Raw genomic sequence first — 144,179 nt, forward strand, 5'->3', positions numbered from 1 at the left:
GGCCAGTCTTTCGGACTGTCCCCAGGCTTAGCCCATCTTTGATGATCTTTCCTCTCCCAGGGATGTTTCTGGCATTTCTGCAGCATTGGGTTTTTATGGAATGGTGTTGCTAGCCCTTCTCCTTTCACATCTGCGTTTGGGACCCTGCGTGGCGGAGTTACGTTTTGGTCAGCTGTCCTAATATCCTCAGTCACAGATTCTGAATCCCTCCTTTAGGATATTATACTCTGTTTAAAGGTGTTACATATATACAAATATTTATGACAAAGGTTTTTTCTACTATCAAGGATCTGAAATGAAACTCAAGGATTCCCAACCTTGGGTCCACGGACCCCTTGTTTAATGGTGTTGGTCTGTGGCATAAAAAAGATTTCTCCATTAACCCCACTGGACGGTGAGAGTCAGGCACAGCCAGGGGCCATGAGACCCGCTGACTCCGGCCACTCACTGAGACAATTAGCATGCATGTAAAACAGCCGTAAATAGTCGTGTTGTGCAGATTTACGAGAGTAGGCTCGGCATCAAGAAGCACCTGAGGTTAGTGGGCTGGTCATCTGAAACTTCCAGTAAATGATGATTAGTCTCAAGACCATTACTTCCAGAACCTCAACAGAAAATTCATAGGAAAAATGGTTGTTACTTTTACATTTTGTTTTAATGTATTGTTAAGGTATTGGCAATGGTGAGAATCACCTCAGAATCAGAATTAGGTCTATCATCACTGACTTATGTCATGAACTTCGTTGTTTCATGTCAGTGCAAAACGTAAAAATTATGCTCACACCATTTAAAAAGTATCAGATATTTGAATTGCCAAGACTGCTGTGTACATACATCTATTGATGCCTCTGGACACATCTTCAGTGATGTTCCTGGAATCATCGGGTGTTTCGGGTCTTTCAACATCATACAACCTCCTCCAGGTGACCCAGCCGGGGCTGATCAGACCCCAGCTTGTGTCCAGATGGCTAGCTACTTATGACTCCATGGCTCCCCTCTATTGAGCCACAGCCATCTTGAGGCCCTCTCTGCCGCATCGGTGGTACTGCGGATGGCTCTCCTCTTCCTCTCTCCCTCGATGCCCAAAATGCTGAAGGCTCTAACTAAGGAACGGGCTACGAATCCCCTACAACCAACCTCCGCTGGGAGACACCTCGCTCTCCATCCAGCCTGCTGACAGTTACTGACCAGTCCTGTGTACTTGGAGAGCTTCCTTTCAAAGGCCTCTTCCAAGCTATCTTCCCATGGGACTGTCAGCTCCAGCAGCACCACTTGCTTAGTAGACTCAGACACTAGGACAATGTCTGGTCACAGGGTGGTGGCTGCGATATGGTTGGGGAACTTCAGCTGCCCTTCGAGGTCCGCCAACAACTGCCAGTCCCTTGCAGTGGTCAGAATGCCTGCAGATGTTCTTTTGGCAGGTATTGGCTGCTCCCCAGCTCTGACAAAGGCAATGGACTGCTTGGAGGGTGGGGACCGCTTCACCCACTCGACTAAAATCTAGTGGGGTTAATGTGGGAGGACGGTGTGAGTAGAATGGAGGACTACGTCAGGACTACGAAGGGTCTCGGCCCGAAACGTCGACTGTACCTCTTCCTATAGATGCCGCCTGGCCTGTTGCATTCACCAGCATTTTTTATGTGTGTTGCTTGAATTTCCAACACCTGCAGATTTCCTCATGTTTACTGTTTTTGCAATTCTGATTTGGTTCTAATGGAATCAAGTCTCCTGCAATCATTTGCTTGCACTTTCTGCAAGTTGGGCAAAACACCACTGTCTCACAACAGCCTAATCCCAGCCCAGGTTCCCTATCAGTGGGTGAAAAATCCAACGCTTGGTGAATTCTGCTGCACAATGATAGGAAGAGCCAACATCAAAGAATCAAAAAGTGATATTGGGGAGATCGTATAGAAACATATAGAAGTATTAAAGGAATAGGTAAGATAGAGGCAGGAAAGTTGTTTGCACTGGTAGGTGAGACTAGAACCAGGAGACATAGGCTCAAGATTCGGGGGAGTAGATTTAGGATGGAGATGAGCAGGGAACTGCTTTTCCCAGAGAGTGGTGAATCTGTGGAATTCTCTGCCCAGTGAAGCAGTGGAGGTAAATATATTTAAGACAAGGTTGGATAGATCTTTGCATAATAGGGGAATTTAGGGTTATGGGGGAAAGGCAGGTAGGTGGAGATGAGTCCATGGCCAGATCAGCCATGATCTACTGAATGGTGGAGAAGGCGCAATGGGCCAGATGGCCGACTCCTGCTCCCATTTCTTATGTTCTTATGTTATGCAAGTTCTCTTGTATGATTCTGCTATTCGGACTGCCCAGTAACCCTTGCCACTGATTATTACATTGTCACAAAAATAATAAATATTGCAAAAGAGCAATAATGAGATAGTGAGGATGGTTCTAAACTTCTGAGGGTCTTCAGACTCTCGTACCTCCTCCCCGATGGTAATAATGCAAAGAGGGTATGTCCCAGATGGTGAGGGCCCTTTGATAATGGATGCCCCCTTCTTGAACAGCAGGCAAGGATTGTCCAGTTAACTACTGAAGGATTTCATTACTTTCAAATTAGTAGTGGAAGGTGAGTGATTGCAGGTTGGAGGAGTGAGGGCACTTGGCAAGCAGGAGTGGGTGGGGTACAACGAGCCAATTCGTGTGATGAGACCAACCAGGGTTGGCAATCTACCTAGTGGCTGACTGGAGGCGCTGGGATGACGGCCATTGAAGGGATAACACTAAGGGAGTGAGCAGAAGAAGTGAGTGCCAACTCCCGCTGTCCAGAACAGAGACATTTTAGAATCTGAGGCTCTGTAGCCTGCATCTTCACCATAGAGCAGGGGCTCCCAACCTTCTGAATGCTATGGACCCCAGTTTGGGAACTCCTGCCACAGAGGGACCATAAATGCAGCAGAAATCAAAGTTCAAAGTAAACTTAATATCAAAGTATTTTTATGTCACAATCAACAAACTCATTCGTAAGGCCAGTGAAGTTGTGGGGATGGAACTGGACTCTCTGACGGTGGTGTCTGAAAAGAGGATGCTGTCCAAGTTGCATGCCATCTTGGACAATGTCTCCCATCCACTACATAATGTATTGGGTGGGCACAGGAGTACATTCAGCCAGAGACTCATCCACTGAGATGCTACACAGAGCGTCATAGGAAGTCATTCCTGCCTGTGGCCATCAAACTTTACAACTCCTCCCTTGCAGGGTCAGACACCCTGACCCAATAGGCTGGTCCTGAACTTATTTCCTGGCATAATTTACATATTACTATTTAATTATTTATGGTTTTATTACCATTTAATTATTTATGGGCAATTGTCACGAAAACCAATTTCCCTCGGGATCAATAAAGTATGACTATACTACCCTGAGATTCATTTTCTTGCAGGCATTCGGAGTAGAACTAAGAATCAATGGAAAACTACACAGAAACACTGACAGACAACCAATGTGCAAAAGAAGACAATCTATGCAAGCACAAAGCAAACAGACAAATGAATAAATACTACTGAGAATATGAGTTGTCGAGTCCTTCAAAGTGAGTCCACAGGTTATGGAATCAATTCAGAGATGAGGTGGGTGAAGTTATCCACACTGGTTCAGGAGCCTGATGGCTGAAGAGTAGTAACTGTTCCTGAACCTGGTGGTGTGGGACCTAAGGCTCCTGATTCAGGATTTCCAAATAGTCAGTGATCAGCTTATGAAAGGAAAACTGGATTTGACAAAGTTTTGAGTAGACAATTTGTAATTTCCAGATAAGGGAACCAGAGCATGTAATATTTCTAGATTCTCAAAATGGCCAGTATCGTATGTGACGAGAATACATATAGATTAAGATGTTAGCTGTCCTGTGCTGGCACCAGTGGGATCAGCAGTTGGTCTGCCACCTGTCTTCAGGAGAGAGAGAGATAAGGAAAACAACGGAGCAGCATTTGGAGAGGTTAATGAAGGGACGGGAGAGAGTAGCAGAAGGAGAGCTGTCAAGATCGGCTCCCCCTTTGAACCCTGAACTGTTTGAAGTGATGGACTGGCGATACCCCAGCAGGGGGATAAAAAGGGACAGGTTCGCTAAGGCAGGACACACACGACACCTGAGGTAACGAGACCCTGGAAGCGGTGCGTCTCTCACAAGTCGGTGGGAAGTTTTGGAAGGCCAGTTGCGGGACCAGGCCATAGACGCACAGGGTGGAAAGGCACGATCGGCGGGAACCTGGTGTGTGTCCACCCTTGCCTGGGTGCCGGGTTCACCGCAGAGAAACGATCGTATCTGGAAATGGAGGGGTCACGGTCGGTGACCTCAGATGACATCACAAAGGACTCGCCCGAAAGCTGACTGCGAAGGTCTGTGTGGAGGCCATTTTAAATATTCATTCGTTTTGCTCTCTCTCTCCTTCCCTCCACTGTCTGCGAACTGAACTGAACTAAATTGAACTGAACTTTGCGTCACTTGGAAACTGGTCATTTACCCCTAGACAACGATAGAGCTTGATTGATCCTGTTATCTTAATTCTGTGTACATGTGTGTTTATCATTGCTGAACTGTTGCATTTATTATCCTTTTGATTAGAGTACTGTGTTGCTTGTTTCTTTAATAAAACTTTCTTAGTTCTAGTAATCCAGACTCCAACTGAGTGATCCATTTCTGCTGGTTTGGCAACCCAGTTATGGGGTACGTAACACGTAAGAGTTAATATTTTAGCATGGAAAGAGGATTTGTTAAAGGGCAGAATACAGAAAGTAGAAGTAAATCAAGGTGACAGATTGCTTCTTGGGGAGATACCACAGATTTAGATTAGATTAGATTCAACTTTATTGTCATTGTGTCGAGTACAGATACAAAGCCAATGAAATGCAGTTAGCATCTAACCAGAAATGCAAAGAATAGTGTTATTTACAAAATAACTGCCAATAAAAAGTAAGTGCTACAGCACACAAATAGAAAAGTCCTGAGACAGTACAATATGGGTGTGAGGTTCAGCAGGGTCACAGCCTCAGGGAAGAAGCTCTTTCTGTGCCTGCTGGTGCGGGAGCGGAGGCTCCTGTAGCACCTACTGGATGGGAGGAGAGTAAAATGTCCATGGTTAGGGTGAGATGCATCCTTGATAATGCTTTTCGCCCTGCCCAGGCAGCGTTTATGGTAGATGTTCTCAATGGTGGACAACTGGGTGCTGATAATCCGCTGGGCAGTTTTCACCACACGCTGGAGTGCTTTGCGGTCCGATACGGGACAATTGCCATGCCACACTGAGATGCAGTTGGTGAGTATGCTCTCAATGGTACAGCGATATATCAATGACTTGAAAGGTTTACAGATTAGCTTTATCTGTTACATGCACATCGAAACATACAGTGAAATGCGTTGTCTGCGTTGAGGATGTGCCGGGTGCAGCCCGCAAGTGTCAGCGCCAATATGGCATGCCTGCCATTTACTAGCCCTGACTCGTACGTCTTTGGAATGTGGGAGGAAACCAGAGCACCCAGAGGAAACCCACGCTGTCGTACAGACAGTGGTGAGAATTGAACCCTAATCTTAGAGCCCACACTATAAAGCGTTATGCCCACCGCGGTGCTACTGTGCTACCCTTCTTGGATAGATACATTACAACTTGCAGTAGACGCAAGTTTGTGGAGCTGTAGGTAGTGAGGAAGGAAATCAATTGTAGATCAGTTGGAAGCTTAGGTGGAGGAATGGCAGACGGAGTTTAATCCCAATAAGTGTGAGGCATTGCATTTTGGATGGTCAAATTGTAAAAGGAAAGTATACAGCAGGGGTTCTCAACCTTTTTTATGCCATGGACCAATACCATTAAGCAAGGGGTCCATGAACCCCAGGTTGGAAACCCCTGGTCTACAATCAATGACAGGAGTATTGATGTTCAGAGGAATCTTGGGGTCAAGTCTATAGCTCCCTTTAAGCAGCAACATAAGTGGCTAGGATGGTGAAGGAGGCGTACGACATGCTGGCTGTCACTAGCCGTCACATTGATTGTAAAACTCAGGGAGTCACGTTACAGTTATGCAAATCATTGTCGGAGGATTGTGAGCACTTCTGGTCACCGAGCCACTGGGAGGTTTGTGATTAAGTGAGAAAGAGTGCAGAAAAGATTCGCAGCAATGATGCCTGGATTGAAGGCCTTAAGTTGCATGTAAGGAGAGACTGGATAGGCCAGTACTGATTTGTCTTCTGTTTCGAGCCCTTTGCTATGTCTTTGCTCACATACAATCTCACTTCCCGACTCCTTGAAGACAAACAACCTTGCCTTTTCCCTGCCATCCTTTTTAAGTCACCAGAATACCTCCCCTGACTTTCCTCTGCTGGGTGCCTTCAAAACTTTCACCTCTGCCATGTTATTTTCAGCCGGTCTTGCCACTCTCTAGCTTCAGCTCTGAGTGGGTGTCCCTGTCTTCTGACACTGTGCCCTCAGATTCTAGACTCTCCTACTAATGGAAACATCCTCTTTACGTTCACTCTCTCCAGGCCTTTCAATATTTGGTAGGTTTCAATGAGGTCCCCCGTCCCCTCCCCACCCCAATACCACTGCCTTCTGAACTCCACTGAGTACAGGCCCAGAGCCATCAAATGCTCCTCATACATTAAGCCTTTCATTGGCTGTTGTCATGAAATTGGCTGTCTCATCCTGCTGAAACTCCTCCTTGCAACAGCTTGCCACTGTACTTTATGAATAGTCGCACTGTTCTCAAATTGCTCAGTCACTGTACAAGCAGTTCTCTAACCTGGCTACACATATCGATGGTTCTTTACTAACGCTGGATTTGGAACACGGTTTCTCGTAACACTTCACGCTGGTGTGAACCTCTGGCCAGCTCACCTCTTTGCAGGTCTCAACCCACGGAGGCCCCTGCCAGCCCTTCTGTAATTCACACCTCTCTGCTCTCGCATTTCCCATCCATCACAATGTTCACTTGTAGACCCACATTGCACACTCTCGGACCGTCCTGACCCACATTCAAATCCTTCAATATTGCAAATCCACGACTCTCAAAGAACGCACTCTGTTCTCTTTGTGTCTATGAAGGTTTTGTTTTTAAGATTACACACTCACGTTGCAAACTCACTTCTGAAAGCATCATGTTTAGCTGCCAACAACAGGAATTCTGCAGATGCTGGAAATTCAAGCAACATACATCAAAGTTGCTGGTGAACGCAGCAGGCCAAGCAGCATCTATAGGAAGAGGCGCAGTCGACGTTTCAGGCCGAGACCCTTCGTCAGGACTAACTGAAGGAAGAGTGAGTAAGGGATTTGAAAGCTGGAGGGGGAGGGGGAGATGCAAAATGATAGGAGAAGACAGGAGGGGGAGGGATAGAGCCGAGAGCTGGACAGGTGATAGGCAAAAGGGGATACGAGAGGATCATGGGACAGGAGGTCCGGGAAGAAAGACAAGGGGGGGGGTGACCCAGAGGATGGGCAAGAGGTATATTCAGAGGGACAGAGGGAGAAAAAGGAGAGTGAGAGAAAGAATGTGTGCATAAAAATGAGTAACAGATGGGGTACGAGGGGGAGGTGGGGCCTTAGCGGAAGTTAGAGAAGTCGATGTTCATGCCATCAGGTTGGAGGCTACCCAGACGGAATATAAGGTGTTGTTCCTCCAACCTGAGTGTGGCTTCATCTTTACAGTAGAGGAGGCCGTGGATAGACATGTCAGAATGGGAATGGGATGTGGAATTAAAATATGTGGCCACTGGGAGATCCTGCTTTCTCTGGCGGACAGAGCGTAGATGTTCAGCAAAGCGGTCTCCCAGTCTGCGTCCGGTCTCACCAATATATAAAAGGCCACATCGGGAGCACCGGACGCAGTATATCACCCCAGTCAACTCACAGGTGAAGTGATGCCTCACCTGGAAGGACTATTTGGGGCCCTGAATGGTGGTAAGGGAGGAAGTGTAAGGGCATGTGTAGCACTTGTTCCGCTTACACGGATAAGTGCCAGGAGGGAGATCAGTGGGGAGGGATGGGGGGGACGAATGGACAAGGGAGTTGTGTAGGGAGCGATCCCTGCGGAATGCAGAGAGAAGGGGGGAGGGAAAGATGTGCTTAGTGGTGGGATCCCGTTGGAGGTGGCAGAAGTTACGGAGAATAATATGTTGGACCCGGAGGCTGGTGGGGTGGTAGGTGAGGACCAGGGGAACCCTATTCCTAGTGGGGTGGTGGGAGGATGGAGTGAGAGCAGATGTACGTGAAATGGGGGAGATGCGTTTAAGAGCAGAGTTGATAGTGGAGGAAGGGAAGCCCCTTTCTTTAAAAAATGAAGACATCTCCCTCGTCCTAGAAAGAAAAGCCTCATCCTGAGAGCAGATGCGGCGGAGACGGAGGAATTGCGAGAAGGGGATGGCGTTTTTGCAAGAGACAGGGTGAGAAGAGGAATAGTCCAGATAGCTGTGAGAGTCAGTAGGCTTATAGGAGACATCAGTGGATAAGCTGTCTCCAGAGACAGAGACAGAAAGATCTAGAAAGGGGAGGGAGGTGTCGGAAATGGACCAGGTAAACTTGAGGGCAGGGTGAAAGTTGGAGGCAAAGTTAATAAAGTCAACTAGTTCTGCATGCGTGCAGGAAGCAGCGCCAATGCAGTCGTCGATGTAGCGAAGGAAAAGTGGGGGACAGATACCAGAATAGGCACGGAACATAGATTGTTCCACAAACCCAACAAAAAGGCAGGCATAGCTAGGACCCATACGGGTGCCCATAGCTACACCTTTAGTTTGGAGGAAATGGGAGGAGCAAAAGGAGAAATTATTAAGAGTAAGGACTAATTCCGCTAGATGGAGCAGAGTGGTGGTAGAGGGGAACTGATTAGGTCTGGAATCCAAAAAGAAGCGTAGAGCTTTGAGACCTTCCTGATGGGGGATGGAAGTATATAAGGACTGGACATCCATGGTGAAAATAAAGCGGTGGGGGCCAGGGAACTTAAAATCATCAAAAAGTTTAAGAGCGTGAGAAGTGTCACGAACATAGGTCGGAAGGGATTGAACAAGGGGTGATAAAACAGTGTCGAGGTATGCAGAAACGAGTTCGGTGGGGCAGGAGCAAGCTGAGACAATAGGTTGGCCAGGACAGGAAGGTTTGTGGATCTTGGGTAGGAGGTAGAAACGGGAAGTGCGGGGTGTGGGATCTATAAGGTTGGTAGCAGTGGATGGGAGATCCCCTGAGCGGATAAAGTCGGTGATAGTGTGGGAGACAATGGCCTGGTGCTCCTTAGTGTGGTCACGATCGAGGGGTAAATAAGAGGAGTATCCGCGAGTTGTCGCTGTGCCTCGGCAAGGTAGAGGTCAGTACGCCAGACGACAACAGCACCCCCCTTATCAGCGGGTTTAATAGTAAGGTTAGGATTAGTGCGGAGGGAGTGGAGAGCAGAGCGTGGATTAGTGCGGAGGGAGTGGAGAGCAGAGCGTGGATTAGTGCGGAGGGAGTGGAGAGCAGAGCGTGGATTAGTGCGGAGGGAGTGGAGAGCAGAGCCTGGATTAGTGCGGAGGGAGTGGAGAGCAGAGCGTGGATTAGTGCGGAGGGAGTGGAGAGCAGAGCGTGGATTAGTGCGGAGGGAGTGGAGAGCAGAGCGTGGATTAGTGCGGAGGGAGTGGAGAGCAGAGCGTGGATTAGTGCGGAGGGAGTGGAGAGCAGAGCGTTTAGCTGCCATGTGATTTCCCCATAGTGCACGTGTGACCTTCCTTTGGCTTATCTCACATTTAACAGCTAGCTCTCCTGTCTGCCCAAGCTTCACACTCCTGATCAAGTTCCATCAGTGATGGTGGCAGTGCATCATAGCTCATCACTATACAGGAGCCTGAAGGTGCACACTTTCAATGTTATTGTCACTGTTTTTTTTTGTGTGTGGGAGGTCCTTGGGGGTAGGGGTTTGATGTTTTAGCTGGCACGTCCAGGTGGGCGATCTGTTAGTTTTTGTGGGAGGGGAGGGGTTGGAGGGTTTGGGGTTTGTGAGTTTTATTTCTTTTTCTTTTTCATTGGGGGGGTTGATGTCTTTTTCTTTCAACGACTACCATGGTTTTTCTGTATTTTACGGCTATCTGGAGAAGACGAATCTCTGAGTTGTATTTTGCATACATACTTTGATAATAAAATACATTTCTCTGACATTAAGTGTACCTTTGAAATCTTTGAAACCGTTGAACTGTTGAACACTCAATGTTTGAGGAACAGCTTCTTCCCCTCCACCAGCATATTTCTGAACAGACGACGAACCAACCCATGAAAAATATTTCACTATCATCGCTCTCCTTTTGCACTACTTAATTCAATTTTGATATCTGTTTCTTGTTGCACTTTACAGAATTGTTTACGTATTGTCCAGTACACTTGCTGCAAAACAACAAATTTTACAACATTTGTCAGTGATAATAAACTGGATTCTGAATTCACACCTGCCTTCATGGAGAAAACTGCCTGTATTTTCATCTCTCTCTCTCTCTCTCTCTCTCCCCTCTCTCCCTCCCCCTTCCTCTCTCTCTCTCCCCCCTCCCTCTCCACTCCCCCCCCAACTGTTCTTTCCTTTATTTCTTTATACAGGAGCCATTCATCTATGTCCTTCCATATATACTATACTTCATCAGAACTGCGGCTCATAACCCACAAACTGCTTGCCATCCCTCAAACCCATTTGTTTGGGCAGGGCTGACGCATCTTGAAGCAGATCCTGCATGGCTTCAGTAGTTAATCCTTTCAGTCTAAGTGACTCAATCCAAGGTTCAAGGTACATTCATTATCAAACTGCGTGAGCAGTGTACAACTCTGAGATTCATCTTCTCCAGATAGCCACAAAACAAACCATGGAAGCTGTTCCAAAAGAAAACATTAACACCCCCACATTAAAAAAAATCACGCAACCTGCAACATGAACATCAACCCCCTCCCCACCACGTGCAAAAAAAAACCCCCAAACAAATCACGCAAATGGCAACAAGAAAGAATGGGCGTGGGCCGGCTGGTGGCACAATGACAACGGCGCCGGACCTGGGAGCAGAGGTTCTCGGGTTCGAAACTAGTTGGATCCACCCCCGAGCACGCTTTCCATCCGTGCCGGGTTGAAGTGTCGAGATCGCAACTCGACCTCATAAAATAAAGGGAAAAAATACTGTGAAAATGTCTGTGTGAGGAGTGGCGAGCCACATAGTCTCTCCCTCGCTCCACGCCTTGTAAAAAGCCATGGAAAAGACATCATCACGGACGCACGCATGGACACACAGACGCACACACACAGACTCGCACGCACGCAGGCACACGCCAAAAAAAGAAGAAAGAAAGAAAGAATGGGCAAAAACACAGAATATAAAAACATAGAACGGAAAGGGTCAAATTGAACTACAGTCCAATCCGTCTATAAATTGCAGGCCCAGAACTTTGGTATCATCCCCTGACAGCATCAAGAAAGAGACCATTTGAATGCAGGGGCCTTCCCTTGGGAGCAGCAAGCGAGAGACCGTCACAAGCAGACGCCTTCTACAGGCAGCAGCAAGCGGGAGGTTGGTAGACGGTGTTGAACACCCGCTCACCTCAATGTCTTCAATCTTCGATGCTTCAACCAGCGAGATCAGCGAGAAATGGAGTCGATTACGGGCTTGCGCCCAGTCCCCAGGCTTTCTTAGCCGCTCGTCTCCAGGAGTCTTCTCAGAGACAGCCAAGTACCAGGTCCCTCAGTCGATCTACAGATTGTAGATCGCAGGCTCCAGCAGTACCAGAAACACATTTAAAATCTACAAGAAGGCGTTAAAGAAGTGAAAGGAACAGTTACGTGGAGTATCTGGAAGATGTCGCCTAAAATAGTGTTGTCCACTGGCGGCAGTATCCAATGCAGTGATCCGTTCAAACGGCCTCTCAGTCTAAGTGATTCAATATAATCTACGTCCATCATCACTGGGACATACTCAAGGCCAAATATGACAATACTGGACCTCTCTCCCTCACTGGTCACCTAGCAGATTGCAAACCCCTCAACTTAAGAGTGTCCCTCCTGCATAAATGTCCAATATCCTTTTACTCCACTTAAGGGAAAATACCCAAGGTGTTTCAGACGCCCTCCCTAGTTTATAGGCCTGTTCTCTTGTGTGGATAGGTTAACTAGCCACTATAAATTGGCACTACTGTGCGGGTGAGTGGTAGAATTTGGGGAGAGTTGATGGGAATGCAGGGAGAATAAAAAAGGGATAACACAGAGTTAGTATAAAAAGGTGGTTGGAGCAAGTCAATGTTTCCATGCAATGGGATTCTACGACCATACTGAAACCTCCTGGTTTTCTTAGTTGTCGTAGTCACAGAGTCATACAGCAATACAAGAAGGGTACAGGCTCTTCAGCCCAACCAGTTCATGCTAACAATGGTGACAATAACTAACTAGCCAGCTAGTCCCAATTTCCTGTGTGTGGCTACTATCTCTCCAAGCCGCATCTTCCAGTCCCTTGCGCTCAAGCATCCACTGGTACCCCACCATTTGTCGCGTCCATGCTACTTAACCATGATGACAACCACAGCATTTTATGTATTTATTAATTTATTTATTGAGATACAGCGGGGAATAGCCCCTCCTGGCCCTTCCAGCCGCTGCCCAGCAACCCCCATTTTAACCCCATCCTAATCATGGGACAATTTACAATGACCAATTAACCTGTCCACCGGTACGTCTTTGGACTGTAGAAGGAAACCCACGCGGTCACGAGGAGAACGTATACGAACTCCTTACAGGCAGTGGCGGAAATTAAACCTGGGTCGCCTGCACTGTAAAGCGTTGTGCTAACCACTACACTCCCATTTCTGAGGACTTGGTCCCTCCTTGCTCCTCAAGCCCTGAGCAAAACTGCCACATGTGATTAACCCCAAACCCTATACTGTCAAAGGTATTCTTCAATTACCCTTCAACTGTTTAGTCCAACACATGAAATAGTTTCAGCCAGTCCACATGCAAAACAATGCCTGATCCAAAAGGGTAGAGAAATTCGATCTTTCTGTGGTGTCTTCAGCCTGACTCCAAATACACCAACCATTTCTTTAGATCACATGCCAAACCTATCACTTCTGAAATTATGTGAGGTTTTAGATTAAAACATTCCTTCAAATGTTTCACTCCCTCCCATAAGGGCCTCATCTGTAGCTTATAGTACTGGAATCCTCATGGGCATCTTGTTTGTCTTGGACCGCCAGCACTCCTCTTCCTGTGTCTGCTCATGTTCCCCTGTTTTGTGTGGTCTGCATCCTGTTGAGCAGTTGTTAGATTTAGATTAGATTCAACTTTATTGTCATTGTGCCGAGTACAGATACAAAGCCAATGAAATGCAGTTAGCATCTGACCAGAAATGCAAAGAATAGTGTTATTTACAAAATAACTGTGAATAAGAAGTAAGTGCTACAGCACACAAATATAAAAGTGCTGAGATGGTACAATATGGGTGCAATACGCTTAGCGCTGTGATGTGAGGTTCAGCAGGGTCACAGCCTCAGGGAAGAGGCTGCTGGTGCGGGAGCAGAGGCTCCTGTAGCACCTACCGGATGGGAGGAGAGTAAAAAGTCCATGGTTAGGGTGAGATGCGTCCTTGATAATGCTTTTTGCCCTGTCCAGGCAGCATTTATGGTAGATGTTCTCAATGGTGGGCAATTGGGTGCTGATAATCCTCTGGGCAGTTTCCACCACATGCTGGAGTGCTTTGCAGTCTGATACGGGACAATTGCCATACCACACTGAGATGCAGTTGGTGAGTATGCTCTCAATGGTACAGCGGTAAAAGTCTGTCAGTATCCTGGGACAGAGGTGAGCTTTCTTTGTGCTCCACAGGAAATAAAGGTGCTGTTGCACCTTTTTGATCAGGATGGAGTTGTTCAGGGACCAGGTGAGGTCCTCGGAAATGTAGATACCAAGGAATTTGAAGCTTGATACACGCTCCACTATAGCTCCGTTGATGTTGATGGGGACGTGAGTGTGGCTCCTAGCAAGCCTGAAGTCCACAATGATCTCGTTGGTTTTCTGGGTGTTAAGGGCCAGGTTGTTGTCGGCACACCACACGGCCAGGTGCTGCACCTCGTCCCTGTAGGCTGTCTCGTCATCCCCTCTGATCAGGCCAACCACTGTGGTGTCGTCTGCGAACTTGATTATGGAGTTAGAACCATGTACAGGAATGCAGTCATAGGTGAAAAGGGAGTACAGAAGAGGGCTCAGCACACAGCCTTGAGGCACGCCGGTGATCAGGGTGAGAGTGGAGGAGGAGAGGTTGTCTAACTTAACTGATTGGGCCACACAACGACATGTGTTCGATCCCGAACTAAAATGTCGTCACTGTATATTCTTCCTTTAACCCTGTTAGTTTCCCCTAACTGTTTCAAGTCCAAAATTGGCTGGTAGGTTAAATACCCAAGTGTAGATGGGTGGTAGGAAATTAAGGCAAGAGTTGATGGGTGTGTGGGAGAATAGATTATAGGGAAATGGGACTGTTGGGATTACTCCTTGAGGTAGCATAGACGTGAAGATCTGATCAGCCTCCTTCAATATAAATGTAAATAAATACACGAAAATAATCTTACTGGTTTCAAGGACACATAACGAAACTAGAGCCAACAATAAAATATTACTAACCGAAGTAAATTCTTAATGAAGAACAATGTCTGGTGGAACAATTTATCAGAAGTTGCAACACATGGTAGTATCAGTCCTCAAAAGGTAGTCATATAAACAACACTTTCAAAGTTCTGCAGGTAAACGGGTGCAAATTGGAGCTGGTGCATTCAGATCTGGGACACACCAGGTAGCATATTGGCCTTGGTCAGGGGAGTGGGGATGACTGGAAGAACTGGATCAGCCCATGATTGAATGGCAGAGAAGACTCGATGGGCCGAATAGCCTACTTCTGCTCCTATATCTTATGGGATGGGTGTAGCACACTAATTAACTCTAAACGGACTCTTAAAAATAGCTTGGTAAGGCCCCTACCGAATGATATAAAGGATGGACAGTGCCCGATGCTGTGAGTCAGAGAACCATTAGTGGAGATATTCCACCTGCCTTCAACAATCTAACTCCAATAAATGCACAATTCCAGGATAACTTTCTAAGGAATAATCACATTAGCACTTTGAAGCCCTGTGTTCACAGAGCCCCCTCCATCACATTGTAGAACACCCCCACCACCACTATGCTTTGCTCCAACATCTAAATTGTGAGTCACCAGCAGTAGAATTGCATTCCACTGTAATCTATAATCCTATAGCCAGATGTATCCCACAAACTGGAAAATAGACCAATCCCAGTTCACCAAGAGTATTGAAAAGCATGTTTGTAGCAGTACCAGGCATACCTAAACACATAAAGCCAACTTGCCGAAATACAAGACAAGACTGAGTGCCTGTTAAATATTTTATACAAAATGCTAAAGGAAGAGTTGAGCTGGATGACAGCTCCACATGTCCCAGCTTGTCTTCCTGAAAAAAAGTCAATTAACTTATAATGGATGAAATCCCAGCTAAGCCTTCCCTGTTGCATAATTAAGCTAAAGGCACAGTAAGTGCAAAGAAAGGAAAGTTGAGGGTGTTGACTATTCATCAACTAATCTAGGTCAGGCAACTCAGTGTGCAACTATTAATCAATCAAAGCTCGCACTTTATTGTCTCTACACAAACAAGAACATAACTAGGCTGGCCCCAGGCCAACAATTTACAACATGAATTCTACTGCTCCTTCTGTACCAATACTCACTCAGATCACTCCTCCAATTTATAACACCAATGTAGAGATCTCCTGTTGGCTTGGCGATCGATCCCTTTTCTCCCAGCCCCTGGCATGGGGCTCCTTCCTTGTGGTAGTCTCAGAGTTCTCACCACTTTTCATCTGAAGCCCTTCGCTCTTATAGTCTTTCCTTTATCAGTTCAAATGTTGTGTTTCAACCTTGTTGGCTCGAGGTCATCTGACTGACCTGTGTGAGGTTGCCATTGGATGTAGCCAAGGACTACCCAACTTTTGTGCCTAAGGTGACTTCTTTTGTTCTATTCAACTCTGGCTCAAACCAGTCAAACCAGGTCATCTGGACACTGGGCCGAGATAACAAGATTATTTCTTCAAATCTACCGTTGTGTCATGGTCCGGTCCGTGAAGTCCACACTTCGGTTCATGGTCCGGTCCGTGGACTCAGGACTCCGGGTCTTCCAGCTGTCCCTTGTTTGAATTAATCATAGGCACCTGATTCCCATCTTTGGGCTTGCAATATAAGTAGCCTTGGGGTTGAGTGGGGGCTGCTGGTTTGTCTTGTCAGTCCCCCTTGGAGCAACCTGCTGATGAAACCATTTGTGATCTCCAGGCCTGGTTGGAGGACCACTGCTTCATGGAGCCTTGTTGCCACTTGTTGGAGTGGTCTTTGCAGTATGGATTTGGCTGTTTTCCGGGCCAGCTGAGTGGCTGCCAGCCACTCCGAGCTAGGTAGGGATCCAGCTGTTTCTGCAGCCAGCTGAGGTTGCTGGCTGTAACTGCAATTTGGAGCTACCCTGGAGCAGAGATGGAACTGTCTGTTGTTCTTTGGTGCTTGTCTCTTCTTGTCCTCGCCTCTGTAGGATAAGTCAGGCCGTCTTGCCGTTGCCCCGTGGGGGGGGGGGGAATGTCTTGTCTTGTCTTTGCCTCTGTTGGGTAAGTCTAGCTGTCCTGCCGTTACCCAACAGGTGGACCTGTCCCACCTTGGTGTGGAGAAGTTGAGTCCCGGCTTGTCTTAGGATAAGTCCCAGCTGTATGTCTATGTTCTGTCCTATCTCATGTTAGTGTCGTGTTAAAGATGAGTCCCGGCTTGTCGAAGGATAAGTCCTGGCTCTATGTTGATGTTTGGTTCCCGGTCTGTCTCTGAGCTCCAAGAACCCCAGCCTCAAGGATCCCGCAACCAAGCTCCAAGAACCCAAGCCTCGAGGATCCCGCAGCCAAGCTCCAAGAACCCTAGGCTCGAGGATCCCGCAGCCAAGCTCCAAGAACCCTAGGCTCGAGGATCCCGCAGCCAAGCTCCAAGAACCCTAGGCTCGAGGATCCCGCAGCCAAGCTCCAAGAACCCTAGGCTCGAGGATCCCGCAGCCAAGCTCCAAGAACCCTAGGCTCGAGGATCCCGCAGCCAAGCTCCAAGAACCCTAGGCTCGAGGATCCCGCAGCCAAGCTCCAAGAACCCTAGGCTCGAGGATCCCGCAGCCAAGCTCCAAGAACCCTAGGCTCGAGGATCCCGCAGCCAAGCTCCAAGAACCCTAGGCTCGAGGATCCCGCAGCCAAGCTCCAAGAACCCTAGGCTCGAGGATCCCGCAGCCAAGCTCCAAGAACCCTAGGCTCGAGGATCCCGCAGCCAAGCTCCAAGAACCCTAGGCTCGAGGATCCCGCAGCCAAGCTCCAAGAACCCTAGGCTCGAGGATCCCGCAGCCAAGCTCCAAGAACCCTAGGCTCGAGGATCCCGCAGCCAAGCTCCAAGAACCCTAGGCTCGAGGATCCCGCAGCCAAGCTCCAAGAACCCTAGGCTCGAGGATCCCGCAGCCAAGCCCCTAGAACCCTAGGCTCGAGGATCCCGCAGCCAAGCTCCAAGAATTCAAGCCCCCAAGCCTCGAGGGTCCCAAGCCAAGCTCAAGACCGAAGACTCCAAGCTTCGAGGACCCCAAGTCAAGCTCAAGACTCAAGACCCCAGCCTCAAGCCATGTCATGTCCTTGCCTGGTTCTGGGGTCCGAGCCCGAGGCAAGACCCAGGTTCTGGGTCCTTGTCCAGTCTCGGGCTTGGAGTCCGAGCCTTGTCTTGTCTCCAAGCTCAGGCCTCTGGACCCCAGCCACGTCCTGTCCTGAAGCCATGTCATGTCCTTGCCTTGTGCCGGGTTCCGAGCCCGAGGCTGGGTCCTTGTCCAGTCTCGGGCTTGGAGCCCAAGCCTTGTCTCCTAGTCCATGGTTCCTAGTCCTGGTCCCGCTTTCCCTAGCCCAAGTCTGCGTTCTTGTCCCTGTCCCTTGCCCGAATCCTGTCACGTCCCTACTCTAGTCAAGTCCTGTTCCTTGTACTTCAGTATCTGTGTCTTGCATTTGGGTCCATTCCAGCACCCCATTGTGACACGTTGTACATAATACAGAGCTTAGCTGAGAATGTTCTCAGGTTTAGCGGGTCAACAGCATAAATTCTTTGTGTCCATGGTCAACAATTGCTCTGATTAAGTTATCCCAGAGAAAGAATCAGTTCATCAAACAGTTCACAAAATGGAGGTTACAAAGCAGCTTCACAAAATGGCAGTATCCATTCTTTCAAGCACACAGCAAAAACAAAGACATCTGGTTTGTCTACCACTGACCTTAACCCATTCAAGTTTGACGTTTTCTTCCATATTTTAGTTCCTTCATGGCGAACAGGTGTGTTGTGGAGAATGTAGAAGTTTGCCGTAGGTTTCAATGGGACATTAACAGGATGCAGAAATGGCTGAGAAGTGGCAGATGGGGCTCATTCTGGAAGTGATTCACTTTGGAAGGTTGAACTTGAAGGAAAAATACAAAGTTAATGGCAGGATTCTTCTCAGTGTGGAGGAACAGAATGATCTTGTGGACCATGTCCATAGATCCCTCAAAGTTACCGGGCAAGTTGACAGGGTTACTAAGAAGGCACTTAATGTGTTGGCTTTCATTAGTTGGGGAATTGTGTTTACAAGTTTCTTGGTAATGTTGCAACTCTATAAAACATTGGTTAGACAACACTTGGAGTATTGTGTTCATTCCTGGTCGCCTCATTACAGGAAGGATGTGGAAGCTTTAGAGAAAGTGCAGAGGAGATTTACCAGGATGCTGCCTGGATTAGAGAGCGTGTCTAATGAGAATAGGTTGAGCAAGCTAAGGCTTTTCTAATAGGAGCAAAGGTGGTTGAGAGGTGTAGAAATGGTAAGAGGCATAGATAGAGTGGACAGCCAGAGACTATTTCCCAGGATGGAACGTCTAATACAAGGGGGTATAACTTTAAGGTGTTTGGAGGAAAGTATGGTGGTGGCACGGGGGTGTTGGAGGGAGGTTTTTTACATAGAGAATAGTAGGTGCATGAATGCACTGCCAGGGCTGGAGGAAGAGGCAGATACATTAGGGCCTTTTAAGGGACTCTTAGTCAGGCACATGGGCAAAAGATAAATGGGGACTATGTGGGAGAAATGGGTTAGACTGATCTTAGAGTAGGTTAAGGGGTCAGCACAACATTGTGGGCCAAAGAACCTTTACTGTGCTGTAATATTCTAGGTTCTATATTCTACCCATGCTTACTCTAGTTTTATATATTGTAGCTCCAGCATCACTGCTCAGCTTCCTTCACCGCAGCCTATGCAATCCTTCTCCGTAACTAAAGTCATCCCATCCACCTGAAAGGCCCCCTTCCCCACTGTGTACCTCTATGACTCAAATGCCCTCGAATTTTTTCATCACTTCAAAGACTTGTCTTCAGTGGTTGTTAATCAGATCGAGTAACTCTGGAGATGAAGAAAATCCTCAGTCAAGATGCAGCAACTTTCAGATTCAAGCTCTAGTAAAGAGAAACTAGTAATAGTAACAACAGCAGAGAGGCCAGGCTTTTATCTTGATTAATTATTTGATAAGGTCTTTCATTTTATTCCATGTAACCACAAACATGGAAAGAAATGACTTCTGTTTCAATTCCACTATGTTACTCTTCCAACCTTTCTTCTACCACCATCTTGCTACAGACCAATAGGTCCACAAAGAGGCCTAGATGAGTTTTTCGATAGCCGTGTGTGACATTCTTAAATCAAAGTGAATGAAAGCATAAACTCTGCATGGCTGATTGTGGTCATGGAGTTATACTGATGGCAAAAAACAATTTCCAAGGCACCCTTTGGGTTTTGTATTCAGTCAGCTCAAACGGAAAAACATACAGCCTCTGGGATTCCATGTTGGTGGGCATTCGCCATATCCCCGAAAACTTTTCTGTCCTGCATTATGCTCATGCGAAAGCTATAGGTAAAATGAAATGTGCTGTAAATGCAATAATTTGCATTCACTTTATGGCATATATTAACTAACAATTTGAATGTATTTCCATACAAATTATATTCTACCTTCCTACCAGTCTTTCGAGCTGCAATGTGACACTGCAGCCGCTCCTCTCTGAAAGCTGCCAAGTCTCATTCACCCATGACACAAGAACATCAGAGCACAGGGAGGCCATCTGGTACCTCAAGGCTGCCTCACTGTTCAGTATCATCATGGCTGATCTACCCCAGACCTCCTTTCCTGGATACCCCAGTTGCCTGTAGCCCTCAATCCTCTGATCTTTCAAAACTGTATCTTCTGTTAAAAACCTCCAGTGATACAATTTGAATGACCCCACCCCCACCCCCGGGACAAAGAATTCATGAGATTTTCCATCCTCTGTCCTCCAAGAGGACCACAATCTTGCCGTGGGGTTTGGAGGCTTGCATGTCTCAATAACCCAGAGACCTATGTTGGCTGAAGTCAGGGCTTTGTCCTTTGGCTCCTGGTAGGGTCACCCATGCCAAACAGGTCAAAGGGTAGAGACCAGACTAAGGTTGCTCCACTGGTCCTCCAGGTTTGGTGGTTTAGCTCAGGGCCAACAACTCTGACTGGTCAAACAAAACTGTTATGGAAGCAGCAATGAGGATTCCTCCTACGTGGCCAAGGACAGACAAAGATGGAGGATTTTCATTACTACTTCAAACACCATCGGTGTAACGGGCAATTAACAATAATTAACCACCCTCTATGAGAAGAAATTCCTTTTAAAAGACAATCATTCATCTTGTAACTTTGTTCTTTTAGTCTGAAGTTCACCCACTTCTGGAAACACCTTAACATCTACCCTATCAGGCACCTGTAAGATCTTACCTTCTCCGTGGATTGTCACCTTGTCGCGGTGGAGAAGCTTGTGTGGTCCTGAGATACTAGAGCGATGCCGTCTGGAGCTATGCTCCCGGTAGGGTCACCCATGGCGGTAAGGTCGAGGGTGAGGTCCCTGACAAAGAACAATCCAACCAAGACCTCAATAGTGGAACAGGCGGACGAAGTTACTTCGAACTCAACGGCTGTGAAGGCGGATGAAGGCTGCAACAAATCCATCAGCTCCAATCGTCGTGGTTTCCATGCCATTGGAATCAGTTGGTTGATTTGTGAAGTATCGTGTGCTTCTTGGAGTGCAACATCAAGTACACATTAAACAAATACATGCACAGGTGTCTTCGCTCTGTGGGCCACTTGACCAACAGAACGAAGACCATCATCCTCCACCCCGAGGGATAGCCACGATGACGCAGATCTTATATGTTTCAATAACTTCATCCCATATCTTAAAAACTCCAAAGAATTGTTGAACTACATGTGCTGTGTTAAGTAATTGAGTTAATACTTAGGGTCCAATCCTATGATTTAAGTGGTTTATTCAGATGCATGAGAGGAAACAGCTCCCACGCTTTTCCACCAAGTTACAAATTGTTGTGAGTTTCACACAGAAACTAACTGCACATGCCCTATACACCACAGGAGTTCAAGATGACCGCCAAAGTCTGCAGAAGAACTGTGGCAAGTTCTCCAAGATGCTTGGAAGAACCTCCCAGCTGATTTTCTTATAAAACTGCTCATCAATGTACCTAAAATAATTGATGCAGTTTTAAAGGCAAATGGGGGGTCACACCAAATATTGATTTGATTTAGTCTTATACTGTTTACTGTTTATTGTAATTTTTTGATACTTAGGAACTTTTCAATTCATTACTTTTGAAAGCATATTCGCTTTATAGAATTTTTTATGTGTGTATAAGACGTGCATGGTACTGTACGTGTGATAAATAAGTCTCAATCTGAATCTATAGGTGGACATTAATACTGGTTATGCACATTTATTGTTAACTGAGAGGTTAAGAGATTCTCCAGCTTTGTCAGTTGTTACTTATTGCTTTGTAAACAGGTTTGGAAATCTAAAATAAAATCAGAAAATGTTGCAAATACTTAGGAGGTCAGTCTGCATCTGTGGAGACAGAAACATCCTTCAGAATACATATCACCTCTCTGTTTATTGATTGATTCAGATACAGCATGGACTAGTCCTTCTGGCCCTTTCAGCCTCGCTGCCCAGCAATCCTCGATTTAACCCTTGTCTAATCACAGGATGATTTACAATGACCAATTAACCTACCAACCGGTAGGTCTTTGGACTGTGGGAGGAAATCAGAGCTCCTGGAGGAAAGCCATGCAGTTTTGGGAAGAACGTACAAACTCCTTACAAGCAGTGGTGGGAATTGAACCTGGGTCGCTGGTACCATAAAGCGTGGTGCTAACCACTACGCCACCGTGCCACACTGAGATACACTCACATTTGTGATTTGGTTCTCATCCCTGACTTCACCACTCATGATCCTTTCCCAATTTATTTGCTGCCCCCACCATCAATGGTGAAACATATAAATTAGGATGGTGCTGGAGTGTTAGGGCGTATTCTTAAGTTAGGGTATATAGTAAATATTTACTTCACCAGCAACCAATCTTCAGACTTGAACACGGATTGTAGTTTAAATTTAAAATGCAGCCCCGAACAATAGTTTTCCTGGAGCTGTAGACTGGAGTTCATTGCAAAACAGACAATGCTGATTAACATACATTTTGGGTGTCTGGAGTGTGGGTGTGAAGAAGGAGGTGTGTGAAAACTATATGTAACTCAAAGGAAGCATTGTAGATACATTGTTACTATAGAATTGTCCTGCTGTTATGTTGGATTTTTAGCATATAAAAATGTTATATAATATCAGTTCAAGAGGCCTCTTCCTCCAAAACCGTCCCATTTTGTTGAACAAAACACTTCAATATCCACTAGCTTCAGTGTCTCTCTGGTAACTTTGTTCATGTTACAACAGGTGAAACTGTACCTGCTTACAGTCTCTTTATTTAATGAAGTTAATACCAACTTTGGGAGCGGTCCAGAAAAGATTTGCTATGCTAATTCCTGGGATGAGAGGGTTGGCTGACCACAAATGGCTGAGTAAAACTAGACCTGTATTCTGTGCAGGTTAGAAGACAAGGGGTGATTTTATTGAAACATATGTAGGTCCTAAGAGGCAGGGAAGGGTAGGTGCTAAGATAGTTCCAGAGGTAGAGGAGTCTACAAGATAAATACGCAGTTTTATGGAGACATCGGTAAGAGGTAGTACTTCAAGAAGGTGGCATGCATTATTATAGACTCTCTATGCACTTCTACCATTGGGAAGGAGGTAGAAGAGTCTGAAGACCCACACTCAATAATTCAGGAACATCTTCTTCCCCTCTGCCTTCAGATTTCTGAACGGTCCATGAACCCATGAATACTACCTCTTTCGTGCTATTTATTTATCTTTGTATTTATAGTCATTTTCATATCTTGCACCGCAAAACCACAAATTTCGTGACATATGTTTAGTAGTTCAATGGTTCCATTTAACATTAGAGAACATATACAGTATACAACCTGAAATTCTTACTCTCCTCAGACATCCACAAAAACAGAAGAGTGCCCCAAAGAATGAGTGACAGGAAAAAAGTTAGAACCCCAAAGCCCCCTTCACCCTCCCCCCAGTGATACACAAGCAGTAGCAAAGCGTCAACCCTCCCCCACTTACTTCAGCAAAAAGCATCAGCACCCACCACCCACATATATCGGTGATAATAAACCTAATTCCAACTCTGATTTCAGGAATCCTCTAAGGAGATTGTGGAAACTAGATGTCTGGAACTATCTGAAGAGAAGCTAGGTGACTTTGAATGATCGGGAAATGAAGGGCTATGCGGCACAGAGATGAGCTGAGGTCTGTAGCAGATCAGCTATTGCATAGAAGGGCAGGCTTGACATACAAGCTTGTCTACTGCTCCCATTTTGTTATGTGTACTCAGCTCTGAATTGCCCTCTCTAAATCTTTCTGCCTCTTCTTCTTCCTTTCAGAACTCCCATAACACCTACTTTGAACGTGAGCCCTAATATCTCCTCACGTGATCTGAAGTTGTTTATTCTTGTTTGAAAATGGCAGAAAATGTTGGGAATACTCAGCAAGTCGGGGCAGTGTCAGTGAAGAGAGAAAAATAATGACTGTTTCCTTCACAGAATCCCACATTACGACCAGACTTGTTCATCATCATCCATGGGTCTATCCATGTTTGATCAGCAGGACACACCCACTAAACGTGGTGGCATTGTGATGTACACTCAGAATGGAGTGGCCCTGGGAGTCCTTTACCTTCAGCTTCGTGGACTTCTGACACATGTCAAACGTGTGCACGGAAACCTCCCCCCAATTTCTTCTGACCCCTCTCGCTCAGCTGATGAATCATCTGCCCTCCATGTTTGAAGAAAACTTCAGGATGGTAGGAACACAATGGGAGATCTATAATGTCTTTCACCAAGAAGAGTTTAGTAGCCCCGTTGCCTTGAAGAGCACAAATCCAAACGGTCTCGGGGCACAATACATTGGGACATCAGCAAATGTTTATATCAGTAATCCCTATGATCACCAGTATATAATCAGCCAATTTCTGTTTTAGTAGATAAATTAGCTCTCTTGAGCACATCAAACAAATCAGACCCCTGCTGGCTTTCTGAGCTGCATCAAAACATGTTGTGTGTCAGAAACATGCCTCATTTGGGTCACGTGACCAAAACTGAGCGTGAGAAAAAAAGTTGTCCCTGCTGGACATTTCACAGAGCTGGAGTTGTATTTATAACACCAGGACATACACTCAGTGGCCACTTTATTAGGTACACTCAGTGTATTGTGCAGATCAAGATATATGCTTCGATGTTCAAAAAGTTCAGAATTCGAAGTAAATTTTATTATCAGAGTACATTTATGTCACCACATACAACCCTGAGGTTCATTTTTCTGCGGGCATACTCAGCAAACCGAGAGAATAGTAACTGTAAACAACAGGAATTCTGCAGATGCTGGAAACTCAAGCAACACACACCAAAGTTGCTGGTGAACGCAGCAGGCCAAGCAGCATCCACAGGAAGAGGCGCAGTCGACGCCCCAGGCCGAGACCCCTCGTCAGTAACTGTAAACAGGATCAATGAAAGATCAAGTAGAGCACAGAAGACAACAAGCTGTACAGATGAGGAAATAATGGCTGGAAAAGACGTTAGAGCAGTTGGTTTGTTACGTTTGTTGAAGGTTGTATAACCAAGCCACGGTCTAAAATGTTGGTTGCACTTACAGTTAAACATGGCATCATGATTTCTTGCTCATTGATTAAATCATAATCGCCACGGCTGTACTTCAGTAGTAATCTGTTTCTAGAATTTTCAGTTGATTGAACTTTCTGCAAATTCTTAAAGAACAAAGTTCAAGTAAAAAGACTACAGCAACATCAGGATTTCAAAATGGCTTATGGCTAATGCAGTCATTTAAAAATGCTGTTACTGAGAGAAATATGGAAGCCAGGAGCAGAACAAATTTCCATAATATCAAAAAGAACTAAGTCTTAGTAATGCTGACTGGGATACAACCACTAACCTTGAGCTGTACTACCAGTAATTCATGAAATCTAGAACATGGAACATAGAAGAGTATAGCACAGTACAGGCATTTTGTCCCACAAACATATCTTTGCAGAACTCCATGAGTCACAGACCTCCAATCAGAATATGATCCATCTACTATCACCCTCTGCCTTGTGTGGGCAAGCCAGTTCCAAATCCACACAGTTTTCCCTGGATCTCATGCCTTCTGACTTTCAGATGAACTTACACCTTACTATCCACTGCTCTACCTTCATCAATTTGTTTTGTTACTTCCTCGAAAACATCAATCAGGCTCGTGAGCAAAGCCATGCTGACTATTCCTAATCAGACTCTGCTTCCCCAAATGCTCATAAATCCTGTCTCTAAGAATTCTCTCCAATAGTTTGCCTACCAGTAAAGTTTGCTGAACATGTACCAACTTGGCTTAAGTCAAATACAAAAGTATTCAGTCTATTATTAGCGGTGCTCTCAACTTCCTAAGCCCTAAACTCTACAAACCTTTCCAGCTCTCTGCTCTAAAATGATCATTGAAACCTCTGACCAAGCTTTCACTCATATTTCCTAGTGCAGTTCTGAATTGAACTCCACCTGCCATTTCTCAGCACAGTTGTTCCCAACATGGTTCAGTACCAAATTTTGTTTGATACTGTTCACATGAAGCACCTGGGCCTTTATGTCAACCCTTTATCAACACACCCTGGCCTTTATGTGTGGCTTAGCTGCTACGCCCGGCGGAACCATTTCTACTGACAGGAGAAGAGGCAAAGGTAGGGTGCCTTAAAACTCGTCACTTCGGGCAGATGGGGCTTGTCAGTCATAGTTGGCAGCTTGTCTAGCAGAAGGAAAACTCTGATCTCAAACCTCTGCTGCCTTGTGGCTATACCCACTCATCGGGAAAGTTTTGGGAGTAAACCCCGAGGGAAAATTCTGGAGCTGGAGTCCCTAAGGCAGTCCTACGTTGAGTTCAACGCTGACTGGCAACTCCTGCGACGCTGCTGGTACCAAACTGTATCGGTCTCTGCCGTTCCTTTGGGTTCGTCAGATGCATGGAGAGGAAGAGCTTGCTACTTGGGCAACAGCTTGCTCTCCATATCGTACTGCCCTGGCTTGCGTATCTAGACAGCTAGGACACAACATCTACGGTCCACTCTGACCGACGGAGGCCAGCACCAGTACATTATCAACACAATGACTGTTTAGGTCAACCTGAAAAGACCAAGAAGATTAATTATATAATTAGGTTCCTTCAGTTTGAGATGGTGAAGTTTAAAGAGTGCTGGAAATAAAGCAAGGTCAGTTAAATAACAGTATGGAGTGCACAGGAGATATGTGTGGACTGATTGAATGACGTAGGAGTGAATCAAATCTGTAAAAGGTTGTACAGATTCTGAGAGGGGATTTGACAATTTTAAATACAAGACATTAAGGAAAGCAGGTTTGCTAGTATAACTAGCAAGAAATATACTGATGGGCAAATAATGGATCGAATTTGAACTAATTGATGTTTATAGAGATGGAAGTGAAGATTAAGGGAGCCATTAGTCAAGGTGGCAAAGGTTCTCTTTCTGATTGGTACAGTTTAGATGTTGAAATTTTAGTTCACTCTGGAAAACAATCCCAAGAATTTAAGTAGTCTACCTCAACCTGAAGAATATAATAGCTATAGACTTTCCAACATTATAGGTTCATGGAACAGTTATCTGAAAAAGATAAACATTAATCTGACTTCAACTCTTTTAACCCAGAGTCCCTGTAAATATTTTCTTTTCATTTCCTGTTGAAAGTTACCATGAATCTGTTTCTTATTACATTTCAAACTAGATCAAAGCAACTTGCTGAGGTTTTGTTTAAAAATCTGCTTCCCTTTGGCTTTTTTTCACAATGTTGGGTTTAATATCACTGGCATATGTTGTGAAATTTGTTGTTATGTGGCAGCAGTACATTCAATACGTAATCATATTAGAGTAATAGGTGTGTACGTATACTGTATATACACATATATATAATGTTAAATTAGATAAGTAGTGCAAAAAGAGAAAAAAAAGTAGTGAGGTAGTGTTCATGGGTTCAATGTCCATTCAGAAATCTGGTGGGAGATGGGAAGAAGTTATTCCCAACTTGCTGAGTGTGTGCCTTCAGGCTTCTGCACCTCCTTCCTGATGGCAGTAATGAGAACAGGACATGGGCATCCTTAATGATGGATGACTTTTTTTTGAGGCATTGTTCCTCGAAGATATTCTAAATGCTCCGGAGGCCCATGATGGAGCTGACTGAGTTTACAACTTTCTGCAGCTTATTTCGATCCTGTGCAGTGCCCAACAACCACCATCCCACCCCCAACACCAGATGATGCAGCCAGTTAGAATTCTGCATCTGTAGAGATCTGTGAGGGTCTCTGGTAACATACCAATTCTCCTCAAACTCCTAATGAAATATAGCCACTGTCGTGCCTTCTTTGTAATCGTATTGATATGCCGGGCCCAGGGTAGATCCTCGGAGATCTTGACACCCAGGAACTAGAACTAGAAGTTTCCACTTCTGATCCCTCGATGAGGACTGGTTTGTGTTCCCTTGTCTTGCCCTTTCTGAAGTCCACAGTCAACTGTAATAGCAGGGAGGAGCTCTGGATGTGAGATTCTGGATCTTCTTATGTTTGACATCTTTTAACATCTGAACTTCCATTGCACGTGGAAGCCACTGGCAACACTGGGATGTACTATTGCTGATTGCATTTAAACAGGAGAGCCAATTAAAAGTAAGTCACATATTTGTTGTTTAATTATTATTAATTCATTTTCTCAGGATGTGGGAGTTACCAACAAGATTAGCACTTATCACACGTTCTTAATTCTGCTGACTGGTGACTCACTCGGCTATTTCAGAGGATATTTAAGAAGTCAATTTCATATTGCAGTGAGTTAGAAGTCACACCCAGTAAGGTAAAGTGGAGGATTTAAGAACAGTGATTGAAAATCACAGTTCCTATTTCTGATGACCAAAGTTTATTGTTATAAGCACAAGTACATCTATGCATAGGTGCAAAGAAAAAACATACTTGCAGGAGCATCACAGGCATATAGATTCAGACACACAAGAAAAACATGAATTAAGCATAAATTGTACACAATTTTTTACAAATATAATTAGAAGACAAGGAAGTCCTTTCAACACACACACACACACAAAATGCTGGTGGAACTCAGCAGGCCAGGCAGCATCTATGGAAAAAAGTACAGTCGACGTTTCAGGCTGAGACCCTTCAGCAGGACCGTTGTCGTGCAAGGTGGTCATGGTGTTGCCGAACAGAAGTAATAATTAAGGTTGTGCAGGTTGGTTCAAGAGCTGAATGGTTGATGGGACTTGAACTGGAGTTGTGGGACTTCAGGCTTCTGTACTTCACGCCTGATGAATTTGGTATGGCCCGGACGTTGGGGGTCTCGATGATAGATGCTTCCTTCACGTAGTTATCGCCAGTGGCAGGGAAAGATGTGTCCGTGAGGTATTGGCTGAGTCCACAACTCTCTGCGGGCTTCATCATGTGTACCAAGATACAGGGAAAAAACTTTTGTTTTTGTGTACCATACCGATAGATCGTTCCATTAACACATCAGGGTAGAAAAGAAAACCGTTTCCCTTTCCCACAGATTTTGCCTGAGCTCCTGAGAGTTTACAGCATTCTCTGTTTCTGCCTCTGTTAAAAGGAGCACTTTTAGTAATAGACTAAGACGACTGCACTGCTCCAAAGAGCGCTATATGAGGCCATTCGTACCCTCGGCCATTAGGCTCTGTAATGAGTCAATCTATAGCCAGGGAAGTGATGACTCCTCCCCCTCCTGTTAGACTGTTTGTGGTAACTTATTTTTTATTCTTTCTTATTTCTCTTGTAATATTCATATCTGTGCACTTGTAATGCTACTGTGACACTGTAATTTGCTTTGGGATCGATAAAGTATCTATCTATCTTTTTATTCCTTGCCGGTGTCACCAACTGAAGCGTTGCAGGACATCAGAAATTGAGACAGCGGTGTATGTTGCTGTCAAAATAAATGACGCCGCAGATTGTAACGTCGAAACAGCAAGCTGTTGGTCTCCCTCTGGCTGTGGCAGGAGCGATACCTCTCTCTCCCTCATTAGTGAGAGACAGAGCCTGTGAGATGTCCACGTGTTGAGATGGACAGTAGCTTTTTTTTTGATGGAATCATGGTCTCTGGGAGCTTTGCTATTGTGAATGGTGGGTGGTGGTGGGGGGGTCTGATGATTTTGCTGGAGAAAGTAGTGGAGGGGGAGAGGGTAGTGTTTATGATTTTTCTGCTGCTTGGGCGTGGGAGGAGGGGTGACTTTGGGGTTCTAATGTTTTTTTCTGTCATTCATTCTTTGGGGTTTTCTTCTGTTTCAGGGATGTCTGTGAAAAGAAAGAATTTCAGGTACACCGTGAACATTCTCAGATATTAAATTGAACCACTGAAAAACTCTGCATTCACTAAAAAACAGTCCAGTAGCTCCAGGAATACTCTTACTCGGGCAAGCTTATTTTTTAAATTCCATTTTATATAACGAATGATGATAGGGACATTTAAGAGGCCTTTTGACAGGCTGGGGATGGAGAGATTTAGACTATATACAGGCAGCTGGGATTATTTATATTTAAATTAACACCGTGCTTGGCACAGATATTGTGGGCTAGAGGGCCTGATCTGTGTTGTACTGTTTAATATTCTAATTTCCACGGTTTACAGCTTCTCCAGAGGGACTTGAACTCTGGACCAATAATCCAGCATCAGGCTGCTTTTCCAAGAATTTTTATTGCCTCAAGCAATGTGAAAGTGTTTGTAAGAATACTAGAAATAGAAGCGGCGGGTTGGTCTAATAGCCAAGGAAAATGTTCCATTATTCAATAAGATCATGGTTGGGCCTTACTTCTACTTTCCTGACTGAAGATGAAGGTGAGATAATATTAGGTATGTCACCGTCCAGGGAAGGCAAGCTGTATTTGGATTGGTTGGAGATGAACCAAGTGATTGACTGAAAGATCCAGACAGGGTAGATGTAAAGAGGTGTCTCCTCTTGAGGAGAATCTAGAAGGGGGATGGTGTTGTCACTATTTAAAGTAAGTGGTTGCCTACTTAAGGCAAAGATGATGCTCTTCCATTGTTATTAAAATATTCAAAGTTCAAAGTAAATTTATCAGAGTACATATATGACCCCATATACAACCCTGAGATTCATTTTCCTGTGGGCATACTCAGCAAAACTACAGAATAGTAACTATAAACAACAGGAATTCTGCAGATGCTGGAAATTCAAGCAACATACATCAAAGTTGCTGGTGAACGCAGCAGGCCAAGCAGCATCTATAGGAAGAGGCGCAGTCGACGTTTCAGGCCGAGACCCTTCGTCAGGACTAACTGAAGGAAGAGTGAGTAAGGGATTTGAAAGCTGGAGGGGGAGGGGGAGATGCAAAATGATAGGAGAAGACAGGAGGGGGAGAGATGGAGCCGAGAGCTGGACAGGTGATAGGCAAAAGGGGATACGAGAGGATCATGGGACAGGAGGTCCGGGAAGAAAGACGGGGGGGGGGTGACCCAGAGGATGGGCAAGAGGTATATTCAGAGGGACAGAGGGAGAAAAAGGAGAGTGAGAGAAAGAATGTGTGCATAAAAATGAGTAACAGATGGGGTACGAGGGGGAGGCGGGGCCTTAGCGGAAGCTAGAGAAGTCAATGTTCATGCCATCAGGTTGGAGGCTACCCAGACGGAATATAAGGTGTTGTTCCTCCAACCTGAGTGTGGCTTCATCTTTACAGTAGAGGAGGCCGTGGATAGACATGTCAGAATGGGAATGGGATGTGGAATTAAAATGTGTGGCCACTGGGAGATCCTGCTTTCTCTGGCGGACAGAGCGTAGATGTTCAGCAAAGCGGTCTCCCAGTCTGCGTCCGGTCTCACCAATATATAAAAGGCCACATCGGGAGCACCGGACGCAGTATATCACCCCAGTCGACTCACAGGTGAAGTGATGCCTCACCTGGAAGGACTGTTTGGGGCCCTGAATGGTGGTAAGGGAGGAAGTGTAAGGGCATGTGTAGCACTTGTTCCGCTTACACGGATAAGTGCCAGGAGGGAGATCAGTGGGGAGGGATGGGGGGGACGAATGGACAAGGGAGTTGTGTAGGGAGCGATCCCTGCGGAATGCAGAGGGGGGGGGAGGGAAAGATGTGCTTAGTGGTGGGATCCCGTTGGAGGTGGCGGAAGTTACGGAGAATAATATGTTGGACCCGGAGGCTGGTGGGGTGGTAGGTGAGGACCAGGGGAACCCTATTCCTAGTGGGGTGGTGGGAGGATGGAGTGAGAGCAGATGTATGTGAAATGGGGGAGATGCGTTTAAGAGCAGAGTTGATAGTGGAGGAAGGGAAGCCCCTTTCTTTAAAAAATGAAGACATCTCCCTCGTCCTAGAATGAAAAGCCTCATCCTGACAGCAGATGTGGCGGAGACGAAGGAATTGCGAGAAGGGAATGGCGTTTTTGCAAGAGACAGGGTGAGAAGAGGAATAGTCCAGATAGCTGTGAGAGTCAGTAGGCTTATAGGAGACATCAGTGGATAAGCTGTCTCCAGAGACAGAGACAGAAAGATCTAGAAAGGGGAGGGAGGTGTCGGAAATGGACCAGGTAAACTTGAGGGCAGGGTGAAAGTTGGAGGCAAAGTTAATAAAGTCAACTAGTTCTGCATGCGTGCAGGAAGCAGCGCCAATGCAGTCGTCGATGTAGCGAAGGAAAAGTGGGGGACAGATACCAGAATAGGCACGGAACATAGATTGTTCCACAAACCCAACAAAAAGGCAGGCATAGCTAGGACCTATACGGGTGCCCATAGCTACACCTTTAGTTTGGAGGAAATGGGAGGAGCAAAAGGAGAAATTATTAAGAGTAAGGACTAATTCCGCTAGACGGAGCAGAGTGGTGGTAGAGGGGAACTGATTAGGTCTGGAATCCAAAAAGAAGCGTAGAGCTTTGAGACCTTCCTGATGGGGGATGGAAGTATATAAGGATTGGACATCCATGGTGAAAATAAAGCGGTGGGGGCCACGGAACTTAAAATCATCGAAAAGTTTAAGAGCGTGAGAAGTGTCACGAACATAGGTCGGAAGGGATTGAACAAGGGGTGATAAAACAGTGTCGAGGTATGCAGAAACGAGTTCGGTGGGGCAGGAGCAAGCTGAGACAATAGGTCGGCCAGGACAGAATAGTAACTATAACAGGATCAATGAAAGATCAACCAGAGTGCAGAAGACAACAAACTGCGCAAACACAAATATAAATAAATAGCAATAAATAACGAGAACATGAGATAATGAGAGAAAGAGTCCTTACAGTTAGATCACTGGTTGTGGAAACATCTCAATGGATGGGCAGGTTAGTTATCCCCCTTTGTTCAGGTGCCTGATGGTTGAGGGGTAGAAACTGTTCTTGAACCTGGTGGTGTGAGTCCTGAGGCTCTTGCACCTTCTACCTGATGGCAGCAGCGAGAGAAGAGCACGGCCTGGGTGGTGGGGAGCTCTGATGAGGGATGCTGCTTTCCTACGACAGCGTTTCATGTAGATGCGCTCAATGGTTGGGAGAGCTTTACCCGTGATGTACTGGGCCAAATCCACTACTTTCTGAAGGATTTTCCGTACAAAGGCATTGGTGTTTCCGTACCAGGCCGTAACGCAGCCAGTCAATACACCCTTCGCTACACATCTATAGAAGTTTGCCAAGGTTTCTGATGTCATGCTGAATCTCCACAGACCCAAAAGGAAGTAGCGGTGCTGTCATGCCTTCTTTGTAATTGCATTTACACGCTGGGTCCAGGAGAGATCCTCTGAAATAGTAACAACCAGAAATTTAAAGTTGCTGACCCTCTCCACCTCTGATGAGTACTGGCTCATGGACCACTGGTTTCCCTCTCCTGAAGTCAACTATCAGTTCCCTGGTCTTGCTGACATTGAGTGAGAGGAATCTCCCTCCTGTATGCTGATTCGTCACCACCTTTGATACGGCCCACAACAGTAGCGTCATCAGCAAACTTGCATATGGTGTTGGAGCTGTACTTAGCCACACAGTCACGGGTGTAAAGCGAGTAGAGCAGGGGGCTAAGTACATACCTCTGTGGTGCTCCTGTGCTGATGGAGATCATGGAGGAGATAATTTTGCCAAGCTGAACTGACTGGGGTCTACAAGTGAAGATATCCAGGATCCAATTGCACAAGGAGGTATTGGGGCCAACGTCTTGGAGCTTATCGATAAGTTTTGAGGGGATGATTGTATTAAATGTTGAGCTGTAATCGATGATGTGCATCCTGATGCATGCACCTTTGATGTCCAGGTGTTCCAGGGTTGTGTGAAGAGCCATGAGATAGCATCTGCTGTAGACCAGTTGCTCCGGTGGGCAAATTGGAGCGGATCCAAGTCGACTCTCAGGCAGGAGCTGATATATTTCATCACCAACCTCTCAAAGACCTTCATCACTGCGGATGTAAGTGCAACTGGGCAATGGTTATTGAGGCAGATCACCACTGTTTGCTTGGATACCGATATGACGGAAGCCTGCTCGAAGCAGGTGTGTACCTCACACTGCCGAAACGAGAGGTTAAAGATCTCACTGAACACACCAGCCAGTTGGTCAGCACAAGTCTTAGTACATGGCCAGGTACCCAATCTGACCCGAATGCTTTTCTTTGATTCCTTGCAATATGTCAAAAGGGAAAAAAAGTTGTGAAAGAAAATACTGGAAAAACTTACAGTTTATAACTTATAATAAGCTTCAACTCCCACAATCCGCTATTTTCTGTCCATATAATGCCTTGGCAACCCTATTAGTGTGATCATAAAAAATACAAGCAGAACTATGCTCCAGAAGCACGTACTACCATTCAGTAAGATCACAGTCCTCCTGATTCTTGGCTTCAGGTCTACTTCCCTTCCTGCTGTCCATAACCTACAACTCCTCTGTAGACCAAACATGTGCCAATCTTGGCCTTAACTTAGGTCAGCTGTCTGACCTGACACCTCCCTCCCCCACCATAGAGTAGCTCCAGTCAATTGGGGTCTTTTTCCCACCCTAAATTCCAGCATCTGCGGTCTTGTTACTCCAGTTTAAAAATAAAAGTCAAAGTCGAGTTTGTCATATGAACAAGTACATACTGTATATCCACGGCTGCAATGAGAACTTACTTGCAACAGAATCATATTATAATTGCATCAAATATGCAATATTCATAAGAAAGTCATAAATTATGCACAATTTTTACCAGAAAGAACAGAATTACTGTGGGGTGGTAGGATACTGTAGTGGTTAGCGCAATGCTTTGTAGTACTAGCGAATTCCCGCCGCTGCCAGTAGGAACTTGAACGTTCTTCCTGCGACCGCAGGTTTCCTCCAGGTGCTCTGGTTTCCTCCCACAGTCCTACCGGTCGGTAGGTTAATTGGTCATTGTAAATTGTCCTGTGGTTTGGCTGGGATTAAATCAGGGTGTTTCTGGGTGGCGCAGAATGGCTCTTCAGTCCGTGCTCTATCTCAATAAATTTTTAAAAAACGAACAAAAAAATCTACTGTGGTGCAAGTGGCTGTAGTGTTGCTGTAATAGCTTTGCTGGTTTGTTCAAGAAAGGAAGTAGCTGGTTGTGCGGGAGACTTCAGGCCACTGCACTTCCTGCCCCAAGAGAGTTACTACAAGATGGCAAGTCCCATAAGACAGAAATCTTCAAGTCAAGTCAAGTTACTTTTTATTGTCATTTTGACCATAACTGCTGGTACAGAACACAGTAAAAATGAGACAACGTTTTTCAGGACCATGGTGCTACATGAAACAATACAAAAACTACACTGAACTATGTAAAACAACACAAAAACTAGACCACAGACCTACCCAGGACTGCATAAAGTACACAGAACAGTGCAGGCATTACAATAAATAATAAACAAGACAATAGGCACAGCAGAGAGCAGTAGGTTGGTAGTCCCATGGCTTGGGGGAAAAACTGTTACATAAATAAACAGCCGAATGGCAGTGAACTGATGTCGCCTATCCTCATTGCAGCTACTGATACTGATTATATATATTTGTGTCCTGACGAAGGGTCTCGGCCTGAAATGTCGACTGTACCTCTTCCTAGAGATGCTGCCTGGCCTGCTGCATTCACCAGCAACTTTGATGTGTGTTGCTTGAATTTCCAGCATCTGCAGAATTCCTTGTATATGTATCTAGAGTCAGGAAGCGAGCAAGCAGCATCATTGTGGACCCATCACACCCTGGACATCACCTGTTCCAACTCCTTCCTTCTTTCTGGTAGGCGCTTTAGATCACTGTATGCCAGGACAAATAGGTACAAGAACAGTTTCTTTCCCTAGGCCATCAGTCTTATGAACACTTGAATTTTAGTCTATTATAAACCAAGTCCACCTGTGCATACACAGGTACAGCTCATTGCATATAGTTCACGATTGTTTGCACTATTGTTTGCTTTTTGATTCGGTACAGCGAGAGCTCAGGGAAACCGGCATCATATTCCCTGTATGTGTCCACATACTTGGCGATAACAAAGGATTCTGATCCTGATACTTTTAGTGGTGGGGAAGGGAATTGCCATGCCGTATAGAGCTGCTCTAGCTGCAAATGGCGCAGTTTTGGTTTTATATAACAACCAGGACTTCTCCCTGCACAACTCCTGCACTGTCCCCTGGTTTTGCACACGCCGCTGTCAATCACCCAATCTGGGTTAAGTTACAACAGGCACATGCTGTGCGAACACGTGCACTGGCGCCTGACCCAGAACCCCGGCGCGGCTCGCCATTGGTCCGCCTCCCCCCACGTGACCTCCGCCCCGCCCACGGCTGTCAGTTGAATGGCCTATGCAAATTAAGTGTTATATAACGCTTGTGAGAGAACCGCTCTATCAATCGCCGACCACTGAGAAGAAAATACCTCAGAAATAAAAGTATACTCAAACCGACCGGCCAGAATAAAATAAAGCCACCTGAACGCGCTCGCCTTTCACTTCAATCAACACCGACACCCGGTGTTAAGGAAATGCACGTCAGACGCTCACTCACCGTGTCCGACGTCGGAATATATTATGATAATCTATACTAATAACGGAGAACGCGACCACGTTGACGTAATGAATTATGTTAATATATCCCAAAGGACCAATGACATTCAGTGTTTTGCTGCGTTCTGATGAATATGAAGAGTCGTGCCTTGACACTGATGCGAAATATTGGCGATCTGTGGTGACAGTTTCCAATCCCCCACAGAGATAATTAAATTTTAATTTTAAAACAAAATGCACCGAAAGTGTCCACAGGTCACGGAACCGCGTTGTGACTCGGCAGTTTTATCCTCGTGGCCGGTGGTTTTAAAGACTCTGATCGCCAACCCGCCACAGCAACTGCTGGATAATGAGGGTAAGGAGCACGCTTCAAAACAAGGCCCGATGTGCCGACCTCCGCCGGGTCCTCCTCTCTTGTTTCGTACCTTTGCCCCTCTGGAACACCCGAAACCCCGCCGGGTGCTGGCGCCGCCCGCGTCCCACTGTCACCCTTCCCTGGAGAGGGATAAACAGCCGACGTTTCGTGGCGAGAACCTTCTCTGGGCCCGAATCGTCGACTGTTTGTTTTTCTCCATAGATGCTGCCTGACTTGCTGAGGTCCTCCAGCACTGTATGTGTGTGTGTTACTCTGGATCCCCGGAATCTGCAGAATCTCTTGGTTTTTAAAAAAAATATAATCATCATGCCTTCACCCGGTCCTAGTGCCGCCCGCAGGCGCCCGCACCACCCATTCCGGCGGGTCCTAGCGCCGCCCGCACCCCACGCTCAGCCACCCTCCCACCCTCCCCTGCCGCCTGGTCCTAGTGCCTCCGGCACCCACGATCCTAGTTGCATCTGCACCAACCCCCCCCCCACCGGGTTCTCTTGCCACATGCAACCCAAGATCATCCATTCCTCACTGGGTTCTCTTGCCACTCGCACCCCAGTTCACCCGCCCCCGGGTTCTGTTGCCACTCGTACCCCAAGATCAGCCGCACTCCTCCCCCCCCCCACCACTACTGTGTCCTAGTACCACCCGCAACCCAAGAACAATCGTTGTCCGTCCGGTCTTAGCGCTACTGGCATATTCCACCCACACCCCCACACCTCCCTTTCCGGGTCTTAGCCCTGCCATGTATGCCTTCCACTAACCCAGCACCGTCTTCCGATCTCCTGTGCCCAGCTGGTTCTAAGCCTAATGGTCCCCGCCCTGGCCTCTAAGCCTCCTGCTGTCTCACATTTACACGGGAGAGGGGACGGGTGTTGGAGATCACAAGGATTTCGGGATGCCTGTGGCGTTGCGAATGTAGTGTAGGAGACAACCAATTAACTGGCCAGTGAAGTACGTGGCCCAGAGGGAAAAAAAAAGACCATCACTGGCCGAAAAGAACGATCAGGACCCTCTTTTCAGTTTCAGTCCCGCAACCTTGTAGGATTTTAAATCCAAAGGGGTTAAGTATTTTATTATGGGGTGTAAAATGAAGCCTTGTATTCAAGACTAAGGTGGACTTTTGACGGAAGTCATGGGTTATTGAGGTTATAGGAGAGAGACGAGCTGAATCAGAAATGTGATATGAATGAAACTTCTGATTAGTACGTTTGCAGATGACAACGAAAATTGATGGTGTTGAATGTGGCAATATTGATGAATTAGCATCATGGGCAGAGCAATGGCAGGTGCAGTTTAATGCTGCAAAAATATGAGGTGCTGCACAATTTGTGCTTTTTTTCCCCGTGCGTTGGGTGTTTCATATTTTCTTAAACGGATTCCGTGGTGTTTCTTTTTTTTTGTTTTGTGGGAAGACAAATCTCAGCGTTGCATTCTGTAAACATACTTTGACAATAAATCTGCTTTGAACTTTTGGACACACGCACACATTGGTGTAGAATACAAACAGGATCAGAGGACATACGGGGAACAGAAGTACTTTGGTGTTACATGCACAAAGATCCCTGACAACAGTAGCTAATGTAAATACTGTACAGTGAAAAATAGAAACAGTGGGAAAGGGTGTATGGGGTTTAAAATAGAGAGGCAGGGAGTTATGGGATACAATACAATTCATTCATTAATGGAGAGGTTTCCAACCTTTTTTTATGCCATGGACCCCCACTATTAATCATGGACCCCAGGTTGTGACCCCCTGCATTAAGCCATGGTTACAGTGCTGTCTGCCAGACTAAAGGAAAGTTACGATGGTGCTAGTGGCTGTGTGCAGGAGATTCAGCAGAATGTCTCCTGCATTGGAGCTATGAAGAGTGATCAGATGATCTGTGTTTAGACTTTGCTTGTGAATCCTGTGCAGTTTTGCTTTCTAACTACCTCGATGTAATAATGTATGGCAGGATCGAAGCTGTTTCTGAGACGCTGAGTTTGTGTTTCCTGGTTCCTGTACCTCCTCCCTGATGGCAGCAGTGAGAACACGGGCGTGTCCTGGGTGGCGGGGTCCTTAATAATGGCTTTAGGAGGCGCCACCTTTTGAAGATGCCCTCGATGGTGGGGAGGCTAATGCCCGTGAAACTAAAACTTAACTTAAACTTCTTTTGTATTTGCACCTTGTCTCCTTTTGCACGTTGGTTGCTTGTCAGTCTTTGTGTGTAGTTTTTAAAATTATTCTACTGTATTACTTTGTTCCATTGTGAACGCCTGCGAGAAAGTGAACCTCAGGGTAGTAGACGGTGATATATACATACTTTGATCATAAAGTTAATTCAAACTTTGAACTTGTTGGAGCTGGCTGACTCTACAACCCTCTGCAGCTTTTTCCGATCCTGTGCATTGGCCCTTTCCTGCCAGATGGTGATGCAGCCAGTTGAGAAATGGGATTATGGCCAGCAGAGACACGCTGGGCTGAAAGGTCTGCGTGGCTTCATGGCCAGCATAGATACGCTGGGCTGAAGGGTCTGTGTGACTTCATGGCCAGCAGAGACACACTGAGCTGAAGGGTTTGCATGGCTTCATGCCTAGCATAGACATGCTGGGCTGAAGGGTCTGCGTGGCTTTGTGGCTAGCATAGATACGCTAGGCTGAAGGGTCTGTGTGACTTCATGGCCAGCAGAGACACACTGAGCTGAAGGGTTTGCATGGCTTCATGCCTAGCATAGACATGCTGGGCTGAAGGGTCTGCGTGGCTTTGTGGCTAGCATAGATACGCTAGGCTGAAGGGTCTGTGTGGCTTCATGGCTAGCAGAGACACGCTGGGCTGAAGGGTCTGCGTGGCTTTGTGGCCAGCATAGATACACTGGGCTGAAGGGCCTGATGACTCTATGACAATCAGGACACAGGAGAATGCGGATGATGGAGCATCAAATGATCTGCTGAAGGAACTTAGTAGATCAAGCAGCTTCTGTGCAAGGAAACAAATTTGTGTCCTGATTCAGAGTTTTGACCCCAAATGTCCACAATCCCTTTCCTCCCACAAATGCTGCTCGACCTACTGAGTTTCATCGGTAGATTGTTTATTGCTGTTTAACAAGATTGGCTGTTATTGTATTGAATGATAAAGCAATCTCGGGGGACTTAATGGCCTATTAAACTATGATTTCTATACATCCTAAGACAATTACTAGTAAATGATAAGCTAGCACAATAATACCAAGATAATTTCCTCCACATTTCTGATATTGGGTGGTAATCTGTGTGTAATGCTCAGTCCCAGATAACATTTACAGACTTTTGATCGATAAAAGATTTTGTAGCTGAATGGGGAAGACAGTTGAGTGCATGAAGGGCCTAATCATATCCCCATATCCCTTTAATTCTTTTAAAATCTGGGAGCCTGGAATAGAATAGGGAATTGGTTGCAGAGGAAATGCTCGCACTGTTAACCAGACTTCTGTTTCAAAAGCAGAATCGGAATTAGGTTTAATATCACCAGCATATATCGTGAAATTTGTTAACTTTAAGGCAGCAGTTCAATGAAATACATGATAAATTACATTAAGTATCTATATGTATATCAAATAATTAAGTTAAAACAAGTAATGCAAAAAAAAATAAAAAAGTAGTGAGTTAGTGTTGGTGGATTCAGTGTCCATTCAGAAATCAGTTGGCAGAGGGGAAGAAGCTGTTCTTGCATCACTGAGTGTGTGTCTTCAGGCTTCTGTACCTCCTTCCCGACGGTAACATTAAGAAGAGGGCATGTCCTGAGTGATGGGGTCTTTAATGATGGATGCCGCCTTCCTAACTCACAGCTCCTTGAAGATGTCTTTGGATACCACGGGGTCCAGTACCCATGACTGTTGTCGTTCCTTTTCCCGCCTTGTGGCGGATTGGACGGCACTTTTTGCTGTTTCTGTAGCACTTGACTGTTTTTTATGAGGCTGAGTTGCTAGCTTAATGCACAACCCTACACAGACAGAAAGCGTGAAAGGAGCCAGCCGGATTCGAACCGGGGACCATTCGCCTCGGAGTCTGGTGGTGATGACACTACACAATTGGCTGGCTAAAGCACCTGTGATGGAGCTGACTAATCTTACAACTTTTTTGCAACTTACTACGATTTTGTGCAGTAGCCCCCCTCGCCCCCAGGTGATGTACCTAGCCAGAATACACTCCACGGTACGTCTGTAGAAGTTTTCAAGTATTTTAGTTGACAAACCAAATCTCTTCAAACTCCTAATGAAATATAGCCGCTGTCTTGCCTTCTTTATAGCTGCATCGATATGTTATGTCCTCAGAGATACTGACACCCAGAAACTTCAAATTGCTCACTCAACTTCAGCCAATGTTGAATGGCCAGGTTTGTTCTGTGATTTTGCCAATAGAATTTCCTTGATCCCCCAGTATTAGTCATACGGTGTACTGGCTTATCCTGTGATTATTTGCTAACTTGAAGTAATTTAAGTACAGGCTGTACCTCTTTTAAAAAAAGAAGAGGGAGCTGTATCCGAGGTGAAACTAGTGGGCTCTGGCAGCTGCAAAAGGAAATGAACAAACCAAGGGCAAGAGCAGACATTGCTATTCACAATATGGTTCTGCAGGCTGTGGTGATTTCCCCACTACCTTACCACGACACACTGTGATAGAGAGCTTAGTGACATGGTGTCCCTCACAAAACAGAAGAGTTGGCCAGTAACTTCAGAAAGGAGGCAGGGCACATCCACCTGTCTAAATCAACTGTGTCGAGGTTGAGGAGGTCCCAGGTGTGAGCATCGCCAACAGCCTCTCCTGGTCCATTCATGTTGATGTCACGGTCAAAAAACCCCACCGAAGAAATTCGGCACGTCTCTGTCGACATTTAACAATCTTTACAACTGCACCACAGTAAACAGTTTTTTTGGATGTCTAACAGCTTGGTATGGCAGCCGCCCTGCATGTGAGCACAAGAAACTTCGAAGAGTTGTGGTTACAGTTCAGCACGCCACAGGAACCAGCCTCCCCTCCACGGACTCTGTCTGCAGTTGTAACTGCCTCAGTAAAGCAGCCAGCATAATCAAAGGCCTGAAAGCAAGCTCGAGGAAAGCTTCTAACCCACTATTATCAAACCCTTAAGTGGACCTCTTGTTCAATAAGATGGACTCTCAGGCTCACAATCTACACTGATACGGTCTTGCACTTTATCATTAACCAGCACTGCACTTTTTCGGTAGCTTTTACACTTCATTCTGAATTGTTATCATCTTACCATATTCTAGCTCAATGCACTGTGTAATGATTTGATTTGTATAACAGTATGCAAGACGAGCTTTTCGCTGTATCTGGGTACATGTGACAATAGTAAACCAAAATTGAATTGAATTGACTTTATTTCTTACATCCCTCACATACATGAGGAATAAAAATCTTTACATTACATCTCCATCTAAATGTGCAATGTGCAATCATAGTAGCTTATAATAATTTATAATAAATAGAACAGTCAGTGTAATATAGTGTACACTCGAATCAGTGTGAGTTCATCAGTCTGATGGCCTGGTGGAAGAAGGTTGGTCCTGGCTTTTATGCTGCAGTAGTGCTTCCAAAACCAATAAACCAGTAGCAACAACAATAAGACAGGAGCTGAGGTCGATGGAAGGAGCGACATCCCACAAAGTGGAAGCAGTGCCACAATGTCATAGTCAGTGGAGACATAACCCCAGGCATCTCCCACACTGCTCCATGCAACACACACTCAGTGGCCACTTTATTAGGTACAGCCGCACGTCGCTCATTAATGCAAATATCTAATCAGCCAATCATCTGCATAGAAGCATGCAGACATGGTCAAAAGGCTCAGTTGTTGTTCAGACCAAACATCAGAATAGGGAAGAAGTGGCTTTGACCTTGGAATGTTTGTTGGTGCCAGACGGGGTGGATTGAGTATCTTAGAAACTGCTGATCTCCTGGGATTTTCAGGCAAAACAGTCTCTAGAGCAGGGTTTCTCACCGGGGTTCCGCGAGAGATCGTGATTTTAAAAAAAACGTTATTTCTTGAACTTCACGCAATGCGCGATGCTAGTGCTCGCAGTGGTGGGCACTGACTGAGCAGCCCTGTTAGCAATCTCGGTAGAGGTCTCACAGTCCAGTTTGGCTGTGCGCAGTAGGACCGTGTTTATTTAGCTGAGTGCGTTCTCAGTTTTGATGCGAGATGGGGGAGGCCCTTGATAACTGGTGAAAACTGTATTCCACGGAGGGGAGAATGGTAGGCTGATGGTGAGCACGGAGGGGAGGACGCTTGGCTGATGAGGAGCGTGAAGTACATTTTTCGAGCATCAAATGGAGTTGCCCTACTTGGGCTGTGACGTCTGCCTCTCCCTCCCGGATTACCTCCCCCAACTTCCCCTTACGGGCCAACAACTGACTTATGTAAGCGAACGAACTCTACTGATGTAGTAGAAAATTGGAAGGAAATTTTCATTCTAAAGAAGGAAATTTTATGTGCTGTGACTCAGCTGCTGGCCTGCCACTTCGCTGTTGTTGTAAACGTTACAAAAGGTGGATGGTGTAGGGTAGAAATGAATTGTTTGTGAAGTTTTCGTATTCTTTCCAGTTCTTTTTATATTTTATTAATCCCTGTGTTAGGACAAGATGCAGTACGAGAAATTGAAAAGGTTTCACTCTCAAACTGTACGATAAGTTTGCTCTGCCATTTCCTCAACCCTATTCTCCCATGTTCCCCAGTAACCCTTAATCTCCTTACAAATCAAGGACCAATCATTCTCCGTCTTAAATACAGTCAATGACTTGACATCCACAGCCTTCCGTGGCAATGGGTCCCACACATTCACTGCCCCTTTGCTGAAGAAAGTTCTGCTCATCTTCTGTTCACTGTCCCTTCTATTCTGAGGCTGTGATCTCTGATTCTAGTCTCTCCTAATGGAAACATCCTCTCCACATCCACTCCATTTGGGCCTTACAGTATCGAGTAGGTTTCAATATCCTCGCCCTCTCCCCATCCTTCTGAACTCCCATCGAGTATTGATCCAGCGACATCGAATGCTGCTCATATGTTAAGCCTTTCATTCCCAAGGATTGTTCTTGTGCTCCTTTCCAGGGCCAGCCAATTCTTCCATAGGTACAGGGTCCAGAAATTCTCGCAATATTTCAAAGGCGGTCTGACCAACACCTTATAAAGCCTCAGCAGTACATTCTGGCTTTATATTCTAATCCCCTTGGAAAGAATGCCAGTATTGCTTTCATCTTATCCTCATACGCTGGATACTCGGCCAAACCTTTTGCCATCTGCTTGCACGGACTGCTGTTTATCAACTGTACCAGGTCCTTGTTAATACAAGACACTCATGACAAAAAGAAACCTTCCTCTCTTGCAGGGCAGGGTGGCACACATTGGGAGCCACCAGCAGAGGCAAACTGGTGGGGACACGATGGAGAAGGAGGGAGCTCTGGCGCTGTGGAGTGGCTCAGAATCTGGTGTATTATCACCGACATATGTTGTGAAATTTGTTGTTTTGTGGCAGCAGAACAGCGCAAGACATAAAAATTACTACAAATTACAATAAGAGACACTAAAGATGTAATGGGTTCACGGGCCATTCAGAAATGTGATGGTGGAAAGGAAGAGGCTGTTGCTAAAACATTTGTGTGGGTCTTCAGGCTCCTGTACCTCCTTCCCAATGGTAGTAATGAGAAGGGATGGTGATCCTTAATGATGCATGTCGCCTTCTTGAGGTGCGGTTTTTGAAGATGTCCTCGATGGTGGGGAGGGTTGTGTCTGTAATGGAGCTGTTCAAGTCCTTGCAGCCTCTTTCAATCTTATACATTACAACTTCCAACCGGTCATAGTGCTCTCCTCTGTACATTTGTAGAAAATCGCTAGAAACCTCAGTGAATATCTAATCTCCTTAAACTCTGAATGAAGTAAAGCTGATGGCTTGTCTTTGTGATGGCGTCAACTTGTTCCGCTCAGGGTAGATCTTCTGTGATATTGACACCCAGGGATTTGACAATAGACAATAGGTGCAGGAGTAGGCCATTCAGCCCTTCGAGCCGGCACCACCATTCACTGTGATCATGGCTGATCATCCACAATCAGTACCCTTTTCCTGCTTTCTCCCTATATCCCTTCACTCCGCTATCTTTAAGAGCTCTATCTAACTCTTTCTTGAAAGAATCCAGAGAATTGGCCTCCACTGCCTTCTGAGTCGGAGCATTCCACAGAACCACAACCCTCTGAAGAAATTTTTCCTCAACTCCGTTCTAAATTGTCTACCCCTTATTCCTAAACTGTGGCCTCCGGTTCTGGACTCCCCCAACATCGGGAACATGTTTCCTGCCTCTAGCGTGTCCAATCCCTTAATAATCTTATATGTTTCAACCAGATTTGAAGCCGCTCACGCTTTCCACCGCTAACCCCTCAACAATGATTGGTGTGCGTTCCCCTTTCCGAAGTCCACAGTCAGTTCCTCAGCCCTACTGACAGTCAAGTGCAAGGTTGTTGTAGCAACACCACTCAACCAGCTGATCTGTCTCACTCCTGTACGTCTCTGAGAATCTGCTGCCATCAGCAAATTTATGGCTGACGTTTGCGCTGTCCCCAGCCACACAAGCATGAGTGTAGAGAGAGTAGAGCAGTGGGCCAAGCTCATATCCTTGAGGCATGCCTGTGTTGATTGTCAATGAGGGGGGAAATGTTGTTACCATTCTGCACCAATTGTGATCTCCCAATGAGGCTGTCACGAGGTCTATAGCCAGTAGCAATCTGGATGCAGTTGGAGAAAGATATTTTTATTTTGAAATACAGCACGGTAACAGGCCCTACCGGCCCAGCGAGCCCGTTCTGCCCAGTTACACCCAACCTGTACGTCTTTGGACTGTGGGAGGAAACAAGAGCACCCAGAGGGAACCCAACACAGTCAAGGGGAGAGTGTGCAGACACCTTACAGGCAGCAGCAGAATTTAACAGCCAATGCTTAATAGTGCTACCCCTACCCTACCATGAGCCCTTTTCAGGCATAATCCTCCTTCTCAGACCCTCCCTCAACTTCATCCCATGTTTACCAGCTACCTCTCATAGGACCCAAAGCTGCTCCTCCTCTTAGGCTCGCAGTCCCTCAGCCTAGCTCTACGCCTGCGCCTTTCTCCAATAAGTTAGTGAAGACACTGCACTTGCTCAAGCAGGAGGGCAGCATGTGTGAGGGCTCTTTGTCAAGTGATTGTCGAAGCAGCCATCAGTTCAAAGCTGACATTGGGCACCGTGGCGGTAAGAGCAATATAACGGTGAGTCACAAACACAAGAAAATCTGCAGGTAACAGTGAACTACTGGTACAAGTGACCTGCATCACGGATCGGGGATATGTGGTGCCTGCTTCCCGACGGACGAGCTCGCACCTGGGATCTGTTCCAGGGGCACACGGGCAAGCAGCTGCAACACAGGGCATTGGCGGGTTCTGTGTGAGGCGCCAGGCGGCGAGAAGGAGTCCAGCTCCAAACCGGAACACGGGTTTGGCAGAGAACCCGGGACATCATTTTCTCGTAGAGTCCCGCCGGCAGTCATCAATCAGGGCTCGATTCCCGCCGGTGTCTATAAGGAGTTTGTACATTCTCCCTGTAACCGTTCGGATTTCCTCCAGGTGCTCTGGTTTCCTCCCACAGCCCAAAGGCATACAGGTTAAGGTTAGTAAGTGTGGGCGTGAAATGTTGGCACTGGAAATGAAATGACTCTTGCGGGTTTCCCCCATCGCATTACTTGGACAGCGTTTGTCGTTGACACAGAACTTTTCGATATACATGTGCCAAGTAATGCTAATCGTTAGATCTTTAATCTTTCTTAGTGTGGAAGTGGCAGCCACTTCCATTTGAACGCTTGCAAGCCCCACCATCATCGGATCATTGTCTCAGCTTCCACTGATGCAGAAGCTACTGGAGTTCAATGCCTGCTAGGGGACTTGCATCCTCAGTCCTCCCAGCAAATCTGAACAGTTGCTAAGACACCACCCCAGGTAGGAGCGAATGACATCTGTCCTCCCCTCAGGACATCGGCACTTGTGCCTGTTCCCGCATGGTTGGTCGTACAGTACACTTGTCATCCAGACCAACTTTCAGTTGCACATTGTTTTGTTTGTAAATCTTTGTTTATGTCTATCTTTTTCATAAATTCTATTGCACTTCATTAAATGCCTGCAAGAAAATGAATCTCAAGATAATTTCTGGTGATATATTTATACTTTAATAATAAATTTACTTTGACTGACTTTGATTGTCAACAGCACAGTCTGAATTTTGGCCTGCTAAGCCCAGGGTGTTGTGAAGTCAGCACCCTCCTCCACCTCAAGCCTGCACCTCAGGTTCTGTCAAGGAGATGGACTAGTGGCACTGTGTGGGATCTATAGGGCAGACAAGATCTATAATGAATTGCACCAATATAGTTTGCTTTATCAGTTTTCTTGCAGTTGCAAGTACAGTATAAACCGAATTTCGAATGTTCATTCAGTGTGCTCTCTGGTGTGATAGGTGCTGTAATATAGGAAATGTGGTTTTGTACAAGATTCTTCCAGTAGAACGTAGAACAGTACAGCACAGGAACAGGCCCTTCAGCCCACAGTGTTGTGCCAAACCAGCTAAAAGATAAATCAAAACTCCTCCAAAAACCAATCCCTCCTACGTACACATTGTCCATATCCCTCCATCTTGCTCACATCCACCCATCTAAATGTTTCTTAAAAGCCTTTACCACCATACCAGGCAGCACATTCCAGGCACCCACGACCCTCTGAGTAAGAAAACTTAACCCCTCATATCTACCCCCTCTTACCTTCAGTGCATGCCCTCTGATATTAGACATTTGCAACATTGACATAAATGACCCCTTTAGTATTTTATAGTCATCTTAACCAAGGAATATGTTTTTCTTCATAGCAGTCCACTTAGGGCAGCAATGAAGGTCCTCCGTCTCTGATGGTGTTCAGGGCTTTCTTCATTGTGTCAGTAGCTCATGCTTTCAGTCATGCAAGTTCCGGGTGGAGACTCAAGGATACCATCACACTCTGATGTGGAAGGACTCTTCATTGCTGTTTCTGTAATGATTTTGTTTTACCAGTCAGGGTTGTTAGCTATGAGCTATACCCCCAAACCTGGAGGACCGGTGGACCACTCTCAGTCTGGCCTCTACCCTTTGACCTGTTTGGCATGGGTGACCCTACCAAGAAGTGTAAAGCCCTGACTCCAGCCAACATACAGTAGCAGTGCCACGGATTTTGTTTTATGGCCACTCGAGGCTTGTTCTGTTCTATGTTGGTGCCAGAATGTGTGCCAACTCTTGCGGGCTGCCCCTGGCACATCCTTGGAGTGCATTGGCTGTCAACGCAGGCGATGCATTTCGCGATGTGTTTTAATGTACACGTGATAAATAAATCCAAATCTGAATCTGAAAGCGGAATATCCAAGCCTCAATTTATCATCTATCTCTGATTGCAAAGCACTCCCTCAACTCCACACCGGGAATGTCGTCATGGATTTGGATTCACATCCCTGGACTCCGAACCCACAGCCTCAGTGTCTGAGATGGGTGAACTGCAGCTGACACAACAGAAGTGAGAGAGATGTAATCTTACACGGTGTACACCCATTCATCTAAGATACATGGTAAGATTGGCAGCTGTTATTATAAGAATATTAAGCACGCAGATTCAGCAAGTAATTAAAATACCAAGTGGCATATTGGCCCTTAACACCAGGAGCAGATAAAATATATTGTGTTATTTCTATTGTACTGGGTACTGATGCCACAACCCTCCCTTCCGTTCCACCAGTGAAAGAACACACTTGCTTCGGTGGTAGTCTAGGAGAGAAGAGCTGTGCCCCCACAAATCCACTCATTAGTTAAGACCATAAAACACAAGAGTAGAATTAGGCCATTGGGCCCATCGAGTCTGGTCCGCCAACTCAATCATGGCTGATTTATTATCCCTCTCAACCCTGCCTTCTCCCCAAAACCTTTGATGCCCTAACTAATCAAGAATCGATCAACCACCACTTTGAATATGCAAAATGGCTTGGCCTCCACAGGCATCTGTGGCAGTGAATTCCACATTCGCCACCCTCTAGCTAAAGAAATTCCAACTCATCTCTGTTCTACAGGGATGACTCACTGTGACCTCTGGTCCTTGACTCTCCCACGATTGGAAACATTCTCGCCACGTCTTTCAATATTCAATAGGTTTCAGTAAGATCCCCCCCTTATTCTTCTAAACTTTAGTGAGTACAGGCCCAGAGTCAGAGCTCCTCATACGTTAACCCTTGCATTCCTGGAATCATTCTCAGGTATCTCCTGGCCCTCTCCAATGCCAGCATATTTTTTTAAGGTAAAGAGTTCAGAACCGTTCACAATACTCAAAGTACAGTCTGACCAATGACTGATAAAGCCTCAGCATTACATTCTCGCTTTTATATTCTAATCCTCTTGAAATGAATGCCAACATTGCGTTTGCCTTCCTCACCACCAGCTCAACATGTAAGTTATCTCCCTCAGCACAGGTGCACCACAAGGCCGTGTGCTTAACCCCTGCTCTACTTATTTTATATTTATGACTGTGAGGCTAAGCTCAACTCCAATGCCATATTCAAGTTTACTACGGTCATTGGCTGAATTAAAGGTGGTGAGGAGTCAGCATACAGGAGAGAGATTGCAAATCTGGCTGAGTGATGCCACAACAACAACCTCTCACTCAAAGTCAGCAAGACCAAGGAACTGATTACTGACTTCAGGAGGAGGAAATCTGAGGTCCATGAGCCAGTCCTCATCAGGGGATCAGAGGTGGAGAGGGTCAGCAACTTTAAAATCCTTGGTGTTATCATTTCAGAGAATCTGTCCTGGGCCCAGCACAAGAGTGTCAGTGTGAAGAAAACATGGCAGCAACTCTACTTTCTTAGGAGTTTGTGAAGATTGACCATGTCAAATAAAACTTTGACAGACTTCTATAGATGTGAGGTGGAGAGTATATTGGTTGGTTGCTTCACGGCCTGGTATGGGAACACCAATGCCCTTGAACGGAAAATCCTACAAAAAGCGGTGGATACTGTCCAGTCCATCATGGGCAAAGCCCTCCTCACCATTGAGCCCATCAACACGGAGCAGTGTCTCAGGAAAGCAGCATCCATCATCAAGGACCCCCACTATCCAAGCCATGCTCTCTTCTCACTGCTGCCATTGGGAGGAAGGTACAAGAGCTTCACGACCCACTCTACCAGGTTCAGGAACAGATATTACCCTCTCAACCATCAGGCTCATCACTCAACTTCACTCACCCCCATCACCGAATTTTTGCCACAGCTTATGGACTCACTTTCAAGGACTCTTCATCTCATGTTCTCAATATTTATTGTTTATTTATTTGTTATTATTATTATTACTTCTTCTTTCTTTTTATATTTGCATAGTTTGTTGTCTTACGCACATTAATTGCAATTGTTTTTCTGTTTTTTGGGTGCAGTCTTTCATTAATTTTATTCTGTTTCTTGTATTACCATGAATGCCAGCAAGAAAATGAATCTCAGATGACATATCTGTACTTGGATAGTAAATTTACCTTGAACTTTGAACTTTTGAACCTTTAGGAAATCCTGCACGAGGATTCCCAAGTCCCTTTTTATTTCTCATTTCCAAATTTTCCCCCATTTAAAAGACAGTCTATGCCTCTACTCCTTCTACCAAAGTGCATGACCGTAAACCTCCTTACATTATATTCCATCTGCTACCTCTTTGCCCATTTTCCTAGTCTCTCTAATTCCTTCTGCAGACTCCCTGTTTCCTCAACACTACCTGCCCCTCTGCCTGTCTTTGTATCGTCAGCAGACTTGGCGACAAAGTCATTCGTTCCTTCATCCAAGTCAAAGAATCAAGAGTCTCAAAGTGCATTTAATAACGAAGAATGTATGAGTTATACAACCTTGAGGTTTGTTTGCTTAACGGGCAGATGCAAAGCAAGGAACCCGAAAGAACCCAATTAAAAGACACAGAGAAAGAGAAAAAAAAACAAATCATGTAAACAATAAAAGTGAGAAAACAATAAAAGTAACAACAACAGCCTTCCGAACCAAATTGAGTCCTTAGATCCAAGTCCCTGGAATAGGCCCAGTGGCTCGGTATTCAGTTCGTCATATTAGCAGGGCAAATCGGCACAAAGTTCGCGGGGCTCAGTTCAGGGTCTGAAGTTGAGGATTGTGTCTGGGACAAGGCTTGGGGTAGTGTTATAAATTGAGGTATAAGTCAGGATTTAGTGTTAAGGATGAGTTAGTTCCAGAAGTCAACTATGTCTCAGGCAAAGTATTTAGAGTTAGAGTTAACAAGTTACGGCTCTGATCAGAGACAAGGTTACTGCTCAGGGATCAGGGTAATAGTTACAGGTTTATGCTTTGGTGAAGAACAGGGTTTAATGCAGGGGTTCCCAACCTTTGTTATGCCACGGAGCCTTACCATTAACTGAAGGGTGGTGAGAGGCATTGTCAAGAGTCGGATAACAGTGAACTAGAAGCAGTCCAGAGTCTGGTCTTTCATTGATTTTGTTAAAGTTATTATTCTATCAATTTATTGAGTATGCCCTCAAAAAAGTGAGTATCAGGATTGTTTATGGTGACATATACAGCATGTAGCTTGATAATAAATTTACTTTGAAATTTTATTCCATCCTCACGGATGCTGCCTGAACCACTGAGTTCCTCCAGTGTCTTTTGTCTGTTGCTCCAGATCCAGCATGTGCAGCCTCTCGTGTCTCTAAAAGACCGCCCGCATTCTGATTGAGTGTATGGCAGGCATGGAGGTGCTGAACGGCCGACTCCTGCTTCTGTTTATTTTCTAGTGAGAAACTGGATGCTGACTTTAGCAGAAACAATTCCTGGTTGAAGGCACTCGATGTCTAGGCTGAGTTCTGCTCATCTAAGTGACAGTTTTGGTAAATGCTAGCTAATTATTCTATAGGCCCCCTAGTAGCAGCAGAGATACCGAGGAGCAGATTGGGAGGCAGGTTTTGGAAAGGTGCAAAAATAACAGGGTTGTTATCATGGGTGACTTTAACTTCCCTAATATTGATTGGCACCTGATTAGTTCCAAGGGTTTACTAACGTTTGTAGATGGGGCAGAGTTTGTTAAGTGTGTCCAGGACGGATTCCTGTAACAGTATGTTTACAGGCCGACTAGGGGGAATGCCATACTAGATCTAGTATTAGGTAACGAACCGGGTCAGGTCACAGATGTCTCAGTGGATGAGCATCTGGGGGACAGTGACCACTGCTCCCTGGCCTTTAGCATTATCATGGAAAGGGATAGAATCAGAGAGGACAGGAAATTTTTTAATTGGGGAAGGGCAAATTATGAGGCTATAAGGCTAGAACTTGCAGGTGTGAATTGGGATGATGTTTTTGCAGGGAAATGTACTATGGACATGTGGTCGATGTTTAGGTATCTCTTGCAGGATGTAAGGGATAAATTTGTCCCGGTGAGGAAGATAAAGAATGGTAGGGTGAAGGAACCATGGGTGACAAGTGAAGTGGAAAATCTAGTCAGGTGGAAGAAGGCAGCATACATGAGGTTTAGAAAGCAAGGATCAGATGGGTCTATTGAGGAATATAGGGTAGCAAGAAAGGAACTTAAGAAGGGGCTGAGGAGAGCAAGAAGGGGGCATGAGAAGGCCTTGGTGAGTAGGGTAAAGGAAAACCCCAAGGCATTCTTCAATTATGTGAAGAACAAAAGGATGACAGGAGTGAAGGTAGGACCGATTAGAGATAAGGGTGGGAAGATGTGCTTGGAGGCTGTGGAAGTGAGCGAGGTCCTCAATGAATACTTCTTTTCGGTATTCACCAATGAGAGGGAACTTGATGATGGTGAGGACAATATGAGTAAGGTTGATGTCCTGGAGCATGTTGATATTAAGGGAGAGGAGGTGTTGGAGTTGTTAAAATACATTAGGACAGATAAGTTCTCAGGGCCTGACAGAATATTCCCCAGGCTGCTGCACGAGGCGAGGGAAGAGATTGCTGAGCCTCTGGCTAGGATCTTTATGTCCTCGTTGTCCACGGGAATGGTACCAGAGGATTGGAGGGAGGCGAATGTTGTCCCCTTGTTCAAAAAAGGTAGTAGGGATAGTCCGGTTAATTATAGACTAATGAGCTTTATGTCTGTGGTGGGAAAGCTGTTGGAAAAGATTCTTAGAGATAGGATCTATGGGCATTTAGAGAATCATGGTCTGATCAGGAACAGTCAGCATGGCTTTGTGAAGGGCAGATCGTGTCCAACAAGCCTGATAGAGTCCTTTGAGGAGGTGACCAGGCATATAGATGTGGGTAGTGCAATGGATGTGATCGACATGGATTTTAGTAAGGCATTTGACAAGGTTCCACACGGTAGGCTTATTCAGAAAGTCAGAAGGCATGGGATCCAGGGAAGTTTGGCCAGGTGGATTCAGATTGGCTTGCCTGCAGAAGGCAGAGAGTTGTGGTGGAGGGAGTACTTTCAAATTGGGGGGTTGTGACTAGTGGTGTCCCACAAGGATCGGTTCTGGGGCCTCTACTTTTCGTGATTTTTATTAACGACCTGGATGTGGGGGTAGAGGGTGGGTTGGCAAGTTTGCAGACGGTTGGTGGTGTTGTAGATAATGTAGAGGATTGTCAAAGATCGCAGAGAGACATTGATAGGATGCAGAAGTGGGCTGAGAAGTGGCAGATGGAGTTCAACCCAGAGAAGTGTGAGGTAGTACACTTTGGAAGGACAAACTCCAAGGCAGAGTACAAAGTAAATGGCAGGATACTTGGTATTGTGGAGGAGCAGAGGGATCTGGGGGTACATGTCCACAGATCCCTGAAAGTTGCCTGACAAGTAGATAGGATAGTTAAGAAAGCTTATGAGGTGTTAGCTTTCATAAGTCGAGGGATAGAGTTTAAGAGTCGCGAGGTAATGATGCAGCTCTATTAAATTCTGGTTAGGCCACACTTGGAGTACTGTGTCCAGTTCTGGTCACCTCACTATAGGAAGGATGTGGAAGCATTGGAAAGGGTACAGAAGAGATTTACCAGGATGCTGCCTGGTTTAGAGAGTATGGATTATGATCAGAGATTAAGGGAGCTAGGGCTTTACTCTGGAGAGAAGGAGGATGAGAGGAGACATGATAGAGGTATACAAGATATTAAGAGGAATAGATAGAGTGGATAGCCAGTGCCTCTTCCCCAGGGCACCACTGCTCAATACAAGAGGACATGGCTTTAAGGTAAAGGGTGGGAAGTTAAAGGGGGATAGTAGAGGAAGGTTTTTAACTCAGAGAGTGGTTGGTGCGTGGAATGCACTGCCTGAGTCAATGGTAGAGGCAGATACACTAGTGAAATTTAAGAGACTACTAGACAGGTACATGGAGGAATTTAAGGTGGGGGGTTATATGGGAGGCAGGGTTTAAGGGTCGGCACAACATTGTGGGTCAAAGGGCCTGTACTGTGCTGTACTATGCTATGTTCTATGTATGTTAATCAACAAAATAGTTGTAAGGCAAAAATCATACTTTAGAATCAGCTGGTGGTCAGTCAGAGCGTGAGCCTCTGTGAGTCAGTATTATTTGATGATGCATTTCAGAGTTTTGTGATTAAATATGGGTGACTGGTTCTGCATAGGTGGCTAAGTTGCAGCTCTTTGTTTGTAATCAAATACATGGATATTATCCACCCTCTTTTGGCTTGGAAAGGTAACAAAGGAAAGAATTATAAAGCTATAATTTTAAATAGAGATTCTGATCACCACTAGGAACTAAGTAGATCATGTTCTGGCTGGCTCACTGTTTCCTGCATATTCCCATCTCTTTCCTTAGATCTTCCATTTTGTCAGGGGTAGTAATCCTCATTATCAGGGGTTCCCAACCTTTTTTGCATAGCGGACCAGTTTAATATTGACAATATTCTTGCGGAATGGCTGGGGGGTGGGGGGGTGTTCCAGTTCAACAGTGCGTGACAGGGAATGAGAAAAGATGAAGCTGACTCATATCGCCAAATCATATCGTTTTCTCGTGGCCCAGTAGCACATGCTTTGCAGCCCGGTACCAGTCCGCGGCCTGGTAGTTGGGGACCGCTGCTCATTATCATCATCATCATGTACTGTGTTGTATGACATAGGCAATAATGGTCATGGTCATGGTCCTGGCAAATTTTTCTCCAGAAGTGGTTTGCCATTGTCTTCTTCTGGGCAGTGTCTTCACAAGACAGGTGACGCCATCCATTATCAACACTCTTCAGAGATTGTCTGCTTGGCATCAGTGGTCACGTAATCAGGACTTGTGATTATGCACCTAATGCTCAAATGACCATCCACTACCTGCTCTCATGGCTTCACATGACCCTGATTGGGGTGGTGGAGGTGGCTTTGCAGGTGTTACACCTTGCCAAAAGGTGTCCTGCAGGCTTGCAGTGGGAAGGAGTACCTTACACCTCCTTCAGTAGAAATGTATCTCCACCCCAACACCGAATAATTCTACTCTGATGAATGTCTTTACCCACGGTGTCGATCTTCAAGCCTAATCTATTGATATTAAGTCATTGCTGAGTTATGGTTTTGTAGAATGCAGGATTTTATAGCTAGTCATTATTTCTATCTAAAGTTATCATGTGCACATAGATGTTCTTCATTCCTGAAACGTCGACTGTTTACTCTTTTCCATAGATGCTGCCTGGCCTGCTGAGTTCCTCCAGCATTTTATGTGTGTTGCTTGAATTTCTTCAGTTTTCCGTTTCCTAGCCCTGAATTGTGAAGTGGTAGTTTTTTTTTTAGTTACATTTGAACAAACTGGCGTAGAGTAAAGATCACCTGATCTTCTAGATTTTGCTCAGTTGGCATTTGGGTCATCAGAGAGAAATCAACTTTTGGACTGATGTTTATTGTGTTTTGTCCTTAATGATGTTATACTCAATCATAAATGGCCTGCTTGCTCTTTCATTTAGTTGCTTCTAGCCCACAACCTTTTTGACAATGTGAGACTCCTTCTATAAGATTAATTGTTGGGATGAATAACTATAAAATCTCGTGTGTAAGTAACATCTCACACTTATTTAATGTTCAATTAAGTGTCTAGTATATGTTCTTAATTAAACCTCTACCTGATCCTAGTTGGATCAATAGACAATAGGTGTAGGAGCAGGCCATTCGGCCCTTCGAGCCAGCACCGTCATTCACTGTGATCAAGGCTGATCATCCACAATCAGTATCCCATTCCTGCCTTCTCCCCATATCCCTTGACTTCACTATCTTTAAGAGCTCTATCTAACTCTTTCTTGAAAGCTTCCAGAGAATTAGCCTCCACTGCCTTCTGAGGCAGAGCATTCCACAGATCCACAACTCTCTGGATGAAAAAGTTTTTGCTCAACTCCGTTCTAAATGGCTTGCCCCTAATTCTTAAACTGTGGACTCTGGTTCTGGACTCCCCCAACATGGGAAACATGTTTCCTGCCTCTGGCGTGTCCAATCCCTTAATAATCTTATATGTTTCAATCAGATCCCCTCTCATCCTTCTAAATTCCAGTGTATACAAGCCCAGTCACTCCAGTCTTTCAACATATGACAGTCCCGCCATCCCAGGAATTAACCTCATGAGCCTGTGCTGCACTCCCTCAATAGCAAGAATGTCCTTCCTCAAATTTGGAGACCAAAACTGCACACAATACTCCAGGTGTGGTCTCACCAGGGCCCTGTACAATTGCAGAAGGACCTCTTTGCTCCTATACTCAATTCCCCTTGTTATGAAGGCCAACATGCCATTAGCTTTCTTCACTGCCTGCTGTACCTGCATGCTTACTTTCAGAGACTGATGAACAAGGACACTTAGATCTCATTGTACTTCCTCTTTTCCTAGCTTGACACCATTCAGATAATAAACTGCCTTCCTGTTCTTGCCACCAAAAGTGGATAACCTTACAGTTATCCACATTAGACTGCATCTGCCATACATCTGCCCACTCACCCAACCTGTCCAAATCACCCTGCAGTCTCATGATATCCTCCTCACATTTCACACTGCCACCCAGCTTTGTGTCATCTGCAAATTTGCTAATGTTACTTTTAATCCCTTCATCTAAATGGTCCAACCCATTCAAGGTCACATCTTTGCCTGTATGCTCCTACCTAGTTTCCTTCTGACATCTGCAAAGAGCGCTACCACAAGAAAGCAGCATCCATCATCAGAGACCCCCCCCCCTCAACCCCCACCATCCAGGTCATGCTCCCTTCTCACTACGACTATTGGGCAGGAGGTACCAGAGGATTAGGTCCCACATCACCAAGTTCAGGTACAGTTATTGCCCTACACTCCTGAACCAATGTGGATAACTTCACTCACCTCAACTCTGAACTGATTCCACAACCTGCAGACCCACTTTCAGACTCTACAATTCATGTTCTCAGTATTTTTTATTGCACAATTTGTTTTCTTTTGCATGTTGGTTGTTTGTCAATCTTTGTTTATATATAGTTTTTTTCCCATAAATTCTATTGTATTTCTTTATTTTCCTGTAAATGCCTGCAAGAAAATGGATCTTGCATGGGTGGTAAATGGTGACATATAGGTACTTTGATAATAACATCACTCTGACTTGACTTTGAACTCTGGCATCACTGTTCACTGCCTCCTCGGTGATTGTCCTGTTCTAAGTCTATAATCTGGTTCCCCACCACGCTCTTTCTCATTCTATTTTACCTCTTGAACTTTTGAAAGTTTCCTCAAAGTTCTCTTCCAACCCTGACCCCAGACTCACTCTGTTTGTTGTCTTTCACCATCCCCTCTTGCTTCGTCTACTGACACGACTTGCTACCATTCTCGGGATTTTGAATCTGCTTCTTTACATAGTGGCTGATGATATCGAGGCTGTATTTGTACCTCGTGCATATTCAGTAATTTGCACTGGATCGCTGTGAGGCTTTTTCAAATTGTCAGTTGGTGATAGTGAACCAAAAATTCACAGGGTGGATTATTTTTAGCTGACAGGAAGGCGACAGTAACTCAACTGTGTGTCTGAAGCCTAAGCTGTCTGATTCTTGTTTCAAACTGATTATTTCTGGACAGGACTTCATCTGGACAAAGAACTGAATGTCCAAACTTTGTCAGCTGAAGTTTCTAGACAGGGAACAAAAGTAAGAAATAAAGAGATACGTACAATGGCCTTTATTAGGCACCTCCAGCATCTAATAATGTGGCCAGTGAGTGTGTGTTTGTGATCTTCTCTTCCATAGCCCATCCACTTCAGGTTCGATGTGTTGTGTATTCAGATATGCTCTTCTGCACACCACTGTTGTGCGGTTGGGCAGTCGCCTTCCTGTCAGCCTGAACCAGTCGTCATTCTCCTTTTGACCTCTCTCATTAACAAGGCATTTTTGCTCGATGGCTTTTGTTTCTCGCGCTGTTCTCTGTAAACTGTAGAGACTGTTGTGTACGGAAATCACAGGAGGTCAGCAGTTTCTAGGATACTCAAACCACCCCGTCTGGCACCAACAATCATTCCACACTAGAAGTCACTTAGATCACATCTCTTCCCCACTCTGATGTTAGGTCTGAACAACAACTGAACCTCTTGACCATGTCTGCATGCTTTTATTCATTGAGTTGCTGCCACCGGATTTGCTGATTAAACATTTGTATTAACGAGCAAGTGCACCTAATACAGTGGCCACTGAGTGTATGTCCTGCATTTAACACTATCTTTTTATAATGAATTTATGAAGACTCCCAACCTCAGGTTATTCAATAAATAAAGGGGGAAAAGGCTCGATTGTAGCATCGTCTGCGTAAAGGTGAGTTGTTGAGCTTTCTTGTCCTCTCCTTGCTTTGATTGTTTTCAGTGCCGAGCATGTGGGGGGGGGGTGGTATGAGAAGGAGGGCGTGACTTCAAACCACAAAATCCTGCAGAGAGTTAACCCAAAGGAAATTAAATTATAACATGGCAAAGACTCGTGATTGTTTGTCTCATCATCTCTGCAGGCTCCACCTTGTAATTTTTGAAAGCATGCACAATGAAAACCTCAACCTCTTTTATTCCTGCCTCCCTCCACAATAGATCTCCACCACTGACATTCGATCTCTTTGTCAATGCTCGTTTGAAAATTAAAATCACACACTGAAGGGAGACGGGGATGATGGCAACAGGAGAATTGTTGAGAATTGCAGTTCTATTCTTTCTGTGGTGCCCTTTTTTTTAAAGAGTATTTGCATTTAGCTTCTTTTTCCATTCAGTAAAATTACTATGGATTCATAAAACACAGAAATATTCAAAGCAAAAAAATGCTGGAGGAGGAACATCTATGGAAATGAGTAGGTAGTCGATGTTTCAGGCCTAGGCCCTTCTTCAAGACTGAAAAGGAAGGGGGGAAGATGCTGGAGTGAAAAGGTGTGGGGGAGGGGAAGGTGCAGAAATATTCCTTCAGCCCGCTGACTCTGTGTCAACCCCATCAAGAACTCATTTTATATCCCTACCATCTTACTCTCCCCACCCTTCTTTCCTTCAACCCCCTCAGATACGAAACAGGGTCAGTTTTACAGCGGCCAGTTAACCTACCAGCCTTCAGGTCTTTGGGATGTGGGAGGAAACAGGAACACTTGGGAAATCCGTGCAGTCACAGGGAGAACGTGCCAACTCCACAGCACCGGAGGTCAGGATCGAACTTGCATTACTAAAGCCCTACCAGTTCTGCCACAGTGCCTGATGACTCCATGAATTAGCAGCAGCATTTAGTTAGCCATGTAGATCTGGGTGTGAAAGAGCACTAATGTTCCTGGCAGCCTTTGAAGCTGTTCCCACTATTGCATATGAACCCCAATCCTGCATCTTAACTCCACTTTCCTGTCTAATCTCTTAAGTGTTTCCCAACTGGACTCGGTGACTGAGCATTGAATAGTGAATTCCATCTATCTTGTCCCAGGCGTAGATTTAAATCTCAGGCCGTGGTAGGAATAGTTCTGGGTCTGTTTTCCTCTAAGATTAGTAAACAGTTCCAGTACCTTCAAGTCTGGTGATAGAACAGCTCTGAGAGCAGCTAGGAGAAAGCTCATCTTAGGCATCAAGAGGGCAAAGGCCGCCTACACACAAAAAAATGTTTACGAACACCTGTCTGATAACAATCCCAGCATACGTGGCTGGGTTTCTAGGGCGTACTGACTGCAAGGGAAAACAGTATCGACTACCAGTGACGCCTCCTTCCCTGATGCTCTAAGCAATTCTTATGCACGCTTCAAGGCATGCAACACGACGCCAGCTATGAAAGCTACCCCCTCCCAGGTGAGCAGCCACTGTCTGTAACACAGAACTAAATTACTACTGCCCGGGGGCACTGACACCAAGTATCATGAAATGCTTTGAAAGGCTGATAATGGCACAAATCAAAAATTCTATTCCTGCCACACTGGACACTCAGAGTCAGAATCATACTTTATTGATCCCGGGGGAAATTGGTTTTTGTTACAGTTGCACCATAAATAGTTAAATAGTAATATGTAAATTATGCCAGGAAATAAGTCCAGGACCAGCCTATTGGCTCAGGGTGTCTGACCCCCCAAGGGAGGAGTTGTAAAGTTTGATGGCCACAGGCAGGAATGACTTCCTATGACGCTCTGTGTTACATCTCGGTGGAATGAGTCTCTGGCTGAATGTACTCCTGTGCCCACCCAGTACATTATGTAGTTGATGGGAGACATTGTCCAAGATGGCATGCAACTTGGACAGCATCCTCTTTTCAGACACCACTGTCAGAGAGTTCAGTTCCATCCCCACAACATCACTGGCCTTACGAATGAGTTTGTTGATTCTGTTGGTGTCTGCTACCCTCAGCCTGCTGCCCCAGCACACAACAGCAAACATGATAGCACTGGCCACCACAGACTCGTAAAACATCCTCAGCATCATCTGGCAGATGTTAAAGGACCTCAGTCTCCTCAGGAAATAGAGATGGCTCTGACCTTCCTTGTAGACAGCCTCAGTGTTCTTTGACCAGTCCAGTTTATTGACAATTCGTATCCCCAGGTATTTGTAATCCTCCACCATGTCCACACTGACCCCCTGGATGGAAACAGGGGTCACCGGTACCTTAGCTCTCTTCAGGTCTACCACCAGCTCCTTAGACTTTTTCACATTAAGCTGTAGATAATTCTGCTCACACCATGTGACAAAGTACCAATGTATTTACCAACAGAACCGCTCTACGACAGATTCCACAGCACTTGTCATGCACCTGGCCCTGACACACAGTGGAAACAAGGGCACTCATGTCAGAATGCTGTTTCTGGATTTCAGTTCGGCATTCAGCACTATTGTCCCACACAATAGTGAATAAACTCCTACTCCTCAGTCTAAATACACCGCTGTGCAACTGGACTTGCTAACAAACAGACGCCTGATAGACGGATACAAAACCACTCCTCCCTCCCCATCATCCTCGACATGGGTCCCCCCCCCAGGACTGGGTGCTGAGCCCACTGCTGTACACTCTGCTCACATATAACTGTACAGCCAAACACCTGAGTTATCTTATCGTCAAGTTCACTGATGACATGACAGTGGTGGGGCTCATCGCCATCAACGATGGGATGGCCTACAGAGAGGAGGTGGAAAAGCTCAAGGCCTGGGGTCAGGCAAATAATCTCTGACAAGACGAAGGAGATGATCATTGAGTTGAGGAGAACTCGTACCACTCACACACCCCCAATTTACATCGGTGGCAGAGCAGTGGAAACTGCAAGCAGTTTCAGACTCCCGGGAGTGCAGATCATACACAACCTCTCATGGTCCCAGAACGCATCCTGCACTGTCAAGAAGCTCATCAGTGCTTCTACTGCTTTCTGAAGAGAGCTGGACTTTGCACATCCATACTCACATCATTGTACAGACACCCAACAGCGAACATCCTGACAAGCTGCCTCACTGCCTGGTGGGGAAGTTGCGCTGCAGCGGACAGGAAGTTCTCTACAACGGGTAATCATCACTGGCACCCCCTTACCTTCCATCAAGGACACTTATACGGGAAGGTGCCCGAAAAGGGCTAGTAACATCATGAGGGATCCCACCCACCCTCCCACTCTCATCAGGGAGGAGGCTACATAGCATCCACACCAGGACCACCAGACTCAAAACCAGTTACTTCCTCTAAAACAGTAAGGCTGATCAACACCTCCACCCTCTAACTTCACCGCTACTTTATTATTTCCCATCAGCCACCTTATGTACATTCTAGCATCACTTTATGGACGTATAATCAATCAATTTATATATCTTATTATATACTCTAAGATAGCTTATAGTGTATAGGCTAGCTTATGTATTTATATTTATTGTGTTTTTTTTGTGCTTCATCTGATCTGGAGTAAGTTATTTCCTTCTCTTTACATTTGTGTGCAGGAAATGACATTAAACAATCTTGATTAATCTGACCCTGATGATCTGCATAGTATATGCCCAGGTGGGTGGGAAAGGTAAAGGGCTGGAGAGGAAGGAATCTGATTGACACCTGGCCTCACCTATCACCTTCTAGCTATCCTCCTTCCCCTCACCCCACCTTGTTTTCCTGGCGTCCTCCCCCTTCCTTTCCAGTCCTGATGAAGCGTCTTGGCCCGAAACAGTGACTGTTTATTCATTTCCAAAGATGCTGCCTGATCTGCTGAGCTCCTCCAGCATTTTGTGTGTGCTGCTCTGGGGCTTCAGCGTGGGCAAGGCTGCACGGTGTTAAGCAGTCACTTCTGTGGGGTCTGCTTACTTTCAAGAGAAGTTGATTAGATCGCTGAGATTACCTTTCTAAAAGGAATTAATTATTGATTTTAAGTCTGAAAATTGAGGTTTTCAATCTTGTGCTTGCATGTGACCAGGAGCCAGTGTTGTCACTTTGATCGCCTCGCTGGGCCGCTCAGCCTTGCGGCTTTCAGCTTACACAACACACGGAAAGCTGGAAGAACTCAGTGGGTCAGGCAGCATCTACGGAGGGAAAAGAACAGTCAGCGTTTCGAGTCCATGACCCAAAAGGTTGACCGTCCATTTCTCCCAGTAGATGCTGTCTGACTTGCTGAGTAGCTCCAGTGCTTTGTGTGTAGCTCAAGATTCCTACATCTTGTGCCTCTGGCTTACGGCTTCAATTTTGGGCAGCAGAGGAGAAGATGGTGGCGCGATGGCAGCGCGCGGCCTCTCTGGTGAATGATATTTGTAATCTCACATCAAAGTTGCTGGTGAAAGCAGCAGGCCAGGCAGCATCTACAAGAAGAGTTTCAGTCGACATTTTGGGCCGAGACCCTTCGTCAGGACTAACTGAAGGAAGAGTTAGTAAGAGATTTGAAAGTGGGAGGGGGAGGGGGAGATCCAAAATGATAGGAGAAGACAGGAGGGGGAGGGATGGAGCCAAGAGTTGGACAGGTGATTGCCAAAGGGGGTATGAGAGGATCATGGGACAGGAGATCCAGGGAGAAAGACGGGGGGGGGCGGGGGAAACAGAGGATGGGCAAGGGGTATAGTCAGAGGGACAGAGGGAGAAAAAGGAGAGTGAGAGAAAGAATGTATGTATAAAAATAAATAATGGATGGGGTACTAGCGGGAGATGGGGCATTAGCGGAAGTTAGAGAAGTCGATGTTCATGCCATCAGGTTGGAGGCTACCCAGACGGCATATAAGATGTTGTTCCTCCAACCTGAGTGTGGCTTCATCTTTACAGTAGAGGAGGCCATGGATGGACATATCAGAATGGGAATGGGTCGTGGAATTAAAACGTGTGACCACTGGGAGATTCTGCTTTCTTTGGCGGACAGAGCGTAGGTGTTCAGCAAAGCGGTCTCCCAGTCTACGTCGGGACTCGCCAATATATAGAAGGCCACATCCCCTTTGCCAATCATCTGTCCAACTCTTGGCTCCATCCCTCCCCCTCCTGTCTTCTCCTATCATTTTGGATCTCCCCCTCCCCCTCTCACTTTCAAATCTCTTACTAACTCTTCCTTCAGTTAGTCCTGACGAAGGGTCTCGGCCTGAAACGTCGACTGAAACTCTTCCAATAGATGTTGCCTGGCCTGCTGCATTTACCAGCAACTTTGATGTGTGTTGCTTGAATTTCCAGCATCTGCAGAATTCCTGTTGTTACGATATTTGTAATCTGTCAAGTAGGGGACCGTGCACAATTCTGATTTGATGGAGACAGATGTGAGAGTACAGAGGAACATCTGGAAAACTTATGAAATGCCCGTTTTGCTGCCGCTGCTACTGGGTGGTGACCAGAATCTCCGGAGCAGGGGGCCCCGAATCCTCGGCTTTGCTTGTTTCAGCGGCCGGAGCTAGGTCGAAGGTGCTCGGCAGAGAATCGCGCTCGGGAGGCTGTATTGGAGAGGCTGGTCGGAAGCTCGAAGTTTTCGGACGGATGGACTCAGTGTTGGCTGTGGTCGGCTGCTTCCAAGGCATCGGCAAGTTGACAGTGCCTGGAGGCTTATGGCAGGGAGTTTCTCCCTTTTGCCGCCTGCTATTAGGGACTTGGGAGTTGATCGACTCAGGGACTTTGAGACTTTTTTTTACCGTGCCCATGGTTTGTTCTTCATCAAATTATTGTATTGCTTTGCACTGCTGTAACTATATGTTATAATTATGTGGTTCTGTCAGTGTTAGTCTTTGGTTTGTCCTGTTTTCTGTGATATCACTCCAGAGAAACATTGTATCATTTTTTAATGCATGTATGCATTTCTAAATGACAATAAAAGAGGTCTGAGTGTTCTCATAATCTAGTACAGTTATGTGTTTCACCGAAACTTGTATATTTGGCTTGTGTTCATCAAGTGTTGCTCCTTAGTTGACAAACTACATTCCGATCCATCGGCAAACAGTCTTCGCTCTCTTAGGACGTAGAAATCTACAGCACATTACCTTGTAATCTACGGTGGTGGTTTCCTTAAGGGCTGATGTCTTTGGGAGAGGAAGGGAGAGCAATGATAATTAGGGGGATAGTAAATTGTTAGCTTCAGATCCATTTATATATTAGATTAGATTCAACTTTATTGTCATTGTGCCGAGTACAGATACAAAGCCAATGAAATGTAGTTAGCATCTGACCAGAAATGCAAAGAATAGTGTTATTTACAAAATAACTGCGAATAAAAAAAGTGCTACAGCACACAAATATAAAAGTACTGAGACAGTACAACATGGGTGCAATACTGCTTAGCGCCGTGATGAGAGGTTCAGCAGGGTCACAGCCTCAGGGAAGAGGCTCTTCCTGTGCCTGCTGGTGCGGGAGCGGAGGCTCCTGTAGCACCTACCGGATGGGAGGAGAGTAAAAAGTCCATGGTTAGGGTGAGATGCGTCCTTGATAATGCTTTTCACCCTGCCCAGGCAGTGTTTATGGTAGATGTTCTCAATGGTGGGCAATTGGGTGCCGATAATCCGCTGGGCAGTTTTCACCACACGCTGGAGTGCTTTGCGGTCTGCTACGGGACAATTGCCATACCACACCGAGATGCAGTTGGTGAGTATGCTCTCAATGGTACGGGACAATTGCCATACCACACCGAGATGCAGTTGGTGAGTATGCTCTCAATGGTACGGGACAATTGCCATACCACACCGAGATGCAGTTGGTGAGTATGCTCTCAATGGTACGGGACAATTGCCATACCACACCGAGATGCAGTTGGTGAGTATGCTCTCAATGGTACGGGACAATTGCCATACCACACCGAGATGCAGTTGGTGAGTATGCTCTCAATGGTACGGGACAATTGCCATACCACACCGAGATGCAGTTGGTGAGTATGCTCTCAATGGTACGGGACAATTGCCATACCACACCGAGATGCAGTTGGTGAGTATGCTCTCAATGGTACGGGACAATTGCCATACCACACCGAGATGCAGTTGGTGAGTGTGCTCTCAATGGTACGGGACAATTACCATACCACACCGAGATGCAGTTGGTGAGTGTGCTCTCAATGGTACGGGACAATTGCCATACCACACCGAGATGCAGTTGGTGAGTATGCTCTCAATGGTACGGGACAATTGCCATACCACACCGAGATGCAGTTGGTGAGTGTGCTCTCAATGGTACGGGACAATTGCCATACCACACCGAGATGCAGTTGGTGAGTGTGCTCTCAATGGTACGGGACAATTGCCATACCACACCGAGATGCAGTTGGTGAGTGTGCTCTCAATGGTACGGGACAATTACCATACCACACCGAGATGCAGTTGGTGAGTGTGCTCTCAATGGTACGGGACAATTACCATACCACACCGAGATGCAGTTGGTGAGTGTGCTCTCAATGGTACAGCGTACCATTGTATATATCACAATGTACATAGAAATGCGTCGTTTGCATTAACAAATCAGCTCAAACTAAGGTTGTGCAGGGGGCAAGTGTCTCCACGCATTCTGGCGCCAATAGAGCATAACCACAATGCTCGGCAGAACAACCCAGAGCACAGCAAGCAATGGAACACAACAACAACAGCAAAACAAGCCCCTTCCCTCTCTCCCACACATCCACATAGACAGACCTCCAACCCGAGGATAGGCCTCCAGCAGACACAGGGACAACTGGCCTCGACGTCCCCAGTGGACTTCAGATTAGTAGACCCAAGACTTTGGCCTCTGGGCTTCAAACCCAGGACTTACTGGTGACGGGACCTTGACCTCCTGGCCATGAGTTCCAGCTTATATGATCTCTAATAAAAAAACTTCAATTCTGTGAATGTAAATAAATAAAATCAGAATATGCTGCAAAAAGCCAGTGGGTTAGGCAGCATCTGAGAAATAGAGTTAATCTTTTAAATCCAAGATCCTTTGTCAAAAACTTTTCTGAAATGGAGTAATTCTCCCTAAGGACTAATGACATCATGTTGTAACTTATATATATAGCTGGCATGCCTAAGACTTTTGCACTGTTCTGCTGCCACAAAAAGAAACAAATTTCATGACATATGTGAGTGATGATAAACCTGCCACCACTCGCCCCGGCACTCCTTCTCTGCCTCCTGTCCCACACCCCTCCCGTGGTGCTCCACGCTCACCGTTCCTAACATCCTTTGCTTCCGCCAGATTTACAAACTCACTCCCCGCTCCATGTTGACAAATACGCTACTGTGCAAAAGTCTTAGGCACCCGGGCTATATACAATGTGCTTAAGACTTTTGCACTGTACTGTACATACATAAAAGTGTCAGATATTAAGCCAATCATCTTGTTCCCAAGGTTGAGGTATGAAGAACTAGCAGGCATAGGTTTAAGATGTGAGGAGAAAGATTTAAAAGGAACCCGAAAGGCAACTTTTTCACTCAGAGAGTGGTCTGCATGTAGAATGGGCTTCCAGAAGAAGTGGCTTAGGCAGAGACATGAGCAACATTTCAAAGGTACTTGGGTAGGTATGCATTGTAGATAGGAAAGGTTTAGAGGGATAGGGGGCAAACACAGTCAAATGGGGCTAGCTGAGGCAGGAAGCTTGGACCACTTGGTCTGAAGTTTCTGTGCTAAGTGACTCTCTGACTCTACGACTCCATGTTGTGACTTACAAAGTCCTGCTGCATTGAATCCACTTTGGTTGACTAGTGGAAGTACCAGTTAATCAGCATTCCTACTGATTTCGGGTGGTAGGATGGTGATACGTCTCTACCAAAGGAGGTGCAAGGCGCCCCTTCCCTCGCTAGCCTGCAGGTCACTCTTGGGCAAGGTGTAGCACCTGCTTAGCACCCCCTCCTCCCGATCAGGGTCACGTGAAACCATGGGAGCTGGTGGTGAATGGTGGTATGAGCAGCTGGTGCATGTCAAGTCCTGGCTATGCGACCACTGACGCCAGGCAGACAATCTCTGAAGGATATTGATAATGGCTGGGGTCAGCCGTCTTTTTATTGAGATACAGTGTGGAATAGGCCCTTTCCAGCCCTTCGAGCCACGCTGCCCAGCAACCCACCTATTGAATCCTAGCCTAATCATGGGACAATTCACAATGACCCGTTTACCTGCAAACCGGCACTTCTTTGGACTTTGGGAGGAAACCAGAGCACCCGAAGGAAACCCATGTAATCACAGGGAGAACGTACAAGCTTCTTACAGGCAGGGGCAGGAATTGAACCCTGGTCGCCTGTACTATAAAGCGGTGTGCTAACCACTACACTATCGTACCGCCCTATCATGTAAAGACAGTGCCCAGAAGAAGGCAGTGTCAAACCACTTCTGTAGAAAAATTTGCCTCAAAAAAGTCATGGTTATGGAAAGGCCATGATCACCTATGTCATGCAACACAGCACATAATGAACGAGCGAACGAATTGATTTTCATCATGTGTCTGTGACACGTGAAGGCAGCGGTCAGCTGGTCCTCAGGTGGACAAAGGGCTTGTCCAGCTTACCCATGAAGAATGGGCTACTGGGCAAGGTGTGTTTCACAAGAAAGGAGCAAGACTGACAATGTAAAATTCAGCTGTTAATAAGCTTCCTCTTCCCAAGAACAGATGTGTATTTGTTTTTATTTTTTAACTACAAAGCCAAAGTAAAAAGCTTCTCATTAAATTTTACAGAGAAAGACGAGGAAAAAGAGAAGAACGTAGACGAAGCAGCCAGCAGCACCATGGCAGCATCTGCCTCCCTCATGCCAACCATCTGGGACAAGACGATTCCATACGACGGGGAGACCTTCCACCTTGAGTACATGGACCTGGATGACTTCCTGTTGGAAAACGGAATTGCAGGTAGCCCGAGCCACCTCGGCCTGCAGGACGCTCTGGAAAGTAGCCTCTTGCCAGTGGAGGAGCTGGAGAAGAAGGAGCTGGCTCCTACCCTGTACTCAACGGTGAATTGTGATGGTGGGCCCTGAGCGCTTTATTTCAAATGTTTAGATGGATTGTTGTACCTCCTGAGGCGTGGGTTCAAGTTAAGGCCAGACCAATGGGAAGGCAGCCTCGATTGTAATGCCCCAAAGTGCAATCTAGTACACACGGGGAATATAGTAGTGCTAACCAGCAAGTTCTCCTGCTTATTGGATGCTATCTTTAATATACAGACACACTTTAATTTTGATGAGTTTAAAGGGAGTGGGAGATGCACAACACACCCAGCCATATTCCTGAACCCAGGTTTTCCAGGCCCCCTGCTCTGGCCACACTCTCTGGACCACTGGCTCATGTTCCGAACGAAGAGCGAGCGGACGCCAGGATTTCCGAACAATCAGATGCCAGATTGTCGGGGTGCATTTCCCCCTGGTATGCCTGGGGACCTAAAGGGCACACTGCAGAATACCTTGCTCGTACTGGGCATTGCTCTGCGATGGCAAAGAGGTCAGGCTGGCGTTAACAGTGGGCCCCTTTTGATTGAATTTCTGTGGAATTCGTTGGCACTGGAGGCTAAATCACAGAGCTACATCATGAAACAGGCTCTGCAGGCTAACCATCGACCTCTCATCCTACATTCATTCCATATTTTATCCTCCCCTCTTTCTTGACAACTCCTCCCAGGTTCCTCCTCTCACCCACACACTAGGGGCAACTTACAGTGGCCCATAACCTACCTACCCACCCGTCTTTGGGATGTGGGAGAAAACCGAAGCCGCCAAAGAAAACCCACATGGTTTTGGGGAAAATGTGCAGACAGCACCCGAGGTCAGGATTGAACCCAGCTCTCTGGCGCCAGTAGCTGCGTTACTGTCCCTTTCTTTATGTTCTCCCTGTCACCCTCCCGTCAGTTAGATCTTACATTGTCTCTTTCTTTTCCATACTGACGGTAACTTCCACGCCCTTGTTTCCAATTTAGATAGAGATCGGTTTCACTTGAGAACGTTGCAAACCAACAAAAACTGTTCCAAAATCCGGGGATACCATAAATGAGTATTAAGCCGGCCGGTGGTGTAGTACCATCCACACCAGACTTCAAGGCGAGAGGTCCCAGGTTTGAATCTGGCCAGATCCCCCTGCACGCTTTTCATCCATGCTGGGCTGAGCGTCAAGCTAGGAATTCAGCCTCGTAAAAAACACAAATGTTAAAGAAATGGGCAGGTTGCCACCTGATGCACCACAGGGTGTGGAGAGGAACGACAAATAACTGAGGAATAACAGTTCAGTCAGTTCAATCTTGTGAAGTACATGAAAACGCATTGATGTTATGATTAGTTATTCATTAGTAATGTTCTCTGTACAAGTGTTCTGGAGTGTAAGACCAGCCCATTGCTCCAGAGAATCATAAGCAGTCTGTTTATAATCATTCCTTTTGTATTAACTTGTAAAGATTTGAAAGGGAGATTTTATATAATCCAATCCTACACTACATTCTAGATTCTGATGGAAGCCAATCTGAGCGTACGTCTCCAAGCCCAGTCGACCCAGAGGCGATCGATGTGTTGGTGAACTTTGAACCAGACCCTACCGACTTGGTCTTGTCTAGTGTCCCCGGGGGAGAGTTGTTCGATCCCCGTAAGCACAAGTTTTCTGAAGAAGAACTCAAACCACAGCCTATGATTAAAAAAGCGAAGAAGATCTACGTCCCCCCTGATCAAAAGGTATCTGTGCAATGTCCTCAGCTGTGGCTTTGCAACACTATAGGCTTGGAGCTGGTTGTGTTTCACACGTAGTGTGCGGATTTCCTGAGGTTAAAGCACTCGAAGTTGTATTAAACCAAGCAGAGCAGTGTGCTCTTTCTGCGGGGAAGTATGTACAATGTGGGTTAGCAGAGGCATGACTGCATGGTCTCTGTCTCTCTCAGTATGTTGCTGTCGAATAATTAGGTAGGTCTACACACTGAGGATCAGGTGAAGTTTCAACTTTTTATTACAAATGCACCTCGGTCACTACAGGCTAACTGGGCGAGGCTGGACAGCAAGAGCCTGTAGAAACAGTTTCACTGAAGGAATGTGTGACTCTCAGAGGGGTGGGGGGGAACGGTTTCGCTGTAGAAGCAGTGCTGGTGGGTAAAGAAAAGGATCCAGCATGTACTGTATGACCTGCTGAAATTTTTGATGAAGAGCAGGAGGCTGAAAACTTCACTGACGAGTCTTTTACTGAGGTCGTCACACCCAGAGCGGAGCCTTCAGGTAGAAGATGGGTGACCACCAGGAGAAGTAAGAGAAATCAGAATCGGGTTTATTATCACCGGTCCGTGTTGTGAAATTTGTTAACTTAGCAGCAGCAGCAATTCAATGCAATATGTAATATAGAAGAGAGGGGGAGAAAAGTAAAAATAAATAAATAAGTATATCAATTCCAACATGAAGAAATCTGCAGATGCTGGAAATTCAAGCAACACACACAAAATGCTGGTAGAACACAGCAGGCCAGGCAGCATCTGTAGGAAAAGGTACGGTTGACGTTTTGGGCCGAGACCCTTCGTCAGGACTAACTAAAAGAAGAGATAGTAAGAGTATATCAATTACAGTCTTTGTATATTGAATAGATCAAAAATCGTGCAAAAACAGAAATAATATATATTAAAAAAGTGACGTAGTGTTCACGGGATCAATGTCCATTTAGGAATCGGATGGCAGAGGGGAAGAAGCTGTTCCTGAATCACTGAGTGTGTGCCTTCAGGCTTCTGTATCTCCCACCTGATGGTAACAGTGAGAAAAGGGCATGTCCTGGGTGCTGAGGGTCCTTAATAATGGACGCTGCCTTTCTGAGACGCCGCTCCTTGAAGATGTCCTGGGTACTTCGTAGGTTAGTACCCAAGATGGAGCCAACTAAATCTACAACCCTCTGCAGCTTCTTTCAGTCCTGTGCAGTAGCCCCTCCATACCAGACAATGATCCAGCCTGTCAGGATGCTCTCCACAGTACATCTGTAGAAGTTTTGGAGTGTATTTGTTGACATACTAAATCTCTTCAAACTCCTAATGAAGTATAGTCACTGTCCTGCCTTCTTTATAGCTGCATCAGTCAGCAGTCAGTGAAGGTTTTCCCTGTGGCTATTGCCCTCAACAACAAGTATACCCCTTTTGATACTGCTAGGGGTGTGGAATGACCTGTCAGGGCACAGCGGCAGCACTGCGGCTGGCTCTGCGGCTCAGCGGAGGAGGGTGAAGTCAGGCAGAGTGGTAGTGATAGGAGGCTTGACAGTTAGAGGGATGGACAGGAGTTTCTGGGGGCGCAAAAGAGATGGCAGGATGGAGGGTTGCTTCGCAGGTGCTAGGGTCCAGGATGTCTCAGAGCGGCTGCAGAAGATTCCCAAGAGGGAGGGTGAGCAGCCGAAGTCTGCGGTGCACGTTGGCACCATGACATAGGTAGAAAAGGGGGACAAGGTCCTGTACAGTGAGTATAGGGAGAGAGGGAAGAGGCCGGAGAACAGGACCTCCAAGGTAGTAGTCTCAGTGTCATGTGCTAGTCAAGTCAGGAAGAAGATGATAGTACAGGTGAATGAGTGGCTGAGGGAGTGGTGCAGGGGGCAGGGTTTCAGATTTCTGGGTCACTGGGATCTCTTCTCGGGAAGGCATGACCTGTACAAAAATGTCAGGTTACCCGAGAGGAAACCAATATCCTTGTGGCAGGTTTGCCAGAGCTGTAGGGGAGGGGTTAAATAAAGTTGGCAGGGGAATGGGAACTACAGTGATCAAGGTGAGGATGGGACAGTTGGTATACAAGTCGATGCAGTCTACAGTGAGACTGTGAGGAAGGACAGGCAGATTATAGGGTAAAATCACAGTTATTGGGATGAGTTGAAGTGTAACATGAGACAAAATCGAAAAGAGTGATGAATACCTGTATAGGGCTGAAGGTGCCATATTTGAACACACGCAGTATATGGAATAAGATAAATGATTCTGTAGCACAGTTAGAGATTAGCAGGTATGACGTAGTGGGCATCTTGGCCCTTCAGCCTACCAACTCTCTGCTAACTAGAGGACCGGAGGGCACAGCCTCAGAATAGAACAGAGATGAGGAGAAATTTCTTCAGCCAGAAGATGGTGAATCTGTGGAATTCATTGCCATGGGCAACTGTGGAGGCCAAGTCATTGAGTATATTTAAAGCAGAAGTTGATAAATTCTTAGTTATTTAGATTGTCAAAGGTTACAGGGAGAATGCAGGAGAACGGGGTTGACAGGATTAATAAATCAGCCAGGATGGAATGGCAGAGCAGACTCGATAAGCCGAATGGACTAATTCTGATCCTGTCTTGTGGTCTTATTTCTTACCTTAGTCGTGTCTAAAAAGGATCTTGCACTTCACTAAATTCTTTTTCTCCACCATTGATAACAATGTTTAGATTGTAACCTTTCAAATTCACCCTCTAAACCCTCCACCTTTGGGTGTCTTGTTTCCAAGCAGGTTCTTGTTCCTGATTTAGTAGCTTGTGTACACTGCCTCTACAACCCCACTGCCCTTCTCCCTCCTGTGACCCGGCTGCTGGTGTGGACTTGTACTCCTTTGTGTTTCTTTACTAACCTTGGTCAGCAACTAATAAATGTAGAACATAGAATGTAGAATTTTACAGCACAGTACAGGCCCCTAGGCCCACAATGTTGTGTTAACCTTTTAACCAATTCTAAAATCAATCTAACCCTTCCCTCCTACATAGCCCTCCATTTTCCTATCATCCATATGCCTATCCAAGAGTTTCTTAAATGCCCCTAATGTACCTGCCTGTACCTTCAGCCCTGGTAAGCATTCCACGCACTCACCAACCTCTGTGTAAAAAAAAAACTTACCTCTGACATCCCCTCTATTCTTTCCTCCAACCACCTTAAAATTACACCCCCCGCCCCCGTATTAGCCATTTCTGCCCTGGGAAAAAAATCCCTGGTTATTTATGAGCTATCCCGCTGCTGCCTGTAGGAAGTTTGCACGTTCTTCTCGTGACTGTGTGGGTTTCCTCCAGGTGCTCCAGTTTCCTCCCACAGTCCCAAAGGCTGTTAGTGGGTGAACTGGTTATTGCAAATTGTCCAGTGATTAGGCTGGGGGATTACTGAGTAGCATGACTGGAGAGGCCTATTCCGTGCTGTATCTCAATCAATCAATCAATCAATCAATAATTAAATAAATGAGGAAGGAGAAAGTTAAACAAACTCCCAAAAATGTCCCAGGACGGAGTTTCCTAGTAACCACCTCAATGTCCTTTATCGTTGTTGCTTTAAGGATGACCGGTACTGGACAAGACGCAAGAAGAACAATCTGGCAGCCAAGCGCTCCCGGGACGCCCGGAGACTGAAGGAGAACCAGATCACGGTACGGGCGGCCTTCCTGGAGAGGGAGAACTCGGCCCTGAGGCTGGAGGTGGCCGAGCTACGCAAGGAGGTGGGACGCTACAAGAACATCATCTCCAAGTATAAAGCCAAATATGGAACTTTGTAAGGGAGCTTCAGCTGTCTTGGTCAGGGGTGGGAGGTAATGGTTATATAAAAATTCCCACAGAAAAGGGACTCTCATAACCTGCTATTTGAAAAGAGCACAACTTCCTCTTCTCAGCTGTTCCCCAGCACAACCCTCATAAAACAAGATGAATGGCTTTTAAATATATTCATGGAGTATATATACATATATAACTTTATAGTAAATACAATACTGTAACTCTTCCTGTCATATGGGTTTGCCATGTTACAAACCAGAGGCCTGTCTGCTTAAGGGAAGATAATGGAGTTTGGTTTGATTTTTGTTACTGGATGGGCCTTTCTTTGTCCAGGACTACACTTCATGGTATTGGTTGGCTTAAAGTTGGTTTGTTCCTGCTATTGGCACCTTTTAACTTACCAGATCTTTTAAAAAAGCAAAGGGACATTTCGTTCCCAAAGGAAAATAAGAACATAATGGATAGGTGTGGGAATAATTCCCAGTTCACCTCACTTGCCTCACCATTAGCTCTTTGCCTTCCCCGAGTGCTCTGCCTGTCCAGCCCTGAGAGTGATGTGTGACGGTACATTGTCTTTTCACTTGAAATCTGTATTATCTCTCCTTGTCTGCATATTCTCTTAGGCTGCCTACAATATACAGCCTACCCTTTCCTCTTGAAGTAAGCACAGCTGTGCTGCTACTTTGCTCTGTGGCACGGTCTGTAGATGGACACCAACAACGCTCTCCTCGCCCAACTTATTGTGCAGGGTGAATTCACATCTGCTAGATGTCTGTGGTAGAAAGCCCGTAGGAAATGATTGTCCCAACCTAAAGACGGACAGATTATGACCTCCCCTGAGCTAGCAATAGGTTTTAATGAAGATTTTTCATTCTTTCTCCTCTTAAGTTGTGACTTCTGGAGCATTAGCAGGATGGCGGAGGGCCTTGAGGTGAGATTCATTTCATTGATGCCTGCAGTCAACAGTGGCCCTGGGCCCTGTCCTCTTTATTGTTGCTATATTTGCACGGAGCAAGAGCCACAATGGAGCAGGGGGATTAAACGTTCTTACTGAGTCATGATAGCCACTGCACGCTCTGGGCGACTTCCAGTGCGGGAGCACTGAACCAGGCTCGCATGAGACGAAAGCATGCTCACTCAAAAGCCTGCCCTAAAAGAGGGGCCTTCCGCCTGTCGGAAGCCCATTTGATTCACCGCACTTGCTGCGTTCTCACAAACAATCCGATACGGTTCATCTGTAAACGTTGGTGGGGCTTGCAATAGTTCAAGTATGTTTATATTTTAGCACATCTTGGATTGGACACAAAGAACCACAGACAGACACAAAAGGTCTAAGCAAGTAGAACATGACTTTTAAATGTGTCTGTTATCTTAGCATCTGCCAGCTGGTAGCGTAGGGGCATCGATATTGGACTTCGAGGCGAATGGTCCCGAGTTCGAATCTGGCAGGCCCCTTGCACACTTTCCATCCATGCTGGGGTTGAGTGTCAAGCCAGCAACTCAGACTCGTAAAAAACAGACAAATGCTGTTGAAACGGCATAAAAGGAACAAAATGTCACTTTGCATTTAATCATTTAACAAGATCTTCTACACTTCTGACTTCACATCCCTTATGTACATAGCTCCCAGGTGATGTTCAGTCTGACACTGCACTTAACCCCTACCCCTTGGGGTTTCCGGCACACATGCTAACTCTTTATTTAGAAGTCTTTTCCCTTATTGCGTTTATTTGCTCCCCTTATTAACTGAAGTTCTGGGAAGTTGAACACAGCATGCACATGTTCAATTAGATCTTCTTCAGGTGGTTGGTGATTATAAATGCAAAGCAAAAGCATTTTGTTTTTTTTTTCCGATGAGAACAATTCCATGCAGAGGTAATTGCTGACGGACTGGCCTGGCGTTGTGCAACATATTATGAAATCATAATTGCTAAACAGGTCTGTTTTAATTTTGCTTGCTGGGTTTAAACTTTATTTCCATCCCCCCAGCACCAGCGTTTATTTTCCTTCTCATGTCTGTTTGTAAAGGGAGCACATTCCAATGACTGTACAATCCATGAGTTGTCTGGGTCAGGGCGATGGAAAAAGCAAGGCACAAACGTAGCAGCTTCACAATGGCACATTCTGCCTGTTATTATTGTCTATTGCTACATAAGAAGTAATTTCCAGAGAAGCTTATGGTGAACGTCGTTTCCAGAATGTCGGAATGGTATGCAGTTTTTCTTCTTTTTCTCTTTTGAGCAGAATTAGGCCATTTGGCCTAACGAGTCAGCTCTGCCCTTTCATCATGGCTGATCCATTTTCCCTCTCAATCCCAACCTTTGTCTTCTCCCTTCATGCCCTGACTGATCAAGAATCTATCAACCTCTGCCTTAAATATACCCAATGACGTGGCCTCCACAGCTGCCTGTGGCAGTGAATTCCACAGATTCACTACCGTGTGGCTAAAGAAATTTCTCCTCGTCTCTGGTCCCTTGCCTCCAGTCACGACATCCTGGCCCAGTGCTTAAATCATCGTCCCAACATCAGGTTAAACCGTTGGGGCCTGGACCTTTCCGATCCAGCCCAGCGCTTAAATCAATTGAATTGTCAAACAGGAACAAAGTGAAAGAAAAAGGAAATTCTGACAGTGGTTCTTAAAATAAATGAGGATTTGAATTTGATAGAGGGGCAGTTGATGTCTCCATGTCGGAAAATTTCAAAATAAGTAGAACTGACCTGTAGTTTGTCCAGGACTGATGAGACATGGCACTTGCAACCACTTGGGCTGAATTATGAATGTAGCTGGGGGTATACATGAGGGAGGAAGGAATGGGAGATGAAATAAAAAGGATGCATAATACCCTGGATTATCCCTCTATATACTGGGAGAATCTGTAGTGACATGCACAGCTCTTGCGCTAAATTACTAAATTTTCATCTGCAATATGAGAAAAGAAATTGAACGCGGAAAACTCATAATGCACCAGAGAGCATCAGCTTTCAAACCACTGACCGAGATCATTCACTGTACTCCAGAAGCACTCACCACTGGGTTTCCACATATACCAGGAGCAGGGCTTCTGTAAAGTGGCTGAGTGAGCACAAGGAATGTTAGCATTGAGTAGGTGACCCCCTCCTAGATTAAGCGTCTTACTGTCACTGTGTTCGTAACGTTGAGACTGCGATCGGTGTAATTGACAATGGGGACTGCTATGGCTGTAGGCCCCAACAATAGCTGTAAGCACAGGTAATTAAAAAGCTGTGTGGCCATATATAACATCTTAAAACTGGTGGCTGCATAATTCTGCACTCCCCGCTACAGGGTTCTGTTTTTCCGCGGTAACTTTTAACAGCTTGCTTGTATGAAACAATGTGCATTTACTAAAATATATCGATCTTGTATATGAAGCCTCAGTGTTCTGGCACTGTCTCTGCTGTGCAATTAGATTTCGCGTGAATCGGTTATATCAACAGAGCTTTTTTATCAGGGATGTTGTTACGTAGAATCACTGTCATTTTCTGCCTTTTCAGTTGTCTGTTGTTTACTCCGTGATTGAGGAAAGTTGGTTTTTAACCTTCCGAGATCAGAAGTGAGCAGTGGAATGGGTTTAAAGTATCTACATTATGCAGGAACTTCCCATCTAGTTTCCCTGGATCTCAGTCCCCAAAGTGGCCAGATACAAGTGAGTTTAACTGGTTTCAGTGAAGGCAGGGTTGTCTGAGCTAGACTCATGGTCCCGACCTATTCAGCGGATCCACAACTGGCCCCCGCAGCCCGGGGTTAAAGTCAGAAGTGTAGACACGAGGAATTCTGCAGATGCTTGAAATCTTGAGCAGCGCACACAAAATGCTGGAGGAGCTCAGCAGGTCAGGCAGCATCTACGGAGGGGAATAAACAGTCGAGTTTCAGGGTTGAGACACAAAGTCCCGATGAAGGGTCTCAGCCCGAAACATCGACAGTTTATTCCCCTCCATAGGTGCTGCCTGACCTGCTGAGCTCCTCCAGCATTTTGTGTGTGTTCATTAAAATCAGAAGCACATTGACAGCTCAGAAGAAGTTGCTCAGCCCATTATGTCAATGCCTCCAAATCCAGTTCTCCACGTCTAGGTTATAGTATCCTTATCCAGTCTCTCTTTAGATGTCTCAAGGATTTCTGTTTCAACAAGACACCCACTATCTGGGTGAAAATTTATTTTCTTCAACTCTTCTCCAATCCTAAACCGTGGATGACCATTACCAGGGGAGTAAGGATAGTTCCATTCCAGTCCTGATGACATTTCTCGGCCCAATGTGTTGACTGCTTCTTCCACTCCATAAAAGCTGTCTGACCTGAGTTCTTCCAGCCTCCACTTATGCCTACTCCCCCCCCCCCATTTTGATGCTAACAGACAGAGAAGGAATCTATAGGGCCTCAGTGAGGGGCTTTCTGAGGGATAGGGTGACATGTAGGGGTCTGAGAATCCCAGAATACGAAGTTTCAGATAAGAGATTGTCCTGGTGTCCAGTGACACAGCATTCTGCTTCGGGAAATGCGATCAGGAAACCATGAGGGAACGGCTTCTTTTTTGGGGTTAAATTGCCCATTAGTTGGTAATGAGAGATCTTTGTCGTTCTTGAGTGACCCAAGATGGTTTTAATGAAGTAGGGGCCCATTAGGGAGAGGAATAGCAATACTTTGCAAAACCATCAGATTTCTGAAGCCACCTCTGACGCACAATGTGCATATTTTAAGCCCTGTGATTTCTAATACAGTATCTGTATACAATATACTGTACATTCCAGCTGTGGCTAACGTGCAAAAGTTTATAAAAGTCTATTTTTGATTGTTTGTTCCTTAGAGAACAATAAATGCTTTAAAAACCTCAATCGGTAGTTTTGTGCTCTTTTTGTGTGAAAAAGTGTAAAATAACACAGGTTAGTGCTGTGGTATAAAGACTGGAAGCACTTGGCAGGTCAGGCAGCATGGCGGAGAGAGGAGCAGTTAGTGTTTCATCAGAAGCATCCTGGATCTGAAACCTGAACTGTATCTCTTCCCACAGATGCTGCCTGACCTGATGGGTGCTTTTCTGTTTTACTTCAGATTTCTGGTGACCATAAAACCACAAGACATAGGAGCAAAATTAGGCCATTGAGTCTGCTCCGCCATTTTATCGTGACTGATTTATTATCCCTCTCAACCCCTTTCGTCTGCCTTCCCCCCATAACCTTTGATGTGCTTACTAATTTGTTGGGTTTGTGGAACAATCTATGTTCCGTGCCTATTCTGGTATCTGTCCCCCACTTTTCCTTCGCTACATCGACGACTGCATTGGCGCTGCTTCCTGCACGCATGCAGAACTCGTTGACTTTATTAACTTTGCCTCCAACTTTCACCCTGCCCTCAAGTTTACCTGGTCCATTTCCGACACCTCCCTCCCCTTTCTAGATCTTTCTGTCTCTGTCTCTGGAGACAGCTTATCCACTGATGTCTACTATAAGCCTACTGACTCTCACAGCTATCTGGACTATTCCTCTTTTCACCCTGTCTCTTGCAAAAACGCCATCCCCTTCTCGCAATTCCTCCGTCTCCGCCGCATCTGCTGTCAGGATGAGGCTTTTCATTCTAGGACGAGGGAGATGTCTTCATTTTTTAAAGAAAGGGGCTTCCCTTCCTCCACTATCAACTCTGCTCTTAAACGCATCTCCCCCATTTCACGTACATCTGCTCTCACTCCATCCTCCCACCACCCCACTAGGAATAGGGTTCCCCTGGTCCTCACCTACCACCCCACCAGCCTCCGGGTCCAACTTATTATTCTCCGTAACTTCCGCCACCTCCAACGGGATCCCACCACTAAGCATATCTTTCCCTCCCCCCCCTCTGCATTCCGCAGGGATCGCTCCCTACACAACTCCCTTGTCCATTCGTCCCCCCCATCCCTCCCCACTGATCTCCCTCCTGACACTTATCCGTGTAAGCGGAACAAGTGCTACACATGCCCTTACACTTCCTCCCTTACCACCATTCAGGGCCCCAAACAGCCCTTCCAGGTGAGGCATCACTTCACCTGTGAGTCAACTGGGGTGATATACTGCGTCCGGTGCTCCCGATGTGGCCTTTTATATATTGGTGAGACCCGACGCAGACTGGGAGACCGCTTTGCTGAACATCTACGCTCTGTCCGCCAGAGAAAGCAGGATCTCCCAGTGGCCACACATTTTAATTCCACATCCCATTCCCATTCTGACATGTCTATCCACGGCCTCCTCTACTGTAAAGATGAAGCCACACTCAGGTTGGAGGAACAACACCTTATATTCCGTCTGGGTAGCCTCCAACCTGATGGCATGAACATTGACTTCTCTAACTTCCGCTAAGGCCCCACCTCCCCCTCGTACCCCATCTGTTACTCATTTTTATGCACACATTCTTTCTCTCACTCTCCTTTTTCTCCCTCTGTCCCTCTGAATATACCTCTTGCCCATCCTCTGGGTCACCCCCCCCCCTTGTCTTTCTTCCCGGACCTCCTGTCCCATGATCCTCTCGTATCCCCTTTTGCCTATCACCTGTCCAGCTCTCGGCTCTATCCCTCCCCCTCCTGTCTTCTCCTATCATTTTGCATCTCCCCCTCCCCCTCCAGCTTTCAAATCCCTTACTCACTCTTCCTTCAGTTAGTCCTGACGAAGGGTCTCGGCCTGAAACGTCGACTGCGCCTCTTCCTATAGATGCTGCTTGGCCTGCTGCGTTCACCAGCAACTTTGATGTATGTTAAGAGACAATTAACCCCCACTTTAAATATACCCAATGACCTGGCCTTCACAGCCGTTTGTGGCAATGAATTCCACAAATTCACCACCCATTGGTTAAAGAAATTCCTCCTCATCTCTGTTCTATAGAGACGTCCTTCTATTCTGAGGCTGTGCCCTCTAGTCCTCTGGTCAGCACAGAGCTGGTAGGCTGAAGGGCCTTTTTCTGTGCTATATCTATATGAGTCTGTCTATATAGCTCCCTTTCAGATCATCAGGTTTAAAAATACAGTCATTGTAAAAATGTGGGAACTACACTGAACATAAAGTTCAAAGTAAATTTATTATCAAAGTACATGTAAGTCACCATATACTTCTATGAGATTTATTCTCTTGCCGGTATTCACAGAAATGCAATAGGATCAGTGAGAAACAACACACAAACAGTCTCCTACTTGAAAGATGAACCTCCAGTCTACCTTGTCATAGCCCGTGCACTGTATTTGTCTGCACTACAATCAGTGGAAACATTATTACATACATGAACAGAACCTGGTGTCATCTGCTGCTGCTGGGTCGACGTGTTTGTAGTTCAGAGATGCTCTTTTGCACACCACAATTGTAACTCGTGGTTGTTTGAGTTACTGTCACCTAGCTGTCAGCTTGAACTATCTGACCTTTCTCCTCCGACCACTCTCACTAGCAAGGCGTTTTCGCCCACAGAACTGCCGCTCACTGGAAGTACTTCTGTTTCACGCACCATCCTCCGTAAACTCTAGAGATTGATGTGTGTGAAAATCGCAGCAGTTTCTTGAGATCCTCAAACCACCCCGTCTGGCACCAACAATCATTCCACAGTCAAAGTCACTTAGATTATGCTTCTTCCCCATTCTGTTGAACAACAACTGAATCTCTTGACCATGTCCACATGCTTTTATGCATTGAGTTGCTGCCTCATGACTGGCTGAATTTGCATTAATGAGCTGGTGTGCAGGTTTACCTAATGAAGTGGCCAAATTCTCTTTCTCTTTTTACTACTGTGACGGTCAAATAGGGATCAATTTGCGTTGATGGCATACAACTAGAAGGATCTCGGTCCATGTAACAATAATAAACCAATTCCACTCCTAGCTGATGCAGTGCCTCCTGCTCTGACCCCGATGATGCCCAAGTGCCCCAGGCGATCTTGGATGCCCTACCTCAAGAAACACTGCCCCAGCAGATTGTATTGCAGTCCTCCTCACCACCCTTCCCCAAGGCTAATGTAATATCCTACTTCTCCCCCAAGTGTTGAATGTCCTGCTCCCTGGTACTCCCTGGTAACGGAAAAACCTTCTGCCCTCAACAGTGGACCCAACTGTGGGCAGTTAGTTGTGCACCAGAACACTGAAATAGCCCCTCCCAGCTCCTGGATCCCCACTGACTCCAGTTCTGCCCTCCGTTTGGCCCCACCTGTCTATTTTTAAAAGGAGGGGAATTCAGATGTGCTGAAGATTATTTTTAAATAATTGCATTGTTCCTTGAGCAGAATTTTTTTGTTTAATGATTCCCTGTTCTGCAGTCCTAGATAAGAAATGAATTTGAATTGAACTGACTTTTATCTCTTACATCCTTCACATACATGATGAGTAAAAATCTTTATGTTACATCTCCATGTAAATGTGCCTTGTGCAATCATAGTAATTAATAATAAATAGAACAGTCATTGTAATATAGAGTACATTCAAATCAGCGTGAGTTCATCAGTCTGATGGCCTGGTGGAAGAAGCTGTCCCAGAGCCTGTTGGTCCTGGCTTTTATGCTGTGGTACTGCTTCCCGGATGGTAACAGCTGGAATAGATGGTGGTTGGGATGACTAGGATCTCCAATGATCCTACGGGCCTTTTTACACACCCGTCCTTGTAAATGTCCTGAATCATGGGAAGTTCACAACTGCAGATGCGCTGGGCTGTCTGCACCACTCTCTGCAGAGTCCTGCGAGTGAGGGAAGTACAGTTCCCATACCAGGCAGTGATGCAGCAAGTCAGGATGTTCTTTGGATTTGGGGGCCCATTCCAAACTTCCTCAACAGACTTAGGTGAAAGAGGCGCTGTTGTGCCTCTTTCACTACACAGCTGGTGTGTACAGACCACGTGAGGTCCTCGGTGATGTGTATGCTGAGGAACTTGAAGCTGTTTACCCTCTCAACCCCAGATCCATTGATGTCAATAGGGGTTAGCCCGTCTCCATTCCTCCTGTAATCCACAATCAGCTCCTTTGTTTTTGCGACATTGAGGGGGAGGTTGTTTTCTTGACACCACTGTGTCAGAGAGCTGACTTCTTCCCTGTAGGCCACCACATTATTGTTTGAAATAAGGCCAATCAATGTAGTGTCGGCAAATTAGCAGATTGGAGCTGTGGATGGGGATACAGTCATAGGTATATAGGGAGTAAAGGAGGGGACTCAGTACGCAGCCTTAAGGAACTCCTGTATTGAGAGTCAGAGGGTTGGAGGTGAGGGAGTACACTCTTACAGCCTTCTGGCGATCTGACAGGAAGTCCAGGATCCAGCTGCACAAGGCTGATGGAAGCCTGAATTGGAATTGGCTTATTGAGATATCCTCCAAGAGGACCACAACCTTGTCAATGTTTGGAGGCTCACGTGCCTTAATAACCCGGAGAGCTATGCTGGTTGTGGTTGGGGATTTGCGCATTGGCTGTTGGTAGGGTCACCCATGCCAAACAGGTCAAAAGGTAGAGTGGTCCACTGGTCCTTCAGGTCCATGGGTTCATCTCAGGGCTAACAACCCTGACTCGTCAAACAATACTATTACGGAAACGGCAGCGAAGAATCCTATACCTGAGTGGGACAGTATTCCTGAGTCTCCACCCAGGACAGTAGTGAAAACTGAGAGGAAGCTACTGACGTGATGAAGGAAGCCCTGAACACCATCGGGACTAAGACCAACGCTGGACGGCCGACGACAGACAGAGATGGAGGACCTTCACTGCTGCCCTACATGCAAGCAGGCGTAGCAGGCAGTAAGTTCTGAGATATAGTGAAATGTTTTTGTAGGGTGTCATCCGGTCAGTTCATTCTGTACCTAGTCCATCAAGGTTTAGAAGGGTAAAGGGAATGCAAGTTGTACTGTTATGGTTACAGAGAAAATGCAGTACAGGTAGATAAAAAGTTAGTTCCAAGTTTAAAATGAGTGCTATAGGCACTGTGCATAAAGGCCATGAAAGTGAGTTTTCCGCAGCAGAAGCAGTGCAGTACATTGCAGACACAACTAGCATAAATTAGCATAAACGTTAACATAAATTAAACTTCCACCACAAAAACAAAAATATACATACCGACAGTGCAAGTTGAAGGGAATACTATCTGAGGTAGAGTTAGGATAAAGTGGACTTCCAGAGACTTTTTTCCAGGACGGAAATGGATAATAAAGGAGAGGGAGGCATGATTTGAAGGTGAATGGGGGAAGTATAGCGGGGATATCAGACGTATGTTTTTTACACAGAGAGCGGTGGGTGTGTAGAACACATTGTAACCAGTGGTGGCAGAGCCAGAGGCAATGGGGACATTTAGATAGGCAGATGGATGAAAGCAAAATGGAGGGTTATGTAGGAGGGAAGGATTAGATTGATCTTGGAGTACATTAAAAGTTTGTCGACACATTGTGGGCTGAACTATGTTCTCACCTCTCAATCTATCCCCATCCCTCTCCTTCCTATCTCAATTCTTCCCTCACAGTTTCCCTCTGTTCCTCTGCCACTTTCCTCATTCTCCCCCTCCCCCTCACTCTCTGCTCCCCTCACTACCATCCTCCCTCCATCCTTCCCACTCCCCATCTCCAACATCCCTCCCCGTCGCCCTCCCTCACACCATCTCTGCTCCACACTTTCAAGAAGGCCGTCAAGTCGACACATTTTCGCCATAGTCTATTCTGTCCATGGGTGAGGTGCCGGAGGATCGGAAGATTGCTAATGTTGTTCTGTTGTACAAGAAAGGCTCTAAGAATACACCAAGAAATTATAGGCTGACGTCAGTAGTTAGATTGATATTAGAGTAGGTTTAAAAGTTGGCACAATTTTTTGATCCAAAGGACCTGTACTGTGCTGTAATGTTCCATGGTCTAAGTTATTGGAAGGTATTCTAAGCAGCAGAATATATAAGTATTTAGATAGACAAAACCTGGTTAGGGATGGTAAACATGACTCTGTAGGTCACGTTTAACCAATTTATTGTATCTAACCAAGTTTTTCTGAGAGGTTACCAGGTAGGCTGATAAAGGAAAGGGAATGGACATTGTCTACGTGGACTTTGGCAACTACTTTGACCAAGTCCCGCATGGGAGGTCGATCCAGGAGGTTCAGCTGCTCGGCATTCAAGATGAAGTTGTAAACTGGATTTTCAGCATTGGCTTAGCAGAAGCCAGAGAGTGGCAGTAGATGGCTGCCTCTCCGGTGGGAGGCCTCTGACCAGTGGTGTGCCACAGGGATCATGCCATAGTTCATCACCTATGTTACTGATCTGGATGATAATGTGGTATTCCCATTCGGATATGTCCATACATGGCCTCCTCTACTGCCATGATGAGGCTAAACTCAGGTTGGAGGAGCAACACCTCATATACCGTCTGGGTAGTCTCCAGCCCCTTGGTATGAACATAGAATTCTCCAACTTCCGGTAATTCCCTCCCCCTCCCTTCCCTTATCCCTATTTCACTCTGCCCCCTCCCCCAGCTGCCTATCACCTCCTTCACGGTTCCACCTCCTTCTACTACCCATTGTGTTTTCCCCTATTCCTTCTTCACCTTTCCTGCCTATCCCCTCCCTGCTTCCCCTCCCCCACCCCTTTATCTTTCCCATTACTGGTTTTTCACCTGGAACCCACCAGCCTTCTCCTTCCCACCCTCCCCCCACCTTCTTTATAGGGCCTCTGCCCCTTCCCTCTACAGTCCTGACGAAGGGTTCCGGCCCGAAACGTTGACTGATCGTTTCCACGGATGCTGCCCGACCTGCTGAGTTCCTCCAGCGTGTTGTGAGTGTTGCTTTGACCCCAGTATCTGCAGAGTATTTTGTGTTTATGATAATGTGGTAAACTGGATTAACAAATTTGCAGATGACACCAAGAATGGGGCATAGTGGACAGCAATGATAGCTATCAAAGCTTGGACCAGCTGGAAAAATGAGCTGAAAAATAGTAGATGCAATTTAATGCAGACAAGTGCGAGGTGTTGTACACTGGGAGGACAAACCAGGGTAGGACTTGCACAGTGAATAGTAGGACACTGGGAGTGTGGTAGAACAAAGGGATCTGGGAATACAGATTCAAAATTCCTTGAAAGCGGCATCACAGGTAGATGGGGTCATAAAGAGAGCTTTTGAATACATTGGCCTTTATAAATCAAAGTATTAAATACTCTGACCCCTTCCTTTCTGGTCCTGATTAACGGTTTCTGAAGAAGTTGGGATGATATTGCGTAAGAAGTTGGTGACCAATGTTCCCTCTAATTTGTAATGACCAGTGTGCACAAAAACCTTGTATTGTGCAATTTTTTTGCCCAGTGATGACGACAACATGTGCATACTGAATGTTTAAGTGGAAGTAAACCTGAAACTATTCTAAGGATAGTAAACTACCAAATCCAGCGGCTGCACGTTCCTGACCTCATGAGCTTTCAGTGTAGCAGTTTCTACTATTTCATTAAGCCATTCCGCCTTAAATGAACTAGTAGTTCTTTTGCCCTTCCTCGTGCCCTTTGCTTCTTTGGAATTCGACATGGTAAATCAATAATTTCCTCAATAAAAACAGTATAAATAAAGCCAGTTCTAAAATCTGCAGACAAATCATCGCAAACTCCACACCGTCGTCATCAGAAACCGGAAAAGGAAATGTGATTGTGTTTGTTCGTGAAATATACTTAACATGCCATCGAGGTGGAGGGTGACAGCGATTTGTGCGCATTTTAAATTCCTTTTGTGCGCCAGTAGGAAAAGATATGTGCATGCGCACACCTTAGAGAGAACATTGTTGGTGAGGACAAATTTTTAATATTATCTGCAGTTCTTTCAATTTCTACCGAAGCACACTTTTTTTCCCGCAGTAGTACAACAGATTTTCCAGTGAACGTGCTGAGTTTAAAGGGAACAGGAAACATACAAATACTCCGGAACCTGGTTGCACTAAAACGCACTCACATTCCAGACTTTTGGTGTTCTGAACCCCAATCTGGACTCCGGCTGCTAGTGCGGTCTACATACTGGACCCTCCGTACACAGTCTCAACTATTGACGGAGTCATACTCTGAACTATTGATATTGGTAACCCGATACAGGCAGAACTCCAGATCAGAGCAATAAATCTCTATCTGGCACTCAGACCCTCCTGTGATAAAGCCCTTTACTTTCCCAGTTGCTTGCTGAACCTACCGGTCTACTTTCAGTGATCTGTGTACCAGGATGGCCAGGTCTCTCTGAAGCCCACACCTCTCAACCTCTCTCGTTCCATGTGCCACCTTTATAACTTTTCACTTTACCTCCCTACGTACCTGTGAGGACCTGCCCCTTCCTCCTCACTACCTGCTCTTCTACCTAGCCATAGGTATCACCAGTTAGAATCTAGTAGGTATATTACTATAGATGCCCTCATTCAAATCACTGCTATAAATAGAGAACATCTGGGTGTTAGCATCAATCTATGCAACACATCACATCACAGGTCCTAACTAACAGTTCGTTATATGAGTCCTGTTGGTAGGGACGGGGGGTGTCTCAACCTGAAACGTCGACTGTTTATTCCTCTCCACAGATGCTGCCTGATCTGTTGAGTTCCTCCAGAATTTTGTGTTTGTTGCTCTGATATGGACCAACTCTTCTCTTTTTGTAATAGGGCTACCCTTTCATGCGTGGAATTAGCCTGGTCAATCTCTGTGGGGAGCAGCTTGCAATCATTACAATTAGAATTCGCACTTTGCACCCTATCCATGCCCCTCATAACTTTTTGTAAAGAGGTCAGAGCTAGCTGAGAGCTTCAAGTTCCCAGGTGTAAAGTTGGCCGAACCTTTCTGCTGGTCCAGCCACATTGATGCCTCTACTTTCTCCAAAGGCTAAGGAAATCCGGTGTATCCCTGATGACTCCCACCAGCTTTCACAGATGCACCAAAGCAAGCATCCTGCACAGATGCATCGTGGAAGTTACTTTGTGCCAAAGCCCAACGCACTGCAGAGGGTTATGAATACAGTCCAGCCTTCACACAATCCAGCCTCCTCCCTTCCACTGTCTCTGTTTAAACTTCTAATGCCCCAGGAAAGTGGCCAACATGACGATGGACCCTTCCCAGCTCAATTATTCTCTCTTCTCTGCTCTCCCATCTGGCAGAAGTTTATGAAAGAAGAGCACATATCACCAGAGTAAGGACTGCTTTCACTTCACTGTGATCCAACCCTTGATGAGACCCCTCAGAAGCCCTCGGTTAATGGTAAGGCTCTGTGGCACAACAAAGGTTGGGAACCCCTGCTCTAGAGGATAAACTTTGATCTCCCAGTCTCCCCCACCACCGCCCTCACATTCTGCGTGTCGACTTTACAATGCACTTTCTATGCATTTCGATTTTCCTGTTTCACTCATGGAATGATCGGTCTGGCAAACAAATCTAAAGCTTTTTATTGTGCGTCAGTAAACACGTCAATGAGAAAAACAACACTAACAAACATCTATCAGTTCATCTCTTCAGCAAAAGGTTAACTACTTTGTGTTTTATATTAAAATTATTTAGCATAATGATACATTAATAAGCAACTATTTACGGTAAGGCATCCCTTCTAAGCATGAAGAGTCAGAAAGCTTAAGGTCCTTTGTCATCAGCTGTTGCCGCAGTGGCTTTTGGATGCATGTCTTCCAGGTTTTAAAACACATTAAGGAGCGTTGAAAGAACACCATGATGGCTGGAGGAACCATCTTGGACACTGGCCTCTTCTGCAATTGATGGAAAAGCTCGATTACCAATTGCAGAGGGTGATGGGGAAGCGAGTTAGTGGAGAACAGTCTCCTGTGGACGGCGGTAGCTACTCTCCGATACACTTTCTCAGCCCAGCAGGAAGTGGTGGTAGGAACATCTTCACCCTCTGCATCTGGGTGGGACTCAAGGTCTATATCAAACCACTGCTCCTCCAAGACTGGCTCTGGTCCTGCAGTAGGTAACGCGGCCTGCGACTTGGCCAAGGGTGGGCTGCCAACCTCCCTGTTCTCCACTCTCTGCAGTGTACGCAATGGGACATTATTTTCCACCTGATGGCTGGAAAGTTTCATCTTCCTGACTCTGAGCTCCACGTTCCTGGGTACCACAGCTTCTGCCCGAATCTCGTGCTGGTCCTGACCCTCAGGATATCTGGGCTTTTGAAGCTTGTAATCCACCGGTTTAAATGAAATGTAATACATAGGGTGAATAAATTTCTCATGCCGCAGTAAGTATATAAGCACTGTTGATACGTTCATCTTGGCGATGAAAGGGCAAAAGCAGAGATTCAGGGCAGATTGAGGGCTAAACAAAATCTCAGGCAGATATTCAGACTGGCTTCCTAGTTGATCAGGTAACCACGAAGACTGTAGACATCAAATGGCAACAGCTGATACCCTGACGACACCAAGCAATGTCACAATGGCTTCATACCTGGCAGTGTGACCTCATCAAGACCCAAGGGGGGAGGGGGACAGCTTTCCCCAAAACACAAACTTGTGGCCAACAACCAAACGAGAGAACCACTTCAGAAGGAGGGAGATGCAGGGAGACAGATTGAAAGATATAGAGAGGGGGGGAAAGACAGAGAGAGAGAGACAGAGAGAGAGAGAGAGAGAGAGAGGGAGAGAGATAGAGACGGGCAATTCTGAGGCATCATTCCCAAACTCGGGATATTTCAAAGGACATTTGCAAAATACTAAGCATTTCCTTGAATGGTCACCAGTGTAACATAGGAACACATCTGTAACAGAGTGAAGTTACAAAGAATGAGACGGGAGATCAGTCAATCTGAAACTATAGGGTATAAGCAAAAGACTTTTGGCCTGCTGCGTTCACCAGCAACTTTGATGTGTGTTACTTGAATTTCCAGCATCTGCAGAATTCCTGTTGTTCGGGTATAAGCAAAAGAATAGATCCAGCACCCACTCATTCTGACCCAAACCTCCCGTAGTAATATGCAAATCCCAAACACTAAACCCTGTTCTTCACACAAGTGTCTACCAGTAACTATCACCCCAATCACTGAGCAGTAACCCTGTCTCTGATCAGAGGCTGTAACTTGTTAGACAAACCCTCAGCCACTGATTCCCAATGGGGGTGGCACCACCCTCTCTCCCCCCTCCCCCCAGGGGTGGTTACATCTCCTAAGGGGGTGTTAGGGGAAATAGAAGTTGTCAGGGGGCATTCAAGATTCTTAGGAGGGGCGGTAAGTGGCACCCTAACTTGAAGCATGAGACCTGACCGGCCGTTAGCAGAGCAGACATTAACAAAAAGGACGAGGCCCTGAAACTCAGAAAGAACCACAGCTCAGCCAGCGGCGAACACTCATCGTCACAACACATCTGAAACTCGGCAATCTCACCCAACCTTACCAACCAAACAGACATTATTGGGGATGTGTAAATTAGCAACCAGGGCTTCCAACAGTTCCCCTTGACTCCCGGCATGGAACGAGTTCGTGCAAAATAACAGTTGATAAGTCAAGTCCACCCTCTCCACTTTCTCTACAGATCTACGGAAAGCAGGTCGCACAATGGTACAGCGCTGGCTGGAACCAAACGGTGAAGTAGAGCCAATCAGTGAACCTGCCGGCCCTGAGGATGCCTCTTGAGGTGTTCAAAGAGACCCCGGCTTCATATGCGTGGTCAAGAGCCATCTTCAGGGATTATGAGACCACTACCTGATTGGTCAATCACGCTGACTGGAATAGTATAAAGGTAGCTTTGCCAAGCACCAGCTCTATCCTGACTAACGTTCAGATTCTAATCTGAATCCTTGTCAACATAGTCTTCGCTGTTGTGATCGTCTTCATCCTGGCCTCGCCGTTCCTTTGCGTGCCGCTACCATCGATCCATCCCCGTCAACTCACTGCCATCGTCAACATCCCATAGGCATTCCCAGTTTGTGTTATTTTTTAAAATTTTAATTTAGCCCCATTATGATGGATATATACATCAATTTCTGTGAGCCTGAAGGAGGTGAAGCCTTGAATTCTAATCCTGCTGAGAAACAGAAACTACTGAAAGTGCGTCAATAGGATGTTACTTACCTGGAGTGTGGTTTCATTCCGTTCCCATCACATCAGCGACGCCCCATATGTCTTATTTGTAATACTATACTGTCTAATGAAGCCGTGAAACCATCAAGATTGCACGAAAAGACACCCTGAAAAGGCTACGTGTGGTGTTACTCAGTTCCAGGAGATGAAAGGAGCATTTGAAAAGCATTGCACTTATCATTTGCCGAGAAAGCTAAAAATGACCTTGATAATGGTCTCATTGCTTCTTATAACATTTCCAAAATGATAGCAAGGTGTGGAAAATCTCATACAACTGGTGAAAGATTAATAATGCCTGCTGTATCAGAAGTGCTCACCACTGTTCTCAAAATCATACCAGTATTTTAAAATCAATTCCTCTGAGTAATAACTCTGTAGCTCATCATATTGACAAAATGAGTGAAGACATTGAGCATCAACTATGCACCGAGCCACAAAAAACAGAAATTGGGGTACAACTGGATGAGATAACTGTGCGAGACAATGAGGCATTGCTAATGGCGCATGTACGGTTTATCAAAAATGGAAAAGTTTATGAAGAAAATTTCTTTTGTAAGAAGTTAAAAATATCAATGGAGAATCAATCTACGACAAGCTCAAAATGCATATTGAGTATAAAAGTATTCCGATTAGGAATGTGATTTCTTATGCAACAGGTAGAGCTTCATATATGACAAGTCACCATGCTGGTTTAGTAGCATTTATGAAAAAAAAGATTCCAAGTCTGTTTACAATCCATTGTGTAATTCATCGTCAACATCTCACAGCCAAAAAACTCAGCCGCAACTTCTTCCAAGTTTGACTCTTCTAATATCTGGTATCAACAAAATTAAAGCTCATTCACTAAATAGCAGAATATTTCGCCAATTACTCCAAGATAACGATGAAGAACTTGAATGCTTCTTCTTCACACTGAAGTGCACTGGCTGTCAAAAGGCTGCTGCTTAAAATGTTTCTTTGATCATTGATCTTATTGACACTATGGTTGAATTTTTGCTCAAAGTTGACAAGATCTTGGGAGATGTGGCATACCTAGCCAATCTTCACGACAAAATCCACATTCTAAATATGAATTTGCAGGGTGAGAATTTCAATTTAATCCAGGCAAAAAGTGTAATGTCCAGTGTCCTTTTATCAGAAAGTTGGAAATATATAAGCAAAACATTAGGAGAATAATGTTCTTACAGTTTCCCTCTCTTTCACAGACTGTGATTTGCAAGAATACTGCTTACACCTACAGCCACTGAAGAAGGATTTTCAGAATTGATTCAAGGACTTCAATGATCTGCAAATGCCGGACTGGGTAATTAACCCATTTCTTTGCAAGGCAGAAGAACAGGAAGAGAGCTTCCGTGAAAAGAGTTTCAAAATTCAAGAAGCAAAAGTGCTTTTCGAAAATGTTGGCTTTTGTGGTATGTGACTGCACTGTCATACAACGTCCCCTGGTCTTTGGAGAAGAGCCAAACTGCTCTTCATTGCATTTCCATCCTCCCACTCTGTTGAAAGAGGGTTCAGTGCAGTGAACCACATACTCACAAAAAAAAACGGAAGCTGCTTGGACATTGTTACCCACGGGGCTTTTGCTGTCACAACTTGAACCAGATACTTCAACCCTTGCTAAAAACCATCAAGATCAGGGATCACATTGATATAGAAGCTGTGGTACAGCGCACAGGTACTGTTGCAAGTTAGGTTTAAAGACAAATAAAATTTTAAAGCAGAATCACTTTTCTCATGTTAGCATATGTTTTTACACTATGGGGGCATTGGAAAGTATATTGTGCCTAAAAGGGGTGTTGGTAACTATGAAAATGCTTTGATTGTGCAAAAAAAGGTTGGGATACACCATTGATGCTTCCTTGATGTTCAGTACAGACTTGTTAGGCCAAAGGGTGTGCTGTGTGACTCTGTGACCTTACATCTGGACCACCTCACTGAGGCCACAGCTGGTCCTTGTACTTAAGAGGACGTACTTGCCCTAAAGGTATCTCAGAGAGGTTGAATAGGTTGAACCCTGGGACTGACCAGGGACGGTCTGTACTCATTAGTTCAGAACGAGAGATGGTCTTAGTGAGGCTAGGTGGTAGGAGGTTGTTTCCCCTCGTGGAAAATCGAGAGCTGGGCAAGGGGACATTGTTCAGAAATAAGGGGTCGTCAGATTAAACCGACGATGAGGAGTTTCATATCTTCAAGGCCACGGCAGAGGGATCTTCATTCCATGAGGGATCTGAGGAAAGGCAGGGATCCACTAGCGGCCAGCATCATATTTAATGAGGTAGCCCAGAGGGGCCGAATGGCCTACTCTTTATTCTATGTTTTTATGAAAGGTGTGGGAGAAGGACGAGATGCGCTGGGGGATGCTTTACTGTATTTTCAGCGACTTTTCAAAGGTAACACAGATGTTCTCACTGGTTCTATTAAGTTGTGGCCAGCAACGTTTTTGAACTGTGGGTGTAGTCGCTTTCCCCACATTGCTTTAGTTAGCCAAGTGTCTGGGCTGAAGGCCTCTGCCTGGCTGAGCTGGGTGGAATTACAGGTGTCAGAGACCCAGGATCAGATCATTTGTAACAGGGACGGGATGGTGTGTGTCAGGGCCGGGCTTGAGTGCGTTTGTGTGTGTGTCTGTGTATATGACAGAAAGAGAAGGAGGGAGGGAGGGAGGGGGGAGAGAGAGAGGAATAGAGAGGGAGAGATAGAGACAGAGAGGGAGAGGATTGAGATAGAGAGAGGGAGAGAGAGAGGATAGAGATAGAGAGAGAGGGAGGGGGAGAGGGATAGCGAGGGAGAGATAGAGATAGATAGAGAGAGAGAGAGAGAGAGAGAGGGAGAGAAAGAGAGAGAGAGAGAGGGAGAGATGATGGTAGAGTTGGTTGGTCCTGGGTGTGTGTGCATGTGTATGTGAATGTGTTTTGGTGGCTGGCGACAGTGGACTGACTAATTCCGGTGTGATAGTCACTCGGTTTCCACATGAACCCGACAGGGGAGACACACTGGCAGGAGAAGCGGTGACGGGCAGCTGTAGACCTGATTCGGTGTTTCCTTCCCCTTTTGATGGAAATATTCATCCTGCACACTAATTAGGCTGCGACGCTCTTGGCCCCTTCACCCAAACCACAGTTAGAGACCCTAGCACTGATCCCTGAACACTTCGAATTTTGCATTGGTTAATCGTCTGTCCCTGTTGTTGAACTACCTTCAGTGCCACAACCTTTACCAACCAGTACACCTCCCCTTAACTTCAGAGAACTTTGAGCCATTGATCTGTCTGCTGCAGTACCACTCTGCCACCTGCTGTCCGTACCCAGAATTGCAGTTAAAGGCGCCGCTCGCGGCCAGGGATTTCAGTGGGAAATATCCATTCAGTTTATGTTGCAAACCTTCACGCACCAGGAGCTTCCCAAGGATAACCTCATCCTTCTGAAGTACAGCCATTGTTGAAGTGGAGCGATAAAAAACAATATTGGCCAAGGCACCAGGGAAACTTTTCTTGCTCTTCTTCCTTGGAATATTGCAATGAGACCTTCCATATGCTAGAGCGGGGAGTTTAGTGTCTCTGTTGAAGGATACGTGACCTTTCCTCAGTGTTGTGGCTGTTGGCTACTCGTCTTTATTAGGCCAACTACAAATATCACACCTCCCAGAGGGGCCGAATGGCCTGTTCCTTCTCTTTGTTCCTACGTTTCTGTGAAAGGTGTGGGAGAAGGGAGAGGTGAGCCAGGAAACGGTTTATTTTTGTTGACGTTTCAAAGTTAACATGGAAATTCTTGCTGGTTATAGTAAGTCATGGGCGACCTTTTGGAACTGGGGACACAGCCTGGTTTCCTCATAGATTAAAATATAGATGGAGTGATTAGCGAATTTGCAGATGACACGGACATTGTTGGAACTGTGTATCATATTGTGAGGAAGATTGTGAAGGGATACAGTAGAAGAGTTCAGTTGGAAATGTGGGCAGAGAAGTGGCAGATGGAGTTTAACACGGACAAGTGTGAGGTGTTGGAATTTGCGAGGTCAGATGTAGGAGAAAAATATACTTTTGTGGCAGGACCTTTAGGAGCATTATTGCACAGAGGGATCTTTGAGTGCAAGTCCACAGCTCCCTGAGAGTGGCAACTCAAATGGAAAGGACGGTAGAGAGGCACACAGTGTCCTTGAGGTATGGTGTTGAGCCTAAAAGTCAGGAAGTCACATCGCGCCTGTATAAAACTTTAGCTGGGTCACATTTGGAGTATTGTATCCAGTTCTGGTTGCCCCGGGGCAGAAAGGATGCGGAGGCTGTGGAGAGGGTGAGGAAAAAAAGGTTCATCAAGATGTTGCCTGGATTAGACTATCAGAGGAGGTCCAACCAACTTGGATTATTTTCTCTGGACCATCAGATCAAACTTCCAAGAGGACCTCAACTTTGTTGTGGTTTGGAGGCTTGCGTGCCTCAGTGACCTGGAGAGCTATGCTGGCTGGAGTCAGGGCTTTGTGCTTTGGCTCTTGGTAGGGTCACCTATGCCAAACAGGTCAAAGGGTAGAGATCAGACTAAGAGTGGTCCACTGGTCCTCTGGGTTCGGGAGTTCAGCTCAGGGCTAACAACCCTGACTGGTAAAACAAAACTGTTACGGAAACAGCAATGAAGAACCGTACATCTGAGTGCGACGGTATTCCTGAGTCTCCATCCGGGACTTGTGTGACTGACAGTAGTGAAAACGGAGAGGAAGCTACTGACACGATGAAGGAAGCCCTGAACACTACCAGAGATGGGGGACCTTCACTGCTGCCCTAAACTCCAATGGTTTAACAGGTAGTAGGTAAGTATAGGAAGCTGAGGGAAGCCCTGAACACTACCAGAGATGGGGGACCTTCACTGCTGCCCTAAACTCCAATGGTTTAACAGGTAGTAGGTAAGTATAGGAAGCTGAAGGAAGCCCTGGTGGAAGAATGCAAAATTATGAGTCTTAGATAGAATCTTTTTCCCAGAATGGAAATGCCAAGTATTAGAGGGCGTAGCTTCCTCAGCTTATAGTTAGAGGGAGAAGGGGGAAGATCTGAGGAAGTTTATTAGAGAGGTGGGAGGTGCCAGGGAAAGTGCAGAAGCAGATAAGAGAGCAGCGTTTAGACAGACGCATGAATAGGCCAAGAACAGAGAGACGCACACCATGCAACACACATCAAAGTTGCTGGTGAACGCAGCAGGCCAGGCAGCATCTATAGGAAGAGGCGCAGTCGACATTTCAGTCCTGACGAAGGGTCTCGGCCTGAAACGTCGACTGCGCCTCTTCCTATAGATGCTGCCTGGCCTGCTGCGTTCACCAGCAACTTTGATGTGTGTTGCTTGAATTTCCAGCACATGCAGAATTCCTGTTGTTTGCGTTTAGACGCACACCATGTGCAGGTTAGTGGGAGGAGTTAGACTGGCATCGTGGTGAGCACGGACATTATGGGCTGAAGGGCCTGTTTCTGGACTGTCCCACGTCCTCTGTTTGACCAGGTCAGTCCCAACCTACAAAGTCCAGCCAATGAAATGGACGGAGCCTTTGATGGTGCGTTCTTACCATTAAAGTTCAAGCCTGGCTCCTGATCACACCTTCCAGCAGATACCAATTGAACTAGCATACGTATATATAAAATCCCTCCTTTACTGAGAGACGGGACCTGCTGCTGATAGACGAAGCGAGAAGTATGGAGAACTTCCACAGACGCACTGCGGGGAGTACCCTGACTGGCCTGGAGACACCAGTGCCCAAGGACGGGAAAGCCCACAAAAGGTGGCGGATACAGCCCAGTCCATTGCAGGAAAAGCCCTCCCCACCATCGAGCACCTCTACAAGGATCGCTGTCACAAGAAAGCAGCGTCCATCATCGAGGACCCCCACCGTCCGGGCCATGCTCTCTTCTCGCTGCTGCCATCGGGAAGGAGGTCCCTCAGCACGAGGCTCAGGAACAGTTATTACCCCTCAGCCGTCAGGCTCCTGGATAACTTCACTTCCCTCAACACTGGCTTGATTCCACAACCTACGGACTTACTTTCAAGGATTCAGGATGTTCTCGGTATTATTTATTACTGATTTATTGCTCTATTTTTTTATTTGCTCAGTTTATCATCTTTTGCACATTGTTTTGTCAGTCTTTGTGTGTAGATTTTCACTGATTCTATTGTATTTCTTTTTTCTACTGTGAATGTCTGCAGTAAAATTACTCTCAGTGTACTATGTGGCGAGATACATGTACTTGGACAATAAGTTGGCTTTGGACTTTGAGCTCTGCAATTGCATTGGCTGAGCAACAGGGAAGACTCTCTCAGCAGTGAATACACCAGGTGCCCAGACTCAGCACTGCATCTCAAGAGGTGGGATGGGGTAACTGCTGCCACCTCTGTCCCAGTGCTGTTGACTCTGCCCTCTCACTAGACTCTACCCCCTGACCACAACTTCCCCGGTCTACACGCGCCTAGTCCCACTGTCTGTCTCTCTAGGACCCACTGCAATTCCCGGCAAGGTGAACACCCGTGTGGTGGTGCTGCCTCCGAGCTTCAGGGACTTGGGTTCAATCCTGACTTCGGACGCTGTCTGGGTGGAGTTTGCAGGTTCTCCCCACAACTGTGCGGATTTCCTCCAGACGCTCCGCATTTCTCCCACATCCCAAAGGTGTGCAGGTTGGTGTGGTCATTGGCTTCTGTAAATTCCCCTTTGTGTGCGGGTGCGTGGTGGAGTCTGGGGAGAATAAAATGGGATTAGTGTAAATGTGTGCTTGATGGCTGGCATGGACTCAGTGGGCCAAAGGGCCTGTTTCTGTGCTAGATAACTCTGTGATTTTAGATTAGATTATGAGAACAGTCAGTCCTCGTTTATTGTCATTTAGAAATGCATGCATGCATTAAGAAATGATACAATGTTCCTCCAGAGTGATATCACAGAAAAACAGGACAAACCAAAGACTGACACTGACAGACCACATAATTATAACATATAGTTACAGCAGTGCAAAGCAATACCATAATTTGATGAAGAACAAACCATGGGCACGGTAAAAAAAGTCTCAAAGTCCTGATCGACTCTCGAGTCCCCGATAGCAGGCGGCAAAGGGAGAAACTCCCTGCCATAAACCTCCAGGCACCGACAACTGCCAGTGCATTGGAAGCAGCCGACCACAGCCGACACCGAGTCTGTCCGTCCGAAAACTTCGAGCCTCCGACCAGCCCCTCTGATACAGCCTCCCGAGCACCATCCTCTGCCGAGCACCTTTGACCTCGCCCCAGCCACCAAAACAAGCAAAACCGAGGATTCGGGGCCTTCTGCTCTGGAGGTTCCAGACCACACAGTAGCAGGGGCAGCAACTCCATGACTTTATGACTCTTTGGTCCATAACTCTGTAACTACCCCCATGGTACTCCGGAAATCCACTAACAGTGATCATGAATGGACGAGCTCAAGACGCTGGAGTGGGATTTGAGCTCACCACCTTCTGACTGGTTGAGTGGCAGAATCTACAACTAGGGATGGGCAATAAATGCTAGCGATGTCCGGAGTGAGTGTTCAAAGTCAAAGACAAAGCAGATTTATTACCAAACTATGCAGAAACACAAGAAAGTCTGCTGATGCTGGAGTTCCGGAACGACATGCTGGAGGAGCTCAGCAGCTCAGGCAGCATCCATGGATATAAATAAAAGTCAATGTTTCGGGCCGAGACCCTTCCTTCATACGTTACCATATGCAACCCTGAGATTCATTTTCTTGCGGGCATTCACAGTAGAACAAAGAAATACAATAGAATCAATGAAAAACGAGACACAGACAATGTGTAAACGATTAACTGTGCAGATCCAAACAAGCAAACCTTTTTATCCTGGCGTCCTCCCCCTTCCTTTCCAGTCCTGATGAAGGATCTTGCCCTGAAACGTCGACTGTTGACTCTTTTCCATAGCTGCTGCCTGACCTGCTAAGTTCCTCCACCGTTTTGTGGGTGTTGCTCTGGATTTCCAGCATCTGCAGAATCTCTTGTGTTTAGACCATAAGATATAGGAGCAGAAGTGGGCCATTCGGCCCATCGAGTCTGCTGCACCATTCAATCGTGGGCTGATCCAATTCTTCCAGTCATCCCCACTCCCCTGCTTTCACCCCATACCCTTTGATGCCCTGGCTAATCAAGAACCTATTTATCTCTGCCTTAAATACTCCCAACGACTTGGCCTCCACAGCCACTCGTGGCAAAAAATTCCAATAATAATGACTAATAAATAAGTAAATAGATAATACTAAGAACAGGAGTTGCAGAGTCCTTGAAAATAAGTCTACAGGTGGTGGAATCAGTTCAGTGTTGAGGTGAGTGAGGAGCCTGATGGTTGAGGGGGTAATAACTGTACATGAACCTGGTGGTGTGAGCCCTGAGGCTCCTGTACCTCCTTCCTGAAGGCAGCAGTGAGAAGGGACCGTGGCCTGGGTGGTAGCGGCCCCTGATGATGGGTGCTGCTTTCTTAGTGCTCCTTGTAGGTGTGCTCAGTGGTGGGGAACATTAACCCGATGCAGATTGGGGGACCGCTTCGTCGAGCACCTCCGCTCCGACCGCCACAACAGACAGGATCTCCCAGTAGCCACCCACTTCAACTCTGCTTCCCACTCCCATTCGGATATGTCCATACGTGGCCTCCTCTACTGCCATGATGAGGCTAAACTCGGGTTGGAGGAGCAACACCTCATATACCGTCTGGGTAGTCTCCAGCCCCTTGGTACGAACATAGAATTCTCCAACTTCTGGTAATTCCCTCCCCCTCCCTTCCCCTATCACTATTTCACTCTGCCCCCTCCCCCAGCTGCCTACCACCTCCCTCATGGTTCCGCCTCCTTCTACTACCCATTGTGTTTTCCCCTATTCCTTCTTCACCTTTCCTGCCCATCCCCTCCCCCACCCCCTTTATCTTTCCCCTTACTGGTTTTTCACCTGGAACCTACCAGCCTTCTCCTTCCCACCCTCCCCCCACCTTCTTTATAGGGTCTCTGCCCCTTCCGTCTTCAGTCCTGACGAAGGGTTCCGGCCGGAAACGTTGACCGATCGTTTCCACAGATGCTGCCCGACCTGCTGAGTTCCTCCAGCGTGTTGTGAGTGCTGCTTTGACCCCAGCACCTGCAGATTGTCTTGTGTTCGGGAAAAGCTGGCTGTCCTTCGGTTCAGTAGATGGCCTGGAGCAGCTGCATACGTTGCCTTGCTTTAGGGCTGCACGGGGCTGGGCTTTTATCCTGCTTCTCTGATGATTCAGCCAGGTGTCTGACACACTCAGAGACCTGTGGCTAGTTGCCATGGTTATCAGATCCCCATCCAAGTCGCCGTCAGATCCTCCACGTTTCCATCTGGCCGATTTTTAAAAAAAATCCATTTCAAAGCCAGCACCTTGATTTTTAAAATTACCCCTAGACACGGGAGATTCTGCAGATGCTGGAAATCTTAGAGCAACACACACACAGATTGCTGGAGAAAATGCATCAGGTCAGGTAACACCTATGGAGGGAAATAAAACAGTCGACATTTCAGACAGAGACTCTTCATCCTTTTGTGTGTGCTGTTTAAAATGACTACCCTCCTCTCCCCGTAACCATTTCCAGGGCTGCTGAAAGTCAGTCAGGTTGGCGACAGTCCTCCGCGTCCGGCCTTATTGTTTGATATTCCTTGTTCCACTGGACCTCTCAGGTTCATGAACTCCAATCTCTAACCTCTCTCCCTTTAGGGCCATAGAGCAGCACAGCACAGAATGGGGCCCTTCGGCCCATCTAGTCTGTGCAAGGCTGTTATCCTGCTTAGTCCCACTGATCTGCTCCAGGACCATAGCCCTCTACACCTGCCCATCCGTGTACTTATCAAAATTTCTCTTGAATGTTGCAATCAAACTACTCCCCTGAGGGTGCGGGAGACAATGGTGTGGGCACGGTAGCATAGTGGTTAGCACAACGCCAGTGACCCGGGTTCAATTCCCACCACTGCCCGTAAGGAGTCTGTACATGGGTTTCCTCCGGGTGCTCTGGTTTCCTCCCACAGTCCAAAGACCTACCGTTTGGTAGGTTGATTGATCATTGCGAGTTGTCCTGTGATTAGGCCTAGGGTTAAAACTGGGGGCTCGAGGGGCAGGAATGGGCCTGTTCCATATCACAGTGAACGAATAAATGATGGGAATGTGGGGAGATTTAAAGATGGGATTAAAATGGGAGGAGGAGGAGATGATGGCAGCGTGCGCGGCCTCTCCGGTGAATGATATCTGTAATCTGTCAAGTAGGGGACCGTGCACAACTCTGATTTGATGGAGACGGACGTGATAGCACGGAGAAACATCTAGAAAACTTCTGAAATGCCCGCTTTGCTGCCGCTGCTACTGTGTGGTAACCGGAATCTCCGGAGCTGAAGGCCCCGAATCCTCGGCTTTGCTTGTTTCAGCAGCCGGAGCTAGGTCGAAGGCGCTTGGCAGAGGATGGCGTTCGGGAGGCTGTATCGGAGCAGCTGGTCGGAAGCTCGAAGTTTGACGGATGGACTCAGTGTCGGCTGTGGTCGGCTGCTTCCAAGGCAGCGGCAGGTTGACGGTGCCTGGAGGTTTATGGCAGGGAGTTTCTCCCTTTTGCTGCCTGCTATCGGGGACTCGGGAGTCGATCGACTCGGGGACTTTGAGACTTTTTTACCGTGCCCATGGTTTGTTCTTAATCAAATTATGGTATTGCTTTGCACTGCTGTATCTATATGTTATAATTATGTGGTTCTGTCAGTGTTAGTCTTTGGTCTGTCCTGTTTTCTGTGATATCACTCCGGAGAAACATTGTATCATTTCTTAATGCATCTAAATGACAATAAAAGAGGACTGAGTGTTCTCATAATCCAAAAAATAGGATTAGTCTAAATGGGTGGATGATAGCCAGTATGAACACAATGGGCTGAAGGGCCCAAATCCCTTGATGATGAGTTAATTTCCCATTCTGTTTGAGTACATCTCCCTCTTAGGTAAACACTTAGATCCACACAGTACCAGTGATCTGGGTTCAATTCCCACCACTGCCCGTAAGGAGCTTGTATGTCCTCTTCGTGACCGCGTGAGTTCCCAACTGTCTGAGCTCTCCGTCCCAGCGTCTGCTACTGTCCAACCCCAGTCTTGTCTCTGGCCATCTGGAGACCCCTGTCCTCTTCTTTCCATAAAGAGATAATCCACAGGAAAACACAGGGTTCCTGGAGTCAAACACAATGAAACAGGCTCTCCAGCCGAGACTCACTCCCAGCTACACTAACCCACTCTAATTCCAACTTTAATTTCCCCACATCCCCACCAACTAGCACCCCCCCCCAACTAGGGGTAACTTAAAATGACCAATTAACCTACCAACCCACACGTGTTTGTGATGTGGGAGGGAAGTGGAGGGCCCAGAGGGAACCGAGGAGGGTCTTCTTTGGCTGGAGGGCAGTGAGTTTGTGGAATTCATCGCCGCAGGTGGCTGTGGGGGCCACGTCGATGGATAACATTTAAAGCAGAGGTCAAGAGGCTCCTGATTAGTCAAAGGTTACGGGGAGAAGGCAGGGGAATGGGGTTGGGGGACAATAATAAATCAGCCACGACGGAATGGCAAAGTAGTCTCGATGGGCTGAATGACCTAATTCTGCTCTTATGCCTCATGGTCTTGGGGAAGCCCACGTGGTCATGGTGCAGTGTGATCAAAGTCACCAGAGAGATGGAGCTGGTAGTTATGAAGTAGTCTTTTATTTGACAGAAGGAGACACAGCAGGCATCATATCGAGACCCCTTCAGGGGAAGAGGCCTTTTCGACCCAATACTACATGACATATTATATGCTAAAGGTCGAAGGACAATTCTTGATTTACAATGTATCTACAATGCTTCCTTTGAATTACATACAACTTTCACACCTCCTTCTTTGCACCCGCACTCCAGACACCCAAAATAAATATTAATCAGCATTGTTTGGTTTTTCAATTAACAGCTCTCGGAACCCATTGTCCAGAGCTGCATTTAAATTTAATCTACAGTCCATAATCAGGTCTAAAGATTGGCGGCAGAAGCTAATATTTTGTTATACACCCCAAGTCCAGAATATGATCCCACAGTCACAGGAGGAACGTGCAAACTCCACGCAGTGATCAGGATCGAACCCTGGCCACCAGAGCCATGAGGATTTACATTTATGATTCGTAAAAGGGTAGTCGATTTCTTTCCTTTCATCTTCCCCCTCTATCTCTGTCCACCTTGTTCATCGGTTTGAAAGCGTCTTGTTATTGACTCTGCGACAGTTTTACATCAGCCAGGAAAATGACGACTGTCCCCTTGGTACTCTGATCGGCCCTCGACACAAACATGGGCAATATTCGCCGGCTTGCACAAGCTCCTGCTGACTTTCAGCACCGGGCCTGATCTGCTCAACCAGTATCTTGAGTCAATTAAGATAATGCAGGAGCTGGAAGATTAAATTGCTCTGGGACTCCTGTCTCTCAGAAGCAGAAGGTTGATTTGCGACAGGCTCTCTCCCCTCTGTCTCATTCGCCCCTCCCCCACTCTACCCCTCCCTCACTCCCCACCCCCCCCACACACACCCCACCCACAGCAGGTGTGTTACTGGTAATGGTTTGTGTGGAGTAACTCTTCCCCAAACATTTCTCACCCCTTAAAAGATGGTTTCAGCTGCCTGACTGCTTCCAGTGTTGCAACGCTGCTCAGGGACAGTAAGTTCTGGAAAGGGGGTTGTTGGAACGAATCTCGCTGCGAGATGCCTGCTGGCTCTGTAGGCTGTTTCATGAATAGAACACCTTTACTGATAGTTTAAATATGAGAGAGAGAGAGGGAGAGAGAGAAAAAGGGAGTTCTTGTGATACTCTCAGTGTCTGATTCGCTCCATTCCTCTCACACTCTCACTCCCTACCTCCTCCCTGGCTCTCACTCTCAGACCATCACTCGGTCTCATTTGCTATAACAGGCAGCCTCAAACCACCCCCCCCCCCGGTTTATTTATGTTCTGCTGTTGCATCTCTCTCTCTCCCTCGTCTCCCCCCTCTCTGTCTCGTTCCCTCCCTCCTCCCTCTCTCCTTCTCTTGCCCCTCCTACTCTCTCTCTCCCTCTCACCCCATCTCTTTCTTTCTCTCTTTCACTCTTCCTCTTTCCCTCTCTCACTCTCTCCCCTATCTCTTTCTCTCTTTCATTCTCTTTTTCTCTGTCTGTCCCTCTCCCTCTCTCACTTTTTCCCTCTCTTTCTTTGTCTCTCTCCCTCCCTCTCTCCCTCCTTCTCTCTGTCCCTCTCCCCTCTCTTTCTCCCCTCTCTCTTCCTCCCTCCCTTCCTCCCTCTCTCTGTCTCATACACACGCTGACTGCTGTTCTCTCCCACTGTCTCACTCTTCACCATTTCCCTCTCTGCCCTCTGCCCTCTCTACCGCCTCCCCTTCTCTCCCTCCCTCTCAACCCTTTTTCACGTCACGTTAGACCTCGGCTCAGTGGTTCCCTGGCATCCTGGCTGATTTTGCTTCACAGCATCAACATCTGAAGCAGAGGGTCTGGTGTCAGTGTGTGTACCTCACTCTGCCCCTGTCAGTGCCCGATCACTCCCCCACCCCCCCTCACACACACACACACACACACACACACCCACTCCATCGCCAGCCTTGGTTTCTTTCGAGGACTGCGCAATGATGCAGCTAGGAGAGCCGCCCCCTCACACCTCTCATCACCCGGGTTCGATCCTGGACTTCGCTTCTGTCCATGTGGAGCCTGCAGCTTCCCCCCGGATTCCCTCCGAATGATCCATTTCTTTGTTTAGGGATACAGCACAGGAATGGGCCCTTCCAGCCCAACCAACCACACTGCTCAATTACACCCATGTGACCAATTAACTTACTTTGGGCACGTGGGAGGAAACCAGGGCACCGGGGAGGAGATCTACATAGTTACGGGGAGAAGGTAGAAACTCCTTAGGGACGGCGGCTGCATTGAACGCAGGTCATTGGCGCAGTAACATCGTTACACAAACCACTACATGACCAAGTCACCCCCCTGTAATTGGGGAGTTTTCTCCCCGTGTCCCATAGGTTTAGAATTTAGAATTTATTTAAATCCCACAACATGTGGGAGTAAAAATCTTTGCGTTATGACTCCATTACGTTGTACAGACAGGTGAATTTAAAAGTCTAATGGCTTGTGGAAAGAAGCTGTCCCATAGCCTGTTGGTCCTGGCTTTAATGCTGTGGTCCCGTTTGCCAGACGGAAGCAGCCAAAACAATTTATGGTGGGGGTGGCTGGTGTCCCTGATGGTCTTCCAGGCCTTCTTCACACACCTGATGCTGTAAATGGAGGGAAGTTCACGTCCACAGGTGCACTGGGCTGTCCGCGCCACTCTCTGCAGTGCCCAGCGATCAAGGTTGGCGCAGTTCCCGGCGATACAGCCAGTCAGGATGCTCTCAATGGTGCCCCTGCAGAAGATCTGAGGATCTGGGGGCCGAATGCCAAACTTCTTCAGTCGCCTGAGGTGATGTAGGTGTTATAGGTGTTAGTACGTTAAATGCAGACATCCCACCCTGCAAAAACTCATTTCAGGGAGGTAGCACCACCACCCCCGCCCCCCCCCCGCAACCCCATATTCCCCCCCCCGGTCAGCCTCCAAGGGTGTATGTATACAGGACATTTGATTATGAAAGAACACAACAAATTATTAGATCACATATTGAAACTATTCACACACACACACACACATATATATATTCCTCGTTGAGTATGTTGGTAACAGTCTCTAGGTTAATAGCTAAATGCTAATGCAAATAGCTTTTCTATTTCTTTTGCAAACTTTCCTTGTACTGTGATGTGGCTTGCTTGGCAGATTTGAGCACTTTGCCAGAAGTCTCAACCTCATAGCAGTCTGTGTCAATGAATTTGTTAATTTTGCAAGACATCAGATTCACAAGATTCATGATTATATTATATTATATTATCATGTTTATTCTATTACAACTTTAAGCAAGTCTACAGGGAGTTTGGCCTCATCACGTCGGACGTCAACAGAGTAGCTCCTTAGCAGCTAGCCAGCTAGTTTAAATAATGTTAGCTATGCTAATGAATGAATGACACCTGTTAAACTCACCTCAACATGTCCTCTACAGTCATTTAACCCACCATGGGCAATAGAAGAGTTACTGTTGCAAACAGTGCAGCGAGCAACACTGTCATTATTTTTGACCCCTATTAGGCAGGGGTACACTTTAGTGTAGTCTGGGGTGATGTACGTTATATATTTTCTTTTTTTGGAACACTCTGCCATGGCACTGAGGGACACTAAACTGAACTGGTGGACAATGAAAGAGAGAGAGAGAGGTCGACTGTAAAGCCTGCCCACAGAGAAAACTGATAGATCTACCTAGCACAAAGAGAGACCAATGAGGATGCTCTCTCTGTCACTCTCTCACTACGTCTATCACTCGCTCTCTCTGTCTCTGTCTCTGTCTCTGTCTCTCTCTCTCTCCCTCTCGCTCACTTGCTCCCAAAAAACTCGATTTCCGGGATATTGTATATAATTTGCTGGTGTCAGGGAGCCGCTATCAATATGCAGGGAGACTCCCAGAACTTCCGGGAGAGGTGGGATGTCTGTAAATGGCTGCTGTAAATTACCCCTAGTGCATCGATCATTGGTGGAATCTCGAGGGAATTGACAGGAATGTGGGAAAAATATGGTGGGATTCATATAAACATTCCAGGAGAAGGGAGCAGGAGTAGGCCTCACAGCCTGCCTGCCATCTATATGATCTATCCTGGTGCTGAACAGTTCAGTGAGGGAACTGCTCGGCATGCGACCGCAAGAAACTGGAGAGAGCTGTGGAAATCACAGAGCACGTCGAAGAAAGCAGCCTCCGCTCCACGAATTCTATTTATACTTCTCGCCGCTTCGGTAAAGCAGCCACAGCCGACATACTCTCCTCTCCCCCCACCCCTTCCGGCAGACGATATGTAAACACATACCACCAGGCTCAAGAACAGCTTCTATCCCACTCTCATCAGACTTAAATGGCTCCCTCATACGACAAGTTGGACTCTTGACCTCACAGTCTCCCTCGCTATGATCTTGCAATGTACCGTTTACCTGTGCCGCACTCTCTCTGGAGCTGTGATACTTTATTCTGCGTTGTTATTGTTTTACTTTGTGTTCTACCTCAGTGCACTGTGTAATGGTCTGACCTGTACGAACAGTAAGCCAGACGAGCTTTTCACGCTGTGTCTCGGTACGTGTGACAAGGATAAACCAACATCTGGGGGTCAGATGTGGAGAGGACCAGCAAGGTTAGATCCCTCAGAGTTTTCAGTGAGAGTGTATTGACTGGCTGCATCACATCCTGGTATGGAAACACCAACGGAAAACCCTGCAAAAAGTACTGGATACGGGCCCAGTCCGTCACGGGTAACGCCCTCCCCACCATCGAGCACATCTACACAGAACGCTGCCTCAGGAAAGCAGCGTCCAACATCAGGGACTCCCATCACCCAGGTCACTGCTATCACCAGGAAGGAGGTACAGGAGCCTCAGATCCCACACCACCAGGTTCAGGAGCAGTTATTACCCCCCAACCATCAGGCTCCTGAACTGGAGGGGATAACTTCACTCACCCCATCACTGAAATGTTCCCACAACCTACGGACTCATTTTCAAGGATCCTTCATGTCACATTCTTGATACTTGTTGCTTCTTTATTAATTATTATTATTTACTTATCGTCTTCTACACACTGGTTGTCCGCCCTGCCGGGTTTGGTCTTTCATTGTTTCTATTATGGTTCTTGAATCTACTGTGATTGCCCGCAGAAAAACGAGCCTTAGGGTCGTATATGGTGACATATACTGTATGTACTTTGAAAATAAACTTACTTTGAACTTTGAACTAATCCTCCAGCATCCTTGGGGGCAGCGAATTCCAGAGATTCATACCCTTGGAGAGAAGAAATTCCTTTGCGCTGTGGTTTTTAATGAGCGGCCTCTTACTTCTGTAGCCCCTGTTCGTGACTCCCCACTGGAGGGGAATGGATAACAGATGAATGGTGGACATCACAGCCTCAGTGGGCTGAAGGGCCAGTTTCTGCACTGTGTGATCCGTTGGACAGGGTTAAAACGAGCCTGTGGAATGCTAACACATGAGAAACCAATTACTAATCCTGGCCATGAAGATCAAGATTTTCTGTGTCAGAGATTCCTGGCCTGGGAACAGATTTACAGGAGCTGGCCTTCAACACTGAAGACATTAACGCTCTGTGATGGGGCCTAATCACAGCCTCCGCTCCAGTCTGACCTACTTACACCATAAACTGCTGGCTTCAGCCTCCTAGCTTCCCTCTTGCTTGGTCCTGGAACAGGAGAGACCACTCTGCCCATTGATGTATTCCTGTAACAAGAGAGACCGCTCTGCCCATCAAGATCACTCTTTTGGCCTGTAACCCTTAATGCAGACATCCCACCCTGCAAAAACTCATTTCAGGGAGGTAGCACCATCAATTTGCGGGAGACTCCCGGGAGAGGTGGGATGTTTGCAATCGAGTAGCTCCTTAGCAGCTAGCCAGCTAGTTTAAATGACGTTAGCTATGCTAATGAATGAATGACACCTGTTAAACTCACCTCAACATGTCTTTTACAGTCATTTGGACAATAGAAAAGTCACTGTTGCAAACAGCGCAGCGAGCAACACCGTCATTATTTTTGACCCCTATTAGGCAGGGGTACACTTTAGGGTAGTCTGGGGTGACGTACATTTTATGTTTTCTTTTTTTGGAACACTGCCATTCTGACTTTTTTTGGAACTCTCTCGCTCTCTAGCGCTTGCTTTCTCGCTCTTGCTCACGCTCTCTCTCTCGCACGTGTGCTCTCACGCTCTCTCTCGTGGTCGCTCTCACTCCTGCTTGCTTTCTTGCTCTTGCTCTCGCGTGTGCGTGCTCTCTCTCTCTCGTGGTTACTCTCTCGCGCTTGCTTTCTTGCTCTTGTGCGCGCTCTCTCACACTCGCTCTCAAAAAAATCGATTTCCGGGACATTGTATATAATTTGCGGGCCTCAGGGAGCCACTATTAATATGCGGGAGACTCCCGGAACTTCTGGGAGAGGTGGGATGTCTGCTTAATGTTGCAACCTAATATTGGTCAGTTTTCAGTTGACATCCAGTTTTTCTTTGGGAGTTTAACCTTATTTATACAGTAGAGTTTGCCATGGAAATTAAAGGCAAATGGGGAGGCCATTCAGCCCATTGCATCTATACTGGCTGTACATGAGGTTGTTATATATTTTCTGGCAACAACCGGTGCTGTTCACTCTCGGCTCCTTGCACACTCTTTCAGGAGCTGCAGGCTTTCACCCCCTGTCCTCAGGACCAGAATTGCTCATTTTGCTCCTGTCTGCATGTGAGCTCCCCAGGGCAGCCGCAGGGGGTGGGGGGAGTGAGGGAGGGGTGCCCCATGTTGTTGAGTGGCTCATGACCCAATGCATCCAGGCACTGCCCCACACACTCGGCTGATTAGTCACTGCAATTAGATGATGACCTTTCACCTTCCTTTTTGTTCAGCATCTGCACATCTCCCTCTATCCCTCTCTTTCTCATTCTCTCCATCTCTCTCTCCCCTCCGTCTCTCCCTCTGTCTGTCTCCTTCTCATTCCCTCCCCCCCCATGTCTCCCCGTCCCTCCCTCTCCCTCTTTCCTTCTGTCTGCCGCTCTCTCCCAATCGCTTCCTCCCTCTGTGTGTCTTTCTCACACCCTGTCTCCCCCTGCACCTCCCTCCCTCCCTCTATTTCCCTCTCACTGTCAGTCTCTCCCTCTCCACCCTCTCTCTCACCCTCTCCCGTTCCTCTCCTCTTTGCCCCTCCTTCCATCACATTCTCTTCTTTGTTCTCTGTCTCTCTCTCCCTCCACTCCATTGTACCCTCTTGCTGTTTCTCACTCACTCTGCTCTCTCTACCTCCCTCTCTATCTCTCCCTCCCTCTGTATGTCCTCTCCCTCTTCCCCATTCTCTCTCTCCCTCACTGTTTCACTCTCTCTCTCTAATACTCACTCTCTCTCCCATTCCCTCACTCCCTCCCTGCATCTCACTCTTTCTCACTCTCACTCTCTCTGCCATTCCTCCCTCTCCCCCAATTCCCTCTCTCCCTCCCTGCATATCTCTCTCTCTCTCTCTCCCTCCCCCCGTCCCTCCCTCCTTCGCCTCTCACTGGATCTGCGACACCCCAGGCTCCCACAACGGGTCCTGGAGCTGACAGGGTGACAGCTGTTTCCCAGCAGGTGAGGGGTGGTGCGATCCAGATCGTGAGGGGTGCCGCCTCACCTCAAACCGATCAACAACACGTTATACAGCAGCTTTAACACCGTAAAACCTCCCGAGTCACTTCAGGGAGATGTCAGATACACAACGTCAAATCATAATGGGACACAAGAACAGTTTGCAGGGGATGGGGTGTAAGGGGGGGAACAGCAGGGGTTCAGGAGTTAATATTTTGGGAAAGTGAAAGATCCAGTACTAAAGGATGGAGAAGAGCAACACTGGACAAGAGCAGAATTAGAGTAAAGCGGAATTAGAGGGGAGCAGAATTAAGGAGAGCAGAATTAGAGGAGTGTAGAATTAGAGGAGAGCAGAATTAGAGGAGTGTAGAATTAGAGTAGAGCAGAATTAGAGGGGAGCATAATTAGAGGAGAGCAGAATTAGAGTAAAGCAGAGAGGAGTGTAGAATTAGAGTAGAGTGGAATTAGAAGGGAGCAGAATTAGAGGAGTGTACAATTAGAGAAAAGCAGACTAGAGAAGAGCAGAATTAGAGGAGTGCAGAATTAGAGGAGTGTAGAATTAGAGGAGAGCAGAATTAGAGGGGAGCAGAATTAGAGGAGTGCAGAATTAGAGGAGAGCAGAATTAGAGGAGTGTAGAATTAGAGGAGAGCAGAATTAGTGTAGAATTAGAGGAAAGCAGAATTAGAGGAGGGCAGAATTAGAGGAGTGTAGAATTAGAGTAGAGCAGAACTGGAGCAGGGTGGTCTTAGAGGGGCAAAACTAACTGGTCAAGGTGACCCTTCTAACTTGTGCTGGTGAGCACAAAATAAGAACATCGTAAATGTCAGCTCCTTGAATGTGTTCTGCCCCCACCCCCCGTGGGGCTGTGACTGATTTACCACCTCAGGGCTACTTTCAATTGTGTAATCTACACACAGACACCAGCTCCCGCGGTCTGGATGGAATTGTGGGCGACGGTCACTAACCTTCTCACACAACGTGAAGACCAGCTGGTCGAGGGAGATGGAGGCAAAGGAACCCAGAGAGAAACAAGGAATCACGGAGGGGGAGGGGGGAGACAGAGAGAACAAAGAAGGGTGGAAAGTGTGGTGTGAGGAGGAGGTGAGAAGAAGAGGAACAGGGGAGAGTGAGGGGAGGGAAGGGGGAGACGGGATGCGAGAGAGAAAGGCAGAGGGAGGAAGCGACTGGGAGACAGAGACAGGCAGAGGGAAGGAGGGAGAGAGAGGGACAGAGGAAGGGAGAGTGAGGGGAGGGGAAGAGCCAGACAGTGGGAGGGAAGTGGAGAAAGAAAGAGAAGAGGAGACAGGATGTGTGAGAGAAAGGCAAAGGGAGGAAGCAATTGGGAGAGAGTGACAGGCAGAGAGAGAGAGAGAGAGATGTATGGGGAGAGACAGAGAGAGGGGATGGGGTAATAGGAGATGGACAGAGGGAGAGATGGAGGGAGAGAGAAGGACAGAGAATAGCAATGACAGAGGATGGAGAGGGAAAGAGTGAAGAGTAGAGGGAAAGCAAAATGTGCAGACACTGAACAAAAAAGGGCGGTGAAAGGTCATCCTCCCAGGTGCGGCCTTGTTTTGTGTAATCTTCAGACAGGGCACGCTGCCAAGGCTCAGCCCTCTGCACTCTGAGTGGTGGTGTAGGATTAGAGGGAGATGCTCTGAGCATCTGTGATTAAAGACAGTAAGTGCCCATTAGGAAGTCTGGGTGTCTCAGCTCCTGAGGTGAAAGAGTGCTTGCACTTTTGCCCAGAGTCAGTTCCACGTTAACTGAGGGGGTGGGGGTGTTGCAATGGCACAGCTGGGAGAGCCACTGCCTCGTAGCACCGAAGACCCAAGTTCAATCCCAGCCTCGGTTGCTGTCTGTGTGGAGTACGCATGTTCTCCCTGTGTGAGCGCGTGGGTTTCTCTAGGGTGGTCTCACATCCAAAATCATGGGAGGTTAACCGGTGACTGTAAATTTCCCCTAGAGTGAAGGTGAGGGGTGGGATCTTGGGGGGAGAGGATGGGAATGTGGGGAGAGCAAAATGAGATTGGTGTAAATGGTCAGCATGGATTCAGTGGGCCGAATGGCCTGTTTCCATGTTGTAGAACTCCAGTCATTCCTCATTCCCAGCACCAGCTCTACCAGACTGTTGGCGACGTGTGGTATTCACCTAATTTAAATGGAGAACACCCATTCATAGAAACATCGAAACATAGAAAATAGGTGCAGGAGTAGGCCATTCGGCCCTTCGAGCCTGCACCGCCATTTATTATGATCATGGCTGATCATCCAACTCAGAACCCAGCCTTCCCTCCATACCCCCTGACCCCTGTAGCCACAAGGGCCATATCTAACTTCCTTTTAAACATAGCTAATGAACTGGCCTCAACAGTTTGCTGTGGCAGAGAATTCCACAGATTCACCACTCTCTGTGTGAAGAAGTTTTTCCTAACCTCGGTCCTAAAAGGCTTCCCCTCTATCCTCAAACTGTGACCCCTCGTTCTAGACCTCCCCAACATCGGGAACAATCTTCCTGCATCTAGCCTGTCCAATCCCTTTAGGATCTTATACGTTTCAATCAGATCCCCCCTCAATCTTCTAAATTCCAATGAGTACAAGCCCAGTTCATCCAGTCTTTCTTCATATGAAAGACCTGCCATCCCAGGAATCAATCTGGTGAACCTTCTTTGTACTCCCTCTATGGCAAAGATGTCTTTCCTCAGATTAGGGGACCAAAACTGCACACAATACTCCAGGTGTGGTCTCACCAAGGCCTTGTACAACTGCAGTAGTACCTCCCTGCTCCTGTAGTCGAATCCTCTCACTATAAATGCCAGCATACCGTTCGCCTTTTTCACCGCCTGCTGTACCTGCATGCCCACTTTCAATGACTGGTGTATAATGACACCCAGGTCTCGTTGCACCTCCCCTTTTCCTAATCGGCCACCATTCAGATAATAATCTGTTTTCCTATTTTTGCCACCAAAGTGGATAACTTCACATTTATCCACATTAAATTGCATCTGCCATGAGTTTGCCCACTCACCCAACCTATCCAAGTCACCCTGCATCCTCTTAGCATCCTCCTCACTGCTAACACTGCCACCCAGCTTCGTGTCATCCGCAAACTTGGAGATGCCGCATTTAATTCCCTCATCCAAGTCATTAATATATATTGTAAACAACTGGGGTCCCAGCACTGAGCCTTGCGGTACCCCACTAGTCACTAGTCATGTTTCTCTGCAGGGAGTGCATTTCAGATGAAAATATATATAAAAAAAACAGCTGGAAATCTGAAATTAAAACAGAAAATTCTGTGAGTACAGAGCTTGTATGATCCTGCTAGAATAAAAGGCAAGGGTAACAGGTTTAGGGAACACACACAAAACGCTGGAGGAACGCAGCAGGCCAGGCAGCATCAAGGGAAATTAATAAACAATTGACGCTTCGGGCCGAGACCCTTTGTCAGGATGGAGAGGGAAGGAGGAAGATGGATTGCTTTCGATTTCCAGCATCTGCAGGCTTCCTTGTGTTTAAGGGTCAGGGAATCTTGATTTTTGAGAGATATTGAGGTCCTGGTTAAGAAGAAGAAGGAGGTACATAGCAGGTATAGGCAGCAGGGAACAAGTGAGGTAGTTGAAGCATATAAGAACAACAAGAGAACACTTGAGATAGAAATCAGGAGGATTAAAAGAAGGTATGAGGTTGCTCTTCTGATAGAGATTCTGTAGGGTTTTTAATATTTCAGTAATATTGTAAATATATTGGTTGATTAAGCATTCTTTGTTTACATAATTCATGATGGTTTATATGTAGAAGTAAGTGAATGGCATACGTCATTATGTCACCAGGTCACGCGTGAGCGCCTCACTAAAGAAAAACTAAGTAGACAAGTTATCCCAAGCTCCTGTGATTTTCTTTCGATTAGTTTCTGGCTTTACAAACCATAATAGATTCCTAAGGGTTTTCTATTAAGAGCAAAAGGATGGCAAGGGACAAAATTGGTCCTCTGGAAGAGGATGGAGCTGAAAGAGATGGGGAAGATCTTAAATGAAATTTTTGCGTCTGTGTTTGCTCAGGAGACAGATGCAAGAGTCTATTGAACTGAGGTAAAACAGCATTGAGGTTGTGGCCCCTATACAGATTACAGAGGAGGAGGTGCTTGCTAGGGTGGATAAATCCCCAGGGCCTAACAAGGTGTCTCTCAGACTTTGTGGGAAGCTAGAAATTGCAGAGGCCCTAGCAGAAGCGTTTAAAACATCCTTAGGCATGGATGAAGTGCCCCTGGATTGGAGCTTAGCTAATGTTGTTCTGTTGTTTAAGAAAGATTTAGGAATAAGCTGGTAAATTACAGTTCAAAGTTCAAAGTAACTTTATTGTCAAATTACATATACGTCATCATATACTACCCTGAGATTCATTTTCTTGCAGGCGTTTACAGGAAAATAAGGAAATACAATAGAATTTATCAAAAACTATACACAAACAAAGGCTAAAAATCAACCAATGTGCAAAAGAAGACAAATTGTGCAAAAAAAAATACTGAGAACACGAGTTGTAGAATCTTTGAAAGTGAGTCCATAGGTTGTGGAATCAGTTCAGGGTTGTGGTGAGTGAAGTTATCCACACTGAAGTTCTCTGCGTTCAGGGGCCTGATGGTTGAAGGGTAATAACTGCTCACGAACTCGGACGCGGGGTATCGAAGGCTCCTGTACCTCCTGCCTGATCGTGGTGGGGTTTTGCATACAGCACAGATTTGAGAAGAAAAAAATTGCAGCGATATAAAAACTTGGGTTAGACCACATTGGGGTATTGTGCCTTCTGGTTGGCCCGATACAGGAAGGATGCTGGGGCTTTGGAAAGAGCGCAGTCGAGGGTTACCAGGAGGGGCTATAGAACAGAGTGGACAAACTTGTTTCCTTTAGAGCATCAGAGACTAAGGGAAGACGTGATAGAAGTCATTATAATTATGAGAGACACAGATAGGGTTGATAGGTAGAAAAGACAAGATCATGCATTTGAAATGGGAGGGCGGAAAATTCAAAGCAGACGTGCAGGTCAAGTTGTTTATACACAGAGAACGGAGGGCGCCTGGGGGAGTGATGGAAGCAGATCCGACAGGAGACATTTTAGACGGACACACGAACATGCAGAGAATGGAAGGGTGTGGATCCTGTGCAGATAGACGAGATTTAGTTTAATTTGGCTTTGTGGTTGGCACAGACATCATGGGCCTTTTCCTGTGCTGTAATGTTGGATGTCCCAAGTTGGAAACACTCAGCAGCTCAGGCAGCGTCTGTGAAGAGAGAAACACCGTTACCTTTCCAATCGAAGATCCTTTGTCATTTTCAGCATTCTTTTTTGCTTGTTTTTATTTGAGATTACCGGATTTCTCGCAATGAAACTCTTAAGCCAAATATTCTTTTATCTGCGGTATCAACATTCAGTTGTGAAGCGTTACAAAGTAATTGCAAAGCAGAGAGCTCGCCTCAGTTAGGCATCTCCTTCTCGGGCTCTTAGCTCCCAGTCGAGCGTAGGCCATTGATGTCCTCCCGTCTTCATCATCCTCTGTCTTGAGCCAGTTTCTCAAGGGTGGACCAGGAGGGTCCCTCGTGTCTAATTTCAGCCTCAAACTCACTCCTCCATGTGTTTTTTTTTGGGTGCCATTTTTTTCCACTTCCATTCCATCCTGGCGATGTCGGTCGGCTTCCTCAAGGTGTGGCCGATCCAGTGTACTTCCATTTGCGTATTTGTATCTCGATGGATTCCTGGCTGGCGTTTTCCCCACGGCGTCTGGTTGATTATGTTGTCTGTCCATCCGATGTTTCAGATCCCTCTCAGGCTCTGGCTGATGAAAGCCTGCAGTTTTTGTGGGTCTTTGTCGTCATTCTCCAGCTTTCAGAGCCATGTAGAAGCACTGTTTTGAGAAAGTTTTTGCACTTGCAGCTTGTTTTGGGTTAGGAGTGTGATAAGAATATGTTACGAACCAATTGGGATAGTTGTTATGTTTTTGGTGTATCTGTAAGATACTGTATGCGTGGGGTTTTGGGGCAGAAGGCGGGAGAGAGAGACAGAGGATGGACCAGGTGCTGTGAGTCCGCTACCGGGGTCGGACCCTAAGGAGGGCGTTCAGTGAGGAGAGGAGACGGAGATGGACTCATGTGGAGCGTCTGGTCGACCACCGTTGTTGGTCCCAGGCAGCCGGTCGAGGTGGTCCGAGGGGTCGCAGGGTGAAAAAGAAGGGTCCTGAGCTCCAACTGTTTGTGCACGAAGAGATTGAACTTTGATAAGTGAGGCGCCTTTTATTTTCCTTTTATATTTTATTCTCTCTTAATTATATAGTTCCAGTAATATCTATAAACTGCAAATCATTTAATCGTATCTGGTGTATTGTCTGTTATTTGGGCGGGGTGGGGTACATGACACAGCATCCACACAAACTAATTACCCAGTTTGGCGGGGCCGAGGGCTGTTTCCCTGGACGACAGTGAGCCGAGCGACCCTGAGGCTGGCCGGGGGGGGGCTACACTAATGTAGTGGCTTCAATGTAATGTTCCACTGTTAAGGTAATGGTTTCTCTGTAGCAGCAATGTTTGGGTTATGACTAGAGATAACGGGACTTTGGAATGTATGTTATCCAATGGGAAAAATGTTGTTCTTTCTTGTGTGTCTGGGAGCCAGGTTTTTCGCGGCCTTTCATCGGGGAGCGATGGAGAGAGCGGACGCGAATGGAGAGAGTCAGAAGACCACCAGACAGAGTGGACTGAGAAGCGAGGGTCCGAGGGCCGGCTAAGCTTGGAGGTTGATGGGAACAAATGAACGAACAGTGTGCTCCAACAATGCGCAATAGACTTTTTCCTTAAAATGGGCCCTTTTAGTTTTTATTTTCTTTACTAACCCTTTATTCAAATTAAGATTTATAAAGTTCAGTCAGTTAATTGCATATGGTGCACTGTCAGATATTTTTGCGGTGCAGATTTGTAACCGGGCAACACATCCTGCAGCATCCACAGAAACGAGATTTCTCAGTTTGGCAGGGCCTGGACGAACACGTTCTGGCCGAGACTGAGGGTTACAATGTTATTTCTGTTTTTGCATAATTTTAATCTATTCAATGTATGTATATTGTAATTGATTGATTGTTTGATTGATTATTATTTTTCCTTTTCTTCTGTATTATGTATTGCATTGAACTGCTGCTGCTGTTAACAAATTTCACGGCCCTTGCCACTGATAATAAATCTGATTCTGATCTGAGTTGGCTCAGTTAGACTACATTGGCTGCAGCCCCCGTGCTTCCAGGAAGCTTGGAAGGAAATGAACACAAGTTGCTTCATGGAGACACGAGGGACATGTTGGAACCTGGAGCAGTGAGCAATCTGCTGGAGGAGCTCTGGGGGTCGAGCGGCGTCCGCAGGGAAAGACCGCACCGCTTCTGGATCAGCGCTGGAAGCTGACTCCCGGCGCCCCTGCAGGCACCTGCTCACCTGCCAGTAAGCGATGGCCCCCGCGGACAGATTGCTTCTCCCAGCCCGTGCCAAGCGCAGCAGGGGTGCAAGAGTGGCACAGCCGGCAGAGCCGCTGCCTCGCAGCCCCGGCGACCTGGGTTCGGTCCTGACCTCCGGTGCTGTCGGTGTGGAGTTTGCACGTTCTCCCTGTGAACGCCGGGGTTGCTAGATAGTGCAATTTGAAGGGCCCGGAGACCCTATTCCGCACTGTATCTCAAGAAATAAATAACAGTGGATTTCCCCTGAGTGCTCCAGTTTTGTCCCACGTCCTGATGACGTGTGGAATCTAAATCAATTCGACCGTAAGACATAGGAGCAGATAGGCCATTCGGCCCATCAAGTCTGTCCCTGCTCCACCATTCTATTTTGGCTGATTTATTATCACTCTCAGCCCCATTCTTCCGCCCTCTCTTCATAACCTTTGACGCCCTTACTAATCAAGAATCTATCAACCTCCATTTTAAATATGTCCAATAACTTGACCTGCACACCTGCCTGTGGCAATGAATTCCACAGATTCACCACCATCTGGGTAAAGAATTTCCTTCTCATCTCTGTTGTAAAGGGACGTCCTTGTATTCTAAGGCTGTGCCCTCTGGTCCTGGACTCCAGCAGTAAAGGAAACATCCTCTCCACATCCACTCTGTCTGGGCCCTTTCAATTTTCCAAAGGTTTCAATGAAATCCCCCCCACCCCCACCACACATCCTTCTGCACGCCAGCAAGTACAAGCCCATAATGCTAACCCTTTCATTGCCAGAATAATTCTCGTGAAACTCCTCTGGACCCTCCCCAACGTCAGCACAAACTTTCTTGGATAAGGAAACCTATGCTCCAATGATATGAAGTTGGGATGTTGCAACTTTTTTAAAGCACTGATCAGACCGGTGGAGTATTGAGTAAAGTTCTGGTCATCCACACCACAGTAAGGAATGGATTGCTCTGGAGAGGGTGCAGATGAGATTCACCTAGAACGGAGGACATTACTTATGGGGAGAGATTAGATCACCTGGGGCTTGTTTTCTCGGGAACAACAGAGACTGAGGAGTGACTTGCTAGAAGTTTATAAAATTGAGGCAAAGATAGGCTAGAAGGGTAGACGGTCAGATTTTTTTTACCAGTTCCTTCATTGTGTGCTGTGTCATATGGCATGGGCAATCATGGTCTTTCCATCTAAAATGGGAAACATTACATTTGCAAGTGTAGTTTGTTACAGCCTGTCTCCCTGCAGAGTGGAGCTGTACTCTTCTGCTTGTCATTCTTGCTGAGGAGGACCTCCTATGATGCCTAGATTGAGAAAGGCCATCTTGGGAAGAATTTATAAACATATTTGACAGGGAACCTTTGCCCTGAGAAGCAGCTGTGATTGTTTTCTTTACAGTACAAGTGCCTAAGGGGAGATTCAGCCGAGGTGTACGTGACAATGGAGAGGTTTACGTCGGCAGAACACACTTCCTCCATCGCTAACCAGAGGACACCTTTATTCTTTCTTGCTGACTGATTTCTCAATCCTTGACCTGATTTCACAACCTACAGATTCACTTTCGTGGTTGCTACAACTTACGTTCTCAGTATTATTTGTATATGGTGACATGCACTCCGTGGCAGCTTTATTAGGTAGCTCCTGTACCTAATACAGAGGCCACTTGAGTGTACATTCGTGGTCTTCTGCTGCTGTAGCTCGTCCGCTTCAAAGTTCAAAGTGTTGTGCGTCCAGAAATGTTCTTCTGCACCCCACTATTGTAACGTGTGGTTATTTGAGTTACTGTCACCTTCCTGTCAGCTTGAACCAGTCTGGACATTCTCCTCTGACCTCTCTCATTAATAAGGCATTTCACCTACAGAACTGCCACTCACTGGATTTTTTTTTGATTTTTGCACCATTCTCTGTAAACTCTAGAGACTGTTGTGTCTGAAAATCCCAGGTGATCAGCGATCAGTTTCTGAGATACTCAAACCACCCCGTCTGGCACCAACAATCATTCTATGGTCAAGGTCACTTAGATCACATTCTTTCTCCATTCTGGTGTTTGGTCCGAACAACAACTGAACCTCTTGACCAAGGCCACATGCTTTTATGCATTGAGTTGCTGCCACATGATTGGCTGATTAGATATTTGCATTAACGAGCAAGTGTACAGGTGTACCTAACAAATTAGCTGCTGAATGTATGGTTTTTATTTGCATGATTTGTCTTCTTTTCCGCATTGGTTGTTTGTTAGTCGTTCTTCATGTATAGTTTTTCATAAATTCTATATTACTTATTTATTTTCCTCTGAAAGCCTGCAAGAAAATGGATCTCAAGATGGAGTCTGTGGAGATTCGGCCAGATGTCTAAAACTCTGACGAACTTCTATAGATGTGCAGAGGAGAGTACACTGACTGGCCTCATCACGACCTGGTATGGAGACATCAATGCTCTTGAATGGAAGATCCTACGAAAGGTAGTCGATTCGGCCCAGTCTATCATGGGAAAAACCCTCCCAACCACATCAAACACCGCCATCGAAGAGCAGCATCCAGCATTAGGGACCCCCCACCTCCCAGGCTATGCTCTCTTCTCATCACTACCATCGGACAGAAGGTCAGGTTCAGGACCAGTTAATGCTCTATAACCAGCAGGCTCCTGAACTGGTGTGGGTAACTTCTGTCATCACAACTCAGAACTGATTCTACATCCTACAGACCTACTTTCAAAGACTGTCTACACAGTTTGTCTCCTTTTCTACATTTAGGCATTTGTTTGTGTACAGTTTCTCATAAGTTCTATTGTATTTCTTCTTTTATCCTACAAATGATAAGCCGGCGGGAGGAGAAGATGGCAGTGCGACGCAGCGCGCGCAGCTCTCCGGTGAAATGATATCGTATCTGTTAAATAGGGGCCGTGGAAAAAATGCTCAAACAGCGAGTGCTGGAGAGAGAACTTCCCGGTTTTCCCGATCCGGGGTTGGTTGAATCCGCGCATGCGGAACCAGCAGATAAGGAGGGCCGACTGTATTGACTGGATGCATCACGGCCTGGTATGGAAACACCAATCCCTTGAACAGAAAATCCTACAAAAGTTAGTGGATACAGCCCAATCCATCACGGGTAAAGCCCCCCACCCCCCCCCCGCCACCAACACTGAGCACATTTATACGAAGCGCTGTTGCAGGAAAGCAACATCCATCATCAGGGATCTCCACCACCCAAGACATGCTCTCTTCTTGCTGCTGCCATCAGAAAGAAGGTACAGGAGCCTCAGGACACATACTACCGGGTTCAGGAACAGTTATTACTCCTCAACCATCAGCCCTTTGAACCACAGGGGATAAATTCACTTGCCCCATCATTGAAATGCTCCTACAACCTATGGACTCACTCTCAAGGACTCTTCAATTTCATGTTTTTGATATTTATGAACAAAGAACATAGAACATAGAATAGTACAGCACAGTACAGGCCCTTCGGCCCACAATGTTGTGCCGACCCTCAAACCCTGCCTCCCATATAACCCCCCTCACCTTAAATTCCTCCATGAACCTGTCTAGTAGTCTCTTAAACTTCACTAGTGTATCTGCCTCCACCACTGACTCAGGCAGTGCATTCCATGCACCAACCACTCTCTGAGTAAAAAACCTTCCTCTAATATCCCCCTTGAACTTCCCACCCCTTACCTTAAAGCCATGTCCTCTTGTATTGAACAGTGGTGCCCTGGGAAAGAGGAGCTGGCTATCCACTCTATCTATTCCTCTTATTATCTTGTACACCTCTATCATGTCTCCTCTCATCCTCCTTCTCTCCAGAGAGTAAAGCCCTAGCTTCCTTATTCTCTGATCATGATCCATACTCTCTAAACCAGGCAGCATCTGGTAAATCTCCTCTGTACCCTTTCCAATGCTTCCACATCCTTCCTATAGTGAGGCGACCAGAACTGGACACAGCACTCCAAGTGTGGCCTAACCAGAGTTTTATAGAGCTGCATCATTACATCGCGACTCTTAAACTCTATCCCTCGACTTATGAAAGCTAACACCCCATAAGCTTTCTTAACTACCCTATCTACCTGTGAGGCAACTTTCAGGGATCTGTGGACATGTACCCCCAGATCCCTCTGCTCCTCCACTCTACCAAGTATCCTGCCATTTACTTTGTACTCTGCCTTGGAGTTTGTCCTTCCAAAGTGTACCACCTCACACTTCTCCAGGTTGAACTCCATCTGCCACTTCTCAGCCCACTTCTGCATCCTATCAATGTCTCTCTGCAATCTTTGACAATCCTCTACACTATCTACAACACCACCAACCTTTGTGTCGTCTGCAAACTTGCCAACCCACCCTTCTACCCCCACATCCAGGTCATTAATAAGAACCACGAAAAGTAGAGGTCTTTAAATATCTCCTAGATAAGTAAATGGACAGGTGAGGGTTCGAAGTCTCTGGAGCAAAGACAGGCCGGTGGGAGCAGCTGACTGGGCAACACAATTATCATGGATGAGTTGGACTTAAAGCCTGTTTCCTGCTGTACGACAGTATGAGAGGGAGGGGGAGGGCAGAGGAGAGAGAGGGGGAAGATAGTGGGGGCAGAGGAGAGTGAGAGGGAGTGGAGGAAAGAGGGAGGAGGGTAGAGGAGAGAGGAGGGGAGTGCAAATGAAGCAAAGTAGAGAGGGCAGGAGAGCAGAGCAGAGAGGAGTGGTGGGAAAAGGGAGTAAGGCAGAGAGGGAGTAGGCTAGGCCTGAGATTGAGTAAATTGAAGGGAAGGGGAGGGGGAGGGGGATGGAGAGGGAGAGAAAGGGGATGTGGAAGGGAAAAGGGAGATAAGAGAAGGGGGTGGGGAGGGGAGGGAAGGGGAGAGGAGGGGGAAGGAAGGGAACAGAAGGGGAGGGCAGAGGGAGAGACGGAGAGGGAGAGGGAGAAGGAGGGGGTGCGGAGGGAGGGGGGAGGGGAGGGGATGAGGGGGAGAGAGAGAAAGGACATGAATAAGGTGATTGAACAAGGAAGGAAAACGAGATCAAGGACGAATCAGCTGGAGGGAAGCAGGAGGCAGAAAGTGAGGGGAAGGAGGGGGAAGGGAAACAAGATAGTCATGGAGGTGGGATAGAGAGACGGAGGCAGTGGGATGAAAAGGAGAGAGCAACGCAGCCTCACTGAATGTGGGCAGAGAGGGAGAGAGATGGAGGGAAAGAAGAGGCAGGAGAGAAGGAAGGAGAGAGTTAATACATTGTAGCTCCATGAGCCAGCGGCCTATCACCAGCAGGGAAGCTGTGAATGGGGGAGACTGTAAATCAGGCAGCGTTGTATTTATAGATTCTGCATTCAGTTCAGTCATAAAGCTTTTCTGTGTAGTTTGAGGAGAGCCCTCAGCCCTCGGTGCTGGAGTCATTAAAATTCCAGCATTTAGTTATGCACTTTTACTGTTCCCCTTCCTCTTAACCAAGATATAGGATGGGCCAGCCCTGAAGAGACACACACAAAACACTGGAGGAGCTCAGCAGGTCCTGGAAAAGAGTAAACAGTCGACGTTTCGGGCCGAGACCCTTCATCAGGACTGGGAAAGAAGGGGGACGATTTTAGTTGGTCTGTGATTTTCATGGGCCAAGAGAGGGAACTTAAACCACTCTCAGTGCGGTCAGGGCATTCACCTTAATAATTGGATCGCATTGGTATAGCACGGACATGATGGGCTGAAGGGTTTGTTTCTATCCGCTAGCATATAATATGCATTATATGATGTGAACGTCAGGTAGCAGAACCATCAGACTCAATATAGTTTCTATCCCACTGTTAGTAAGCGCTTATAAAATAAATGATTTTATTTTTTTATTAAGCCACGGTAACAGCCTTTTCCAGCCCAGCTTTTCAATTGCACCCATGTGACCAATTAACCTACTAATTCGCACATCTTAGAGAGGGTGGCATGGTATCTTAGCGGTTAGCGTAATGCTTTACAGAGCCAGCGGTCAAAATTTCAGGATTCAATTCCCACCACTTGTACGTTCTCCCCTGAGAATGTGTGGGTTTCCTTCGAGTACTGTAGTTTCCTCGCACTTACCAAACAATGTACAGTTATATAACCATATAACAATTACAGCACGGAAACAGACCATCTCGGCCCTTCTAGTCCATGCCGAATGCTTACTCTCACCTAGTCCCACCGACCTGCACTCAGCCCATAACCCACCATTCCTTTCCTGTCCATATATCTATCCAATTTAACTTTAAACGACAACATCGAACCTGCCCCAACCACTTCTGCTGGAAGCTCGTTCCACACAGCTACCACTCTCTGAGTAAAGAAGTTCCCCCTCATGTTACCCCTAAACTTTTGCCCTTTAACTCTCAACTCATGTCCTCTTGTTTGAATCTTCCCCACTCTCAATGGAAAAAGCCTATCCACGTCAACTCTATCAATCCCCCTCATAATTTTAAATACCTCTATCAAGTCCCCCCTCAACCTTCTACGTTCCAAAGAATAAAGACCCAACTTGTTCAACCTTTAGGGTTAGTCAGTTGTGGTGGCGCTTACAGGCTGCCCTGTGTTGGCCATTGACACAAACAATGCAATCCCACCGTGTGTTTCAAAGACTCGAAGTCTCAAAGTGCATTTATTATCAAAGAATGTATAAATTATACAACCTTGAGATTTGTCTGCTTAACAGGCAGTCGCAAAACAAGGAACCCGAAAGAAAACAATTAAAAAGAAAGACCAACTCCAGTGTCTACAGAGAAAGAAAAAAAACACAAATCACATAAACAATGGAAGCAACAACAAAAACATTCCGACCCAGACTGTGTCCTTTGATCCAAATCCCCGGCGTAGACCCAAAGCTAATCTTTTGGGCCGTGGGAGGAAAACCACATCAGAATCGGGTTCATTATCACCAGCATGTGTCATGAAATTTGTTAACTTAGCAGCAGCAGTTCATAGTCATAGTCATACTTTATTGATCCCAGGGGAAATTGGTTTTCGTTACAGTTGCACCATAAATAATAAATAGTAATAGAACCATGAATAGTTAAATAGTAATACGTAAATTATGCCAGTAAATTATGAAATAGGTCCAGGACCAGCCTATTGGCTCAGGGTGTCTGACCCCCCAAGGGAGGAGTTGTAAAGTTTGATGGCCACAGGCAGGAATGACTTCCTATGACGCTCTGTGCTGCATCTCGGTGGAATGAGTCTCTGGCTGAATGTACTCCTGTGCCCACTCAGTACATTATGTAGTGGATGGGAGACATTGTCCAAGATGGCATGCAACTTGGACAGCATCCTCTTTTCAGACACCACCGTCAGAGAGTCCAGTTCCAACCCCACAACATCACTGGCCTTACGAATGAGTTTGTTGATTCTGTTGGTGTCTGCTACCCTCAGCCTGCTGCCCCAGCACACAACAGCAAACATGATCGCACTGGCCACCACAGACTCGTAGAACATCCTCAGCATCGTCCGACAGATGTTAAAGGACCTCAGTCTCCTCAGGAAATAGAGACGGCTCTGACCCTTCTTGTAGACAGCCTCAGTGTTCTTTGACCAGTCCAGTTTATTGTCAATTCAACACAATACATAACATAGAAGAGAAAAAATTAAAATAATAATAACAAATAAATAAATAAATAAATTACAGCATACGTACACCAAACAGATTAAAAATTGTGCAAAAACAGAAATAAAACATATTTAAAAAAGCAAGGTGGTGTTCAAGGATTCAAGGGTTCAAGGGTTCTAGGAATCGGACGGCAGAGGGGAAGAAGCTGTTCCTGAATCGCTGAGTGTGTGTATGGGCACAGGGGGAAGGTACAAATTCCTTACAGACAGCAGTGAAATTGAACCTGGATCACTGGCGCTGTAAAGCATACACTAACTGCTAGGCTACGGTGCCACCTCACGATGAACTGTGGATCTATCAAGCCAACTCATCAAGGTCCTGTTCACTATATCTGTCGACCTGCACCACACCTTCGCTGACACTACATTCCGTATTCTTTGCCCCTTTGTAGTAACGCAGCGTAGTTGTGTGTGCAATGATCTGCCCGAAGCAGTCAGGGCAGCGTGTTTGCCAATCGTTGGCTGCGGTCCGAACAAGGCCCCTATACTCCCTCCCTCTCTCTCTCTGTTTTGATGGAGAGTGACAGCCTGTCGCTCCTCAAGTCGTGGGGCTTGGAGAAGCGACGCGGAAGATTGTGACATCAGAACAGCGAGGTGCTGGCCTCCGCTCTCGTTGTTGCAGGAGCGACCTCTCTCTCCCTCGCTGGAGATACCAAAGGGCTGGGTTATGGACTGTAACTTTTGATGGTCTCTGGATCAAGGTCTCTTTGGGGGGCTGGGGGGCTTCTGCTGTTTCTTGCATGGTGGGGGGGAGGGGGTGATGTTTTTGCTGCTGCTTGTGCGAACGGGGAGGGGGGCTTCAGCGCTTTGATGTTTCTATCATTCATTCTATGTGGTCTCCTGTTTCGTGGATGTTTGTGACGAGTACGAATTTCATATAACCATATAACAATTACAGCACGGAAACAGGCCATCTCAGCCCTTCTAGTCCGTGTCGAACTCTTACTCTCACCTAGTCCCACCGACCTGCACTCAGCCCATAACCCTCCATTCCTCTCCTGTCCATATAGCTATCCAATTTAACTTTAAACGACAACATCGAACCTGCCTCAACCACTTCTGCTGGAAGCTCGTTCCACACAGCTACCACTCTCTGAGTAAAGAAGTTCCCCCTCATGTTACCCCTAAACTTTTGCCCTTTAATTTCGGGTTGTATACTGAAGCATCCTCTGATATTAAATTAACTTTTGAAACTTTGAACGAAGTTTTTGCACTGTATCTCGGTACTTGGGACAATAATATCAGCCACAAGCAGTTTCTCTCTCTGCCTTTCATTTTCCTTCACCCCCACCCTGGGGCCAACTGCTCTTATTCACATCCCACTCAGGATTGCCTGTTTAGAACGGATATAAAAGGACACTGGTAAGACCGCATGCAGTCTTGGGCCCCTTATCCAGGAAAGGATGTGCTGGCATTGGAGAAGGTCCAGATGAGGCTCAGAAGAATGATTTCGGGAATGGAAAGATTAACAGATGAGGAGCGTTTGATGTTTCTGGACTCGGACTTGCTGGAGTTTAAAAGAATGATGGGGGGCGGTGGGAATCTCATTGAAACCTATCAAATAATGAAAGGCCCAGATGAATTAGACATGGAGAGAACGTTTCCTACAGTGGGAGAGTCTAGGACAAGAGGGCACAACCTCCGAATAGAAGGATGTCCCTTTAGAACAGAGATAAGAAAGACTTCCTTTAACCAGAGGGCGGTGAATCAGTGGAATTCATGACCACAGACAGCTGTGGACGCCAAGCCATCGGGTATACTTAAAGTGGAAGATGAAAGGTTGTTGATTAGAAAGGGTGTCAAGGGTTACGGGTTGAAAGCAGGAGAGTGGGGTTGAGCTGGGTAATAAATCAGCCATGACTAGGCCAAACAGCCTAATTCTGCTCCTATTATGGCCTCATGGTCTAACACACAGGAGTAGGCCTCAGGTCTGACCCCACACTCAACATAACCATGGCTGATCTGCCTGAGGCTTCATCTTCTCTGTTGTGGCAGTTCTCTCTTTCCTTCAGTATCTCTGTCCTTCACACCTGTCTGCCTCCACTTTAAATATATCTAAGCACCTGGCCTTCACCACCATTCAGGGCAGAGCATTCTGGGGATACGCCACCAGCTGAAAGAGGAAACCTTGACGTGCCTTGGTTTTCGATGACTAGCCGCGCGTGCTGTAACTTCTCTCTGACGATCACCATCCTTTCGTGGTGAAGAGGCTTGAGAGTTCCTGAGGCCCCGAGGGTGATGCCGTCTGGAGAACAGCCGTTTGGCATGAGGCCCCTGGTCACGTGAGGCAGTAAGATCAAGGCCAAGGTTCCAGACAAAGAAGATCCAATCAAGGCCTCAGTGGTGGAGCTGGCATAAGATAATGACATGTCACAATGGCATTGAAGACAGTACTTATCTTCACCACTACCTGTCTGTACCCATCTCCATGTACCTGTGTGTACCCATCTCCATGTACCTGTCTGTATTCATCTCTATGTACCTGTCTGTATTCATCCCCACCAGCTACCTGTCTGTACCCATCTCCACGTACCTGTCTGTATTCACCTTCATGTATCTGTCTGTATTCATCTTCATGTACCTATCTGTACCCATCTCCATGTACCTGTCTGTACCCATCTCCATGTACCTGTGTGTACCCATCTCCATGAACCTGTGTGTACCCATCTCCATGTACCTGTTTGTATTCATCTCCATGTACCTGGCCGTATTCATCTCCATGTACCTGTCTGTATTCATCTCCACCAGCTACCTGTCTGTACCCATCTCTCCATGTACCTGTCTGTATTCATCTCCATGTACCTGTCTGTACCCATCTCCATGTACCTGTCTGTATTCATCTCCATGTTCCTGTCTGTATTCATCTCCATGTACCTGTCTGTATTCATCTCCACCAGCTACCTGTCTGTATTCATCTCCATGTACCTGTCTGTATTCATCTCCATGTACTTGTCTGTATTCATCTCCACCAGCTACCTGTCTGTACCCATCTCCATGTACCTGTCTGTATTCATCTCCATGTACCTATCTGTACCCATCTCCATGTACCTGTCTGTACCCATCTCCATGTACCTGTGTGTACCCATCTCCATGAACCTGTGTGTACCCATCTCCATGTACCTGTTTGTATTCATCTCCATGTACCTGGCCGTATTCATCTCCATGTACCTGTCTGTATTCATCTCCACCAGCTACCTGTCTGTACCCATCTCTCCATGTACCTGTCTGTATTCATCTCCATGTACCTGTCTGTACCCATCTCCATGTACCTGTCTGTATTCATCTCCATGTTCCTGTCTGTATTCATCTCCATGTACCTGTCTGTATTCATCTCCATGTACCTGTCTGTATTCATCTCCATGTACTTGTCTGTATTCATCTCCACCAGCTACCTGTCTGTACCCATCTCCATGTACCTGTCTGTATTCATCTTCACCAGCTACCTGTCTGTATTCATCTCCATGTACCTGTCTGTACCCATCTCCATGTACCTGTCTGTATTCATCTTCACCAGCTACCTGTCTGTACCCATCTCCATGTACCTTCTGTACCCATCTTCACTACCTATCCGTCAGCTCCATATTGTACTGATCTGTACTGATCTCATTTACCAGCACCGGGCATTAGTGAGGAAGGATTTTAGTTCTGAAAACTAAATAATATCGGCGTGGGTCAAAGCCAGAGACAGTATGGGCAGAAAATATTGCTGATATTTGCATATACCGACCCCAAAAGATGAAATGTTGGGCAGAGTATAACTCAGGACTTCAGAGGTGAAAGTAAAAAGGTTAATGAAATAACCATGGGAGATTTTAATCTGAGTAGGGACCAGGAGTCTGAGAATATTAATTCAGTGTGTGTTGAAGAGATAGATCTCTGGATCATTGTGTTGACAAACCAGTGATGCAAGAGACAATTTTAGATGCAGTCTAATGTTATGAGAAATGATTTATAGATGACCTGCAGCTTAGGGAGCAGGATTTAATATGATAGCATGTTATTATGAAGATTGAAACTGATCTAGTTCAATCCAACATCAAGGCTGTGAGTTTGCATACATCTAGCAAACTATTAAGGTATGAGATGCGAAGTTGGTAAGTTGGGAAAATTAATTAATAGGCATTATTGATGCATCTCTCCCCGCTGTTTGTATTCTATATGAGATACCTCAAGAAGCAACATCCATCATTGAAGATACCCACCATCCAAGCCATGTCATCTTCTCACAGCTACCATGGGGCTGGAGGAGCAGAAGTCCCGAAGACCCATAGCACCAGGTTTAAAACAGCTACTTCCCTTCAGCCGTCCGCTTCCTGAACCGATCAGCACAGCCCCACCACTACCTCAGTCTAGCAACACTGTCCTGAAGAAGGGTCTCGGCCCAAAACGCCGACTATCTATACATCTCCATAGATGCTGCCCGACCTGCTGAGTTCCTCTGGCTGTTGCTTTGGATTTCCAGCATCTGCAGAATCTCTTGTGTTTATAATCAGCAGCAGTATTGACCACTTCGATGTCGTTGCCCTACAATAGATTTTGTTTTTGGTTCTAATTGTATCCCTCCTTGTAAAAACACTAACAACAGGAATTCTGCAGATGCTGGAAATTCAAGTAACACACATCAAAGTTGCTGGTGAACGCAGCAGGCCAGGCAGCATCTGTAGGAAGAGGCGCAGTCGACGTTTCAGGCCGAGACCCTTCGTCAGGACTAACTGAAGGAAGAGTGAGTAAGGGATTTTTACTTGCTCACTCTTACTAACTCTTCCTTCAGTTAGTCCTGACGAAGGGTCTCAGCCTGAAACGTCGACTGCACCTCTTCCTACAGATGTTGCCTGGCCTGCTGCGTTCACCAGCAACTTTGATGTGTGTTGCTTGTAAAAACGCTGTTTTTTTTTGTGAACACTGCTATGTGTCTGTGGCGCTGCAGCAAGTAAGTTTTTCTTTGAACCTGTGAATGCATGTACCCCAGCACATGACCATAATCCTGATTTTGACATAAAGGAATTAACACATAATTTAACCTTAGCTGAATTGAGTACATTACAGACTGGGGGATAGATCTTCAAGTAGGAGTTAATCTATTAAAAATGTACAAGTGTCCTGCCGAAGGGTTTCGGCCCAAAACATCGACTGTACTTTTTCCCATAGATGCTGCCTGGCCTGCTGAGTTCCTCCAGCACTTTGTGTGTGTTGTTTGGATTTCCAGCATCTGCAGATTTTTCTCTTGCTTGTTAAACATTGCTCTTTGGGCTAGACGGATGAAGGAACCTGGGAAAAAACTGGAACAGGGTACTGAAACTGGATAATTAGCCACGGTTATATACATCTCTCCATTACATTTGCTGTTTACATTTAAACTTTTGGATATATTTTTGCCATATACATTTACAAGTTCCTCACATACATTCGCCATACTCGTCTCTGCACATAGTTGGCTCCCCTATACATAGAGTTAAGTGCACCAAGTTTCTGGGAGTTTACATCATGGATGACCTCATCTGGTTCCTCAATATCACTACCCTGAATAAGAAGGGAGAGCAGTGCCTCCACTTCCTGAGGAGATTGAGGAAAGCAGGCCCCCCTTCCCACCCCCAACTTAACTAAATTTTACAGGAGCACTGTTGAGAGCATCTTGACAAGTTACATCTCCGTCTGGTATGGAAGCAGCCGACCATCAGACCGGACATCCTTAAAAGGACTGTGAGAACAGCTGAGAAGATCAGAGCGATCTCCCTACCATCCACTGGGGACATTTATCAGGAGTGCTGTATACACAGAGCCCTTAGTAATATCAAGGATCCCTCCCACACATCCAGAATCCTCTTTGACTTTCTACCATCAGGCAGGAGACTCCAATGCATAAAGACAAGAACGGTCAGTATGGGAAACTATTTCCACCCTCAGGCCATTAGGCTTCTGAACTAGGCTCTGTCCGCCAGAGAAAGCAGGATCTCCCAGTGGCCACACATTTTAATTCCACATCCCATTCCCATTCTGATATGTCTATCCACGGCCTCCTCTACTGTAAAGATGAAGCCACACTCAGGTTGGAGGAACAACGCCTTATATTCCGTCTGGGTAGCCTCCAACCTGATGGCATGAACATCGACTTCTCTAACTTCCGCTAATGCCCACCTCCCCCTCGTACCCCATCCGTTATTTATTTATATACACACATTCTTTCTCTCTCTCTCCTTTTTCTCCCTCTGTCCCTCTGACTATACCCCTTGCCCATCCTCTGGGCTTCCCCCCTCCCTCTTTGTCTTTCTCCCTGGGCCTCCCATCCCATGATCCTCTCATATCCCTTTTGCCTATCACCTGTCCAGCTCTTGGCTCCATCCCTCCCCCTCTTGTCTTCTCCTATCATTTTGGATCTCCCCCTCCCCCTTCCACTTTCAAATCTCTTACTATCTCTTCTTTCAGTTAGTCCTGACGAAGGGTCTCGGCCTGAAACGTCGACTGTACCTCTTCCTAGAGATGCTGCCTGGCCTGCTGCGTTCACCAGCAACGTTTACGTGTGTTGTTTGAATTTCCAGCATCTGCAGATCTCCTCGTGTTTGAGGCTTCTGAACTCTCTGCCGCATCACATTCAAAGTGTCATCGGATAACTTGTACTGTACCCTACAATATTTAATTTATCCACTTTACTTTGTTTATCTATGCACAATTCATTTATAGATGTAATTCTTACTTTCCTAAGTTGTTATGTGTTACATGTGTGTTATATATGTGTACTACCGTGCTTCACACCTTGGTCCGGAGAAAAATTGTCTCATTTGATGGTTTACATGTATATAGTTAAGTGACAATAAACTTGACTTGACTTGACATGTACATTTACAAATTCCTTATGCATTTAAATGTGTAAGGTGAGTACAGTTGATGCCTGATGGTGAGACAGACTCAAAGGAGCAAAATGTCTACTCCTTCTATTTTCCACATTTCTGTGGGACTGAATTTATTTTGGACTAAGGAAATGGAAGAAAAATCAAATAAGTCAGTTGCATCTGTTTTAATGGGGGGGGGGAAGCAGACAGAAAACCTCTCGAAAAAAGCACAGAACAATAGGCGGAGAGCGAGTGAGGAGTCAGAGGCTTGCGGCTAGGAACATGTCCTTTGGTCTCTCAGTACAAATACACATCTACATTTATCCCGAGCTAATCCCGCTTTACTTTCTCCACTTTCCCATCAACTCCGCACAAGTTCCATCACTTTCCTACGCACTAGGGAGATTTACTGTTAGCAATTAATCTCCTAACCTCGAGCAACACACAAACACACACACAGTGCTGAAGGAACTCAACAGGCCAGTCAGCATCTATGAGGAGACATTTCAGGCTAAGACCCTTCTTGTGTTTATAATCTACTAACCTGTTGAGTTTGGGATGTGGAGGAAACTAGAGCAACTGGGGGAAACCCAAGTAGTCACAGGAGGAGGCTTCGTCAATGGTGCCACACAAATAAATTTAACATTACTATTCTTTATACTTTATACTTTATTGTCGCCAAACAATTGATACTAGAACGTACAATCATCACAGCGATATTTGATTCTGCGCTTCCCGCTCCCTGGATTACAAAAACATAATTTAGGAGAAATTAATGGAGTTAAATAGGGAGAAGTCCTCACTATCAAATGACCTGCATCCTAATGTTTTGCAGTAAATGGCTATGAAGATAACAGATGCTCTGGAATTGGAATTGGTTTACTATTGCCACATGTATGAGATACAGTGTAAAGCTTGCCCTGAATATGGTTCATACTGATCAAATCTTTACACGGTGCATTGAGGTAGAACAAGGTAAGCAATAACAGAACGCAGAATAAAGTGTAACAGCTTCAGGGAAAGGGCAGTGGGGGCGGACAGTAAGGTGCAAGACAACAAGGTAGATTGTGAGCTCAAGAGCCCCACCTTGTACAAAGGAACCATCCAGAAGGCTTACACAGTGAGGAAGAAGATGTCCTTGAGCCCAGCTTCAGGCTTTTGTATCTTCTGCCAGATGGGAGAGGGGAGAAGGGAGAAAGTCTAGGGTATGAGGGATCTCTGATAATGCTGGCTGCTTTGGTTCAAGTTAGTCTCTTTCAGTTCCATGTTTTTTTTTCACATTCTGTGGTTTGGCCCATTCTTTTTTGTTGCTATTTGGTGTTATTCGTTAGTTTTTTTTTGGTGTGGGGGGATTGGGGTTTGGAGTTTAATGTTCTTGCCATTTGCACGATTTGTTTTTTTGCATGGGGGAGGGGGTTTGATGTTCTTGTTGCCGTTTGCATGATTTTTTTGTGTGGGGGGGTTAGTGTTGATGATCATATTGCCTTTTGTGAGATTTGTTTTTTTTAGTGGGGGGGTTAGTGTTGATGATCATATTGCCTTTTGTGAGATTTGTTTTTTTTAGTGGGGGGGTAGTGTTGATGATCATATTGCCTTTTGTGAGATTTGTTTTTTTAGTGGGGGGGTAGTGTTGATGATCATATTGCCTTTTGTGAGATTTGTTTTTTTTAGTGGGGGGGTAGTGTTGATGTTTTTCTTTGGATGGCTTTCATGGTTTCCTTTGTTCCGTGGCTATCTGGAGAAGATAAATCTCCGAGTTGTATACCACAGACATACTTTGATAATAAATGAACATTTGAACATTTATTAAAGCAGTGAGAAATGTAGGCAGAGTACATGGACGGGAGGCGAGTAGCCATAACTTTCTGCAGTTTCTTGTGTCATGTGCAGAGCAGTTGCCATACCAGGATGCTTTTTATAATTGTTACGAGAATACACATAAAATTAAGATGTTTGCTGGCCTGGGCTAGCATCAGTGGCATCAGCAGTTGGTCTGCCACCTGCCCTCAGGGGAAGGAGAGATAAGGAACAATGGAGCAGCGTCTGGAGATGTGTAATGAAGGGATGTGGGAGAGAGAGCTGTCTGGAGCGGCTCCCCCCTTTGAACCCTGAACTGTTTGAAGTGATGGACAGGCGATACCCCAGCAGGGGGATAAAAAGGGACAGGTTCGCTAAGACAGACACACACGCCACCCGAGGTAACGAGACCCTGGAAGCGGTGTGCCTCTCACGAGTGGGTGAGAAGTGCCAGACAACGACAAGGGTGGAAAGGTACGATCAGCGGGAACCCGGTGTGTGTCCGCCCTTGCCTGGGTGCCGGGTTCACTGCAGAGGATCGACCGCATCTGGAGGAGGGGTCACAGTCGGTGACCTCAGGTGACATCACCAAGGACCCGCCCAAAAGCTGTTTGTGAGCCATCTCGCTGGTCTGTGAGTGAAGCAGTGTTCTGAATGATCAGTTGTTCCTATTCTATCTCTCTCTCCCCCCACGTTATCCCTCGCCATGGCAACGATTACTGCTTCTATCTCTCTCTCCCCCCACGTTATCCCTCGCCATGGCAACGATTACTGCGAACTGAACTGGACTGAACTTTGAGTCATTTTGAAATTTGGTCATTTACCCCCTAGACAACGATAGAGCTTGATTGATGCTGTTATCTTAATTCTGTGCACATGTGTGGTTATCATTGTTGAATTGTTGCATTTATTATCCTTTCGATTACTGTGTTGCTTGTTTCTTTAATAAAACTTTCTTAGTTCTAGTACTCCAGACTCCAACTGAGTGATCCATTTCTGCTGGTTTGGCAACCCAGTTACGGGGTACGTAACATAAGGCATCAATAAAAGTTTGTAAGAATCAGCAAGGGCACGCTAAGTTTTAGCCTGTTCAGGAACTGGAGGCGTGGGTGAGCTTTCTTGGCCATGGTGTCTACATGGCTGGACCAGGACAGGCTATGGTTATTAGTAATGATCCCTCCTATGGACTTAAAGCTCTCAGTCCTCTTGATGTCAGACCATTGATGGAGCATGTGAACCCCCGCCCCCCGACCTTCCTAAGGTCTATGGCCAGCTCTTTGGTTTTGCTGACATTGAGGGAAAGGTTGTTATCATGACACCATGTTCCCAAGCTCTCTATCTCCTTCCTGTACTCTGACTCATCGTTATTTGAGATGCGCCCCACTACGGTCATATTATCTGCAAACTCGTAGGTGGAGTGAGAGCAGAATCTGTTCCCTCAGATATGAACGTTCAGGGAACAGGGTAGGAGGCTGAGTATGCAGCCTTGATGAGACGGTTTCCAAAATTCCAGGGATTCTGCAACGAATCCCACAGATTGAAATGCTCACTACTTAAAGGAGGAAGAGAGAAAATGGGGAATGATAGACTAGAGAGTAACAAATTTGCAGTTGATATGTCCTGATGAAGGGTCTCGGCCGGAAACACCAACTCCTTATTCCTCTCCATAGATGCTGCCCGACCTGCTGAGTTCCTCCATCATTTTGGAATTCTAATATCTACAGAATCTCTTGTGCTTATGAACCTTACATCAATGGTAGGAGAAATGTTGGAACCTATGAAGGAAATAGTAATAGAGGCCTTCGGAAATCAATAGGATTGGGTAAAATCATCATGATTATGTCTTGGCTGTAAAACCTATTGACGTTACTAAGGATATAATGAGCCCAGCAGGTAAAAGTGTGGGTGGCGAGGTGGAGATACGTCTCTACCAAAGGAGGTGGAAGGTGCTCCTTCCCTTCGCTAGCCTGCAGGTCACCCTTGGGCAAAGTGTAGCACTTGCTTAACCCCTGCCCACTCAATCAGGATCACATGAAGCCATTGAAGCAGGTAGTGGGGTGGTCGTATGAGTAGCTGGTGCAGATCACAAGCCTTGGCTATGCGACCACTGACACCAGGCAGACAATCTCCGAAGAGTATTGGTAACGGCTGGGGTCACCCGTCTTGTAACAACTCTGCCCAGAAGAAGGCGATGGCAAACCACTTCTGTAAACAAAATTGCCAAGAACAATTATGGGAGACCATGATCGCCTACGTCATACGACACGGCGCGTAATAATGATGGTGAGGATAAAATAAGGGTGAAGCAGATGATGAAGGCTATGTGGATGTGTAGATGATGTGTATTTACAGAAGTTCTTTGATGAAGCAACACAAAAGAGATATTAAACACAAGGTACAATGTTGGGAATACTAGTGCAAATCAAGGAGTGAGGTATGGACGAAGAGCAGGAGTGGATTATCTGTAGATCGAAGACTGTGACCAGACTGATTCCAGGTGGATCAGTGCTAATCCCCAGCCCAGTCACTCACAAGCACCATAAATGGTTTGGATGAGGAAACCTATTTGAAGGCTGCTGATGATACAAAAGTCAGGTGGCAATGGGAATGCAGAGAGTCTTTGCGGGCAGGGGTATATAGACAAGATTGTGGATGGGCAAGGACACAGAAGATAGAATATAATGTGGGAAAATGTGAGATCATCCACCACAGCTTGAAAAAATGGAAAGCAGAGTATCTTTGAAATGGTTAGACACGGAAAGGTTCAGTGTCAGAAGAACCTGGGTTTACAAATCACTCATAATAGTTCAGAAGTGATTAGGAAGGTAACAGAATAGTCTGTTGACTATTAATATGGTGGGGGGGGAGTTGATTACAGAGTACAAGCACAGAGAAGTCTTCCTCCTGTTTGTTATAGAGTCCTGGTGAGGCACAACATCACAACATGGAATATTGCATACAGTCTGATTGTTCTAATTAACAAAGGACGTTTTCTGAACGTGAGATTGCAACGTGAGCTGCCAGAGCAAGTGGTGCATGCAAGCTCAATCTCATCGTTTCAGCGAAGTTTGGATAGGTTCATGATGGGAGGAGTATTGAGGGCTATGGTCTGGGTGAAGGTTGATGGGAGTAGGCAGATTAAATGGTTTGGCACAGACTAGATGGGCCAAAGGGCCTGTTTATGTGCTGTACTTTCCTATGACTCTATGACTCGAGAAGGTTTCCCAGATTAATTCCTCAAGGGCTGGCTCTGTCATGAGGAAAGATTTAAATATTGGGATCTCCTCGGTTTCTAGAATTTAGAACCTAGAACAGTACAGCACATGAATAGGTCCTCTGGCCCACAATGTCTGTGCCAAATTATATTAAACCCTTCTGTCTGCACAAAATCCACAGCCCACCCCTACCCCTGCACATTCACGTGCCGATCTGAAAACCTGTTAAACTTCACTAACATACCTGCCACTCCTGGCAGTGACTTTGTGACAGCTTCCATTCCCCGTCTCAACAAAACCTTGCTCAGCACAGCTTCTTTAAATTTCCCCCTCTGACCTTGAAGCCATGAAGAATGAGATGTGATGTCAATGGAACGTGCAGAACTCTTAAAGGTTCATGGCAGCAGATGCAGAGTTGATGTTAACCTTTTTGTAGTACTTAGGGGTCGTTCCTTAAGATTGTTATAGCCGGGGGTGGTAATGGGGACAAGCTTCTAACAACAACTCCTTTACTTGCATGTTTGGAAACTGCTCTATTTCCATCTTTAATATTTCTATTCTTCCATCTTTAATATCTCTATTTTTCCCTTTCAGGGTTCTTTTGAAGACCCTGACCTGGAGTTACACACTGACCACGGTTCTTTGTGGGAATGGGACCTGCTCTCGGGGTTTCACGACTGGCTGTTATTCGATATGCCGAGGATGCGGACTAAGAGCTTCGCTTGCCTTCGGGGGTCCGGGATCTCGTGGCTCTGGAGATGGGCGGACCAAAGGTTGGTGCCTCTGCAGGAATCCGGTGTGTCGTGGGAGACGGAAGATCAAAAGCAGCGAGCTGGCTGCTGGCTTTATGCCCAGAGACCCGAGTTCTTTGGGCACAGAGCTCGGAAAAAGTGATGCAACGGACTTTTAACATCGTAAATCAGCAAGTTGTTTGTTATGCCTCCCCTCTCGCTGTGAAACGGGGACACCTCTTTTTCCCTTATTAGGGAGAGAGAGAGCCTGTGGTATGGAATACCGGGTGAACGAGCAGTCTTTGGGGTACTGCAAGTCTGTGTCTTTGCCGATGTTCGGCTGCACGCTTGAGTGCTCAGTGGTGGGTGCTGATGCTTTTTTTTGCCGGTGGTAGGGTGGGTTCGTTGCTTTGCTGCCGCTCACGAGTGGGAGGGAGGAGCTGGGGGGGGGGCTTTGGGGTTCTAACATTTAACTGTCATTCATTCTTTGGGGCACTCCTCTGTTTTTGTGGATGTTTGTGAAGAAAAGGTATTTCAGGATGTATATTGTATACATTTCTCTGACATTAAATGTACCTATGAAGGCTTTTAAATGCCTCCAATGGTGTGAGACTCAAGTACCCTCTGACAGCCAAGTCCAGCTCCTGGCCTTCGCATGTGGCAGAGCTACAAAGCCCAGTGGAACCGTTTCTACTGACAGGAGAAGGGGCAAAGGTGGGTTACTGGCGCCTTAGAACCAGTCGCTTCGGGCAGATGGGGCTCGTCAGCCATGGTTGGCAGCTCATCTCGGAGAAGGAAAACTCTGATCTCAAACCTCTGCTGCCTTGTGGCCATACCCACTCATGGGGAAAGCTTTGGGGGTGAACCCTGAGGTAAAATCCGGAGCTGGGGTCCCTAAGGCAGTCCTATGGTGAGTTCAATGCTGATTAGCAGCTCCTGCGACGCCGCTGGTGCCAAACTGTATGGGTCTCTGCCGTTCCTCTGGGTTCATCAGATGTCTGGAGAGGGGGAGCTTGCTACATGGGCAACAGCTTTCTCTCGATATTGAACTGCCCAGGCTTGTGTATCTAGACCACTAGGACACAACATCCATGGTCACCTCTGACCGATGGAGGCCCTCACCTCAGCTCAGGGGTGAAAAACTCTAAATAAGGGAATGCCCAGTCAGAACGGAGATTACACCCACAGATCAGTGATTCCTTGGAATTTTCTACTCAGGAGTGTCATGGAGGCTCAATCATGGATTACGTTCTGAAGACAACACGTCTCCCCAAACAGACCCTTCCCTCCCAGCTGAAGGAAGGTCAGCAAGCCTCTGGTGGGCAAATGAAATGCTTCAAAATCACCTGAATAAATTCAGCATTACATCTAAAAGCTGGGAGGACCTCACACTCAACAATTAGGCAATCTGTTCAAGAGGGAACTGCATGAGAACGACCTCCGCTGTGTCACGGGGAACAAGTGGCAGCTGCGAAAGGGAGGTTGGGAAACCAGAAGACCTGACCGTTAACCACAGCCGCACTAACTCTGGCCCACACTGCACCAGAATATGTGGGTCCCAGATCAGCCTCTACAGCCCCCTGAAGATCCGCCAATGCAGAACCCCTTCAGAGAACGTCATACCCGACTTGAGTGATCACACTACATTCAAGGCAGGGATCAATAGTTTAGACCTGGGGTACCCCACCTTTCATATGCCACGGACCCCCTACCATGAACGGGGTGGGGGTCCATGGAGCCCCAGGTGGGAAACCAGTAAAGGGATCGAGTGGAATGGAGTCAAACACAGGAATTGAGGTACAAGATCAGCCAGGGTCTCATTGAAGGGAAGAATAGACAAGAGGGGCTGAACAGCCTTCCTCCTGCCCTGATCTGTCGGAATTGCAGGTTGATCATCTGGACACAATCCATGAGACAAATGACACTGGAGCCATCAATAATCTGCTTCACAGAAAAGGTTTTTTTGAGCATCTTCAGTTACAAACCTGAATATTACAAAAGAATGTAATATTCATGAATGATCTGGATGCCAATGTGGGAGGGAAGATCAATAAAATTCTTGTGGGGCACATTGGCAGAATAGTTGATAATGTGGAAGATCATCTTCAGCTGCAGAGAGACTTGATTTTTGGTGAAATAAACTGAAAAATAGCAGATACAGATTAATCCAGACAAATGTGACATTGTGCATCCTGAGGCCATTACTGAGGTAAGGTATTAAGGGGAACAAGACCCTAAACCCCTGAAGGTGGCAACACAGGAGGGCAACATGTTTGGGAAGGCTTACAGGATGTTGCCTTTTATTAGGGTAATGCGATCACGTGGGTCGGGTACGGTGTTCTCCTCAGGGGTTCTCTACTGGTGGGTCTTCAGGAGGCTGTAGAGGTCAATCCAGGATTCACGTCTTCCAGACCTCACAATCCTGCCCCCTTTGCCACTTGCTGATCACTGTGAGAGTTATTCCGGGATGTTAGGCTGGAACACCCGTACGTGACTTTGTCTGACGTGGGGAGGTAGATGCATGGGCAGCCACCACACAGTTCTAGACAGATTGAAGTCAGGGTCCAGTGACATGGAATGAAAGAAGCCTGGGAGCCCTTTGCTGCTGCATCCTTCCTCCTCCTTCACTGCCGTTGGTGATGGGTCATCATCTTCTGTCAGCTCCACCCACGAGGTTTCGGTTGGATCGCTCTTTGCCTGGATCCTCCCCCTTGATCTTCTCGCCATGGATGACCACACTAGGAGCTAAACGCCAACTCCAGACTACAATATTCTTGGGATCTCAGGGATTCAAAAGCCTCTCTAACACAACTTGGAGAAGTTTATTAAGGTATTGAATACAGAGATAAGGAAATTATGCTCCCACTTTGTGAAACCTTGGGCAGACCTCAACTAGAGAACTGTTTTCAATTCTGGTCACCAAGATATGGGAAAGATGTGACAATGCTGAAGAAGAGTATATTAACTGTTTGCATCATGGCCTGGTATGGAAATGCAAATACCCTTAATAGAAAAGCCTATAGATTCTATAGAATTGATTCTATTGTGTTTCTTGTACTTACTGTGAATGCCCACCTGAAAATGAATCTCAGGGTTGTATATGGTGACATGTATGTACTTTGAGAGTAAATTTACTTTGAACTTTCAATTCAGATAGCTAAGGACAATATGGTTGATGCTGTGTGCTTACTTTTTGGGTAGCCTCTCCTATCAAAGTAATTGCTATCTTTTCTTTAAAAAACCATCTTGAAAGAGAAAATTTGGCTTCATCAATGAGGCTGAATTGCCCAAACGTCCTTCATGGGTCACACCAGTTCAGGCTACCTCCAGCCAAGTTAGATATAGCTAGTGATGACATTGGGGTGGATATCATGAAAATAGAGTTGGCAGTGAAAAATGCTCGAGGAGAGTTTGGTCCTGGTACACAAGTCACGATGACATCGTTAATGGAATGCACTGTGGATATGGTGTGAGTGTCAGCAACTTCTAGTACCGTGCTCAATTATCTTTTATGCTCCGTTGAGTAGATAGACAGTCTTGATTTAATATCCTGGCTGAAAACTGATACCTCTAGCAATATATATACACTGAGGTGAAGTGAAATAGCGGCCTACTCTGATACTGGAGTGAGAATTGAACCCATTAGTGTTCTTCCCCGTTTACCTTAAGCAGCTGAAACACCGAGACTCAGAACTTCTTTGAAGAAGATCGAACTCCAGTTCTGGCAGGAGGTGTAAATGGACAAGAGTGAACCAATGCAGTGGCCACTTTACTAGGTCCACCTTCTCATTAATGTAAATATCTAATCAGCTAATCATGTGGCTGTAACTCAATGCAGACATGGTCAAGAGGTCCAGTTGTTGTTCAGACCAAATATCAGAACGGGGAAGAAAAAAAATGCAATCTAAGTGACTTTGACTGTGGAATTTTTTGTTGGTGCCAGATGGGGTGGTTTGAGTATCTCAGAAACTGCTGAACTCCAGGGGTTTTCACACACAATAGGCTCTAGCGTTTATAGGGAATGGTGTGAAAAACAAAAAACATCCAGTAAGTGGCAGTTCCGAGGGTGAAAATGCCTTGTTAGTGAGAGAGGTCAGAGGAGAATAGCCAGACCGGTAAAAGCTGATGGGAAGGTGACAGTAACTCAGATAACCATACTTTATGGGGGGGGGGGGGCGGGTGGTGCACTACTTCACAGGACCAAAAGCTGCATATGGTTGTAAATTTAGTCGGCTCCATCTTGGGTACTAGCCTACAAGGTACCCGGGACGTCTTCAAGGAGCAGTGTCTCAGAAAGGCAGCATCCATTATTAAGGACCTCCAGCACACAGGACATGCCCTTTTCTCACTGTTACCATCAGGTAGGAGATACAGAAGCCTGAAGGCACACACTCAGTGATTCAGGAACAGCTTCTTCCCCTCTGCTGTCCGATTCCTAAATGGACATTGAACCCTTGGACACCACCTCACCTTTTTTTAAATATATAGGATTTCTATTTTTTTGCGCCATTTTTAATCTATTCAATATACATATACTGTATAAAGCATACTGAATAAGATTTACTTATTTAATATTTTTTCTTCTTCTATATTATGTATTGCATTGAACTGCTGCTGCTAAGTTAACAAATTTCACGTCTCATGCCGGTGATAATGAACCTGATTCTGATTACAATGGTAGTGTGCAGAAGAACATCTCTGAACACATGGCACATCGAACCTTCAAGTGGATCAACTTTAGTACCAGTGCATAAATTCTCTACCTTATCAGGTACAGAAAGTATATCTCACAGTACATCCATACAGTACGAGTGCAGAAGAGAATGCTTAGGATGGTGAGCAGTCGCTATTTAAACAGTCTGATTTGTTCGGGTCAAGGGTCAGATGTTTTTCAGGCTGTCGCCATCAATGCAAGTGGGGATTATTCCATCACAGTCCTGCCTAGTGCCCTGATTACTTAGAGTCTGAAGCAACTCATCACAGGGTACCCACTATCTGACCTGCAGAGGTTACACGACTGATCCAGTTAAGTTTTTAGCTAATGGTCAACCCCACGACATCGACGGTCAGGGACTCAAATGGCAAAGTCGTTAAATATCAAGGGTAGGGGATTAGATGGTGAGGTGAAGAAAGGTCACCTACCAAAACGTTAGCTGTTTTCCCCTCATAGCCTGATCTGAACCCTGTTCCTGTTCCGGGTTTACGACTATTCACAGTTTTGCTTTCAATTGGGTTTGCAGTTGGTCAACCTGACTCTGGCGCCGGATTATCTGCCACATCCCAGGCAGACATGGGCTGCTCCATTTTCTGCAGAGCTGCAAACACTGGACTTCTATGAAGGAACATCCCCACCCACATCAGACCTTATGACGGAAGGGAGGTCATTGATGAAGTAAATATTTGGGGACCAGATGGACCTATGATATTACCCGGAGGAACTCTTGCAAACTCTTCCAAAAATATGATTGTTTAGATCTGCTGTAAGCATTTATTTACCTTTACCCTTCAGCGTGCACCACCAAGAATTCTCAGTGCTATTGCAAACCAGAATGTTTGCTTTAGAATTATTGTACTGGGTATAGTTTCAAGGAGACTGATCAAACCAAAATCCTCCCGGTCTCTTCCTTATTACTGCAGTTTCTGCAGGGCAGAAAACTACAGATGATGAAATTCTGAAATAGCAAAGCTGGAAATATTCAGGTCAGGCAACATCTGTGGCTCTGAGGCATTAACCCTCTCACTCAACATCTTCAAACTTTTAATATTTATCACTTCATTTCAGGGTCATTCTATTTTTTAAAATGAATTCAACACCTACCCCTCCCTCTCTCTAAACCTTCACCTGATTCAGAAATACCACATCTTGTTCATCTTTCATTAACTGCCCCATCTTTGCTGCGATTTGCCCTGCTGTGTGATGAACTGAGACTGGGCTACGGGCTTTGCGTCGATGGACTCACTTTTCATTCTCAATGCTGTGGTTTCCTTTTATTGTTTGCACGATTTGTGCATTCTTCTCTCTCTCTCTCTCTGCGCACTGGGAATTTGTCCTTTTTTTGATTGGGTTTGTTCAGGTTTCTTGTTTTATGACT

At 46.3% G+C, this 144,179-nt stretch overlaps 1 protein-coding gene across 3 annotated transcripts; it reads left to right on the plus strand.

The window, feature by feature from the left end:
* Positions 1–36,680: 36,680 nt before the first annotated feature.
* Positions 36,681–117,260, plus strand: LOC134354033 (thyrotroph embryonic factor-like). 3 transcript variants are annotated; one of them, XM_063062709.1, is made up of 5 exons: positions 36,681–36,931; positions 68,468–68,752; positions 70,214–70,437; positions 74,000–74,158; positions 117,108–117,260. In XM_063062709.1, the coding sequence occupies exons 1-5, from the start codon at positions 36,811–36,813 to the stop codon at positions 117,243–117,245; spliced, it is 927 nt and encodes a 308-aa protein (XP_062918779.1). In that variant the 5' UTR covers positions 36,681–36,810; the 3' UTR covers positions 117,246–117,260. The 3 variants fall into 3 exon arrangements, with proteins under 3 accessions (XP_062918779.1, XP_062918782.1, XP_062918781.1); XM_063062712.1 differs by lacking the exon at positions 117,108–117,260 and adding an exon at positions 92,409–92,894; XM_063062711.1 differs by lacking the exon at positions 117,108–117,260 and having other exon boundaries at positions 74,000–79,077.
* Positions 117,261–144,179: the final 26,919 nt, after the last annotated feature.

The sequence above is a fragment of the Mobula hypostoma genome, chromosome 11, assembly GCF_963921235.1.
Source record: "Mobula hypostoma chromosome 11, sMobHyp1.1, whole genome shotgun sequence".
NCBI classification, from domain to species: domain Eukaryota; kingdom Metazoa; phylum Chordata; class Chondrichthyes; order Myliobatiformes; family Myliobatidae; genus Mobula; species Mobula hypostoma.

Excerpts from the sequence above, each read along its gene's own strand:
- LOC134354033 (XM_063062709.1), top strand. The coding sequence starts at position 36,811 with ATGCACCGAAAGTGTCCACAGGTCACGGAACCGCGTTGTGACTCGGCA. Across the intron at positions 36,932-68,467 it reads GCAACTGCTGGATAATGAGG|AGAAAGACGAGGAAAAAGAG; the intron begins GTAAGGAGCACG and ends TAAATTTTACAG. Across the intron at positions 74,159-117,107 it reads TGGCCGAGCTACGCAAGGAG|GTTTTTCGCGGCCTTTCATC; the intron begins GTGGGACGCTAC and ends TCTGGGAGCCAG.